Below are 144,179 nucleotides of genomic sequence, written 5' to 3'. Positions count from 1 at the left end.
TCCGGTCATGCTACACTGCCCATTGGCCTGGAGACACTTGGTCATGGTCTCAGCCAACTTGGATAAACTATCAATAGCACTTTTGTGATGAACATTCAGAGTCACCCAGTTAATGTGTGATGTAGAAGGCCAGCTTTGTGCCCTTAATGTGCTCATTCCACAGTGTTCGTGACTCCAACTGGGCTCCCAGGCCTTGGAAAAGAGCTCAGTCCCTCTGACTTCCGCATATGTGTTTCTTTGGACACCACGTGGAGCTGTTTTTCCCAGCTTCTTCTCCCTTGTGTCTCTGTGTTGCATTGACAGCTCCCTGCAAAGTTTGCATACTTACTGTAATACTGAGAAATTCTCACTGAAATCTGCCATAGAGATAATAGAAATCACTGTGAATCTATTTAACACTGGCAATAGTTCAGCATTTTTTGCATTTATAACTGTATGTAACCAATATATATATTTGTAATTTAATATGTGATTGTAGTTTAATATGTGAAGTTTGGCAGAAAAAAAAAGGTTTTAAGTAATCAAGCTTGCCAAGGCAATGTTAAATTAGTTGGGTGGTGCATTGTAGTTTTAAGGATGCAACTGCTTTGGGGATGTAGAAGTCGTTGTGTGAGTCTGTGGCATATTTGTATGGTAGGGGTTGCATTCGTTTTTATTAATATGCTCCTTAGTCAGAGAGTTACTATTTATGACTGTAGTCCTGGAAGACCCCAGCAATGTGCAATTGACAAGTAGGAATTTTGAGACTTTTCTCAATTCGCAGTATTCATAAAACACTAGGCAAGTGACCTGCAGTTTTTCACAGATATTCGGAATTGTGCATCTGATAGACACTTTACTGCTCAACACCTCATACATGTAGGTCACGTATAAAAAATCTGTGCAAGAGTGCAAACATGGTGCATGCAGTATGTCTTGTATGCATTGTATTCAATTTTCATACTACATGCCTGCATCCTTAACGTCTGTTAATACAGTACGTTCTATTTTTCTTCATCAAAAGCAGTATGTAATTTCGGATTTTTGCATCTACCCCACATTATGCAGTGTTGGGATTATCCAAGGACAAGAATAAAGAAGCACCTATTTAGGAAACTCTTTTCTTTCTTCTTGAAACTAGTATAGGCAAGGAATAGTATTTTACAATGTAGAAAGTCACAGGCCACCCAAGGGGGGATGGGGGGGATGTTATTTATGCTTACAGCATGGCCAGTAAAAAATTTTTTATAAATTCCACCATTACTACACTAATTAATTTATATTATGCCAAGAAATAACCAATCAGTTTACAAATCCGACTTAGTTAATTGCTTCCACTCATGAATATTAATGACATTCAAGAGACAGAATCAGGTCCTTATGGAATTAATATTCATGAACTAATCTCAACTGAAGTTTTGAAACACAGTATTCTTTGTAACATTGCTATATTTACTACAAAGTACAACAAAATATCGGAGTTACTTTTTCAAAATAATATTCATTGTTTCCCCATTTATTCACTGACACCTCTCCTGTCCTTGTGTTGACATAAATTGGGAGTGAGGTGCAGAGGGATTTCCTTCTGCCTGAGGCTTATAAATTACTCTTTTGGATTGAAAGGTCCTTTACAGTTGCAATCGATTTTACAATCTATTTCCGTATAGTAGGCGATCATAGGCTAAATTGTTTAATTGTCTGGCTGTCGTCTATAGCTAAACAACAAAAAGGTCAAATTAAAGACAATAAAGCTGTGAAGCAAGTTTCTTGGATGGCCATGTGACTGAAATATGAATCAAAGATTAGTTTTTTCTAATTTGTTAATATTTTATTGTGTGAGCAATGTGTTCATAGTGTTATTCCTTCTTTGTTGTGCCATGCAAATATGCAGCCACAAATGTGAGAGTGTTTGAATGTGTTTCTGTGTTTGGGGATTTGCTGGGCCATTTCTAGTCCCTTACGCTATACTGCCTTGTCTGTCCTCCTCTGCTCTAGGTGGTAGTCAATGCCTTTGGTGGGTGCCATCCCTTCCATTATGAATGTCTTGCTGGTTTGCCTCATCTTTTGGCTGATTTTCAGTATCATGGGCGTTAACCTGTTTGCGGGAAAGTATTACTACTGCTACAACGAAACGGAAAAGGCATACTTCGAAATTGATATAGTCAACAACAAAACAGAGTGCTTTGAGTTGATAAATCAGAACTTCACTGAGGTGCGCTGGAAGAACGTCAAAATCAACTTTGACAATGTGGGTGCTGGTTACTTGGCTCTTCTTCAAGTGGTAAGTAAAATGGTACTCTGGCTAAAAAAATATAGTGTTAGTGTTAAACACTGATATTAACTTTCCCTTTATACTGCATAGGCAACCTTTAAAGGATGGATGGACATCATGTATGCAGCAATTGATTCACGAAAGGTGAGATGTTTCTGCGATCTTTACTGCCACCTGAGTCAAAGTACCTGTATAAACCATCTTTCTCTCCTTTAGGTGGAATTCCAGCCAAAATATGAGGACAACATATACATGTACATCTACTTTGTCATCTTCATTATATTTGGCTCTTTCTTCACACTAAACCTCTTCATTGGTGTCATCATTGATAACTTCAACCAGCAGAAGAAAAAGATAAGTCTCCACTTTTTCTCTTCACTTTAATTTATTTGTTCTTTTGCATTTAAACAAGTGGTTTTCACAGTACATTTGGACTTCAGTTGAGTAGATGTTAACCAAATATCGTTTATGACTATACTTTGGAGGTCAGGATATCTTTATGACAGAGGAGCAAAAGAAGTACTACAATGCTATGAAAAAGCTTGGCTCAAAGAAACCTCAGAAACCCATACCCAGACCCCAGGTACAACACTGATAAAAAGAACAATATTTCACTTATTGAACTTACTTGAACTGACTTTCCTAATCTGAAATCTATGCTAATTTCTTCTCTACTTTAGAACAAGCTCCAGGGGATGGTGTTTGACTTTGTGACACAGCAGGTCTTTGATATTTCCATCATGATCCTCATTTGTTTGAACATGGTCACCATGATGGTTGAGACGGATGATCAGTCAGATGAGACTGAAAACATTCTATACTGGGTTAACTTCATCTTCATTGTGGGCCTTCACCACTGAGTTTGTCCTGAAGCTGTTTGCACTGCGTCATTATTACTTCACCAACGGTTGGAACATCTTTGACTGTGTTGTGGTCATTCTCTCTATTGTGGGTAAGTGAACAATGTTTCATTAACTCCAATTTAGTTTTTCAGTTAGGTTTTGAAATACAGTGGTATATGTTTGGCTCATTTTGTCTTCTTGATTTTAATCACCCAAACCACAGGTATGTTCCTGGCTGACCTGATTGAGAAGTACTTTGTGTCACCAACGTTGTTCAGGGTAATCCGTCTGGCTCGAATCGGACGTATCTTGCGTCTAATCAAAGGAGCAAAGGGCATTCGGACCCTGCTGTTTGCCCTGATGATGTCACTGCCAGCCCTGTTCAATATTGGCCTTCTGCTGTTCTTGGTCATGTTCATCTTTTCTATCTTTGGCATGTCAAACTTTGCCTATGTGAAGCGGGAGGCTGGCATAGATGACATGTATAATTTTGAAACATTCGGGAATAGCATGATCTGCCTGTTCATGATAACCACCTCAGCGGGGGTGGGATGGCCTTCTTGCTCCCATTCTCAACTACCCACCGGATTGTGACCCGAATAAGGAGAATCCAGGTACCTCAGTGAAAGGTAACTGCGGAAATCCTTCGGTGGGCATCTCCTTCTTTGTCATGTACATCATTGTCTCATTTCTTATTGTGGTGAACATGTACATCGCCATCATTCTGGAGAACTTCAGCGTCGCCACAGAGGAAAGTGCTGATCCGCTTTGCGAGGATGACTTTGAGTCCTTCTACGAAATCTGGGAAAAGTTTGACCCCACTGCCTCCCAGTTTGTAACCTTTGCCAAGCTGAGCGACTTCGCTGACACTCTGGAGCACCCGCTGCGCGTTCCCAAGCCCAACACTATAGAGCTGATCGCCATGGACCTGCCCATGGTGAGCGGCGACCGTATTCACTGCCTAGACATCTTGTTTGCCTTCACCAAACGTGTGTTGGGTGATAGCGGCGACCTGGACATGATGCGGGAACAGATGGAGGAGCGATTCATTGCTGCCAATCCTTCCAAAGTATCTTTTGAGCCCATCACCACCACTCTGCGCCGGAAGCAGGAGCACATGTCTGCTTCGGTCATCCAGCGTGCTTACCGTGCTCATCTAATTCGGAAAGGCTTCATCACAAAGCGCTTACTAAGCAGCAGGCTGGAGAATGGTGGGACCAATCAGGAGAAGAAGGAGGGCACACCTTCTACTGCCTCGCTGCCATCCTACGACAGCGTGACCAAACCCGAGAAGGAGCAGCTGGAGGAGATTGACAGCAAGGACAAAAAAGTCAAAAACCAAAAAGATGTCAAGGAGTCCAAGTGTTAGGAACGATGGAGACCGAACTCTTGAGTCGAGACTGAAACTATCTATTCCAACAAATGTATAGAAAATCATTTGCAAACAAAAAAAAATACAGAAATCTTTGGGGAACAAGGTTGTTTACAGACAACAAATGCACAGGTGCAACGGGAAAGAAGCTTGGTTTTTAACAGATTTAAAGATGACCAAACCAACCTATGAGCTTACTGTATTAAATTTGTGCTCAGTGACCAAGATTTTATTGTTCCAACTGCAGCCGAAAGGCACTTACAAGGAGAAATAAAACAATGACCTATGGTAGACATCTTTGATAGGGACCACCTGCCAAAGGACAAAGCAGTGCAAAGCAAGCTCATAAGATGGATCCTTTTGCACCACCCATGCGTGGAGTTCAGCATTCCTCTACTATGGACATCCCTTTCAAACACTACACTGCCGAAATCCCACGGAAACCTCCCGCTCATCCCAGGAGGAATCTGGGACATTGTATTTTAAACCGTAGGAGAAACAGTAATAACAATGTTAACTCAATCATGTGGAGTGTCCGCGAAAAAAACAAAAAACAAAAAAAGAACAAAAAACAAAACAGAACATTATGCAAGGGTTTTCAGTTGTTGTGATGAATATCTCACATTATTTGACCCACAAAAAGTAGGGAAAAAAGCTCAGCCCATGTCTTTCATCTCATCATCTCTTTGTTATACATTAAGAAAAAATACATTTTATACATGGGCTTTCACATCGATACTGGGTTGGGAACTTACTCAGATCGAGTTCCTGGTAAATAAATAATTAAATGTGCTTGTTCAATGCATAGAAATGACTTGCATGGTGGCATGTTTTGATCAGGAATCATGCATGTATAATCATAGTCCACTTGACACTGCTACTCGAACCACATCAGTGGCTTGACCATACATTTGATACTGTCCACTAGCTATTGAATAGATATAGCTGGGAAATGATTGGTCAATAGCAACATATTTAACTACTGGCTATGACAAGTATACTTATACTTACCCCTCGTAAAGCTTGCTTCCTGATTAACCGATTCTCACACCATGTGCGTATTCTAAGGAGGTCGATCAAAGCCATGCCTTCGTTTGGATATACAATGTGGCACCTGCACATTCACACACCCGTAAAAAGGTGTTTCACTGCCCTGGACTTGAGAAGTTGGAATGAAAATTTGGGGAAACGATTTCACTCGTATCAAATCTTGGGTTAATAAACCTTGATTTGCTTTTTTGCACCAGCAATATGATTCAACTGCCCCACAATGTGCAGCTGAGGCTTCAGTAGGGCCTTCAGTAGATCTTCAAAAGGTACAGCCACCATGCCATTTAAACCCTTACAATGCTTTGTCAGGCCTCGGTGGGAGGTGATCTCTTCCATTTTCCTGGAGCTACTTGTCTTCGTGTCAGCGCATACTCATGTTTACCATTTAAAGAGGTTGTCAGTTGTCTAAGCATCTTGGTTTGTCTTAAAGATGTTGAGGAAAGCACTCGAGAAGCCATTTTTGAATGCATCCTGAAGACATATGATAGCTTTCTCCCTGCTGAATGAAAAAAGTGACAGATGTATATTTGTTATAGCTTGGATTATACATGTAAATTGACCTTACACAGCAGAAAAACAGGGGAGGTGTCACTTTTAGAATGAAATGATGATGAGTACTTGTGTTGTCTGATAGCATGCAGTTTATTTTAGCCAGTGATGCTGATACTACAAATTGGCTCAATGTTACCGCTTGAGCAAACTGCCATTCCTTCTTGCTCTGGGGGCAATAGAAACTGATTTGATTTTATTGTTTCATTACCTCTCCTATTCAGTAAGGATGAATTCTCATTTTGGTATGGGTTAGCTCAGTGTGAGGTGTAAAGGTTTACCACAGATAACATAATACAATGCTAATACACTGGTATAGGATTATGAAAAATCATATGAAATCTCAAACTGCTGGGTCAATAGACGTACGCCACCAGAGCCAAAATGCGGGAGAGCACACCAGTTGACAAACCCAATTCCTTTACTTTTCAGACCTGTATGTCTGCTTACTGCCGGAGATCTGTAAATAAGTGACGCCTGGTGAAACACTTTTCCCCCCAACTTCCATTTTAGTTCAGATGTGAAACAGCAATTCACTCTCACTGACTGTATGACAAGTTAATGTATCATTCAGTGTACAGGAGGGGGCTATGATGTACATGGCACAATTGCTGAAAAGAATGAACTTTTTGAGGAAAACTATAAGCATTGTAATGTATTATTTTCTTTTAAATGGCATGCTTTGTTGTGGGTTTTGTAAATACAGAATTTTAAAGAATTACTGCTATTAATCTAATAATAAATTATAACGATGATATAGAATGGCTTCCAGCTGATGCCCTTGTCACATATTTTATCTTTTTTTGTTTTTCTAACACATTTCACTTTTATTAAAGGGAATTGAATGATATAATGTATTAAGAATACACTATTGTACAAAGACTAATATATATATATATATATATATATATATATATATATATATATATATATATATATATATATATTACGTGCACTTGAATGCATATATATGCACCATCCTGCCTATGGACATTGTGTGTTCACCCACCTGAGCCTGAAAGTCTAAAACAGTCACAGAGCAGTTCATGTATTCTACTCTAAAGGCCTCCCCGAACACTTCAGTGCTGGTACTCGCGGGCCTGAACAACAATTTTGTATGCATTTCGTATTAGGTTTTTATGTGTTCAGTGGTCTTTATCTAGTGTTACTTCACTAATTGTTGTGTGCCTTTTTCTGCATTTTCTCCATGTTTCTACATTTCCTGAATTGCATTTCACTGCAATTTTGGAGGATGGTGCCATATTTCACATTTAGTGGGTGATGGGGGGAAAGAGGAGAATTCATAATGGAGCACAATGCAATCAGGGACTATTAGTCTAAACTAGGTGTCCGGTGAACCAGAGGAACACTGAAACCAACCAAGAAAACAAGGCCACTTCTTCCAGATTTGATGTGACGAGAACCTTCTGATGTTCTGTTCTCTGTACTTTGTGTATCATCAAAAAAAAAAAAAAAAAAAAAGGAAAAAAAAAAGTATAGCTTGCTTTCAAACTTTTGTGTTCTTACCATCTTTGAAACTCACTTTTGTATCAATATTCAGTTTCTGGACTTCCATTTTTAGCATGACTAAAATGCTTTCCATTTTGCTGAAGATTTCAAAAGTGCTTTTCAAACTTGAAGTTTGAACTAGTTGTTTTGTTTGACACAGTGTTGTAGGAGGACATATAATGGTGTGTATGGCACAACCACTGGAACTCTTAGTAAGAACATATAAAAGATTGTCTTCATTTGAGCACGAACATTTTTATTAACAATAAAGTAGCTTTTCAGTTGCACAGAGTTGTCACTGATTTTGTTGAACGTGAATGAGAAGCCAGAGACACATTTAGTGCACACATGACATCAAGAAATAAGTCCTTAATCTGCTATGTTCATAACTGGCCCCCCATTAAATTAACACCTTTTACATTTTATTTATTTATTTTATCATTTTATAATTATCTGGTCTTAAAATGATAGTTTACCAAAAAATGCAATTTTTTGTTCATAATTTACTTAAAGCTGCAGTCGTAAGTTTTGTAAAAATATATTTTATACATATTTGTTAAACCTGTCCTTATGTCCTGACAGTAGAATATGAGACAGATAATCTGTGAAAAAAATCAAGCTCCTCTGGCTCCTCCCAGTGGTCCTATTGCCATTTGCAGTTACTGACCGCTCCCGGTAAGAAAACAACCAATCAGAGCTGCGGTCCGTAACTTTGTTTGTGTTCAAAATGTAGAAAAATGTATATAATAAGCGAGTACAGCATGAATCCATTTTCCAAACCGTGTTTTTAGCCTGTCCTGAATCACTAGGGTGCACTTATAATAAGTGTTTATATTCTGACTATTTTAGATTCCTTCGGGGGTACCGCGACGGAGTAACCCAGTACCTTTGTGATTCTTCATAGACATAAACAGAGAGAAGTAGTTCCGGCTACGATGTTCTTCCGCAAGACGCAAGCAGTTCTGTTTATTAACCGCTAGAGCGTCAAAAGTTACCTACTGCAGTCATAGGTTTTGCCTCTCATCTCTGTTTGAAAACCTGCAATCGCAGCTGTATGCGGATTTATCTTGTTGGTTGTATGGCGGCACAGCTCCAGCACAGATTAATCTAATGTTTTGAGGAGGTTATGGGGCAATCAGTCACCACACTGGTGTGGATATTGTACTTTCCACTCACAGATTATAGCCTACATCTTGGAATATATGACCCTGAAACGCATTTTCACTTGATTTTTTCATCTGAATATGTAAATAACAAGTCTTTCACATTTGTTCTGACCAACTAAGAAAAAAAGCATTACAATAAATCGCGCTAAAACCAAAAAAGCGAATTATGCTGCCTTCGAACTGGTTGTCTTTAAACTAAAAATCTTGTGTTATCCCAAACTATCTACAGTATTGTTCAAAATAATAGCAGTACAATGTGACTAACCAGAATAATCAAGGTGTTTAGTATATTTTTTATTGCTACGTGGCAAACAAGTTACCAGTAGGTTCAGTAGATTGTCAGAAAACAAACAAGACCCAGCATTCATGATATGCACGCTCTTAAGGCTGTGCAATTGGGCAATTCGTTGAAAGGGGTGTGTTCAAAAAAATAGCAGTGTCTACCTTTGACTGTACAAACTCAAAACTATTTTGTACAAACATTTTTTTTTTCTGGGATTTAGCAATCCTGTGAATCACTAAACTAATATTTAGTTGTATGACCACAGTTTTTTAAAACTGCTTGACATCTGTGTGGCATGGAGTCAACCAACTTGTGGCACCTCTCAGCTGTTATTCCACTCCATGATTCTTTAACAACATTCCACAATTCATTCACATTTCTTGGTTTTGCTTCAGAAACAGCATTTTTGATATCACCCCACAAGTTCTCAATTGGATTAAGGTCTGGAGATTGGGCTGGCCACTCCATAACATTAATTTTGTTGGTTTGGAACCAAGACTTTGCCCGTTTACTAGTGTGTTTTGGGTCATTGTCTTGTTGAAACAACCATTTCAAGGGCATGTCCTCTTCAGCATAGGGCAACATGACCTCTTCAAGTATTTTAACATATGCAAACTGATCCATGATCCCTGGTATGCGATAAATAGGCCCAACACCATAGTAGGAGAAACATGCCCATATCATGATGCTTGCACCTCCATGCTTCACTGTCTTCACTGTGTACTGTGGCTTGAATTCAGAGTTTGGGGGTCGTCTCACAAACTGCCTGTGGCCCTTGGACCCAAAAAGAACAATTTTACTCTCATCAGTCCACAAAATGTTCCTCCATTTCTCTTTAGGCCAGTTGATGTGTTCTTTGGCAAATTGTAACCTCTTCTGCACATGCCTTTTTTTTAACAGAGGGACTTTGCGGGGGATTCTTGAAAATAGATTAGCTTCACACAGACGTCTTCTAACTGTCACAGTACTTACAGGTAACTCCAGACTGTCTTTGATCATCCTGGAGGTGATCATTGGCTGAGCCTTTGCCATTCTGGTTATTCTTCTATCCATTTTGATGGTTGTCTTCCGTTTTCTTCCACGTCTCTCTGGTTTTGCTCTCCATTTTAAGGCATTGGAGATCATTTTAGCTGAACAGCCTATCATTTTTTGCACCTCTTTATAGGTTTTCCCCTCTCTAATCAACTTTTTAATCAAAGTACGCTGTTCTTCTGAACAATGTCTTGAACGACCCATTTTCCTCAGCTTTCAAATGCATGTTCAACAAGTGTTGGCTTCATCCTTAAATAGGGGCCACCTGATTCACACCTGTTTCTTCACAAAATTGATGACCTCAGTGATTGAATGCCACACTGCTATTTTTTTGAACACACCCCTTTCAACTAATTCAACTAATTGCCCAATTGCACAGCCTTAAGAGCGTGCATATCATGAATGCTGGGTCTCATTTGTTTTCTGAGAATCTACTGAACCTACTGGTAACTTGTTTGCCACCTAGCAATAAAAAAATATACGAAAAACCTTGATTATTCTGGTTAGTCACATTGTACTGCTATTATTTTGAACAATACTGTATAATCAGAAGCACATTTAAAACTGGAATGTAATTTAATTTCATTCACATGTGTTTCATAAACACATAATCCTTTCTGGATTACAATCCGCCATAAAAATTATTCCAGGTGCTGTAACGCTCTGCCACCTGCAGGATCCTCACATGCGATAATGCCTAGTAGCCGGGACAACTTCTTTATGTTTACAGAAGTGACGTAATGACACAGTGCCATGCTCAAATTACCCGTGAAAACCCCTATCACTCAAATTAGAAAATATTATTATAAGCTTACTGTTGTAAATTGGCCTAAAGTAAGGCGATAGTTTCAAACACTGGCTGGTTACAGTATGTTTCCTGTATGCATTTATTTCTTCTGTTGAAGACAATAAAAGCTCATTCATCTGTTTTTGCCCATCCAAATTAATCAACAGGGTCCAAAACAACGTTGGGTTTTCTCATTGAGAGTTTGACAGTATGATAAGCTTTTGAATGATTTGTGAAGGGATCTGCACTAATAACATGGACGTCTAAATGAGCGTCACTGCAGATTGTGGCAAGAAATGCTCCTCTGTTCATTTAGTAAGTCATGGTTTAGCAGAGAGATCAATAGAAAGTTATTAGCTGTGAGCTTAAGTATCAATAAAACTCTTCTGACTTGCTTCACCTCCTAACCTCAGGGGGGTTGCACCCTGACCACTAGCTTTTGGTTGAATTTATTTGCATTTTTACCAGTGTATGAAAATACAGTTATCATTTACTTGCCCTTATGTTACTTTCTTCTGTGTAACCCGAAAGAAGACCAATTTGAATAATGCATCTCATTCTTTTCCTTAGAATTACAATATATGGGGACTGAAGCTTTTAGGCTTAAAAAATGCTTAAATAAATAAATGTGGTCCATATTTTATATTGCAAACCATTTGTAAACACACAATAGCTTTGAATGATAAATTTTAATTTAAAGGGGTCATATGATGCTTTTTTAAAGATCATTATTTTGTGTATTTGGTGTAACAGAATATGTTGACATGTTTTAATGTTCAAAAAAACATTATTTTTCAAATACCGTACATTATTGTAGGTCCTCTATGCCCCGTCTCTCTCAAACGTGACGTTTTCTACAATGTCCCTCCTCCAGACAAGCGCAGTCAGCTCTGATTGGCCAACTGACCCAGTGCATTGTGATTGGCCGAACACTGCAAGCAATCATCGGAAATGTAACGCCCCTTTCCATAATTGAGAGCTTCGATCTTTCAAAATAAATGTAAAGACGGTTAATAATGTTCTTAGTTTTAGCGTCAGTTCAAGCCCGAAAGGGGAACAGAGTCGCACAACATACACAGTGATGAAGCTCATACGTGTTTGCAGTACACAAGCCATTAATTCACCTCAAGACTGGCAATGTGTGCTACCAAAACACATTTTTATTTCATTAAGACTTTAAAAATGTTATTCTGACTGATTACCAATCTGAAGATGTTAATTAAAGAAAAACTGTTTTACAAAAATCTCTTCTTGACGGCACCAGTCCTCATTCACTTTAATTATATTGAAAATATAACCAAAAGTGACAATAACAATTTTTGTTTCTTGTGAGAGCGTTTTTTTTGAATTTTTATTCATTTTTTTAAGAAGATGCCAGAACGAAAAAAAGGACGAAAATTAATCAGAGCAAAACATAAAGAAGCGTGGCTGCTGTAAACGGCTCTTATTCGATCATAAATGTTTCTACCCTTTCCTCGCTTGTCCTCCATTTCACAGCTGAGCAGGACTCATGCTCCCCTTTCTGCAAGTCACATGGCAAGCTCTCTTGTTTCCCCCCTCCTCACTCATTTCGCCAAACCTTATGATGCATGCTATCCCACCCCCATCCCACCCGTGCAACATCAGCCATGCATGATACGGACCTTAAAATGTCTGTCTCACCTCCCCCCGTTTTAGTTTGTGTGAGGAGAGGTGGAGACGGAGCGGGGAAGACGGAGAGGAGAGAGGCGAGAGGAGAGAGGGCGCGGCGCAGCACTGCAGTGCAGATTAATGAATGCGCCACTGGTGGCTGAGTCAGCAGCCCACTCCCAGCTTGGCCCACTGCCTGCACCAACTGTGTCTGAGGAGGAACAACATGCATGCAGCCAACACACACACACATGCATACAGTCAATATGTCTCCTGCCTGATTGAAGATGGGTGTTTTGCTTTCGGTGTTTTATTGGCCAAATTACAAATGTGCAGTTTAGTTTTCAGGTCTAGGAAGCTTACGCAGTTTGGAAGCTTGACTTGATTCTTGCATAATCTTACATGCATTAAAGAACTGATTTTTCAGACCAGTTTTTTAATTAGCTCACTGCTGCATGTTCAGTCATCATAGCTATTTATTAAAAACAGATAAAGTATGTTATTTTTTATTCCGTCAGGAGCAGTCTGGTACACTACAAGCCAGCTGTTTTGATTTATGGTCTGGAGCTTTCAGAATCCACCTGGAAAGAGAGTCCAGTGAATCAATGAGGTTGGAGGAGAGGCCACCGCCTGAGCACCACTGGAACTACAAATATCATGGAGAAACGACTCTGCTGGATGTTGTAGGCATACTGAATGAATATAGTGCTGAATTTACGTCACAGTCAGAGTGTTCTTGAAATGTCCACATAATTCCACAAACCAATGACACACTACAGGCTGCAATGGTGAAACATATGAATTTATTCCTCTTAAATCATAGGCCTATTTATTTCTGTGAATTATTATCTTTTGGGAAGATAAGTCAGCCTTGGTCTTTTGAAAGTTTGATTGACTTTACACTGTGACTATGTATAAGGGTATGTTTATGAATGTATAGGTCTATTGTTTGAAGGATTTTATTGTGTTGCTTTAAAAAGGTTGCACTTGAAAAAGACACATTGCATATTTAATAAAGCTGGAGCTAGAGAACTAGTTCAGGCAGCACTTAGCAAACATCCTCCTTTCACTTGAGATTTCTGCACAATGTTCCACTCACAGTTCACTTACATACAGGCCTGCATGACACATCCCTTATATTCAAATATAAAAGTAGGAAGAAATTTAAGAATTTGAAACCAACAAGTAGCTTGAAAATCACTAGTTCATATTTGTTTTAAGTTCATATTTGTTCTATACTTTACAGCTTGTAAGTTAGTGTTTCATACAGCTCGTACGTTCACAGTGGAGTGGTTCATAGAGTTTTATTTTAAACTTGAACTCAAGTTCAAATACAGTCAGTTTTGCTTATAGTTTAAGGCTCAGTTTTGGGACAAACATGCTTAATGTGGCTATACATTTGAGTCCCAATTCGGTATTAGGCCTAATAAACACTATTACTTCTAATAACAATTGTAATATTAATAACCTTATTAATAGCATTATCAGTAAAGCAGATGAATGCAATGTTTTTCCCCATAGAAAAGCGTATCAGTGTTGCAGTGTATCAGTCCAAAAGAAGTTAAATAAAAAGCACCCATCCTTAACAAAAAGTGTCTCACACATCTCCAGGGGGTAAGCAAAGTCCTCTAGCGAATCGATGCGATTTGTAAGACAAATAGCCATATTTAAAATGTAATAATCACTTTAATCTAGCTTGCAGTCACTGGTGTACACAGAAGCAGTGAGTATGGGATAATCATTTTTGGGTGAACTAACCCTTTAAGGGAGGCCATGGACAAAGACGTTATAGGCTAAAACCAAAATATGGTAAACAGTTTATTAATAAAATATAACCTTTAATGCACAGGAAAGCAGACAAGTGCAGAATAGCTATAAACAAACCTAATTTAAAACGAAACAAAGTATGGGCTCACATACCATTCAACACAGATCTAAATGTTTCCATATTCGCAATATATTTGAAACTAAACCATTATTTATCAAATTAATGTAGACGGGAAAAAAATCATAATGAACAAAAATATTGCCGCACTAGAGTGGACCGGTGTTCACGATGTATGGCGCAGACTATAATACAGATTATTTAAATTGACTGTGTAACATTCTGTATTGGTGATTCTATGTTTTATTCTAATAATGAACAGTCCGTGCTGTTTACAATGAATAAACATAATGAATAAATAAAATCCCTGAAACATAAAATAGCCTACTCCGTCACTTACAGTAGGGCATAATTTTGAAAATGCAAAGTGTTAGAAGTTTAAAGATTCAATAATATAAAGATTATTATAAATGTTATAAAACGAACACTGGAACCTACGAGAATGCAGTTTTCCCTGAATATTCGAAAGACTGCAAATGTGACATTGATTTTATATAACAGTTAAACAAAAAAAGCCAATATTAAATGTACATTTTACATTTTAAATGAAGCCTATACATTTTAAACATAATATTGTCAATATTGTTTGTTATAGGCCTAGTTTACAACAAAATAATAGTTCGAACGAATTCCGCAACAGAACTGATGTACGTCTTCAAGCGGTGTTTGTTAATGAATGGAACTGCAGCTTTGAATGATTCGGAGAGTCAGTATACTGATTATTAACCCTTTCATAACTACAACCATTTACTTTGTTACTGAATGACTGAATGACTGAGTGCTTCTCCTTGCTTATTAGACAGTGACTTGCCGCCACCTGCTGGCTATTTTAGTTTTGTATCTACAAGCATCACTTCATTTTGCCATCATTTATAGCTTTATTTAGGATTTATAACAGTAAATATGCATATGTAAATCAATTTAATGGGAAAAATATTGTTCCTTGATGGAAAAGGTTTGACTGTGGTCTAAGTGGGGGTAATGCTAGGGCCCCCTTCCTCAAATCTTACCCTGGAGGTCCAATGCGCTGCAGAGTTTAGCTTCACCCCTGATCAAAGACAACTGCTTTGTGATTTTGTGGCATTGATTAGCATGCTCAGGTGTGTTTAATTAGGGTTAGAGCTGAACTCCGCAGGAAAGTGGATCTCGAGGTCCAGATTTGAGGATCCCTGCTCTAGGGGGTATGCCTTTGTAAAAGGTTTGAACTACTGGCTTAATTTATTACTTCGTTGATTGCCTGTAGTCCCTAATACCTGTGTACTTAGATAGTAACTAGATGTGTACAAAATATGTAACCAAAGTGTACAGTAAGTACACATGTAGGGAAGTCGTGGCCTAATGGTTGGAGAGTCGGACTCCCAATCAAAAGGTTGTGAGTTCGAGTCTCGGGCCGGCAGGAATTGTGGGTGGGGGGAGTGCATGGACAGCTCTCTCTCCACCTTCAATACCACGACTTAGGTGCCCTTGAGCAAGGCATCGAACCCCCAACTGCTCTCCGGGCACCGCAGCATAAATGGCTGCCCACTGCTCTGGGTGTGTGTTCACAGTGTGTGTGTGTGTGTTCACTGCACTTTGGATGGGTTAAATGCAGAGCACAAATTCTGAGTATGGGTCACCGTACTTGGCTGAATATCACGTCACTTTCACTGTCACTTTCATTGGTGCATAGCATCTACAGCTCTAATGTTTGTGTAACTACACATATGTAACAATATGTATGTGTAAGTACAAATGTGTAACAGGACATTGGTAACAACACTTTTTGGTAATGAAAGTACAAATGTGTAACAAAAATGTTACACTTTATATTCAATTTATTATGTTATTACTGTGATGTTACACAACAGTGGCCAGTAAGTTAGGCTTTACATAGAAATTGTGGCTGGTGTCCAGAAGGTTACACTTTATATTAAGTGGATATCATTTAAGTACACTACAGTGATGCACCAGCTCCAACTCGATATCCAACTCCTCCCACTTTACATATCATAAACCTACCCATCTCCACCCCCTGAAACAAATGGTTCCAATTACTCTTATACATATTGTTGTTACAAAATTTAGTTAAATATATCCTGTTACACATTTGTACTTACACAAACCATCCTGAGGGTATGGGATGAAATTAGTCTCAAAATTATTAAAGGGTTAGTTCACCAAAAAATTAAAATTATGTCATTAATGACTCACCGTCATGTTATTCCAAACCCGTAAGACCTCCATTCATCCTCACGAACACAGTTTAAGATATTTTAGATCTAGTCCGAAAGCTCTTAGTCCCTCCATTGAAACTGTGTGTACGGTCTACTGTCCATGTCCAGAAAGGTGAGAAAAACATCATCAAAGTAGTCAGTGAACTGGTCCAGAAAGATCCGGTTACATCGAATGATTAGTTCGCGAACCGGATATTACAAACTGCTTTGTTTTGAACTCTCTCAAAACAGACACGGAAGAGAAGACAATGCTGAATAAAGTCGAAGTTTTTGCTATTTTTGGACCAAAATGTATTTTTTTGATGCTTCAGAATATTCTAACTGACCCTCTGATGTCACATGGACTACATTGATGATGTTTCTCTTACCTTTCTGGACATGGACAATAGACCGTAAACACAGTTTCAGTGGAGGGACTGAGAGCTCTCAGACTAAATCTAAAATAACTTATTATTATATATTATTGATATATTATATATTATATATTATTATTATTATTAAAAGGGCTATTATAGTTGCTCATTTAAGCCATTATTAGTTATTGCACATTTATAGTTAATTAAATTATTAAATTAACTTAAACTAAACTATACTAAATGAGTGTTTTATAGGCTATGGCCTATTCTGCGTTCAAGCAGATCGCATAAATAGCTAGAACATTTTATATAGGCTACTTATTACTAAATGATTTTCTGGGTCACTGTTGGATGCAAAGATAAATTTGACTGATGATCGGCGTTATTCTCGATATCTAATTAATTTTATTCTCAATATTTTAATAATGCAAGTTTAATCTCGCATTATAGGCTATTGACTTTATTCTGGAAAAGGTTTTTTATTATTATTATTGTTTGGCCCTTAAATCTTCTTCCTTACTCTCTCATTTGGCATGAATCCAAATGTTTCCATTTCACAAAGTTTGCTACTTGAAATTGAATGCTACAGACTATTATTTATTAGGCCTATGTAAACCATGCTTTGTACTTAACCCGTTTTCCAAAACAAAAACAAAAAACAAAACAAAAAATTATACGTTTTATATAGGGAAGAAAATGCTTATCATGCAATTCAGCTCATATGGGCTCATCTGCTTGCATGTGCAGAATATATTTTTAATAATTTCTATAGTATATTTGGTCTTTTATCACTGTCTTCATTAAGCCGTGTTTTCTTTATGGGAGGGAAACGCTTCTGTTCTTCTGGGCCTACCTGCTTTCATTTATAATTTATTAATAAACTAATATAATTTATTAATATACTTTTTATACCACTGTCTTATTCCATTAATTAAGTTATTTAAACATGAGTGTCAAAAACACATTAACACATTAAAATGGACACGCATATAGACCTCTATCCTTTTATCTTGTAATGCTTTTCTGTAGCTCCCAAAAGGGGGCGATATTTAGCTGATAATATTTTATAATACCTGTAAAGTTAGTAACGTAAGGTAACAAGTTTTTCCCACTTATATATATATATGATTGTTGATTGTTTATTTGTTAAGTGTACAGCCGGTTATTGTGTATAAGAGAGGTTTCATAATATGACAAAGTTATTTGTCATAAGAATAAGGAGGTCCGTGTTGCAGTTCATAAAAATATCTTAAGATGGCATTGTTTGTCCTTTATACTATCTCTACTGTACAGTTGTAACACGTCCAGCCAAGGCACAGTACTTAATGACTGATTCAAATGCATGAGTCTGTTATTATTGTAAACGTAGAGCTGAAAAAGTGTATGCCAGATTGTCATGGATAATTAATTCATCTCATGAATTATTCAGTGCATATCCTCCATTGTCTTGTTGCCCATCAAAGTCATTACATGTTGGGGTATTAATTAGTAATGAATTTGTTTCTGTATTTTCTTTTTGTGATGTTTTTCCATTATGCAACTAAAATAATGTTTTGCAGTGCACTTATACGTGCATGCATACATAGCCTACTACATAGCACATATAAATTAGTATTTGCTTGTACTTGTATTTGCGTTCATGTGTATGTTATTTGTGTGTGTGTGTGTGTGTGTGTGTGTGTATGTATTACATTTGTGTGTATATGTGTGAGATATAGCAATATTAGCACGCGGCGCCTGGATGTCCTTGCTAGATTTGTAATAAGCAGACTGCATTTATTATTAAGGGCTGCGTGGACAGGTCCCACTCTGCTCCATGCTCTCTCATCCTGGCCCGTCCCCCAGGGACTGGACGCCTAAATTACTATTTTTATTTGATATATTCCCATAGCCCAGCCCTTAAAATGCATAGGGAGAGAATGGTGTGTTTCATGGGGAACACTATGTAGCTGTCACTACATAGGATACAGGATACAGGTGTATGCATTCATTCCTGTGATATCATAAAAGAGCAATGTTACTTTTCTTCGAGTATGGTGATCTTAATAGGTCAGACGGGGAATTCTGTTTAATTTAACAGTGCACATGCTGTTTTTTTTTTTATTGAATCTTCTTATTTTTTTTTTTTTTTTATTGAAACAAATGCGCAAATGTTTTTAATGTATTTAGAATGAATTTGTAGATTTAGAAAAAACATTTTACGTCATTGATCAAGTATGCTTACTAAATATAAAACTTAATTAAAAATAAAATAAGCTTCTTTTCATTTTTCAAGGCAACATGTTTTAGAGTCTGGGGTAGTTTCATTGGTTTCTCTCCAGATGCTGTTTCATGGCCAGAGCTGTGAGCTAATTACACCTTTGTTGCTAATGTTCCTGCCAATAAACACTGTAACTGAGGTCAATAGTTTAGCTGGGCCTTTTTTTCTCCATTTATTTGGCCTGTTAATGATAGGATATCAGATCTCTTTTTCCTGTGGTGGCCCCCGTTCGCTCCCTGCTCTCTGCCATAGCCTGGAGGAGTGTGGAGCTGATTTGAGCATCTGGGCGAAGTCTGCTGATTAAGGCCATTTCTTGACGAAGACTGCAGTCCAGCAAACACAAGGCAACATGAATGCTATCCTAGCGAGAATGTTTCCTATCATAACAGCACTCTGAGGCTTGCTTTTCACATCTCCTCCTTCTTTCCTCCCTAAACTCACACCCTTCCTTTTCTGTCATCTTCTGTCCTCACTTTTCACCCCTCTCGCTCCCTCCCCCAGTTCAGCGGTTAAAAAACCTTCGGGTTGGGTTGTAGGAATAAAATGGTGAAGATCTCTGGCTCGGATCGGGCAGAAAGATTTATTGAAAACCGAAGAGGCATGGTGGTCCAGGAGTCTGCCGAGGAGGTCAGATAGATGAAAATGACTTGTAACAAGATCATAAAATGCGGACAAAGCTGAGCAAAAGAAAAAGCCTTGACTTGTTCGGTTGGGGGTGGGGGCCACGTTCCACATGCAATGAGCAGCTGAACTATTGTCTCAGGTTCGAATGATCTGACAAATGAACAGACTTACGAAGCCCCGCCCCTCAACGAAGAGCTGGTGCATCCCAAGGTCACATCTTAGGGATAGAAATTAAGTGAATTGAAGTAGAAAGACATTGTTAACGCCTGTTCACATAACTTTAATGCTAATTATACTAGCGCTTATACTAATGGATGATAACACTGTCAAGCTCATTTAAGGGTGAAATGTGTAGAGTCACCTAGTGGAATTACAAAAAGCATATTTTAAAACCTTTGCAAACAGACCCTATTGTTTGTCTCTGCATATTCTGGCAAGTCTTAAATATTTGGCTTGCAATTCTGTAACTGAATCTGATTATCTGTTTCCTGTCAACATGTCAGCCATAGTCCCACACTGGCTAAACACCCTCTGACTCAGCCTGCAACAGTAAACACGTCCTGACTCTGGGGAAGAGATCGTATGATTCGGGTCTAAATGTTTTGATGATACATGGTAGGTTACATTTTAACACTTTCATTACATAAACCCATGAAATACATTAAACTGGGTTACGAGAATTTTGGAACAATATGAGAGAAGACACTGCACACCCTTCTGAGCTGAAATCCTGTTAACCCATGACCCATCACTTGACCCAGTGTTGGAGTGGACTAAAATCAAGAGTGAAACAATGAAACACTGAGAGTCACAGTCTTGTGCTTAAGTGGGCGAGAGAAAAGTAAATCTCTTTTGTTGCTGTTTTACATCGGACAGTTTAAGTTCTGTTGGAAATGTATGTTATAGTGTCTCAGCCATTTCCTCTATAGTATTAGAATCACAATTGTTAGGTGATGCTCGTAGGTGCAGGTCAGTGCAACCAAGGATGCTGACGCACATCACTGTCAACTTACCTTGTCAGTTTTGATGGCTTCCTGATTGCTCCTCTGCCTCTTACCTATTCTGTTGTAAGTACATTTACACAATTTAAAACTAGATAAACAAACTTAAAAATCTGCTAAAACGGATTCTATCTGGGTAAACATGGATAAATTAGAGCATTTCAAAAGGGATTTCTAAGTGTCATGGAAATTTTTATAATGATAATACATTATATATCAGTGGTCTGACTACACAAAAACCTGCTGTAGCTTGTAGATGTAATTGTGCAATGTGAATGTATGTATACTGCAATATACTAGAACCTGGATTTTAGCATTTAATGGCATTTGATGCATTTCAGAGTGTTTTTCTGTGCAGTAAATGATTATTTTAGAGGAGGTAACAATATTCTATAGCTTCAACTACAAGAATCTGGTATACAGGTCATGCAGCAACTTATTAAAACAGCCCATATTAGCTCTACAATTTGTGGTGGACAGTTGAGAAAAACCTGTTTTGGTTAATACCATATAAGTGAGAGGAAAGGTGTTGCAATTGTGAACCCCAGCTAAAGCTTGCCTATGGAACACAATAACAGGCCTTCATACAGTATAATATAACCCTCCTGCTAGCATATTAGCACTGTAGTTCTGAAGTGCACATTCAATTATAACCCATCTTTGCTGGAAATATGTTTGTTCACATTCTACTTAAAAGTGATACCAGTTACCATCATCATCAAAGTGGCCGTCTGCCACACATGTAGTGATTCAATTTTCCAGGCTGTGGATGGCAGATCAGATTTATTTCCCCTGTGTAGTTAATCCACTCATCTCCGCGTCTCATGCATTGAAGAACACTCATAATTGCAGCATGGCGATAAAGGGGCAGAAGTACCCAGCTTACAGGTCCGTAAAGAAAAGGCCGGTCTGCTGGAACAATGACAATCGGGCTGGAGAATTAAACGCATCACTGACCCGAGCTTTTCCCCTGTGCTCCTCGTCCCATTGTGCTGGGCTGATTGATTTTGACTGGGGTCACCTAAGCCCGTGCTGGGAGGCATAGTGTGCTGCGCACGGGGCTAAACGTTTACATGCAATCATTTAAACACACATGCATGAGCACATACGCACAGAGCACATGGGGACAGCAGCAGGCTGCGAAGGTTTTACTGTACCAAACGTGTATGTGTTGGTTGGGATTTGTGGGTAATTTGTGAGTATGCATGCATACACTATCATTCAAATGTTTGGAGTCAGATTGTTATTTTAAAGAAATTTTTACTTATAATAAATTATATAAATTATTATTAAATATTATATATATTAAATTTTTAAGAAATAATACTTTTATTCCGCAAAAATGCATTAAATTGATCAAAAGTGATAATACTGGAATAATTTCAATTTCAAATAAACACTGTTATTTTAAACTTTCTAAGAAGCACAACTATTTTCAACATTGAGGATGCTATTAAATGTTTCTTGAGCATCAGCATATTAGAATGATTTCTGAAGGATCATGTGACATTACTCAACTGGAGTAATGGCCGCTAAACAAAATAAGCTTTGCCACCAAAGAAATAAGTAAATATTTACAATAAGTAAATATTTAAATAGAAATGGTTATCTGGAATTGTAATAATATTTCATTAAAAAAAATTATGCAGTTTTGCTGATATTAAGAGGCATTAAAATACATGGCAAAATTTGAACAGTTGTGTAGATGAACGTCATATTTTAACATTACAGAATTTTGATTTTAAAAACAGACTTGTTATTTAGTATATTCTTCTCACTAAAAACAAGCCCTACAGTATGTTTATAAGAACATTACAAGAGCTAACGAATCACCAGGGTCCTTAACAAATATTAGAGATCCATGTGGGCTGGCAGTGGCCCCCCACTCATTGATCTATTGATCTGAAATCTATGAAGGAGAAGTTTTCCAATACTCCATCATGAATTGTACACTCTCGTCGCTTGAAGTCAAGTGAAAAAGAGGCTATAAGTGTAATCTTTTTTATTATATCCTGATATCCTTGGTATTAATGTCCCTCCATTATAAGTCTTGAAGTAGATATTTTCTGAGAAAGTCAGTGGCTTGTCTTAGAGGGTGTGCGTGTGCATGTGTGACCTGTCTTTGTTCCATCTATTAGTCTTTGTCTCTTTCAAGGTCCGCAGTGGTGCGGAGACCAGCTCCAATGCTGGAACAGAACACATGATCCTCTGTATCACACTCCAGAGCAGCAGGAGCTTGAATGATGCAGGTGGCAGTCAGAATATTGAATGATTCCATAAAGCTCAAGTAATTTGCATCACAAATCTAAACTGTTCTGTTTTTTTAGGAAATCATTCCATGAAAGTTTTGCTTACAGTCTCTGCATATTTATACTTGATAAAGAAATTACACACTTGGCTTTAAATTACATGCTTGTATCTTATGCGCACCAAGACTGCATTTATTTGATTAAAAAATACAGTAAAATCAGTATTAGTGTGAAATATTATTGCAATTAAAAAAAAACTCTATTTGAATGTATTTTAAAACTGAATTTATTCTTGAAATAGAATAAATTAATTACTCCAGTCTTTAGTGTCACATGGTACTTCAGAAATCACTTGAGAAACATTAATTATTACTATCAGTGTTAAAAGCAGTTTTGATACCTAATATTATTGTGAATTATTTCTGAATAAAACGTTTAAAAGCATTTATGTGAAGTAGAAATCTTGTGACTTGAAATGTCTTTACTGTCACTTTTGATCAATTTAATGCATCCTTGATGAATAAAAAGTATTAATTTCTTTAAAAAATAAATAAAATCTTTCTGACCCCAAACTTTTGAAGGGTAGTGTATTAGAAAGTCAATATCTGTAGGGAAAACAAACAAACAAAAAAAACTCCTTTTGTACTGTGTGATGCAGTGTATAGTATTATCCTTAGAACACATGCAATTCATTTAGTTAAATATGGTCAGTTGAAATGGAGGGAAAGTGCCAGTTGTGCTCTTTAAGATGAAAGAATATCTGTTCTTTTCCCCTTCACTCATTAACTCTACATGCATTTCTATTGTGGCATGCTTACTGACAGCTGACGGGATGCTTTTGGAGAGTTACCACATGGTGGGTGTCTTAACAGACAATGTATTGCATCGCCGCACTTCACAGAGCTTCCGTCCACATATCACTTTACACTGCTAACGCTTGCTGTTTAAATATTACTGCTTATTCAGGTGACAGTTGTTGTAGTGAAGTGTGTAATAGCTTTTGGCAGTATGAAGAGATCTTCATCTGAGCCTTTGATGAAGCCTTCTGATTTGCGTGTGTGTGTTAAGTTTGTGAAAGTGCTCCTCTACACGTTCTCGTGTGTGCTTGTGTATTTGAGTGACAGGACCGTGGGAGCTGTATTGAGTAGTTTAGCTAACTTTGGCACTTCAGATTTTGGAGCCACTGAATCCCCCCGAAACACCTCCTTGCGCTCACACACGGCTCCACGCGGATTCAAGGCTCCATGCTTTGACTCACACGCTCATGCATAGGCGCACACTCTCACGCACGCAGAATGTGTCTCTTGAAATTCCAGTAGGGCCAGAAGGCAGAGGAGGCTGATGGGGGACAATGGGCAGGACATCTGTCATGCGTGGCTGCACTCCGTCCACTCACAATGGACAGAGGGGACTGGCAAGTGGTGCCTTTCTTTCCTCTCTCTCCTTTCCAGGGAGACTTCTGCATCCCACAATGGTCCTTTTGTTCCCTCGCTGCTTTTTTCCCCAGTGTTTAACCCTTTAAATCTGTTCCTTTTCTGCCAGCCTTCTTTCTCTCCCGAAAAGAAAGCAAAATCAGAGAAGCTCCCTTCGGCTCCACTGCTCAGTACTTGCAGAGATATACATTAAAAGTCTATGAACTTACATGTTTGAGAGTGTGTGAGAGACAGGATGTCATGTCAGCATCATAGAATTACATAGAACTTCCAAAATCAAATTTCAAAATCTAATTTTTTTTATGTGATGATATGTTAACACTTAGAATGTTCAAAATGCCATTTTTGAAAAACATATTATATATTATATTATACTTAAATGTAGTTAAATTACTATAATAAATGTATTTAATATATTTAAATATTTGAAACATTCCAATGTAGTAAATATACTTAAATATTTTAAATGACCAAGAAAATGTAATCTGCATTTCAATTCAGAATTTTGAGTATTTCCTGAACATTGATTCAAAATTTGCATTTTTACACACTGCTTTTCTTACATTGTTACTTTTTTTTTTTTTACATTTAAAAGTTTGGTTTTGCTTACCAATGACATTTTAAAATTTGAATTCTGCTTTAGGAATTTTTTTTACATACAGTTTACAATTTACATTTTGCTTTCGAATTTTGAAATCATTTTAAGAATTTTGAGCTTTATGAATTAGGTTTTTGTACTTTTTTTTTGCATCCTCTATCCTTTTACATCTATAATATCCTCTCTTTTTGTCTCTTTCACTCTCTCACTGGCTTTTTGTCTTCTGACCTATTTCTCTCCATGGGGTGTCTCATTATAGACAAGCTTTCACACACTCAACTGTAGTCATTTCTCCTTTGTTGATACCTTTCAGCTTATTGACCACCGCGTGTATATAAGCGACAGTCTTGCAGATAGCCAGAACTGTCCTGAGCGCCATTGATTGGCCAATCCAGCAGCGTTTGTAGTGAGAGACCTCTAATTACTGCCAGCCCCTTCTAAGCTATAGCTTTTAGCCTGTTTTCAACACACTGCAGCTCATGTAAATCGCAAATTGATTTCTCAGCCTGCCCCCCTTTCTTAAGGACTTAAAGGGTTCAAGACAGTCCACCATTGATTGAAGTTAGACTGCAATGCTTTATTGCTGTCAGCTATAAGGCTTTTCAAGGACTTTGTAAAAGTCCCAGAAACTTTGTTTCTTACATACAGCGTGATTTAAATGTTGTCTAAAGCTAAACATATTGCAAGGCAAGCCACAAAGGTGGGTCAGCTAATGAATGCAAAAGTTTGGAATAAACTGTGGTGGACTGATTAACTGCTTCAGCATGGAGGTTGAGGCTCCTGTTCTTAGTCAGGCACTATAATACACTGACTGGCAACCCTTACTGCTGTGTACTGGCAGTTAATTGTTTCCAGCTGTTGTGGCTCTGGGAACAAAGACACTTTTGAAAAGGTGATCTGTTGATTGGGGCACCAGCCTGACTTCCTTTAATTGGATGTGGATCACAGGAAAGGTGGCATCTGTGTACAGCGTTGCTGGTTAATGTGGCCCAGGGCTAACACACAAACTGTAACAACAGTGACCCATCTGTGTGTTTGTTTAAATCAGAGTGCATGTTGCTCATGGTTCAGAGAGAAAACACCAAGCAAGTGAAGAAAAGAAATGAAGTGATTCTGAAAAACACTTGTACTTCTGTTATGAAAGAGGGTGTGTTGGTGGTGTTTTATAGTGTTCAGACATGGAAGAGCTTTGTGAGTCATGTGATTAGGGTTGGAGCTCAGTGTTGCGACATGAAAATCGATCTCTTTACATGTATATACATACTGTGTGTGTGTGTGTGTATACACTAGACAAACAGATAGATAGATAGATAGATAGATAGATAGATAGATAGATAGATAGATAGATAGATAGATAGATAGATAGATAGATAGATAGATAGAAATTCTACACCACATTTTTCTCAATGTAGGTAGATAGAAACATTTTTTTTGTTATTGGTGTTTTCCTCATAAATCGTTCTCTTTTATAAGTGAATTCAAGCATGAGGATAGAATTGTGATGAAACAGAAGATAAATAAACATAGGACAGAGGACCTGAGTGAACACATGCAGACCCACAAAAGCACATGTAGAAGCCATTCTGCTCACTTCTCTTCTCACACCAGGATAAATATTTAACAGAGCCTGTCAGCAAGACTTCACTCTGTCTTATCTCTCCCTGGGATGGAGGAAAGGAGTGGAGAAATGTTGGCTTTGTAACAGAGAAGCGATTGTTAGAGAGGATGAAAGTGGCGGAGAGAGAAACACAAAGACAATGAAATACAGAGAAAGAGAGAGTGACAAAAAGATTTTACATTCTATCTAGACTTGTGTGACTGGTTCATGCTTCCCTTTGGGCCAGTGTTCACTTTCAGACAGCCTGTCTGCTGCATGTCCTAACACGGCTGTGGCCTCCATTAGCTGTGAAAGTGAAGCAAAGAACAGACTGAAATGTTGGCCAAAATGTTTTTACCAGACGTTCATGTTCTTGTAACTGGAGAAGTGCATAAAAACATTTTTTCACAGATGATCAAAAACAGAACATTACCATGTTTGTTTATAACTTATTAGTACCATCATTACTATTACTTAGGGTTAGATGCCTCAAAAAAAAATTACAAAAAAAATAAATAATAATTATATATGGCAAATATATATTTATATACATTTTAAAATATACAAAAGTATATTGCAAATAAAAAAAATTATATATATTTGCATAAACATTTTCTAAATATATTTATGTTGTCCAAAATAATATATTTAAAAATACTTCAAAAAATTAGTAGAAGAGGTGTTTTTTTCAAAATGATTGCACTTGCTATTTATACCTACTGGATGAACACTTTAGCAATCACTCAGTCAGAATGGCAGTGAGTTTTGCATGTTTAGTTTTACATAATGGTGCATATCAGTATCATTATCTTTGCAGAGCTTAATTATGCATCAATTATAGTTTGTCCCCACACATCAATTTTACATTCAGTGTTACAGCTGATGGATGTCAGATAAGAAACAACCACATTGACTAACTACAGAACCCCACTAACATATCATTGTACCACTCTACACTTAGACAAGCACATGACCTCATTCCAGGCACAGTGGCCCAGTGCATTGTGTTGCTCCAGTTTAGACAGAGGAGGGCTTTGAATGAAGCTGACTGTAGCTGAAACTGAAACTGAAACCGAAACCAGAGAAAGTAAGACAACACGAGCAGTCGGTCCAGGCTTGGGTGTCCATATCCAGTACAGCGTATGGGTTTAAATGGGAACTGGAGCACTGGAATGGGCGCAAATGAAATAGAAGCTCAGCAGGTGACTTTCCTTAGTATTTAAACATAGCCTATGGATTTAGTATGTCCCTGTTTCTGTTTCTCTTTACAATATCGTGTAAGCTGTTAATGTATAAAGCACTGTGTGTAAACAAATGCTGAGGAGGGAGCTATATAGTTGATCCAATGGGAGGAATAGCAGTAAATGGATAACCTTGATAGTAGAGGCATTGAAATGTGGTTTCACAACAGTTAAAGCTTCCCCAGCTGTGGTAGCAAAAGCAATTACACTTTACAACATCTCCACAGCCACAGCTTCTTAATAAAATACACACATCACCTGTGATTACCCTCTAGCCCCTCCCCCTCCAGCTCGTTCCACATGCCCAATTGTGTGGACACTGTTCAGGGTCAGTCTATCCATGCTCTGTATCCAGAGTAATGTTAGCAAATCTCATAAATGCTGCAGTCCATTCAGCTCTATCAGTCTAGTCGCCCGTGAAGATAATATGATTTTTATTTTATTGTTCCAAAACAATGTGTTCATTCATATTTATGATTCTCTCTCCATGATGGATGTCTTTTAAAACAAATGAAAATGAGCATTAATAAGTAAATGTAAACCTTAGTTAGCTTAGTTAAACATTTGACCAGGCTACTTTGTCAACTAGTAAAATAATAAGTCGTTAGTTGCTGCCATAATAATGGACCTTTTCAGAAGTTTGCGTAATTTTGTTTTTTCTTTTTCTTCTTAACTCTAATATTAGTAATACTGTAAAATGCATTTTTAAAAAGTATTCTTGTAAATGGTTTCCAGCTTTTCAGGAATTAAAGTCTATAACTTCTAGCAAACTGAGATGTGGATTCAGACAAATTACCATATGACCTGGGTTTTTGTTAGAAAAACATTGTGTCATTTGGTGATAGTAGAAAAACTGGTCACACTTTATTTTAGGGTCCAATTCTCACTATTAACTAACCATTAACTATGACTTTTGCCTCAATTAACTCCTTAGTTGCTGCTTATTAATAGTTTATAAGGTAGTTGTTAAGTTTAGGGTATTGGGTAGGATTATGGATGTGCGTAATATGTACTTTATAAGCACTAATAAACAGCCAGTATGTTAATAATAGACATGCTAATAAGCAACTAGTTATTGGTGTGAATTGGACCCTATACTAAAGTGTTACCGAAAAACTAATATTTGGATTTGAACAGCAATATATGAACAACTACCTCTGTTAATGTTGAAATGACCATTTGTCCCCATTGATAAACAACTACCATCTGAATAGAGATTAGCAAAAAGGGATTATTTTTATATCATTTGCTTAGAATGTTAATTGTTTGTTTGACATAATTGGTTGCTGTTAAATGCATTTGACCTCGTGGAAATTGATTTTGGACTTTAAGCTGGCAGTTTGTTTGCTAAACAGCTTTATCCAGAGATAAAACATGCTTCAATTTATGTTTTTAGTCCCCCATTTTTCCTCTAAAAAGGTATAAAAGAACTAGAAAATACAAGGTTTGCAAAACAAACGAAAAACAATTCAGACGAAAATCAAACAATAAACAATAAAAAAATAAAACTAAAAACATACATAAACAAAAACAAAACACAACATAGTGTTAAAGAACAAAAGTGACCAAATTTTCCATTCTGGTGCTTGCCTGGCTGGGGTTTTCCTATGTTCATTCTTAGCCCTGTTTGTGCATGTTTGAAATGAATGGTTTGCAATGAAGCCCAGCTCTGTATAGTAATAAATAACTTTTTTTTTTCTTTCCATCTTTTCACAAACCCCATTCTCATGTGGCCTTGTGTGAAAAGCATCATCTCATAGGCCTTCACTGTGACAATTACAGTCTCAGGCCATTCTTGCTACAAGCCTCCAAACTCTCTGTTGTATTAGCAATTTCATCTGACAGTTCTCCAAACAGACCAGATCCATTTTAAATGGGAACAATAATATGGAAAATCACTTCTATGTTGCCTCACTGCCTTGTCATTCTCTCCCTGCCTGTTTTCTTCAATGCATGGGGCCATTAAGTTATCATGGATGAGGCTTGGGGGAAATGAAACACTGTCCAGAGCCGAAGGATTCCTGCGTGCCGAAGGGAGGACAGGCAGAGGGAGGGGTGTGTGATAGGATGACGAGGGGCAGACGTGGGGAAAGCGTGCTATCAAAGCTGAAGGAATGCAGAAGTAGACTGATGCCGTCTGGAGTTCAGTCTGTGCTTTAAACACCTTATTACAAACCCACAGACCAGAGACGGAGAGACACTGTCCATACGATGACCTCCACAGTTTGTACATCATTGCTGCAAACTGTCCCATGAGAAAGGAAATCAGAAATGAGAGATCTTTAATATTGCAGTTGATTTTTCTAGATAGCAAAGAGATAACACGGAGAACAATTTGAGAAGTTAGATTAAAGGGAATGATCTGTCATTAATTCAACCTCATGCCCTTCTAAATCTGTATGTCTTACTTTATTTTGATGAAGATAAATAAACATTTGTGTTAATTTTTTTTTAAAGTTGTTGTACTGCACCAAATAAAAAGGCATAAGATACTAAGGCCAGTATAACCTTGTAATAAACTCATCTAAGCTGCTGTCCATATGAGGACAACATGTCCTTGAGAGAAAATGGTAAATTGCAAGGATTTTGCTCTTTTCAGGTGTGGAGTGGGACGTGACTGAACAATTACTTTGAAGAGGTTAATTGAGATCTTCAGTAGTATGGACCACTTCATGGATTATTTTATTGTACTTGTTGTCATTTTTGAAGTTTCAAAGCTATTCACTTTAATTTCTTGGTTTTCCATAGACAAAAGAAACTCACACTGCTTGAAAACAACATGAGGATGAGTAAAAAAAAAGGAACATTTTCCTTTTCAGGTAAACTATTCCCCCACAGATGCACTCATGCATACTGTATATGTGTCTACAATAGTGTGATTGGAATGTGCGTGCTGTCATTTGTTACAATCATTATTCTGCCCAAAATTTTGGGTCAGTTTCACTGCCTCCATAGTGCGAGCGAGAGCAACATTCAATAGTTATTGATCTTTAGACATACAACTTTTACTGGAGCACCCATTTAATCACAAAAGCTGATTTATTGTCGCCTCCCTGACAATCCCATTAAAATGCTGTCTAGCTAATCAAGTCCATTCAGTCTCCTGGAGGACTAATCTTTTACAGGGCTGCCAGAACAAATCCCTGCGGTAACAGGATTGCCAGGGAGTGAGGAGGACTATTCATCTGCTTTGCCCCGTAAATGGAAAAATACAGTTTACAAGAGTTTTTTTGATTTCACACCTGATCCTGGTGAAATACACAATCATTGTTGTGTCACAATTATTGTTTTATCAGTTATTAGCATTAACTGTTGGTTCTCTACTGTTCCTACATGGAGAATGAAAGAATTACACACTACATTTACAGACTGCATAGCTAGCTTCTTTATTGCATAATGCCTAATTTCAAAAAGCCTTAACATCTTTTGACTTATTTTATCCTCTGGGTGCAATTGAATGAACTTTCCTTAAATTGTGTTTTTTTTTAAAAAGTGAAGCCCTTCGTCATTTTTTGAAAATATTTTTCTATTCAGTCATATTATTGAATTCTCTACTGTACTGAATTCAGATCATTATGCAGCCATACTTGTGTGGCTCACAAACATGATACATTGTTGACAGTAAGCCTTCTTCGAGGCCGTTCTTTGACCTTGAAGTGTTTGTTGCAAAGCCTATGTGAGGGAATTGGTTTGAGGGCTTTCACGTTTGGACGCTGTGCAGTGCTCCTTGTGATGGGTTAGGTGTGGCGAACTTCCCTGCACACGTATCTGGACCATATACATTCCAGAGTCATGCAGTTATCTCAACTATTTGGTTGGAGGCAGTGCAGGCTCATATGTGCCGATGGTTGTGCTTGGGTGGTTTTGGCCACTATACAGGTTTATAATTGTGCATGTGTGTGTTGGTGGTTTTTTAAGAGGCTTCGGTTTGAGGTACAAACAAATTGAAGCTCCTTTTTGAGGTAAAAACAAATTGATTCTAGTGGAAGCACATAAGGTCCTAAAGCTTGCTATAATTAAACTGTACTTTTAAAGCCTTGAGGTTTCTCCTGTGTGGATATATTTGTGGGGCTGGTGAGTTTTATGAGTTTTTCATTGTGTGTGGGGCTTCATCCGCTAAATGAATTGAAAACCCAGTTGAGAGAGACAATGAAATGTTGAAGATGCTTGAGCGAGCTTTAGAGCTTTATGGCAGTATTTCACTTGTATTTGAACCTTATTCTATATAAAGATCAAACCAAGAGGATCTTCGGACATTCAATCTGTCAATCTGTCAACTTTGCAAATCTATGAAAATGAAAAAGTCTTGCATCTTGAAAAATCTTACCTTGTGAATGGATGAACCAAATCAGGCGAGGATTTGAAATCACTGCAGGGAGATATAGGTTTATAAATCCAACTGGATTATGAAGAGTGAATATTTCACACTGCCTTTTTCTTATGAAAAAAATCTTTTATTCAGAGACCATATAATTTCGTGCAGTGCTGGTAATTGCACTTTTGTGTTTCATCCTTTCTGACCCACAATGCAATCTGATATGTCCATTTTTCCGATATGCAGGCTCTATTGAGAGAGTTATTAAAGTAATGTGTAATATCGGCATTTTCCTACTGCCTCTAGCCGTGTTTATATTGCATTATTTTTTCTGAGAAAACCTTTTTCAGCCGATTGTACGTGATAAAGGGACTTCATATGTGCTTAGTGATCAATGCTTATTATAGGAAGAGGTATTGACTCTCTTCTCATTGTCACCTTATAGAAAGGTGATTGTTCCCCTTACATATGCATATTCTTCTTCTGATAGAGTTAAATTATGAAAGATGAACATTTAAGGCAAGCATTTGTTCTCACACTCAGACATGGCAAGGTATCGATCATCATCGCAGACAGGCAAGTCGTCTTTCTAGTCTTTCAGAGATGCATGCAAATGCTGTCTCTCGGGCCACTGCGCTGACGTACTGCAACAAGCTCTTCATTAGAACGATATGCAGAAAAGCTGCCTGTCTATTGATTTCACTGCTATTATAGTTCCTTTCATTGCTGCTTGGATCTCATCTCCGGTGAAGCGTATCGTCAGCTGGCTGGTATTGTTACAGACAGACAGTGGAACATGAGCCTACTGTCTGGACAGGAAACTGTCAGCGAGAAGTGTCCTCATTTTACCATTTTAGATTTATTTCATTTGTTTCTTACAGATCATTGGATTGTTCATGATCTTAAATCAAAACATTTTTTTCTCAGGCATTGCTTGCATAGAAGCTCAAGTCTTATACAACTGGAGTAAATATACCTCTCGAATTTACAGCATCATTTGCAGGCGCTTGCTCCATTTACTTTCATTGCTTTGCTTTAAAAGATTATCAATCTGGGAATGGGAGCTTCCGGTGGATTGCCAGTAAAGTCTTGTCGATTTCATTAAAAATGGGGACAGATGTTTGTCATTACCCTTATTGATAAGCGCATGGTCAATAGTGTGATTTATTCAGGAGGCACAGGCTAAGCTTTAGTCACAGGTTTTACAGTGGCTTGATCAATAGCACACAATGAACAAGTACAAGAGCAGCACACATCAACAAAAGACTGTAAGCAAAGGGTTTTGGTACATTTACCATCAGTCAGGGCTGATAACTGAGCTGCCTGAACCACATTAGTATAGTGTTAAAGTTGCATAAGTTATAGTTCAAGAACTTACTTTTTGCATATAATGAATTTGAAATGGTTAAATCTATCTGACATAACCATTAATTGGTTAGTTTTAGTTCTTTGTATGTTATGTCAGGCTGTAAAAATAGCTAAGATGTCATCAGTTTGACTGGACAAGCATGGAAGACTTAAGAATTTTGCTTGGCATGGGTGTCACAGTCTAGTTTGTCAAACCCCTTAGTCCAAAAGTACATCAGGACTATGTGGTGAAAATCTCCCACAGACGTCACTGTGTTAAAGAAGATGGATCTACAGTGAAAATTGCAGGCACCCCTCACCACAGGCCCAAAGCTTGTCAGAACCTGTGCTGCCAGATCCAAAAATAAAGCCTCAAGGCACTTCAAATTGTAGGTCAGGCACAATGGATTTAGTACATTATGAGTATGGTATTCTCTAGATATTATGCAAAACAAAAAAAAAGTGTTCAAGTCACTGAGAGTTCAAGGCCATGCTTCAAATCTGAGGATGCCTCTACTGTCTGAGAATATTAAGAAACATTATTAAATTATTTATTAAGTATATGCTTACTCTACCATTAAAAACCTTGGGGTCAGAAAGAATTTGAAGAAAGAGAAAATTAATTCCCTTATTCAGCAAGGGTGCAATAAATTGTTCAAAATTGACACTGTAAAGACACTGTTACAAAAAAAAAACAACCTTCCTGTTCTTTTGAACTTTATATTCCTTAAAAAAATATCATAAATGTATTATCTGTTTTCATAATAATTCATAATTAGGGCCGGGACTAGATTAAAAAAATTAATCTAATTAATTAGAGGCTTTGTATCGAAATTAATCGCATTTTAATCGCAGATAAATATTTGACCTGAGAACAGTAATAAGTCATTTTTTTTCACATGGATTTATAGTATACCGTTGAATAATGGCTGAATACATAAGCTTAAGCAACAAAATATTGTTTATTTTTGTTCAACCAAGTCTAGCAGACCAGTGCAATTTTTGCCATGAAGTGTAGCAATAGCATATTTAAAAACAATTTAGAAATAGTACATTTCAGAAATTCAGGAAGCTTATAGGTGCTGGAACCTTCTGTAAAGTGTTTTTTTTTTTAAGTAAAACACAATACTGTCAATTACATTCAGAACATTGGAAACACTGACTATTAGAAAACATCTCTCTGTTGCTTCAGAGGCCATAACATACTAAGTCCAACTCTCAATAACCTTGGCCAAAACAATAAAGAGTTCAACATAAACTGTTTCACGAACAAAATAATACATAGTTCAACATAAAGTGTAAAGTCCACGCTAGCTGCTATATGTTTTGCGTTGAGGTGATACTTGAGGCTCGATTTGCTGCAGTGATCAGGCGGCAAGGAACTCGACCGGAAGTTGAAGTCGGGTGGGGGCTGCCATCTTTTAGCAGAACTTCACTTGTGTTAGCATTCCCATTGACTCCCATTCATTTTGGCGTCACTCTGACAACGAATAACTTTACATCTGAGGCGTTTAAAGACTCCGTTTGTCCATTATTTATTTCTAAAGATACACGACAATGTACAAAGGGCTCCATTACCTTCTATGTTACATTATGGCCCCGTATAAACAGTTTTTGTAAAAAATAGGCTAACGATTGCGTCATAACCACTCGACTCTCTGTCGCATTACCGTACAGACAGGAGGAGAAGCTCGCAGGCAATTAACTTAGTATGGAGTACTGGCGTTACATTTTAAAATACAAAATAATTAATCAGAATACTTATTCCTGCTCACTCACGACAAAGAACTCCCCGCTCAAGCTCGCCGTCTCTGCAAGATTAAGTTTGCACGCACAGCTACTAGAACATGTACATCTGTCAGACAGGTTGCTGAAGTCGTCAAACTTCGTTTGAGTCTGCGCATCAGAAACGGAAGTGCTAAAAAATGCTAAAAATGGGCTTCACTTGAGTTCCTCAATTGAGTTCCAATGGGGTCACTGTGTCCATTTCTTTTACTGTCTATGGTAGTGATATGCGAACGCTAGTTGGTGCTTCAGTATAATCGGTCCGCCGAAACTCATCCAGTGAGAAACGTTCCGCGGTGCAAAAATAAGTTATTAAAAATGCGGGAATTTTTTTCCTGTAATTAATTAATCTTAGTTAGCGCATTATTTTTTGTGTAATTAATTCATCTCAATTAACGCGTTAAAGTCCCGGCCCTATTCATAATCATTAAAAATAATGTTTCTTGAACAGCAAATCAGCATATTAAAATCATTTCTGAAAGACTGAAGGGTAGAGTAAATAATGGCTGTTAAAAAAAGCTTTTCCATCACAGGGAGAAATTGCATTTAAAAATATATTAAATAATAAAATATGCTTTTACTGTATTTTTTGGATAAAGACAACAGCCATTGTGAATATATACGTACAAAAACTATACATACAAATGTGATATGGGCCTATAGATGTTTTTGAAATAGACTAATGACATCTTTGTCCCCGTGAACAATGACTGTTTGCTCTAAAGCAAATGTCTAGTGCTCATTGTGCCGTGGGGGTGGCCACACAGCCATCTGTTTGTCTGATCAGCTCGTTTCTGGTTCCCCCGGACCAGTCTGACCAGAGAGAGGCACATTCCTCTGACTGACACAGAGCCTGAAGATGCTGCGGCTCTGGGTTCCAGCACAAATGCAATTACAGCAGCCTTACAATGTCAGGGCAGACACGACCCTGACAGCAGCTAAAGAATGAGCAGTTTAGAGATTGAATTATCCTGCTGCAGCACCGCTGCCTGTCTGGGGTGTGAGGGATGATATAGAGCTGAGCTACATCTCATTTTCTCTCTCTCTCTCTCACTCTTGCTTTTTATGTATATCTGTGTTGTGTTGGGAAATATCTGACATGTTTCAAATATAATAAAGGGACAGTTTGGTCTAAAATTAAAATGCTGTCATCATTTATTAACCATCATGTTGTTCCTGTATCATATTTCTTTTTTTTTCTGAAGAAGATAAAAGGAGAAATTTTGGCGCAATTTTTATGCAGTTCATAATGAATTTGTCTGTCAAAAACATAAAAAGGCTTTGTGTTTTAATTTGAGGTCCTCATGCTATAGTAGAGCTTCATTCCAATCATCAGAGTTCTAGTTTTAGAAGAACAGTTTAAGGTGATTTTTTTTTCAGTACCATTCAAATGTTTGGGGATTGTAAGATGCTGAAATGTTTTCGAAAGGCTGCATTTATTTAATTAAAATATGAATAAAGGTTATTGCAATTTAAAATCTATTTTAATTTATTTTATTTGTGTGATGGGGAAATAGAATTTTCAGCAGTCATTATTCCAGTCTTCAGTGTCATATGATCCTTCATAAATCTTTATAATATGCTGTTTTGTGCTTAAGAAACATTTCATATTATTATCAATGTTGAAAACAGTTGTGCTGATTTTTATTTTTGTGGAATTTTTTTGGGGAATAATAATAATAAAAAAAAGTTACTGTATTTTTTTTGTGTGTCCAAGATGTAAAAATAACAATTGACAATTATTTGGAATAGTAAATAAGTAATTTAAGGAATTTTCATTTTGGTCAAACTTAGATCCAGTAACTTTTTTAATGTATGAGATTGAGATGTTATATTATTTTTTCATTCAAAAAGGGTGAAGAGGGTTAACGGAATAAGTAAATGTCAGAAAAACACAGTGTCTGTTTGAGCTTCAATATATACATAGTATTTTCTCTGTATCTCTTGAGTTCAGTAAACTTGAATTCAGTTAAAAAGCAATTACTGTGATATTATTTAAGACAAGGCCAATGGCAGGAACTACCTTGTTGTGCAGAATCCAGTGCTAATGAATTTGCATCTTAACACTGATGCAGAAATCAATGGACATTTTCTCTTTACAGTCATATTGAGTATTGCTGAAGGTATGCTCACAGAAAGAACCTTCTCCAATCTTCTGACTGTTCTGTAGTCTGTCCTTTACCTCATTTCGTTCTCTTTACCTTACCTAAAGTCACTTTTACAGTTTAATTAATGTTACTTTAATGACTCTTATAATGTTTGCAGTGCACCACATATGAACCACTGAGTCAATCATGTAATGGAGGCTTAAATTAACTAGTAATTCATGTGGCTGAAGGATAAAGTGACTAAGCAAATGGCGTTAGATCATAACAAGCCCCTTATGCTGAACAGTGCCACAGGTGGACTGCTGGATCTAATCATGCTCCTCATGCACTGTAAATACATATTGCACATATGAGTCCAGTTATCAATCTGTGTTGTAGTGTATGCATGCATTGGTAAGCACAGAATATTAACGGATGGTATAAAGATCAGGGAGGAGTGTTTGCTGTGCATAATTGAAAATCATTCAGACAGTTGTGCAGTTTAACTTTAAAACAGCATTGTCATGTGCAAGAAAACAGCATTAACTGGTACCTAGGTCACTGAAAAAAAGAGTGTGGGAGATGTATTTCAGTGTTGTGTTGTGAGTGATCTTTTTATATGAGCTAATGCGCTATTTTTTGAGAAATTGGAATACTGACCATAGATAATTTGACAATGCATCAGCCTGTCTCATACGACATAAAACAGCCCATCTTCGGTGTTTACCAGAAAGTGATGCTTTTCTTTTATCATGCTGTAATCAAGAGCATTTCTTGCTATGACATTTCAGCCCAGCTCAGACTACACGGCTAACACAGAGAGCCATGAAAAGTATGGGAGTTAAGCATGCAGCATCCCACACTTCAGTTTTTTTTGATGAAACAGTTATCAGACAGGGTCAAAAAATTATTTCAGACCCCACTCATGTCCTGCACTACTTTTCCTATACTACCTACTTTTTCCTTTGGGAAGATGCTTTAGAGTTCCTCAGCGTAGGCTTAACCATTTTAATAACTTCTTCATCGCTTTGTCCGTTAAAGTATTAAATGATGTTAGCAAGAGGTTAATAATTATAAGTTAATTTTATTTATTTATTTTCATCCCTTCTGGTGTTTGCATGTTGTAACTATATGGGATTATGATGATTACAGGTGTGTTGCATGATGGGTAGTGTGCAATTTAGTTGTTTTTATTTTAGTTTATATACTAGGGTAGTGATGGGTTGCTGTATGTATTATATGTTTGTCAATTGTATTTAAACAGCAGATATCATATTGCATGTTTCCAATAAAAATTTCCCTATGGACAATAAAGTTTATCTAAATCTAAAATAATACTGGACTCACAAGGCCTCACATAAGATTCATTATCTGCTCACCAAAACTTTGCACTGATGTCCTACTGGTGAAGATGACACTGGCTTAATATTTGCTTAGATTTAATGTATAGAATCAATAGAAATATAGAATGGGGTGAAAACTGAGACCACTATAATGTTGTAGTATTTGATTTGCTCTCATTTATTTTTGTTTATTTATTTTATTTAAATTGAATTCTGAAATGTTTAGCATATGATTTTACTACCAAATTATGCTTTTAATCTTTATTTTATTTTATTGAAGATTAATTTTTAAATTTTGTAGTTTTTGATTTTACTCTTAAAGGGCACCTACTATGTAAAATCCCCTTTTACATGGTGTTTGGATATAAATGTGTGTAAGCAGTGTGTGAACACAACCACCCTATACAATCCTAAAAATTTTCAGGCCCCGACCACGATTGTTGACGGGCAACGTCGTATTAGCATGAGTGAGCCACACACAATCCGCCATGTTTATCTTCTCACTAGAGCATTTAAAAACAGCATTCAAGCTAGAATCGTCTTCTTATTAAAGCTATAAAAGTTATTCAGTCAAGAGCAGTGAGTGATTTTCTGTTTGTATTTATTGTTTGACTAATATTAACAATGCAGACAGCAGTAGAGTTAGTCCCTTAATACACAAATATACTATAAACATGCAATTTCTTTCCCAGCTGTTTACCTTCACAGACATGATCGACTGTGTTTATGTAACATGTTGTAAACATAACCTTGTGTGTTTTTGAAAGTTTAACGTGTTGCTCCACCCCAAAATGAAAATTTTGTCATTAATCCCTTACCCCCATGTCGTTCCAAACTCGTAAAAGCTACGTTTGTCTTCGGAACACAATTAAGATATTTTGGATGAACCTGGAGGCTTGAAACTGTCCCATAGACTGCCAAATAACAGTGACATGGTCCATAAAAGGTATGAAAAGTTGTCATCAGAATACTCCATCTGCAATCAGACATGCAATCGGAACATCACATCCTAGTGGCGCAGAGGACACAGAAGAGCACACGCAGCACGGTGATATGGAGTGACACAGAGGAGACCATTTACAAAGGAATTATTAAATGAAGTCCTTATTTATGTTTTCTTCACTTACTAAAAGTGTTCCCGTCACTTTATATAACACAGGTTGCACTGAGGACGACTTGGAGGTAACTGATTAATGACAAAATTTTAATTTTGGGGTGGAGTAACCCTTTAAGACATGAAAGAGAAGTTAGTGTAGTACTCATGCCGTATGACGGCTGCTTTCTGTGCATTTAGAAAACACCACATCAGCAGTTTAAACTATGACTTTAATGACAGATGTTTTGATTTGGCGGAGTATCCGAGAAGCTGTAAAAAACACATAACAGCCCTAATCCGGAAAAGGGGCGGAGAGCAGCAGCTCATTTGCATTTAAAGATACATGCTCAGCATGTTTTGGATTCCACTCAAAATTGTCATTTTCAATATGAAATAATAAATTACCTGTGGGCTATTTTGAGATGTATCTTCACAGACACATTCTGGGGACACCTGAGACTTGCAGTGTATTACATTTTGTAAAAAGGTGCATAATAGGTGCCCTTTAAATGAAGCTCTTACTCTTATTTTATGTTTTTTTTTTCTTTTTATGTTATTTAAAAAAAATCCAGAATGTTTACTTTTAAGGTTAGTTCTTACTCTTCTTATATATATATTTATTTCATTTCAAATTAATTTCTGGATTGAATTTGATTTTACTCTTAAATATTTATTTTTACATTATATTAATTTCTGTTTATTGTCAGGTTTTTTAAACTCAGATCATCAATTTGGTTTCAGACTTCTGGATCCTATTTAAAACCCTAGACAATCATTATCAAACAAACTTATTAATACTTCTAGACATTTACTAAAATAAAACTGCTTTCTTCCAGCGGATATGGCTATGAAACATTTTTTTTTTTTTAAATGGAGACTGTGGTAGTTAATGTCTAAGATATTTTTCCCAGTTGTCTGAGCTTAGGACAGTAGCTTTGAAGAACTGGACTGTAACCCAGTGATGGCACATAAGGGAGCACTAATAGATTCTGCGCTTTGCCAAAATGGATCCTGTCTCCTCCCAGGCCGCTGTGTTGTCACTGTATTTGTGGATCAAATAAATTATTGATGGACAGCTGATCGGGAACTCAATTACAGGGAGATTACTGAGGAAGGTGGACACCAGAATACTGACGGCCTTATTAAATTAGCACCGTGGCACACAGAGAATGTGTCCTTCAGACTCGGCCCTTCTCGTTCTCTGAAAACGTTTATAGATATGTTTACATGCATTTATGTTCACAGACTTTGACACATCTGTTGAATCTGAGCTTCAGTATAGAAGCAACTAGACAGGGGCTGAAAATATATGTGCATAAATATTAACATTTTAGGAATCTCATTAATATAACATGATACGCTGAATTGGAATTGAATCTTGCCTCCCAAGAAAAGAAGCTATTACAAAGTCAATGTGAGCTCCGGATAGAGAGCTAGAGGCTGAATTGGGTGCATTTATCTTTTTCCGCTGGTCAGCAATTGAAAGGAGGAAAAAAAGAAAGAAAAAAGCTTGCTGATACGAAAAAACACCTTTATTGAACAGATCCATTTGCTTCAGTCGTCAGACACTTTTCTTCTAAGGCTTTCTATATCCCTTTTTCTGCACCCATGTTCAGATATCCATTTGTATTTGAATTGTTCATGTATAACTTGAACCGTGCATTTTTAATATAGACTTGATTGAAATTGATAAAGTAAGAATTTAACTTTACCATGAACAAAAAGTAACACGAAACAGCAAATCACAATGCTTTATAGCATTTATTATTCTTGGTTAAAGTTAATTTCTACATATACAAAAGCATTTTAAAATCTTCAGATTGAGCAAAAGTATATATATATATTTTTAAATGAACCTAGATTAGTAAATAGAATAAAAGTTAATGTGAATCTCCTTGCATGTCACCAGAAAAACCTTGTAACCTTTTTAGTCATTGTTAACCATACATTTTTTTTTTTTTTTATCATTATTGAATCATCATATTTGATTTTAATGGTGTGTGGTTTTACATTTAAAGAAATTAAATATAAAATAACTATAATTTATTATAACCAGAATGCTGTTTCCAGTTAGAGTTTCTCGTACTGCATGCAGTGTCAGCTTCCCTAAAGTACTGAACGCCTACGATACATTTCTCATTTAAATTGTACGATACTTATTGTATACCTTTGGTTGATTTGCCATTGTTTAAATTGCAAACTAAATCCTGAATGAAGACACGTGTTTTTTGTCATTGGAGATGTGTCTGCGTTCTGGAATAATCTGAGACTTTCCTGAGTGTTTCTGTGCTTGGTCTTGGGCTAGATGGTGTACTCGAATGCAGTTTATGGCATATACTCCTCCGATACATATACACATTTATTGATAGACTGTAAAGAACTCGCTGATATCAGCTTTACTAACAGCCTTGGGAAAACAGGCACCAGCAATATGGTTCACCACAACATTTTACCATGCAGTGTGGGTGGGTTGTATCACACTGGCTCCGTGTCTCTCTCAGACGCCATTCTGGCTCCCTTCCCCCGAGGGTTTCAGGCTGTTCAATTTATTGCAGCTTCAGGCTCTCTGTTAGAGCACCAAAACCTTCACCCAGCTTGAAATATTGTTCTTACGTCAATCAAAAAATTTCATATAGCCAAATGTTTTCAGCCACACATGCTCCAATTATTGATCACTGCTGCTTAACGCCGTGCATCTGATAAACCACCTGACAGATTTATTTATTTATTTATTGCAAACAGAATCATCTCTGATCAATACGTTGGCTGAGTCGCTGCTCTGAAATGATCAATCACCGAGAAGCAGAAAGGAAATCAACAGCGCTAGATAATGCTGTCTTTATGCCTTTTAAAGTCAATGTAAACAAAGTAAGCACCTCGAATGGTAAACAGTTACTTTGTGATTTGCCAAGTGCAATGACATTGATCGGATGAGTGGCAACTGTGAACTTCATGAATCATGCAAGGGAGAATCGGCTGGTGTGTATGTGAGCTGGAATGTGTCCATCTCTCTGTCCGTGACTCATCTGTGTCAATTCAGGGCTGCAGCTATATTTAGAGTTCCTGACATCAGGCTCTGTTGAGGGAAGAGCTGGTGGAAACCTTATCCCAACACAACGGGCCAGTCGAGGTTTGAATAGACAGAGGAGCTCAAGTGACACACAGAGAGTTGCAGACCGAAAGTTATTGTTCACATGTTGCCTAGAAAAAAAAAAAAAACATAAATAATGTTTTATCTCACGTACTGTTGAGATTTGACGTTTATGACTTTGCAATAAACGCACATACACACTTTCATTTTTTATTTTAATTTCACATTTTATTTCACAGTTTTAGTAATTTCCTTGTGTTTGTTTGTTTGTTTGTTTTAAAAATACATCTTCATAATTTTTATACATTTTTCTTTCAGTTTTAGTTTGAATTACCAAATCAAAATAAGAAATGCTAAAGATAAAATATGTTTGTTTTTTATGTTTTATTTTAATTTAGATTATTTCTTTTTTTATTTAGTTTATTTGTTTAACGTTTATTTCTGTGACATTTAAAGTGGGAGGTGATTTAAAGGTGAGTTTAAAAAGCTCTGACATGTAATCATGTGAAGAAACACAAAATGAGTTATATTTAATACACACAATTGCGGTCTTGTTCAGTGACACATGAATGGCAACAATGTGAGTGGTTAGCCACAGTAACCAGAGTTCGTTCGCCCCTGCAGCTAGTGGATTAGCCCACCTCTGTCTTTAATTAGAGCTCTAAAACACTCTCATCTGACTCCTCTTTCAGCAGTAGAAGAGCATTGGCACTCCAATCAAAGACATTTAAAACTTACTTCCCCTGAAGTCTTTGCAGGTATGGTTTGCAATATTTCTCTTTTCTGGTTTCAACACAGCTCTAAAAACAGTGTGAATAGTGTGTCATGCAAATCACTTGCCTGCGCATGTTCACATGTTCCCAGCCAGATAAGCAGCATTGCATGGACGTGACTGGATGTCTATATGAAAGGAAAACATAAAAATGGAGCCCAGTTGCTTCTGTTGCTTCAGACCCAAATTAGTTCCACCCCTGCTATTGCAAAAACTTTAGTGATGTGGAACTTGATGTTATTGGCATTTGTTCTCTTATTGATCATTGATTGGCCCTTCATATTTTAAGTATAGTAGAGTCCTCTTACAGGCTTGTTTTAATGTTGATGATACAGCTCAGATAATCGCTTGATGATTCTGTTTGAGTTCATCCTGAAATCTTTCAATCTTTGGTGTCTTGTCCAATTTGTGTGGTTTGTGACATTTGTTAAGCTCACTTCTTAATTTTGAGATTTGAAGGTTCCTTTTCTCAGGAGAAACATGCAAATCATGCCTCTATTTAATCTGATTGCTGTCTTTGAGATACTGCATAGAAATTGTGATATCAAAGAGTTATCAATTGTGTTTTTTTATTGATAGATGAGCAGCAATGAAAGGCAGGAGTAAACATAAAAACCCATTCAGCAAATGTCTTTCTGTCCATTTTGCTTTCTATCTTCCTCCATTGACTCAGACCCCAACTGTGTGGAAGCAGAGCATAAATAGCTGAGAAATGTCTTTTCTGTGGAGCTAAAGTGCTGGATTTAACCCCTTTGCACTGATCCCCCAGGCTGCTGCTTAATTCTCCAATTTTCAGCTGTTAGAGTTAGAATAGGAATAATAAACATCTGAAACACCCAGTAATAATCCAGCTGACCCCTCTCCCCTCCTATGTATGGACTCCGAGGCCAGGCTAGAGTTTCAGTCCGTCCTAATCTCTGCCAAAGACACTGCACTCCCCGGCCGGCTAATGACACCATATCCCCAAACTTCAGCAGCCTGGTACTGATTATCACCACATTCATGCGCAGACCGTCAAAAATCTCTCTCTCACACATTATGAACTGTGAAATTACATATGCAGAAGGGTAAAACGTTTTTGTATCCAACAATATGTTCTTCAGCCTCTTTCAATTCAAACTTGTCACATCTGAATCATTTTTATTTTTGGATTTATTTCTCAAAAAGTATATGGTATCATCGCATATCAAAGTCACAGTGTGTCATATCCAGTGAGTTCTCCTAAAAGTCTAGACACACTTTGATGATCTTTTCATGCTACTGATTAAACATATCAAGCCAGATATATTGTGTATGTTCCTGACATGTTTCCAATCTTACCTTATGTAAGGCTTTTAATTTTGTATTTCTTTTTTTTGATGATTGACATTTTATATTTGTTCAGCTATGGTAGAGAATGAACATATGTCTTCAGGAGTGCCATTCTCTTTGGCTCTGGAATGGCACTCTCTAAGTATAGGCTCATTTTACTTTAGGTGGTTGCTGGGAAAAAGCTTGACAATATTTCCTCTCAGCCATGTGTACCATTCACTAGTGTACAGCTGTCACCTAAAATGAGACCTGAAAATTAGCTCATTAAACAGAACAGTGCAGTAATGGCAGATACACACACACACACACACACACACACACACACACACACACACACACACACACACACATATATATATAACTTGATCAAAAACTATATTAAAACATTAATATGGTGTTATAACTGTTTCCTATCTTAATATATTTTAGCAAGTAATTTATTTCTGCGAGCTGAATTTTTAGCATTCATTACTCCAGTCTTCAGTGTCATGTTCAGAAATTATTCTTATTTGCTGATTTGAACAGCAAGATATGTCGTAATTACCAATGCTGAAAACAACTAAACAACATTTAAAATGTTGGTATAAACCATGATTTTTTCAGGATTATTTGATTCAAAGTTCAAAAAGTTCAAAAGAACGGCATTTATTTGAAATATATATATTTTATGTTAATTATTATTTTTTATTTTTTTGTCAGCTAGAAATTGTTCTTTTTGAGTGTTAAATTGTGACAAAATATCATTTTACAAATGACTGAGAAACTCGTGGAAATGTATTTGGTCATAAGGTGTGGGAACCCTGTAACATACATGATTGCAGCCTATTTTAGTGTACAACTGAAAATCACTTGCATGTCATCTTCATTAAGGGCTGTGCTGGGGTAGTCCTGCTCTTTTGCTCGCTTAATGAGTACCAGCGGGGGACAACTGCAAGGCTTGCAGCTTCTCAGTCAACCAAATGACTTATTACCCTGATTCATCACCGGGCCGTCATTTGTGCACCTGATCCCCCTGCACTGTACAGACTGAAGACGGCAAAGCTGCTAAAAACTGGCATGACCTCAAACAATGAGGTCAGACCGAGATCTTCAGTATTTCAGGTAATTAGAGCTGTTTTTCATCCTTTGTGGTTGTTTGGAGTCCAGCATTAAGTAAGCTCAGCTGCTTGGTTCTTTAATGCTTATAATTTAATATGGTTAAGATATTTTGGGGTCAGTGGACATGTGGTGTTTGAGGCTGTACTGGGTGGTGAATTGTACACACTTGAGGTTGATTTTATGACTGACACCTGTCAAACTGAGTCTTCCGCTGTCCCTCCCTTTCCAGCTCTGAAGTAAGACTGCTTTGTGGTCATTAGTGCTGTACTCAGCAGGCTTGCAGTAGGCAGACTGCTTACCTCAACATAAATGGTTAATTTTTTTTCTCTTCTTGTGGGCGATAGAGTGATGGGCTCACATCCTCACAAGGCCCTGCCAATCTGTTCCCATACAGCCACTATCATCTCCCAATTATGGTCAACCTGAGAAGAAAAAGTGCACTGTTAATAGAGACTGATGCACAGTTAAATGGTGTTTCATCAGCACACATTGTGCACGGCATTGTGAGTGCTTGTCTTTACCATTCCAACTTTTTAAATGGTTGCTTGTGCACTTTTGAGCTACAAGAGTTTAAATTAAAGTATGAAAATGTTTGGCTACCGTTTCACCCCTGATTTCCACTGGAGCACGAATAGTACCGGTTAAGGCTTTTTGTGAGGAAGTCTCTTTTGAACGGGGGTGGTGCTGAATCGCAGCATAGGGGATGAAAGACATTTGTTGGACAAAGGATAGTTTTATAAATGCTGATGGAGCAAGTTGCTGTGTAGAGTTGACTTGGTTACTGGTTGCATGGTGGGCTCTTTTCCTTATTGGGGTGTTGAACCCTTGCTTTTTTCTCTTTTCCTTGAAAACATTCACACTGTTTTTTAGACACCGAAGTCTGCATGCTTTCTTGTTTTTAGGTGTATTTCAAATGAGACTCAACAGTATGAGGGAGTTTTTCACCATCAGTGCCATGTGATGTGGTAGATTTGGATGCGACGGATTTGGGTGTACATCTGAACACAGCACTCTAAAAACAGATTGTCAGCTGTGCAAAAAATGCTCCATACACAACCTCACACACTCTTTACACTCCTCACAAAATGCTGATGAGCTCCAAAAATAAAGGCATAGGATTCTCCAGTCCACCTGTGAAAATCTGTGAGTCTGTATAGAATGTAGGTTCCATTTACTTCCTATGCTAACATGCTAAATGGTCAGTGTGGCAGCTGCAGACATTTCATGTGTTCACACTTAAACCTTTGAACTGACACACAACCATTGCTAATGTCAAAATGAAAATCATTATGGTTTTGAGTGAATCATTCAGTCATTCAGCATTTTCTTAAATAGGTACAGAAGCAGAACTGAATCACTCGAGCATGTCAGACTGGACTTTGGTGCCTATAGCAGCCATGACCTTTGCTGACTCAACTTCAGTTAACAGCTACAGAAATGAGAGTTAGTGATTGCCTAGAAATATATACCAAACTGTGGCACAAATTATACATTTTGATAATATAATGTTTGCAATATAAAAGATAGAATCTGTTAAGAGCTACAGAAATGACAGTATATGATCAATATCTAGACTTATTTTAAGTTACAATTAATGTTTCAGTACTGATTTGAGGCATACATTATTCATGTTCATTATAAAAACTGTTTTTATATATCTATGCAAATCCACTTAACAATTAAAAAAATGCAAAAAATGTCTAGATAATTCCTATAATCTGAGGCGTAAGTTATACAGTACATGTTGATGTTATAATGTTCATCGATTCAAAATTTATTTGATCAAAAAGTCATTGTGAGATATTGCTATAATTCAAATTAACTTTTTAATATAATTATTCCTGTGATGTCAAAACTGAATTTAATCCTGTCTTCAGTATAATATAATACTTCAGAAATCATTCTAATGTGCTGATGTGCTGCTCAAGAAACATTTCACATTATTATGAATGCTGAAAACACCCAAGCTGCTTAATCATTTTGTGGATTTTAAGAATTCTTTGATAAATACGTTCAAAGTTCAAAGTTAAAAAAAATGTATTTGAAATAGAAATCTTATATACCTTTTTCAAATATCTTTACTCTCACTTTTCAGCAATTTTGAGCATCCTTGCTGACTAAAATATTTATACAAAAAGAGACTTCATTTTGAACAGCAGTTTATGTCTAAGATTAAAATGAAAAAACGTGTGTAACAACTTTATGAATGAGAGTCTATGATCAAGAATTGTCTAGAAACGTTGTGTCGGATTCACTTTATTCACTCGGATTCACTTTCAAGTTAGAATTAAAGTTCCAGTACTATCAAGCTTTGGCCAGTATTTTAGAGTCAGCAGTAGTTTTACCATTTAAATTGACCAAAATAAACATCTTTACCCTAATTCCCTCAGGGACTAGCCTAGCTCAGCCTCTGCCTTTCCCTCCGCCACAACTGACCTTCTCTCTCTATTGCTCTCTCAGAAAAAGAATACAAACCTGCACTCCAAGCATGATTGGTCAGCTGCCCCCACCCCATAGTCCTCCTCTCATTCTCTCTTTCTCTCTCTCTGCTTAAATAGTTTTAACAAAAAATAGAGAGAGGGAGGGGGATGGGTAACGCTGGGGGAGGGTGATTGTGTGTGTGTGTGTGTGTGTGTGGGTGGGTGTGTGGGTGCTCTGTTGTTACTGGTTGGGAGGGAAGAGAGAGAAAGAGACACACACAGAGAGAGTTGAGTCGTGTCCCATATGTGGAAAAAAAGCATAGTACTGCACACACAAGCCTGTCTGCTCCAGGGATTATCTAACTGCTTTTGAATCTGACGTGGAAAATGCAGGCATGAGTAGGTGAGTTTACTTTAATATTAAACTGTACACTTTGCGGCTGCTGCTGCTGGTTGTTCTTGTCTGGAGCTGTAAATGATTGAAAGTCTTAAACTCTGCATTGCACTGTCCTCTACTTCTCCTGATAGCCTATACTCTCCTTCTTCTTCAGTCTGTTTCATTGCATTCTCCCTCCTTTTATGTGAAACAGCCTCTTCTGCATTCCCCGCAATGCATGCAGGTGTCAGGTTTTAAGCATACGGCTCTTCATGACTGCATGTGTGTGCATGTGTTGAGTATATAGATGTGTCAGCCTTCATTCTCAGCAAGTTTAGAGGTTGTTGGTTTAGGGTAGTCTTTCACTCATTGAGCAGATGTAAAAGGACCCATCATTTAGTTTAAACTATTTCAAAAGCACCATTCTGGAATGAAGTTTCTCATTCTGATTCTGACAGTATTAGTTTCACAGATCCCCATTTTTCATCATAAAGACATTAGTTATTTGAACTATAAGAGAATATCTACATAAAGTATACTAATGTATATTAAATAAACTGCCATTCAATTTCTAATTTTTGTCATAAAGCCATTACATGAACTGTAACAGAACATCTACATAAAAAAATATACATTAACTAAAGTTTCATTTTCTAATTGAGAAAACCTATACATAAAAAATTATATATTACTTATATTGTTTTATCACTCATTTACAGGTTTAAATATGTTAACCTGACCAGTGTAAGTTCAGTAATAAACTGACCATTAATACACTGGTGTGATTTAAAAAATATTTAAACCTCAACAAAAATGTATTTTGTACATTTAACATGGTTTATATCATTATTTAACATCAAACTTTACAATGAATGGTGTGTCTGTTGCCATTTCATTTCCTGAAAGCAGAGCTGGAAGCCACACTGTTTGACTAGCATTATGATGTAATATTTTTCAATCATGTGTGAGCTTTCCTGTATGCTAACTTGAGAAGAAATTATACACTTCTTTGGAACATGCCAAACAAATTGTTCATGTTGCGGTTTTTAATGTACTTGTGTTCTTATTATTTAGTATTATTTTTCAATTATTAAGTCTGCGTTTTAATTTCTAAGAACAGAAATTTTTTAGTTTGTATAATGTGTGTGTATGTGTATGTATATCCAAATAAATAACAAATATACATCCAGAAGGGTATATAAATATATTTATGTATATTTGTAAATAAAAGAGAGATGATTGAACCAGGAGAGTGTGTGGCTAGGGATGAAATGAGTTTAATTTTGTGAAAGCATGCTCTCTGCTGCTGTTATGATGAGGCGAGGAGAACGGCCATGGTATGCATGGGTCTTTTTGTCAGGGAGATTTGGAAAGCCCTCTTTAGAAGCTGGACACAGCCACACAATCAGCTTAATGCCTGTGTGCAGGCTCTTAATGAATACCCTGTGTGTTTTCAGCCCACAGTGAGAGTGCCTGTGTCCGTGACTGTTTCACTCTTGTCTAAAACTGAGATGATGCCTTTGAGGGTCTTGATTGTTGGTTGCACGTTCCTTACTCATGTTCATTCATCATAAACGTGTTTGTTTGCATTTAAAAATGATGCAGTGCGGTGTATGTGTATGATGACCACTCACCCCTCCTGATCGCTGCTACTGCTCTTTTGTTTTTCAGGAACACATTTGTTTGAGTCCCAATGTGAGTGCAGGCCAGCGATGGACTACAGCCGTACAGACGCTAACCTGGGTTTGACCGCAGAACTGTTACCGTAATCGAGACCAGATCCACAGAATGCTGAGTCCCATTGTTCCCTATAGTAAGTTTAACATTTTTGACATCAAACCACAGCAAATGCAATAAATAATTTATTGGGAACTATTCTAGTGAAAAATTCCCCTACGGCTCCCTGAGTATTAAGTTCGTTGGTAAACCAGTTTAAAAATGGGGCATTTAAAAAAAAAGTAAATTAAATTGTTTTGTTCACAATGTTTTAAGCCACATTATTGGATCTGAAAATACCCAAACTATATGTCATGGTTAGTAAGACAGGTGTGGGGGGTGAACTGATGGCTGTACCAGGAGAAACCCTGTGGTTCTGCCACTGTCATCTCCCCATGATTAACCACCAGTGTCCAGCTTACTCGCACAGTTACTTCCTCTGTCTCTTTCCTTTTCTGAATCTCTTTCTCTCTCTTCTTCTCTGCCTCTCTGTCTCCAATTCTCTTCCCCTTTCTCACTGTTCTGAACTGACCTAATAACTGACATGTCCAGTTTTAGCCCCCATTCCTAAACCCCTGCCAGGCTTCATTTGAGCTCCGCTTTGGCCCTTTCCAAAACAGCATTGTTTGTAGGTCAGCATGGGGTTTCTTTCCCCAGTTCTGCCTGAAGAGATGCTTTTTTGTCCACTCTTTAGCTCTTCTTCTCTGTGATTTATAGGCATGACAGTTACATGAAAAGAATCAAGGCACCTCAGTTTGAAATATAATCGCTGGCTTATACTTTTCAGCTGGCTTGCTAGGTTGTTGCATCAACCGATTACCACTATGTTGTTATAATTCCATTTAGTGAAGTATTCAGAGGACCTTTGTCAGATGTGCCAATGGAATTACTTTTTGTTTGTTTTGATAAATTCCTTTTATCATACGAACTGAATTCTCTGCATATGTTTTATAAAAAATATTAGTTTTGATGAGGGGAAGAGGTTTTATAATTAATACTAATGATAATGATACCATTTTAGTCTTTCTGTAACAAATTCTTGAAGATCAGCTGCTTAAAAGGCACATTCTTGCCTTGGCTGAAGTGATATGACCATAATGGCTTTCAACTATCTAATTTTGCCTTTATATGTCCCTCTAATTCAGATAAATGATGCTCAAAAACATTTAAAAATCTGACCAACCTCAAAAACTATAAAAGTTTGTGTGTATATAAATGATGTATTGATTTATATTAATAATTTGTTATGAAAGTTATGCTTGTCCCTGTATAATGAATCAGTAAGAACAACAATTTTTAGTTTTTAAAATATTCATTTGTGTTTGCCATTTCTGTTTACACACTTTATTTTCCAAAATGTCACAAAGCCCTGTCAGAATATTTTAAATTCTTTGAGTATCTGGACAGATTTTAGATGGCTAATGTCACTGATCCTGATTTTCCAGTGCTGCAGCATGCATCCGGATTTAGGAACTGGTCTGGTTGTTTCTGAAGTTTGATGTTTGGGGACTGTACGGATGTGCGTGTGACCCCTGAATTTCAAGTGTGATATTAGGACAGCACAAATGTGTTAGATATCCCTCCTGTTTAAAACCCAGGCAAATTCCTTTTCCTCCTGGTCGTTCCCAGTGCTGCTATGTCTTGTCTGTTCACTCTTCCTCAGAAGTCCCCTGTTGCTGGAGTCAGGTGAATGTAGGGAAGGTTATGTGGTATAGATGTGAATAGTGTCACATCCATGCTGGAATTTTCTTTGTGGAGCATCTGAGCATTTCTGACATCGGTGTTTATGTTTGACTTGAGAGGACATTCATTTTTGTATTACGTGTGTGCATTTGAGGATTTTGTTTGATGTCTGTCACATGCAGTTACATGCACTCTCACTACATCATCAAACAATTATAAGTGTTGCTCTGATGAGCACGTAGGAACCGCAAGCTGAAGAGCGTTCAGAGTTGAAAGAAATCTGAGAGAGATTCCTGGGGCCATGGATACTCCTGGAGGGATTTGGTGCAAAGAATCTATAATCTGCACTTCAAACACACCCTTAAATCAGTCCCAGGCCAGCAGCCCATGAGTGCTCTAACTCTTGTTGCTCTGGGGCACTGCTGTCCAGAATATTCCTTCTTTAAAGAGAAACAATCATAGCCTCAGCTCTCTCGCTATATTATGACATCATTTTTTCCCTTCTCCATACTAAAGGCCTAGGCTGAAGAAGCACTCTAATTGCATCAGTTAAGTCATTAAGGCTCTGAGTTCGGTTTATGGGAAGGGGCGCGCTGGATGCCTCAGAAGAAGCAATTAACAACAAGCATCCAACACATCTGTTCTAATGAGAGCGATGGGGTGAATGTGGCTCTGGAGGGGCATTGGGACCCTTGAGTAAACAGGCAAGGTGCTGAAGTGTTTGTGTGAATGAGTGCGGGGTCATTAGTGGCGGGTGTGAATGGACTTTAATTAGCCTGCAGTGTAGTCAGTGAGATGGAAGAGAAATGGCGGCTGTAGGACAAGGGGCTTAGAGAAACACATTCTGCCTGGGACCCCCCACCTCTGCTCATCATCTCACCATCGTTGAAGACAGCTCATTAGGCCCTTTGCTACCACAATTACACTTCCAATTAAGTCCCGGACTTCTGAGGGTTATTGGGCGTCAAGTTTCTCTGCTCCAAGATATTCCAATATATCCCTCAAAGGGCTTGTCTGTGGTTCTCTAATTAAAGATATAGTTCACTCAAAAGTGAACTCATCTACTTAGTCTTACTGTATGTTGTTTCAAACCTGTATGTTTGTTTGTAAAGGTTTTTTTTTGTTTTTGTTTTTTTGCACATACAATATGGACTATGGTTATACACAGATATATAAAGCATGATTTATTGCAGAAGGTATATAAAGAATTCCTGTAGTAAGAACTGATAAAATGCAATGTAAGTTGCTTCGGATAAAAGCATTTGGCAAATGCATAAAAGTAAATATAAGGTCATACAGGTTGAGTAAATGACAGAATTTTATTTGTATGTGAACCCTTTAAGCTGCAGAGTGTTTTTACAAGTCCAGCGATCTGTAGTCTGAAAAGTTAAAACCCACATATTATATATCCTGCATCCAGTCCAGTGTTAACTATCATTGATACACTATGATTTGTAATTCATGCTAGTTTTTGTATTTTAAAATATCTCGTAGTATGTCTATATCGTATTTAGTTTATTCTATATAGTTTTAGTTTCAGTTTTTATTTTTTTTATTTTAGTACTTTAGCTTAAAGTAAACAAAAATGAGAAATATTACCTTAGCAACTAGCTAAAATAAAGTTTTATATATAATTTTGATAAATATTTATTTCAAGTAATAATGTCTTTTGTGTGTGTTTTAGTTGTATTTAATAATAATACCTAATCCAATCTAAGTTATATTTGTGAGGGCGCACGTAGGGTCAATGAATAAAGTGGCCAGGGAATTTGAGATAGAGCACCTCAACGCAATCTGGGAACTCCATGAGGGGGCAGGGTGGAAAGGAAGGAGGGAGAGGGGTGAACGAGAGAGACTGGAAGTAGGGGATGGAGGAGAACAGGGGGAAATGGAGGAGAGATTGGATAAGAGAGACAGATGGAAGGGGGTGATTGGTCATCACAGAGCCTTAGGACAGCTGTCCTTTGATATATTAGTGGACACAATGACCTAAACCTGGCCTGCGGACACAGAAAATAGGAACCCTGTTTTTCATAAAAAGGATGGTGCCAGGCATTAGTGGACAATAATTAGCTGGTCAGGGGGATGGGGGTGTTGTTTCTGAAATTATGAGCATCTACTCATTCATTCAAACCACCAAGGCTTTGAGTTTCTGAATGAGCTGAAATGTGCACAATTATCCACAAATGATACATATAGATCACACAGATTGTGCTTCACAACATAAACTTTAATTTTGTAGTAATGTGCCTGTTTATTAGTATTGATTTCAAATTAAAGCAAAGGATGCATACAATTTAAAATGTGTATATATTTAATTTTATACTAAATAATTTTCTCATAACTAACAGCCTGTATTACGTAATGCATTTGTCACATTGATGATTTTTCATTATTCTCGCATTTTTGAGAAATATGGTGTGAGACTCAATATTTACTGTAGTCATCATCAACTTACAGTGTCCCGAAAGGCCAAGCAATAACACCTTCAAAGCTGAGAGATTATGGACTGCAGCTCAAATGGAAGACTTCTGTGTGAGAAGTGTGTGTGTGTGTGTATGAGAGAAAGAGAGAGAGTGAGAGAGAGAGAGAGAAAGAGAGAGAAGAAAAAAATCTGATCCTTCACTGCCACTCCAGCAGATAGGCTCCTTCCTCTAGGGACCACACGGGGCCAGGCTGAAAAGAGCCATGGCGTCTGGCAGTGCACTGAGGAGCAGGTGTGAACACTCATAAGGCTCACTGCCTCTTCTGCCATTACATCTTTTAGGCCCCTGAAAAGCGAGCAGATGACCAGAAAGAAAGAGCAAGAAAAAAGAGACAGAGAGATCATGTTAACCACGCTGCTGTAACTAATGGATCAATAATAAATAAAAAAAACTGACATAGTTATGGCCGATTTTGCATGCCTTATAAATTATGAGGAGCTGTTGTCAGGATTTTTGAGGAAGGATCTCACACTCCTTTCTTTTTCTTTCTTATTTTCCAAAGTCAAGATCTGATCACCCTTTATCTAGGACCAGATTTTCAGAGGATATAATTTGTTGATATATTTGATATATATATATATATATATATATATATATATATATATATATATATATATATATATATATATATATATATATATATACACTTTACATGGTTTTTATGTTTATTTGTTGTGCATCACTATGAATTCCTGTGCCTTTTTCAGTAATAATTTTTTCAGTATTTTGAAATATTGAAATGCAATTTATTTATTTGAAATTTTAATTCTAATTAAAAAGTACAAAAATATAACCTGAATTTTGTTTCTGGACTTTAAAGTGTCCGATAGGCTACATCATCGACATTTTGCAGTCCCTCTGCCTAAGGGATTGATTTAAGAGACATCTGTACACGGAATACAAATCAGCTGATTATTAAAACACAGTGTGCCATCTTATCTGCACCCAGGTGATTAATTCATGTAAACCCAATCCTCCCTCTGCACTCTTCAACCAGATCTACTCAGATCTCTCATCTTTCTTCCTGTCTCTCTCTCTCCGTCATCTTTATGCTCTCTTGAAAGAGCCCTTTTTTGTGGCATCTGCGTTTTTCAAAGGGAGTTCCACACATACCAGAACTGTGAGCTGAAGTTTCAGGACATGATTCCCAACAAGATGCTCAATGTTCAACCATACAACTACTGCTTTTAAGTTGTTTTGATGTTTAATTGACAGAGATGGATAGTAATTAATCAAATTTTCAGGATATACTCTTTTCAAGTATACTCTTGTCTATGTGCTCTTTAGTTGAAGATGCAAATGGTGTTTGTAGATTTGATATTTGAATATGCAATGAAAGGGGTCCCTTTAGTAGAGTAAATATATGTGTGGGGTTTAGGGAGTGGGTGCCCACAATAATGCATGATTGGATTCATTCAGGCTGCTCCTGTTTACAACTGGCCCCTGTGCAATCTGCCTGGTTTAATGGCCCTGTCTCCCAGAAGGCTTGTTGCATCCATGTAGGTTTTATTCCTCAGGGCAGGAAAACAAAAGTGACACAGCCTGAAAGTGCACACGGACCCCTGGGGAGCTGTGAAAAGCTGAGCATCCTCTGGCAGCCGGGCCTGTTCAGCTCTCACGTTGCTGAACCTTCTGCTCCAGCAACCTGCTTGTAGTAATATAGTGGTCGAGTCAAATTCATAACAAATATTTTGGTTATCTTAACTTAAAATAAAAAAATCTAGTAGCACTTTATTAAATCAAGATGGTGCACACAAACAAACAAATGCACACATCTCCAAAAGAACCCTCAATAAATACCAGGACGGCACAAAGGCTGTCAGCACACTGCTGCTGAATAGATTAATAAGATTTCCATAATTAGGCAGGCCTCTCAATAGGATCCCTCAGCTTTTGTCTCAGGACCAACACGATTGTCAGGCCAGGAAGACGTCTGCTAAATGGGCTGTGCAACAATGGACACACAGACAGTAAGTTGAGCAATGGAAACATCTGTCTCCCTGCCAGCCTCGGACCTGCATGGAGCCACCACGGCAAACCACTCGTTGCGGTTCACACAAAGCAATGGCCAGGAGCTCCCATGCGGACAATGCATTTTTGTTTAAAGGGCCCTTCGTTTCTTAAGCCAAACATCCACTCCTCTGTTTACTCCTATGTTGATGTGAGATTAGAACTGGTCCTGTGGCTATAATTTAGGTATATGTGTGTGAGAGTGATAATGAATCCTGGTTGTGTCCATGTTTGTACCCAGCATAACACTTATCCTCATAACATATATCTTGATTACCTGTTCAATTCAATAACTTTTTCCAGTTATTTATTTTTCTATAAAGGTGCACTTGATCATTTACCCCTCATTAATTAATCTTAAATGGAATTAATTAGTTATGGCTTATTGCAACTAGACAGTTTAGATGAAAAAAAAAATTAGACCACCGCAACATAAAAAACTAAGTTCAGTGCATGTTAATTTCTACTCTCTTTTTATAAAATTAAGACAAAAAATGTTTTAATACTAATAATAAATTAATATAATTACTATGATTATTTTACTTTATTTTACACTCCATATTTGTTCAGTATACACGTTATGCTGCAAATGCTTTGGTAAGACAAATGTACAGATATATATATATATATATATATATATATATATATATATATATATATATATATATATATATATATATATATATATATATTTTTATAGGATATTGCTTGTTTCTTTAAAACTCATCATCTCAGTCTTTATTGGCATATTTTATTAATCATTCCTTGGCTTGATTCTGTCATTTATTCACAGAAATAAATAGCCTTCAGTGGTCATTTGCACTTCTTCCAGTTTTGTAGTAATTGGACCATCTATTCTCAAATGCCCAGAATGAGTTAATCTCTGCCGCTGTGGTGATTTAAATAGAAACAGATTAAATCACATCTAGATTATTAGAGTCCCTGCTGAGGCGTAGCTCTAATTGCAAACCAGCTCATCTGTGTCTTATTTCATGCTAATGGATAGCATTTTTAGCTGGGCAGTAGGACACTAAGGTGAACTCATCTTCTTGAAGACGCCTGCCACAAATGGCACTTCCATGTGCACTTTCCCATGTGTCTTGGTGCACGCACACACATGTATATTGATGGAGTGGACAGCAGTTTGACCGCCTGAATGACTTACCTAATGTCAAGTCCCATCCTCTCAGATAGACTTATGCGTGTGCATGCACACGCACACACATTGGCCGGTGCGCCTGCTGTCCATTCCCCTCCTCCTGCTCTCCCCATTGCAGGTTTTATGAGCTCCCCTGGGCTGCCATCTATCTCTGTCACACACTGGCCTCATTATTGTGCTCCATACAGCACGTCACAAACCAGCCTGGAGATGGTATTGTCCTGCTGGACATATACTGTTTCTGACTGAACAATGATCAAATGCTTTACCTGTGTTCATCTTGTTTACAAATTCTGAGGGATTTTGTGTTATATTAGAAATCAGCAATAGGGTTAATGTGTTGGTTTGGACTTGGGGAACTTAAGGCTCTAGATATGAATATGAAGGACATGGTAATCCAAAGGCCATCTGGTCTGTTGGTGTGATCTTTTGGAATAAATAGCAGGCGTAATCTGAAGACACACATGGGAAGGTTTGGCAATGGGAGGGGTGAGAGTTCTAGAAACAGAAAGAACACACAAAGGGGGAGGGCCGAGTTTTTGGGAGAAAAAGAGTAAGGGGAAACATAGCACACAGGACTGAAACTTGATTTAAATGCCAATAAAGCAGCAGCTTGCACAATCTGACAGAAGTGTGAATAACGAATCATCACTTTCCCCTCAGACTGCAGCCTGTGATGAAGATTTGCAATTTATTTCTTTTTACCTTCTCATTTTCCCCTGTAGCCCTCGTCCCCAGGCTGATTCTTGACAGTTCAATAATGCCAAACTATGTGTGGAATTTAGCTAATGCCTCTGGAAGGAGCAGTTGCAACCCTCATGAAATGGCTGGTTTTAAAACTATTATCTGCTCCATGAAATTATCAAGACCAAGAAAAAAATGCTCTTCCTATTAAAGGATTAAGATCTTTTTACTATCTATCTATCTATGCATCTATGCATCTATCTATCTATTTATCTATCTATCTATCTATATATATATATATATATATATATATATATATATATATATATATATATATATATATATATATTTAATTCAGATTTATTTTTCCTCATGTGCATTAAGATCACGTTCATATTAGGCCAGCATAATTAATCAGAGGAAAGTGGTGCTGGAGATAGCCAGAGGAAAGGACATTCCACACTCCCAGTGCTTCATGGGAAGTGGCCAATGAATAGCACAACTATTTCGTCCACCAGACCCCCCCCCCCCTTTCCCCCAAAATTATCTCCCCCTCTCCCCCTCTGTTCCTTCTTCCCTCTCTTTCCCTCCCTCTGTCAAGCTGGCCATAGAAGCCTTTTGGAGAATTGCATTGTGGATGGAGTGTGGTAGTGGGAGGGAATGTATTGAGAGAAACATGCACAGGGTGATAACAGTTTCTCCTCTGGGAGAACTGCAGATGGCAACACAAGGCTGCTACATAGCTGAGGGCTTGAAAGGAACAAATTCACAGCCCTTCTCTTTTATATATACTGCAGGGAAAGAAAGACTCCCTCTGTGTGCATCCACAGTACCAAAAAGTCCTCTCACCAGGCAAAATGACAAAAAAAAAAAAAACTCTGCAATCAGCCACAATGTCCCTTTAGTCATTTTGACTAGTCTTAGAATTCTTTGATACAAATTGTAAAAAATCACTGGATCCAAGGTTGATTTGTGAATGGTATGAACATATGCTATTGATATTTATCAAGTTCTTGAATAATCTGACAAATTGCTGTCTTTGGCAGGCCTATTGAAGATGCACTGGAACCCGGAGCATGCACAGCCCCTGAGCCAGTGGCCTGAGCAGCATTTGGACGTGTCCTCCACCACCTCATCCCCGGCCCACAAGCCTGAGCTCTACCCCAGCCGCAGCCGTAGCTCCTACAGCTATGCCTGGGCAAATGATGACATCTCAGCCCTTACTGCCTCCAACCTGTTGAAGCGATACGCTGAGAAATACTCTGGCATGCTAGACTCACCGTACGAACGCCCTGCTGTGGGCACATACCCTGAGCCTGGAGCCTTTGGGGCTCTTAACGGAGGCCAAAAAAGTGAACTGGAGCCTTGGCCTCTCACGCACAGCACTGACGGGGGATATCCCTTGGTGCCTCCTTCCTCTCATGATGGTCTTTCGGGACAAAAGGTGGTTCCCACATCAGCAGGCCAACCAGGCTCGGGCAACGTGTCAGCAGTTAACATAAACCTTTCGGACTCAGGATACAGTGGGAGCAGCTCCTGCAGTGGGCCCCATTCCAGTGACTACCCGCCCAGTTACAATGGCACCTACCTCTCATCAGGGTACTGTCCCCAACCCAGTTCAGCACTTCCACCAGCCTCATTACATGCCCTTCAGCCTAGCCCTACACTACTACCCAGTTACACACCTTCCACCCCTGTATACAACTACCCCCCTAGCACCTACTCTCACCAGACTAGCCTTGCTCCTAGCTACATCCATCCAACAGCCACTTACATGCCCACGGGCATAGCCGCCCCCTCTCCACTTCCATCAAGACCCACAGTGGTTGGTGGCAATTATGTATATCAGAACAGTAGTTTAGGGGGATCAGAGACTGGGGGCTCTCTGAAGAGAAAAGCATTTGAGATGACCCTGGATGAGGAAGATGGAGACAGTTCACGCTATAGGAAATATAGCTATGACCCCATAAAAACTGGGGGAGATTCTCCATATGGGGTCAGTGAAAAAGCTGAGTGCCGTGGAAATGGCTTTGGAATGGGCAACACAGATCCTCAAGCATTTAAGCCTAGTAAACCTTCATCTCAGTCAAGCCTGGAAGGAGAGGAAGTGGGGAAGTACAGTGGGATAAAGCCATTGGTTTCACCAGCGTATGGAGCCGCAGGGGATTACAGTCCACCAGCAGCCATGACTGGGGAGAATGGAGGGGCGGAGCAAGACTTCTCCCAGCATCATTCTCAGAAGCGCTCCGATCCAGTGAAAAGCATGGAGCCCCGAATGCTGGAGCTAGTAAGCCAGGAACTTCAAGATTGCAGCCCAGCTTTGCTTTGGAGTGAACTAGCTGGCAACTGTCACATCAAAGCAGCACTGGAGGAGGACGTGCTGTGGCCTGTCCTGCGACCCAACCCTGCCATCCGCCCACCCAGAACTGTCCTGCTGTTTGGCCCTCAAGGAGGGGGCAAAGCAACACTGGTAAGATCCATGGCATCTCAACTGGGTGCTAGCTTCTATAGGCTGAGTTGCACAACTTTGGCCTCTAAACTGAAAGGAGAAGCAGAGCAACTTCTTGTCACTCTGTTCTCGGTAGCATCAGCCCGACAACCAGCTGTGGTTTTGCTCAGCGAGGTAGAGGCCGTTGAGGAGGAAGGTCTCAGACAGCAACTGCAGGCCCAGCTAGAGAAGATTCAACATGGTCAGAGCAGCTTGGTTCTGGTTGTGTGCACCACAAGACGGCCTGATTTGATCAAAGATTCCCTCTTGCGCTGCTTCTCCAAGCGTTACCACATAGGCCTGCCAGATGGAAGCACACGCAGACATGTGCTTCTGCAGGCGCTGGCGCCCCAAGGCTTCACTCTGGGTGAAAGGGAGATGTCAGCAGTACTGCAGCGTTCAGAAGGCTTCTCTGTCTGGGAGCTGCTGCAACTCTGCCAGCAGGCCCTGGCGTCATCTGCTGCCTCTGCACCCGTGCCCTTGCATGGTCTCTCTTCATCCCTTTCTTCCCCTACCCTCCAAGACTTTGAAAATGCTTTCTGTAAGGTACGCCCTCACAGCACCCCCAAAGAACTGGACACTTGTATGGAGTGGAGCAAGGTTTATAGCCACTGAGAACCTAGTCAACCACTGGTTGGAGACTGCTAAATGCTTTTCTTTCTTTCTTTTTTTCTTTCTTTTTTTTTTAACTACTTGCAGCCAAAAGAGTGGGACTTGAAATTACAGTCTATGGTGGGGTGGCATTTTGGATTTAATGTGTTTAATCTAGGGAATATGCCCAGGGTGTGTTGTTTTTCTATAAATATACATATACTTTATTTTTTTCCCAAAGAAATTAAATACTAGGCCTTTCTTGAAGGGGCATTTAGTAGTTGCTTGGCATATCTGATAGAAAGACTGAATTATATTTTGGAGTTCCACTGGGATTCCAATTAGCCTTGATCCTGGACTAAACCTGGAGGCTTTTCCCCCATTAAAAACATCTCTCAGGATCCTATTTATTGCCAGTCCACTCCAGTGGTGTTGTTTTATTTGCGTTGATTTGTTTTAAGATCATTTGGTGTTAAAGGGCTTAGGATATATCAAAACGACTTTGTTTGTACCAAAAATGCTCACCAACATTATAATGTCCAAGTCGCAGCATTCACCAAAATGTATTTACTGTTATGCAACTCTTAGGGAAGAAAGCAACAGTATTTTACAAAATTGATTGTTAGGCCACGTTCATATCTTGTGCACTTTGTCAAAATGGTCATTTTACCAAAAGCGTATGCATTGCTACCCAAAAAGTATTAAAATGCTAATCCATAGAAAGTCAGATAAAAGAAAGGCTTCTTTCAGAACACTTTGTTAAAGGTAATAAAAAATGTACCAAATACAACAATATATAAACAGCCCATCACATTCCTCACAATCTCGTGAGAGCCTTTGCTTAGGACCCTCAAACACAAAAACAAGGGTCCATGAATGACTATTTTCTCTCTTCTGCTTTACTAAGTTTATTTTATTAGAATATGTAGTCATGTTTGAAATACTCAGGAAGAATCTCTTTACCTCAGAAATTATAAATAAAGAATGTATGTAATCTTAGGGTCTTAGTAGTAGCATTGAGGTTGGAGGTGAGCAACAGACCTGACACAGACCTGAATACACACTGCATCTGTGCTGTTACCTCCTAGGTGAAACTTGAAATGCTACAAAGACAAACAATGAATGTAATTCAGGTATTTCAGAGAAAACCTGATGCCATAAATCCATGTTTTTAACTCTTTATGAAAAATTTCCCCTTATCCTTACCCTTTATTTTTTATGTAGATTTTTGATGGAGTGATGATTGTCTTCATGAAGTGTTATTGTAGATGGCAAACAAGACGTTTGATTTTGTTGGACAAACTGTTTTCAGAAACCAAGGTATAAAGCATATGACAGTGTCCTTTTAAAACAACCAATGTAAGTACTTGAGGAAAAAAAAGGAAACAACCCAAAGATCAGTATATATATATTTGGCAGCTAATCATGTCTAATTATAAATGTGTTATACCATCATGTATAATATATGAAAAGGAACACGCTCAACATGTAGACAATCCAGAGGGAGCAGCCTGTACCAATGTCTAAAATTTTCAGATTTTTTGTTTATAAGGTACATAAAAGTTGCATGGAGTGATCAGGTGTCTTCAAATCATCACTGCTGAAGAAAATGAGATTGAGTTTATTTATATTGTCTGTAGACTGGCTTTTGTGGATTTTAAAATTTTGATCAACTGTGATGTAACAGCCGCTGATCACTCCTTAGCCCCAGCACACCCCATGCTCTTAGCACAATGGTTTGTCCCCTTGATTGCTGGCCCTGTACAGCCATGTGGTGAGCTGATTTCCCATCCCCCGTTCCTCTATCTTACACACGGTCTTTTGGAGAAGCCATATTCTGACTGATGTCTAGTAACCCTATAGCACTGTTGGGTTCTTCAAGTAAAGCTGGTGGCTTCACTCATGCCACACAGGTCAATCAGAATGACCCTAGGAGCACATATTGATCATTGTCGAAGAGATAAAACCTGCAGAACCTGGCAGACTCAGGGACATCCAATGTATACAAATCTTGTGTAGAAAAATACAGCACCCGTTTCCATAAATTCAAACCATTTTCATTCAGAAATCATAGGCAAATACAGAGACTTGGCTGATTTCAAAACAGGAACACAAAGATACAGTTTGTCCAACAAAATTGTCATTAATTAGCTGTTTTGATCTATTAGTACAGTAAATTTGTTCTTGGATCTTGTTCTTGTACATTTTCTGTAACCATTTCTACCTCATTTTTGCAGCATATTGTACATGAAAATATTCATTTCATGTCTTTTTTTGATGTCTGTTATAAAAATGATAATGTTCTTGAACTGTAATGGTCTACCTCAGAAAAGACTGTATTTAAAAAAAAAAAGTATTACACAATATTAAAGAGAATATGTCAAAAATCTTTAATGGCTCATTTACCCGTACATGTGAAGTGCAGATTATAAAGGTGAACTGCCTTATATAAAAAGATTTATATATGGGTGAGATTATGAAATTATGTAACAAAGCTAAGATTTGTGGGATATTGAGGTCATGTGACTATTCTACACACTCAGGAAAAACAGGTCCAAAAACTGTCACTGGGATTGTACCTTTTCAAAGTTACACTTTTGTACCTTTCAGGTACCAGACCTTTTAGGTACAAAGGTGTATCTTTTGAAAAGGTACCGCCCCAGTGACAATTTTTGTACCTTTTTTTTTCTGAGAGTGTATGAATAAACCAAATAGCAAATAAAATGATTTTAGTGTAAGTGAATATTTGCTTAGCTTCTGCATATGAGATGCTGGCTAGTTCAACAGAATGATGTTTTTTCGTAGTTTAGTACTATGCTGCTTACATAGACTTTTGGGGAAGTTGTGGCCTAATGGTTAGAGAGTTTGACTCCTAACCCTAAGGTTATGGTTTGAGTCTCGTGCCGGCAATACCACAACAAATGGCTGCCCACTGCTCCATGTGTGTGTCCACTGCTGTGTGTGTGCACTTTGGACAGGTTAAATGCAGAGCACGAATTCTGAGTATGGGTCACCATACTTGGCTCGATGTCACTTAATTTCAATTAGTATTTAACTTTTCAACACTGCCTGATGAGAACTGACTTAATTACTTATGTGTGATTGCAACCGTTGTCTTAAACTATAGGATATACATCAAAACATTGACCCCCAACATAACCCTCTTTAGGTCAAATATATTTTTATAGTATGGACTCGGAGATTAATCTCATATTTAATGTAAAGTGCTGATGAATGCTGATGATTAAGTTTCTGATTAAGATAAATAAGGGTTATGTACAGTCCTTGCCCTCCAGTCTTAGTAGATAGACCATCATAATCAAATTACTGAGCAACCACTAAATGGAAAAACACAAAATAGGTATCATTCTAAATGAATGAATGTAATTATTTTGATCATCTTTTGCTACGATCTAATCATTGAGTTCTACGGAGTGTACTGCGGGCAGGAGGGCCTTTGTGAAAAACATTCTAATTTTATTTCGAACTATCGCCCTGATCAACAACAACAACAACAACAACAAAAAAAGGATATTATTAGTAAAACTCCTAATTAAATCAAATTATTATTATTCTTTTTCACAATTAAAAAATCATCATACAGCTCAGATAGACATGTGTAATAAGTCATTTGAAAGCTCTTACAGGGTAAAATAAAACAAGCATACCGGTAATTGTTTGGTGCTTTGACTAAAACTGTCAAGGGTTAAGAAAAAGGCAACCTTGGTTCCAAATGCTGTAACTTTTGATTACTTCATGTCATCACCAAAATATTTAATTCACATACAGCTCATGTGTTGGGGAACATCACTAAAATAATCATTCTTATTTCTTTCCTGAGACATTGAATGTCAAATTTGAAAGATATTATATATTTCCCTTGAGCACATACATTTTTCTTACACTTTTATCAACTATTTCTCAACAGGAGGATTATCAAATGTAAAGATAAATGTTTATATAAAGATTTCTATAAAAAAATACATACAGTACCTTTTGAACCTCCTTGCTACAGTTTTGGAGTTATGTGTCATTTTTGTGTGTGTCAACACCTTCAGGGACGCAAAAATACCATGGCTTACAGGGTTAATATCAGTTTCATGAGCTATAATTACACAGAAATTTGTTTACACAATGTTAATTAGCAAAACAATTCCCTTCTTTCTTTTTTTTCTAGCTTTACCAGTGTACAGCAGGACAATTCAAGAAGTTCTTATTTATATATTTGCTTAATTCTAATTGAGTATAAGAAAGTGTAAATGCAAAAATAAAAAAACACAAGTGTATTTTTTTGTTACTTGAGCCAGCAAAAATTCTCCATCAATCCCCATATCTCTTCCACCATAACCCTCACCATAGCAACCATCCGTGCCGGCGCACTCTGAGTGATGTGACCTGGTCAGCTAGAACTCGACCTCTCTGACTCCAGAGCTGGGGCAGAATCTAAATTACAGAATGATAAAGCATATGGATTCAGCATTAAGGAAAAGCTCCAAATTACTACTGTTAAGTTTAGCTTTTAACAAACTTTTAAGATAGCAAATAAACATTCATATGTGCTAAAAGGTTATAAAACACACAAGTGCGTGTGTATTATAAAAACTATACAAATACTTAATATGAATACCTCAGTGTATAACGTAAAATTCCTCAGTCGAACATAAATAAACGAATCTGTCAATTTCTCAAATGATATTCATGAATATTGCTAAATAATCCTGTATTTTAGTGGAACAGATGTGGATGTGAGCATCAAGGGTCTGAAAGATGATAGCTGCAGATAGAATATAAAAGTTGTAAAAAGCTGTAACAATATTTCTATAGTATGCTGCATCCCCTATAGTATATTATAATCCAAGTTATAATGTTCTATTATTATATTTATAATTATTATAATATACAGCATATATATTAATACTAATGTACACACACACACACACACACACACACATATATATAGTAATATTATATACATTAGTATTATGTGATATATAGAATGTATATAAACATATTACATCTAAGAGTGGTCTTGGCATATGAAAAAGAATGAGTAATTTTAAAGGTCAAATAAGTTTGCCTGTTGTCCTGAAACATGACAGGATTCTTTCTGAAAAATGTGAATGCAGAAGCATTTTGAATTTTTAATGTCTTCTGCAGTCAGTCTCTGTGATTTGAGCTTTGATATAGTCAGTTATAGCCTTTCAAGAGCATATTATATTTGAAGGTTCTCACAAAAAGCATGTGCGTTATCAGTACAATTTTGTTTTACCTTTAAATGGAAATTGTCCTCAGTATTTTCAAACCAAGGTAGAAATGTTCATGATGCAAACCAGAGAGTTCACATGTAGTGCAGCAAGATTTCCCATAGCTCAGACCCTGCCTACACCTCTGTTCATAACTGCTCATATCTTACTCTCCTTTGTCCTGTCTAGCCTTGATACTGACAAGGTTGACATCAGAGGAGATCCCTGACACAGGGTGAGTTAAGGCTACCAGCTGGTAGCAATCAAATCTATTTAGGAGTCAGGGACACATGGACCCCCAGGGCCAAAACCGTAACTAGCCCAACCTTAGCCCTAACTCCCCCCCAAACCCTAGTTACCCAGTTCGGCTGTATTGATTCCAGATGTGCTGCCATCTCTGTTACTCAATGCGTCTTTACCTAACAGGACCCTGAAATAATGAAAAGCTGTGAATGAGGGGAGGAAAAAATGCAGAGTAAACAAATAAAAGGTCATTCCACCAACAATCTGCTGACTTTTGCCTTGATTTTAAAATATTAAACCATTTATTTATAATTTATCTTATAATAATATTATAATAATATATAATATTTGTTTGTAGTTTTTTTCACTATGTAGTTTGGGGTCCAATTTTTACTATTTACTAACTAATAAATATGACTTTTGGCTTAATAAACTCCTAATTTGCTGCTCATTAATAGTTAATAATTTAGTTGTTAAATTTAGGTATTGCGCAGGATTAAGGGCTTAGTCCTTATTAAATCCTTAATAAAGCCCTTAATCCTGCACAATACCAAAAATGGCATTATTATGTGCTTTGTAAGTTCTGATAAAAAGACAATATGCCAGTTATGTGCATGCTAATAAGCAACTATTTCAAAATCCATGCATTCACACTTTTTTTTTAACAATTTCTGATAGCGTCTTATAACTTTTTTTTCCTTTCCATATGTTTATTTTCACAGTTGTTACTTTTCAAAACAGCTGCGAAAGGTCAGTTGTGATAGAAACCAAACAGTTTGCACAACTCTTATGGAATTTTTATTGATAACATTTGTAACTTCAGAATTCAGTTTCGGTCCTGTGAAATTCTATCAGCGGGAGATTGACCAAGTCAGCTATGACTTTGTTTAAGTTAAGGCTGAACATGAAAACAACCCCAGAAGCTCATACAGCATTCTGCTGACCAATCTCAACAGCCCTCAGACAGGCCAAATGTATCATGAGCGGTCAGGAAATGGTCTTTGATATGAGGAATGCCTGAAGCTTGACACAGCCTTGGCTTCACTGAACATAAACCATATGGGGAGTTTGATTTAATCAAATCTGATCAAAATTGGTAAATTTAGAATTATTTTACACTTATTGTCCTAGTTTTATTTCATAACCTTATCTTAACCTGACCAACACAGATTGGTTTATTTTTCACAGTGTCCCACTGCCCTCTGGTGGTACCACAAAATTATGTTTTTTGAGAGTACAAATTTTGTTTTATTTATATACTCCTTCACTATTCTATAGTCATATCGGCGAGCAAGAGAAAATGTTATTCTAAAATAATTAAATAAAGGCTAGTCCTAGGCTACTAATGACAATGCAGTTTGCTGACTTCAACATTTCCTGATGTAAAATATGATGTGTTGCCAGATCCACTACAAATCCATCAAACTAGACTGATAAAACAAGCCCAAAATATGCGACTTTATTAACAAAACAATAATCCTGAATACGCGGGCTTATTTATTTCTATGCTTCTTGGGAAGGTAGCACAAAATCCACACAAGCAACTTGTACACACAAAGTAGCTTATAAACCGCGGTCAAGGCAACAATTCACCTCAATGGATCCAAATGTTCATTAATTATTTATAATGAGGTATATTATTACACATTCATGGCTGGGTTTTCATGTTTTAAAGTCGTATACATTCAATTGTTTTATTTTCTATTTTATTTATTTTGTCAAAAAAAAAATGACATTTTTCGTTGGATAGGCTACTTAGGCTAATTGTTTGTAGTGAAACATTGCTGGACTGTCAGCTTTTTATTTTACTGCATTAAAAATACAATGCAGCTTATCCATCGTCGGATTTTAGCGAGGAACCAGAAATAATGAAAACATAACAGAAATTGAGAAAACGGAAACCTCTTTCGAAACTCCTTACTGGAAATCATGCGTCTCGAGCAGAAATGGCGTTGTTTCCCCGCCTACAAGTGACGTTTGGTCTTGACGTATTGAAAGTTAACTTGAACAAGCATGATGCACACGATGTTGTCTTGCTAGCTCTCCATGTTTTCATACACAACCAGTGAGAGATATTTGTCTGCATTGAGCTCATTGATGGTGTTACCAAATTAGAATCTGTCCTTTGCTGATCTCTGTTTTTCAGCACAATTTCAGTAGCGCTGCCTTGTTTATTAAATATAAGATATACAACAGTTTAATTTAAACGAGTTTATTTTAGTATTTTATTAGTATTTTAGGTGAGTTAGAATTTATAGTGTCAATGTGTAATATATTTATAATTTTTTATATACCGGTATTTACGATATATTCATAACGTTAAATGATTCATTCCTAGGTAGATTTTCTTTCTCATTTTATTTTTGAAGTTCTTTATTAGCATTACTGTTTTGCAAAACATAAAAACACATAGAACACAGTGATATATATATATATATATATATATATATATATATATATATATATATATATATATATACACACACACACACACACACACACACACACACACACACAAAATTAACTTTTTGAAAGAAATGAATGACCATTAATTGTGTAGAGTCAGACAGTAAATAGGCAAATGAACAGGCTGAATATGAAGCTCACAGAAGTAAGATGTCGTAGGAAAATTCAAAAGTATGAAGATATTAAAGTACCAAGTTAGTAAAAATCGAAAATACTCACAAAAGTGTCAAGATAGGCCTTCTAACTTTAAGTATGAAGACAAAATGTTTTACAAAATAAATAGGCACTTTCTGGCACACATAAAACTAGATTTAAAAACGATGAAATGTCTAATGTCCTGTGTAGCCTATATACAACGGAATATATATATATATATATATATATATATATATATATATATATATATATACATTTCTAAAAAATATCCAGCGCGATAAAGTTTCTCGTTCACCGGGTAGAAGAGCTGCATCAGGATGACCAATAGGCAGCAGCAGCTTCAGTGTCAGTGTAAAGTGAAAGTAGGTGGAAAGAAAAAAAAACAACAAACGCACACGGAAGGCGCAGACTTAACTCTATATCTCTTTACGTGTGTTAAAGAGCTGGCGTCGAAATCAGGTAAGTTATTTTCTAACAACATTGTGTTTTTACTATATAAACCACGGACGGTGAGTTTATCGCGACCTGAATTTGTTTATCGCTTTTGTAAGGAGGAAACATGAGTTTTGTAATAGCCCACTTTCCGCTACTGTACACGAAAATTCGCTGTCGAGCGTAGCGGGCGACCAGAAAAACCATTTAATCTCAGTATGATTGTGAAGTCGGTTTAGCTAGACCATTATATATGTATGTTAGCATATTTAAACGACACCTAAATGACATGACCATATTTGTGCCACGATACTCCATGACAAAATACGCGAGGACATCACGAGAATTCAGATATTCAACAAGTTTCCTGTATTTGACTCTACTGGAAGTAGCAAGGGAGGAAGGTCTGCTTATGTGGCTAGAACGTAGCGGACTTTCATATTATTGTGCTTAATGTCACGTAATATATGTATGTTTTAGTTTGATAGTGGGAAATACTTAAGTGTTAAGCACAAGGGCCTACACTTGATATTGGAAAATACTTAAGTGTTAAGCACTAGCGCCAACACGAATTCACGCCCTACTTTCTGTTCCCCATAGGCTGCTTGTGGCATTGGTGTGTTAGGCCTTCTTTGTGCACTAGAGAGTCGTCTGTTCTTTGTAAACCTTTCTCACTGTTTTTGGAACATTGCTTGTGTCAACTTTATACTTTGGGATGTAACACCCCCATGCTGTTATTTTTCATAAATATTATATGAATTTGCTGTAGCCTTTTAAAATGCACTAAAAAGGCTTAGTGCAGTGTTTATTTCTGTGCAAAGTGGATAAGATGAAACAAATCAATGTTCTGTCTGTCATTGTTAGAGTTTTTGAGTTTCATGCAATTTACTAATGGGTAGTTTTTGTCGGGGATGTGGACATGATCTAGAATGCAATGCAATGATTAATTGCAATGATGCAATAAATAATAAAGGTTCATTTAAAGTTTATTTAGGAAACAGAGATTGTATGCACATTTCTCTGCCAAATTAAAAATAGTGTTTCCCTATTGTAGCCTGAAGAAATAATGAATACTTTCTCAGTTTTTAAGTTGTTTGCTCATGTCTTTTGTGTTATTAGTCACAGTATTTCAAGTAGTATCAACAATAATTAGATGAGTGAAAAGGGCTACGAGTTTGTTCATTTCTGTTCATTTGTTCATTTCTGCTATACGATATGACTATTATCAATCCAGTCAAATAAAGAGATCAAATAAAATGGACGAGTGCTCCAAGTGTCTGGTGCCAACTGCTGTCTCGGTTTCAGTGTAAGGCTGGCTTGTTGTGAGAATTGCATTGTTTTCTGAGTGAAATGCTGAAAGATTGCTTGGTTGTCCATTACACAATTAACTTTTTAAGAAAACAAAAAATCACTAATCAAACAAGATATTAATGTGAACGCAAACCCTTCTCATCAGATTTCTCCAAAACCAAATTATCAGAGCTTTCACTTCCATATTTATTTTAGATGTTTACCGTCCCAATATATTCTAGGTCATCTAATACCAGGATGATGTCTTAACAAAACAGGACTATGAAAGAGCAGTCTTTGTGGTAAAAAAGGCCAATTCAAACTGCACCGACAGACATCGATCAGTGCAGACAATCCCCAAATATATGTCACACTTTAGACATTCCACGACCTGACAAACACTAATTCAGCATTGCTCAACTGGTGAAAACAAGCTCCAACAGGGGTTACACACTGATCGGACTGAACCCAACAAAGTGTCTGTTGCTGCCTGTCTGCGTTTGTTGTCGCTGTGTGAATTGACCTTAAGACATAAAATGTTTCAAATTAAATTTTTTCTCTGCAAATACTTAAATTGGAAATCTATTATGCCCTCCTGCAGTCACCAATTGTATCCCTTAAAACTCATCTTCAATAATCAAAATGACATATTTAAAAGTGTTTCCCATTAAATAATTTCTTTAAAATGGCCTGAATATGTCATGCCACCCAAACTGCATTCTTGAGAGCGTAGAGATTTTTGAGACTCTCCAGAGAAAATGTTCAGCAGTGGTTTTGGCTGATGGATTTGCACATGTTTTTTTCTTTAAGCATATTAAAAACACCAGACAGACATTTAAACAACATTGCAACTTTTTAACACATGTTCTACTAATTTTAAAACTCATTTTCAAATGAGGTCTTTAAATAAGATTCAGATATTATGGCCTTTTTTTGCCGCGCTTATCACATAAAGATCAACACAGTGCTGAAAAAGAAAATATTTCTATCTACGTTTTTTTATGTTAGAGAGAGAGAACCAGTTACAAGTTATGGAAGATTTAAGCTTCTGACCCTTTGCCTATGACCTGCTAAATTGCAGCGGTAAAAGCAAAGCACCAAGACTTATTTATATTGCTACACAACTATTTAGGAGCCATAAAACCCTGCTTCTATGAAAATGGCATCTTATTTAATCTTATAAGATCCTCTTATATTAATTTATTTCGGTTGTTCTACACTGTAGAAAGTGGGAACCTGATTTCTACCTGATTTAACCCATAAAACAAAAATTGTGTTTGTGTAAATCAATGCATTTTGCTTGATTTAGTGATGTTAAATAATATTTTACTCTTGAATTTAGCCAGTTAATTTAGATGTTACAGTTTTTCTTACAGTATGTGTTCTACAGAATTAAGCACCGTTTATTTTTATCAGACCTGTTTTTCCTGCACCGCTTCTGGTGTTCACACAATAGCAATCTAACACTCCCGAACAACACAGTGGTCAAGTTTAACAGGCGGTTGTCATCTGATACATTTCCATGGTTCATCTGTTTGTCCTGTATAGTAAAGTAACATGACTTATTTCCCTTTAATGATTTATGTTCAGATGTTAGGTTCGCTGCTATGCACATAGGTGTGGCCTTTTTTCACCTACGCTGCACCAATACCTTTGTCAAACATTAGTGCAGGTATACCTTTAGTCTATTAGTTGGCGTGAAGCAGTTAAGCCTGCTTAAAAAAAGAGGATCTAAGGGAAATTTTATTTAGAACAGAAGGATTCCCAATTACAGGATGAGTCGTGAGCTTAAGTGAATGAAAAACATACACCTTGTGTTACATTTATTTGTTTTCACCCTTCTATCTAGTAAAAAAGCTTTATTGGGCAGTGTCTTATCTTTGATTATATATTATATAAAAAAAAATTGATACATATAATTACGCCCTATGATTTTACAGCGAATGTGAAACTCGTGAGTAATCTATTGATTAATATGTTGCAATTTACTACAGAAACACTGCCTACTTATTTCTTGTGCAGTGCACTGGTTAAACTACATATTTTAACGAACCTTATGACAGGTCTTCGAGAGGCCTACAAATGACATGGGATTATACTACAGTTTGCCTGGTTCAGTGCAGCTCCTATTGAGAAACATCCTGTTTAACTGCTAAATTGATATTTGATTAGATTAAAAAAAAACAAGCTTTAACAAATTACAAACTACCTATTTAGATGGTTACTGCTAAGCATATCTACTTCGTTTTATGTGTTTTCCTTATTTGTGTTTTCCTTGTAGTTTAAAGGGAAGATTTGTTTTTGTACATATAATGGGAGCCCAAAGTTGTCTGGACCCCAGTGTTCTTTGAAATATCAATATTTTATTTGAGAATTTTCATTCATGTGTGAAGTTTAAATGGACGATTTGTAAAATTCTGCTAAAAAAAAAATTGGAGTGAGAAGTGGCTCAATAGTAGTTATGGAAGACATGATCCAGCATGCTTTCGTGTTGGATCAGTTCAGTTTTACTGCTTAAATCTTACACACCATGTGTGCTTGTAGGCAACTCTACTAGACTAGAATAAGTGAATCTTAACAGTGTGATCTCATTTCTGTTAGTGGTATTTGTATGTAAAGTGCATTTGATTTTATTATATTAAATATATTGTGTTTTTATTGCATTTATAATACATGAAATTAAGTATGTTTAACCGCATTACATTTATTTAACACATTTAACACATTAACCTAACTTTACTTTATGTCTGGGTTTAAGCTTCTTAAGTTTTTTTTCCATTCTGAAAATTAACAATTTATGTTTCACTGGTCTTATCCAGACATACAGAAATACATACAAATAAAAATAAAGTTCCATTACGATCCTGTAAAAAAAAATTATTAATCAGCAGCATTATCATATTAAATATGTTCTTACTTACTCACAATGCAGCATAGAGATAAATGATGTGCATGTAAGTAAACTTTTATATTAGTGATGGTTGGGTTGCCGGGCTGTTGTTTAGTCAAGCGTGTTGTGGCACACAGTGTCTTCTGTCCCCTTATGTTGGTGAGAGATAAGGCAGGCATACTGTCTTTTCTCCCTTGTCCAAACAAAAGTCACAGAGAGCATTAGTAACAAACCCTGCTCTGTTAGTCTGAAATACAGAGTATAAAAGGTTGGACTTTCTTCATTTATTTTATCCAGCAATCTGATGCTATTTATTAATGACCTTTTTCACAATGACATTGATTTTCCATAGAAGAATTTAGAGTTTCAATCGAATTTGTTCAGAATAGGAAACTTGTTAGACACTCAGTAATTTGTTTTTTTTTAGTTCTTTTTAGACGTTGAGCCATGAGCATTAGTGTGAATTTTTGAATACGTACGTATGCACCCTCATAAATGGTGAAACATGAATCACCTTCAAAATGATTGAGAGTTTATAGAGACTATGTCTGTCAAGCACCATTAAAGTTTTTTAAATGACCTAATTTATTCCAAGCCTTCTGAAGCCAAGTGGAATTATTTGTTTACAAAGTGAGCTAAACTGATTGATTGTTCACAAGACTTTTGTGAACTTTTTAATGTCTTTTTTTTTTTTTTTTTTTTTGATGCTTCACTGATATGTTCACTGTTTAAAGATGTTGAATGGACTACAGATGTTGTTTAAGCCAGCACATGGTTGAGTAATCTTTCTCATTGTACAATCCCTGAAAAATTCCAATTCCAAAGAACTGAAAATTTAATTTTTCCAGTGCATTGGTAAAGCTGTGAAATGTTTTTTATTTATTTATCTATTTATTTTTTTAAATTCTTGTAGTGCCTGCACACTATGGCGCTGTGGGCGCAAATGACCCCGCAGTTACAGTTCCTGTCAACTCAGATACTGAATGAACTCTACCCAGACACATTCCCTCTGGACGTCAGGCACTATCTGGCCAGCTGGATAGAGGAACAGAAATGGTATGACATCACTCTCACAAATAAAATGCATGCTTTGTATTTTAATGTGAATACAACATCACAGATCGACGGCAGTGTAGAAAAGCTTTATTCACAGCTAGCCATGATTACTTTATTCCATAAAGAAAGTGTCTGAAATTTAGAGAAGTGAGTAGTATTAGGCATATTCATAAATATTTTCATACATGCTGAAGGTAATGACTGAAAAGTAGTTTGCCCAATAGCATGCAGGCATTGTACATAATCGACCAGTCGTGGCATGTGAGAAGGTGGGATCTACAGAGAATGGTCAATGCTAATACAGGTTAATATGTATAATGTATGAGGACTGTACAGAGCACAGCAATAGAGGGGGAAAAAAAAAGCCAAAATCAGGACATTTTAGGCACTTTATAAGTCCTATCCAGGAATTGTCATGGAAAAAGAGGACGTAGTAATTCCAATATGGCGCCCTCCACGAGGTGATCCTGTCTTTGTTACATAAAGAACCTTATTTACACTACTGATATGACTGGAGTCATGTGAGGGTACATGATTTTAAACATGTCAAAAGTTCATTTCTTTAGGCGTGAAGGTTTTTCTTTAAGCTCAAATGACTGAATGTACGTTTATGTACTGGTGACTAAATAAAACAAATTGCAATATGAGTGACTATACCCTGATGCATACTATTTAGTGTAGTTACACTGCTTAGGAATTGTGACAGGGAGCTGAATCATTTATTCATTTATTATTATTATTATTATCAATTCTCATCATAATTAGAATTAGGATAACGGTTGAAGAACAGCGCAGGACAAACTAGACTTGAAAGATATTGTTCCATGTCAGTTTGTGACAGTTGCCAAGGATAACTCTATGCAGCGGTGCTATAAAAATCTTATGTCTGTGTAATGTTTGATTCAGGGAGAACTTTGATGTAGACAACATGGAGCAGGAGCCTCAGGCCCGAAGGCTGTTGGATCAGATGGTGCATTTGCTGCAGGAGGTGGCCCAACACAATCCTAACGTGGTGGAGAGGGTCAAACTACAACATATCAGCCGGAACTTGGTCTGCACAACCAATATTCCTAATCCTCTTGATTCTTGCTGGTTTAAAGCTACTGTAACATATAAAACCAATTGAAATAAAGACTTTTCAACTTTTAAAGTGGGATGCAAGAGGTTTTATAGGGGTCAATTATTGTGTAAATTTAAATTGAATTGATAAAGTTTCTCTTCAGGTTTATGTATCTAAAATTTCTAACATTAAACATGAGTGGGAAAAAAATAAACTAGACAAAATCTATATTTTCTATATTTAATAATTTGCTTTGGGTTCAATACAGTAACAATATAAAAGCTCATTATTTAATTTACAAGCAACAAGAATTTTACTGTCTGAAATGGTCTGTGTCTGTATGATGTCTATATGATCTTCATGTGGGATGTTTCTGTATTTATTACTCTTGGCAGCCTGCCATGTTGACACATGTTTTGACAAAGGACATTGTTTGTATTTCTGACTATTTACTGTGTAACCTCATGTAACTGCTTCTCAGAGTGTGTTCCAGCAACAACCCATGCAACTTGTGAGGACAGTTCGAGATATTCTAAGAAAAGAAAGACATTTATTAACACAGGTGGTAGGCATAAAACCCTTTTTCTGCAGTATTTTGAATGTTTTAGAATAATGCTACAGCAATCTTAACTTTGTAAGTCAATGTCAATTTCCACTATGTCATTGCTTTGGGTGTTTGTGTGCTTGTTTGTAGGGTATGCAATCCAACTTCCCACCCTTCCAGCAAATTCCTCAGGGTCCTCCAGCTACCAATGGCACCCCACAACCTGCAAGAGAGGATGGTAAGACTGATGTGGACAATCTGGTGCTCAAAGTTCTGGAAATTCAGAACTGCCGCCAAACACTTCATCAGCTTCAAGAGGATTTGAACTGGGAAAAACAGGAAATGGAGTCGATGCAAGGTAGGAGTGTTTTTTTTTTTTTTTTTTTACATAACAGTAAGTCTACTGTTTCACTCTTGACTGAATTAACTGGTGTTCATCTTCTTATGAAGATGAAAATAGTCTAAATCACTTGAAAATAATCAATCCATCTGAAGTTTCACAGGGCCAAGCTTGCCTTGCTGAAAGCACTCGGTATAAAAGACATTTTCAAACCCACACTGTTTAAAAGGTGTTTGTTTAACTGAAAACAAAGGAGGAAGTGCTGCTTGGTGGTCATTAATTCCATATGTATTAAACACTTTTTAGGTTATAACATGTTAATGAATGTTTTGCTGTTTCATTGGTTCCTTCTCCTATTCATTAAGTTCAAGGTATTTGTGAACTGCTTATCATCATATAATACTTTTACAGTACTCATTGTTTTGTATTGCGCTTTTGACAATACATGTTATTCCAAATCACATTTAAAAAGAAAAGTGTCTTAATGATCTTACTTAGCAAGTTTCTTATAGATGACGCTCTAGGGCTGGGCAATATGGGCAAAAATTCTTAACTCAGTTTCTTTGTGCGACTTGCTATATACGATAGGGGCTGCATGATAAAACGCATGCGATATGTAGTGCATATCTTGTCAGTAAAACCGGTTCTGTAATCAGCAGTAAATCTTCATCACCTGCACGGTTTCACATGGAGAAGCATTTACTACAGAGAGCCGTTGTTTTCTCACAAGCTGTGGAAATATATATATATATATATATATATATATATATATATATATATTACTTAATGGAGTGCGTAAGACGTCAGTGTTGCGTGATATTTGATAATCGTGGCGACAAAAATAAAATAAAATACACCATTCACGAATTAGAAGCACAAAACTAGGATTTCGATATAAGCCAAGAGTCTGGAGACTGGTTTTCCTTATATAAGACAGCTGCAGTTTTGCAGGTCAGGCATAAGGCCCTGTGTGGTTGCACACTTGGCTCAGTCCATGCAACGTTTCTGTTTACATAGCTGCTTGACACGGTTAACATAAAGGTATGAAACAATGCCAGATTGAAAAACGCAATAAGACAAGCCCTAGAGCAGCAGATGTGTAAATATTTGTTTCCGACATGAGGGCTTCAAACAAGTCTAGCCTTGATTTGAAGTTTCGACAAGTATTTGATGTCACAGTACATCAATGCAAAATATAGTAAACTGCATAGGCTTAAAAGTTAATTTATATGAATGATCAGTTTAAAAGTTCTGTATTTGTGTAGTAGTCTTTGTATGAAATGCATTGAAGACAGATTAAATGTGCATATATGTGAAAGTCTCTGTACTGGAAAAACTGCAGTTCTTTGGAATTGGACGTGTGCGATTGTGTCACACCCCTTTGGACGTTTTGTTGTGTTTTTCATCCCTCACGTGTTCATTGGCCCTGTTTCTCTCTCTCATTCATTAGTTAGTTCTGTGTGGCCACATTTGTTTATGTTCCTGTTCCTGTTCTTGTTATATCATTATTAGTTCATCCTCACCTGTTTGTCCCTTTTTAGTCTCCCTACTTAAGTTTCCCTCTCTGTACCAGTCCTTGTTGGTTATTAGATTGTTTCATGCAGCTTGTGTTACCCTGTGTATGTATTGATATTCATCTTTTTAGATTGTGATTAAACGTTATATTGAACTATCATCATCTTTATGAGTGTCTCATCTACAAGTGCATGACAGATAGCCTTCAGTATTTGCTAATATTTACAGTCCATCATATAGCTCTTCTTACTCTCAAAAATGTCATAATTTGTTCCTCTAGAAGATTTTTTAGATTAAACTGAATTATTGCTTTATTATCTTACATTTAATGAATGAATTTTATATTTATAAGTAATAATTTATAATCAGCCTGTTTGTATATGCTTATTAAATTATCAAGATTGTCACATGCCAAAACTGAAAGTCTGTAATATAAAAATATGATTATATATAATATTTAATAAATGTTTAAATGTATTGTTTATAAATTGTTAATTTTGTGTGTGCGCTTTTCCTCATAATGAGCCTATAGATAATAAAAAACATAAAATTCATCACAGGAGTAACACTGTGCTTATTATGATACATTGGAGATGAAAATCTGTACTGAGATATCAGAACCCTAGTTCCTGCGGACAGCAAAATAAGAAGTGATTTTTTTTTTATTGGACAGTCAGAAGGCTTTTTATATGCTTTCTGTACGTCAGTCATCCTAAAAGGAAAAGGAAGTGAAAGGGAAGGAAAGCTAAAAGCAAATCGGACCATAAATGACATGAACATCTGTAAAGGATTCATCACTGGAGTGGCTCTTGCTAACATCGCTTAGAGATGTTCAGAATCATACTTAAAGTTAACCTAGTAGTGAATAATACTTCATTGAGAGATTCTTTTCGACATAATTAGGGGATAATTCACTCTCTTTCAAACACTGTATACCTATTCAGATGTGTTTACAATTAGATTATGACAGATTTATGAACATTACGAGTCAAACCCCATCCTGATGACCTATACTGACAGACCCAAATGCAAATCTGCTGACTCCTTTTCATATATCTGGTGAAAAAGACACTTGCAGCAATTTTACAATATAGTAAGCAAACACCACTTGTACTTCTCTGTAGTAGGTGATACCCAGAGATTATTGATTTACATAAATTTGTGAACATAAAAGGAACATCATGAAGAACCACACAAGTGAACTGTTCTTAACCACTGGAGTGAGTTATCATAATCAGGACATTATGTAAAGGACTTTGTAAAGGATACAGTTTCACATAATGATTTAATAGACATCCACACAGGCAAACATGCATATCAGCATATCTAATTAAAATTTTCTTGTCTCCCTACAGGTCAAAATGAGTTGGATCCACAGCATTCAGATCTAGTCACTAGGCAGAATCGCATACAGCAGCTTGAGTTCAACTATTCAGTCTGTGCAAAGGTAAATGCTTAAATGCATCACAAAGAGGTTGTCACATGGAAGAGAAGTGAAGAAAACGGAGATGCAGTGGAGCTGTTTTTCACTGTTTGTTTATGTCTGTGTGTTTATAGAAGCGCATGCAGCTCCTTCAAGAGGCTGTGTGTGCTCTGGAGCTTTGCCAGGCCAGTCTTATTCTGCGAATTAAGTCCTGGAGATGGGAACAGCACCGAGCAACCATTGGCTTGCACTTTGATGACAACCTTGGCCCTCTTCAGACATGGTGACATTTCTGTTTCAGTTGTATTACTCCACGAATGGTATCAACTAAATAATTTCCCTTAACTTGATTTCCTTTCATTGTTTTATTTACTTTGGCCTCATTTGCCTTTTTTACAGTGGGCTCTGTGCCACAAATAGTTCCTTCATGATCACAGTATTTATTTCACCACTTCTTTCTCTTCTTGAATGTTTTCTACCAACTGCTTTCTACTGGTTTTATTTATTATTAAACAGTTTTTGAATTATTTAGTCAAGTTTTTTTTAAAATGTATAATACGGAGAGAATTGTATCTAATTGAAAACTATTTTTGCTTAAGGATTCAAATTGGATGTCAGGTGGTGAACCAGCACAGTACCAAAACTGTTTATCACACAAAAGTAAACACAAATGTTCTTAAAAAAAAAAACTATGTAATTACATTTCTCAGTATCACCATGAGCTGCATAGGCCGAACATTATGCAATAGTTTTAAAATTACATAAGCTGATTAGGAAAAATAATATACAATAAATACATCATTTATGTTTTGTGTTTGGGCGAGTTTGAACCACACTAGATTTTCATATTTATTGTTACTTGTCAAACTCTAAAATGTAAAATACAAGAGACCTTAAATTGGACTTAAAACTTGCTTGAAATTGAGACTTTTTTCGCAATCAGCCAGGGAAAATTCTTCATCCATTTCAGTTTAACAGTCAAAAAATCTGTCAAAGGTTGTTTTTGGTTGTGTAGTTTTTTTTGGATCTCAATTACTAAACTGCTACATAACTGAAAAGAAGTGTGAGAAACCCATTTTCCCCTAACAAGCATTTGAGAAAGAGAAAGGGGAAGTACAAATAATGTTAGATAACATTTATATACTTATATGTACTTTTTTCCACATCAGTGTGCAAATAGTCACCGCAAGTAGTCATGACAAATATATATACAAGTGCATCTAAATAAATTAGAATGTTGTGGAAAAGTTATTTTATGTCAGTAATTTAACTCAAATTGTGAAACTTGTGTATAAAATAAATTTAAACTTTTTAATTGTGATGGTTTTTGGCTCACATTAAACAAAAACCCACCAATTCACTATCTCAACAAATAAGAATATAGTGACATGCCAATCAACTAACCAATTCAAAACACCTGCAAAGGTTTCCTGAGCCTTCAAAATGGTCTCTCAGATTGGTTCACTTGGCTAGACAATCATGGGGAAGACTGCTGATCTTACAGTTTTCCAGAAGAAAATCTTTGAAACCCTTCACAAGGGGGGTAAGCCACAAACATTCATTGCCAAAGAAGCTGGCTGTTCACAGAGTGCTGTATCCAAGCATGTTAACAGAAAGTTGAGTGGAAGGAAAAAGTGTGGAAGAAAAAGATGCACAACCAACTGAGAGAACCGCAGCCTTAAGAGGATTGTCAAGCAAAATCAATTCAAGAATTTGAGTGAACTTCACAAGGAATGGACTGAGGCTGGGGTCAAGGCATCAAGAGCCACCATACACAGACGTGTCAAGGAATTTGCTGAACCACAGACAACGTCAAAGGCATCTTACCTGGGCTAAGGAGAAGAAGAACTGTAATGTTGCCCAATGGTCCAAAGTCCTCTTTTCAGATAAGAGCATGTATTGTATTTCATTTTTAAACCAAGGTCCTAGAGTCTGGAGGAAGGGTGGAGAAGCTCGTAGCCCAAGTTGCTTGAAGTCCAGTGTTAAGCTTCCACAGTCTGATAAGATTTGGGGTGCAATGTCATCTGCTGGTGTTGGTCCATTGTGTTTTTTTGAAAACCAAAGTCACTGCACCTGTTTACCAAGAAATTTTGGAGCACTTCATGCTTCCTTCTGCTGACCAGCTTTTTGAAGATGCTGATTTAATTTTCCAGCAGGATTTGGCACCTGCCCACACTGCCAAAAGCACCAAAAGTTGGTTAAATGACCATGGTGTTGGTGTGCTTGACTGGACAGCAAACTCACCAGACCTGAACCCCATAGAGAATCTATGGGCTATTGTCAAGAGGAAAATGAAAAACAAGACACCAAAAAATCCAGATGAGCTGAAGGCCACTGTCAAAGAAACCTTCAACAGTGCCACAAGCTGATCACCTCCATGCCACACTGAATTGAGGCAGTAATTAAAGCGAAAGGAGCTTATACCAAGTACTGAGTACATGTACATGTAAAATGAACATACATGTAAATGGACATACTTTCCAGAAGGCCAGAAATTCTTATGAAGTATTCTAATTTGTTGGGTTTTTGTTAATACACAAGTTTCACAATTTCAGTTGAATTAATGAAATAAATATATTTTTCCACAACATTCTAATTTATTGAGAGGAACCCTGTATGTGTGTGTGTGTGTGTGTGTGTGTATTTATATATGACCCCAATAGAAATAACACAATAAAAGTAGATAGGAAATATTACATTTTTATATTTTATTTTCGTAAACCCCTGACAAGCTACAATAGAGATTTCTACTAAAGATTGGGTTTTTACATGAATCTGTAGTTTTTCTTTTTCATTTTTGGCAAATTGAATGGAAACCAATGTGAGCAATCCGACCCCGTTACAAAAGTTGGCTTTGAACACAAGAGGAGTTAAAATATGTTGATATAAGATCCTGTTGCTTTCTTTAAAAAAAACTCAACAGACTTGTCTTCATTGTTTGAGTGTTTGGTTTGTGCCTCTTGAATTTCAGCAGATTGACAGACTGTAATTCACCAGACAATACACATTGTGTATATTGCAGCTCTAACTTTGTTTATCCTTTCTTCAAGTGCACTCATATTTAATGTACTGTGGATGATGTTTTGATCGGTTCCTCTGATTTGACTGCTTTTATATAAATTTTTATGTCACGCATGGAATCTGCGCTCTTTGGCCTAAATAATGTTTTCTTTCCTTTTTTCTGTGGCAGGTGTGAGCAGTTGCTTGGAGTAAATAGTAACCTGAGGCAGGAGCTCATGTTGGTGAAGAGAGACCACGGAGTGGTTGAGCAGTTTCACACATTGCAGGAAAGCCTGGCACATGTGCTCCAGACTCTCATACAAAAGTATGTAGGCCTCTTTCAGATCTGAGAAAGATAAGATTGCATCGTACTTAGTCATCTTGTAATCACAACAGATGATTATGCAATCATGTAAATAATGTCAGTGCTTTTTTCTTCTGGCTATTGATAGTGTAATTTTTTTGTCTCGGCAACTTAGTTCATTGGTAGTAGATAAGCAGCCTCCCCAGGTCATCAAAACCCAATCCAAGTTTTCCACCACTGTACGCTATCTGCTGGGAGAGAAGATGGCCCCTGGGAAACCTGTCCTGTTGAAGGCTCAGATTATTACTGAGGCTCAAGCGAGACAAGGTGTCGTACCCAAGTAAGCATGCTGTCTGTTTTTAAAAACGCACATACACATCTCCATAGGACCATATTTACAGAAAAAAAAATATTATTTAATTATTGTTTGGATAGGGCAATATTTGGCCGAGATACAACTATTTGAAAATCTGAAATCTGAGGGTGCAAAAAATCTAAATATTGAGAAAATCGCCTTAAAAGTTGCATATTATTAATCAAAACTGTTTCGATATATGTATGGTAAGAAAATGTACAAAATATTTTAATAGAACATGATCTTTAGTTAATATCCTAACGATTTTTTTGCATAAAAGAAAAATCTATCATTTTTGGCTTTTGCTACATATACACCCATGCAACTTAAGACTGGTTTTGTGGTCAATGATCACAAATAATCCTGAAATATATCACAATTTCCACTAAAATATGTATTAGTTCAGTTGTTTTCAACATTTATAATAATAATAATGAGAAGAAGAAGAAATATTTCTCAAGCATCAAATCAGCATATTAGAATGATTTCTCTAGTGTCATGTGACTTTGAAGGATGAAGTAATGGCTGCTGAAAATTCAGCTTTGTCATCACAGGAATAAAATACATTTAAAAAAAAAAAAGAGTAGTTTAAAATTATAATATTTAACATTTACAATGAACAATAGTGTATTTGTAAATAATATTAGCGTAATTTAATAAATGCTTTAAAAGTATTGTTCATCATTAGTTCATGATACCTTTTGTATGCTGCAGCTAATGTAAAAACATTGCAACTTATTGTAAAGTGCTACCATATTATTTTATAACAAGATAGTATAAATGGACAGTTTTAAAGACTGTCATTCACAGATGCAAAAAAACTGCAAAGTGTTTTTCACTTATTATTCACTTTCAAAGGTGATGGAAATTTGAACTAATTATCTTGATGTCATTTTACAAATTACGTGCAAAAGAAACTGAAGGTGAACAGAAAATATGTTGCTAAACATTGTTTCATGTGTAAAATATCACCTTCGATCTACAACTTAAGTGGCATTATGTTGTAATGTGACTTTTGTGCCTTTGCTGTATGTGAAACTTTGCCTGTACAAGCTGTTATACATGTCATACATTTGACAGCCTTTGTTGCTGTTCTCAGACATAAAGAGGAAGTGGAGGCACAACAAGATAAGCAAACAGAATCAGGGTTTCAGTTGAGCTGTTAACCATACAGTGGCAATACAATTTTCAATTTTAGAGGTGTAGCATACACTTATAAAATATGCAAATGTTTTATAATCATTCTGTCTCTGTCTTGGTCCACTTAGTGAAAATGTAGGAGAACTTATCAACAGCACGGCAATCTTAGAGCACAACACTGCAAGCAAGAGCACATGTGCTACCTTTAGAAACATGGTGGGTCTTTGTCACAAACAAGTGTTCTTTGAGAGTGCTGATTTTGGATTCCCTGTAATATCTGTTGATTCACTGATTTCACTGTAACATTGATATTGCCATATTTACTTAATGGTTTAAAAATACCTTCCCTTTAATGAGCTGTTTTTTCCTCTTCAGTCCATAAGGAAGATCAAACGAGCTGACAGGAAGGGTTCTGAGTCGGTGACGGAGGAAAAGTTTGCTTTGTTGTTTACCACAGAATTAACCATCACTGGCTGTGAGAGCCCTTATACCATTCAGGTGGTTGCCCATCGTCTTTCACTAATTTATGTTAATGCTATGGATTGTTTAAGTTTATTATTTAGTCATCGTATTTTAGTCATCAAATATTAGATACATATATCAGTCCTACCGTGATTTTTTTTTTAACGATTTTTTTGCCACCCAAAAGTGACTGAAATTGTTGCTGTCAAAATTTTGTTTTGCAGTAAAAACGCACCTATAATCATCATGTACTTATGTATTTAGTGACATTGAGAGTACAAATACCTGTAAATATTTGAGCAAATTCTGAAATTGTGATCTTGTTCCCCTCTGGTGACATCAGCATAGAAATACTTATAAATCTGCTTTACTAAAAATAAAATAAAAATTGTGAAATCAAGCATTAAGAGGACTAATATACATTATATTCATTATTGTAAATACTATTTTAATAGTAGCCCAGCATTAAACCTCTAGAAAGTTTCATTTTGTCCCACACAATCGAAACATAAGTATAAACAAGGAAGTGGAAAGACAATGAACAAGTCAATCTCTCACTGGAAAATATGTGATATCACCTTCTGCGTTGCTAATTTTGGATCTTTTATTTCCTATTAAAAATGTCTATATAAATCTTGTGATGCCATGAATCAATGATTTTAAAAAAAATCACTTGAAAATATGAAATATTACCATCTCTTTCTCATATTGGAACTTTTATTAACACTTGTGTATAAAACTGACAATTTGTAAGTCCTTTATGGCCAAAATGTTCATGGCCATTCCATCCCTGCTCACTTTACAAAGGCATTCACTGCAGTACAGTAACAGCACAGTTGAACGTATTGATTTATTTGTTTAGGCACTGAATTATGGATTTTGATGAGCCAACTCCCTCTAAGATAATTCCCTTTTCAAATAATGCTGTTAGCGCTAAATTGTGCAATTGCAAAATCCTGGAGGGACTGATGCATAACAAACTTCTATGTTGGTGTGTATGAGTGAGGAAACTAACTACAGTAACTTACTGTTTTATTCATCTTCCAGACAATCTCTCTCCCTGTGGTTGTAATTGTACATGGTAGTCAGGAAATCAATGCTATGGCGACCATCATATGGGACTGTGCCTTCTCTGAGCCTGTGAGTAATCTGAAACAACCTCGTCAAACGTCCTTTTCCTCTTGTCCGCCATTTTCAAGGTTTTGTGAACAAATCGAGAATGTGTTCTCTGTGCTGTGATGATTTCAGGACAGGGTTCCGTTCGTCGTTCCAGAGCGTGTGCCCTGGAAAAAGATGTGTGAAGCTCTTAGCAGTAAATTCATGTCTGAAGTGCAGACACAGCGGTGCTTGGACAGATACAACCTTCACTTTCTTGCCCAGAAGATCTTCGACCAACCAGACATAAATGAAGATTTCAGCAACATGCCAGTGTCCTGGGCTCAGTTCAACAAGGTGCCACTAACATGTATTTGTTTATGTGCATTATTATACAATATTATGAGCATGTGTTGTCTGACAGATGAATAGTAAGTTTGTTTTTTCATATTATTTTTACTTTTATTAGAATACCGACAATGTTTACATACTGTTGTGTCTTTAAATTGCATTTGTGCCCAATTTAACAAATTTATCCATGTCTCTAGAGACCCTAGCATAATTTAGGTAACATTCACAGATGTTTTGGTTGGCGAAATGGTGTGATTTCTTTCCGTTATAACACAGGAAGTCCTGCCTGGTCGAAACTTCACCTTCTGGCAGTGGTTTGAAGGGGTGATGGATCTTACAAAGAAATGCCTGAGAGACTATTGGAGTGAAGGGTACAGTTACATTTCCTCAGTTAGCTTTTCACTTTAAAGAGAACTAGATAAGACCAAGTGTGCCACACAAACGCTGAAAAGTGAAGACAAGACGTTTCGATCACCCTCAGGTAGCTGGACGCTCTAAATGTAATCTAATGTGACGTGAGACAAACTAAATAATCAAATTACACTTCAAATACTTTTTTTTTGCTTTTAATTAGTTATTTGATTTGTAAATAAAATGGGTGTAGCGTCATGATTGTGATTTTTCGATTTGGTCTGCGGGAGTTTAGGTAGGACTTTGATATCTCGGCCCCAGAGATGGTCCTCACTGCGGAACAAAAGATCCAGGGGGCGTGGTTGGATAGAGATCCAGCTCCTCCCACCTCTCGACCCCTAAACCTGCCAACCACGCCCCCTGGATCTTGTGTTCTGCAGTGAGGGGCTACTGCGGCTCCACCTCACTACTGCTCAGACTCAGGCTAAGATGACAGCGGCCATACTGAGAATGTTTTGGCTTCACTTTTCTAAAGTGAAAGGAATTGGAGACGTGTCGTCCATCTTTTTTTTTTTACAGTCTATGGAAAAGACTAATTCGATTTCTGCCCCTCATTGCCCCTGCAGATTGATCTTTGGCTTCATTGGAAAACAGCATCTCCATGTCATCCTGCAAAACAAACCCAACGGCACCTTTCTTTTGCGCTTTAGTGATTCAGAGATTGGTGGCATCACCATCGCCTATGTGGGTCCCAGTGATAGTAAGTCTCAAATATTCATACTATATGATGCACTACTGTTTTAAAGTTTGGGATGGTAAGTTTGATGTTTTTGCATGAAGCCTGTTATGCTCCCCTAGGCTACATTTATTAGTTTAAAAATAGAGTAGAATAGCAATAGTGTGAAATATTATTACAGTTTAAAATTTGCATTAAATTATGATTCATTTATTTTCTCCAATTGTTTAGTTTGTTCAAATCCCACCCCTGGACGCTTGAGTTCATCTTCCTCCATTTTTTTTTGAGTGCAACACCCACATCTCAAATTCCGATCAAAAACCAATGCATAGAACCAAGTTCCCATCCTACCTTTATTCTTTTTCGATAGACTGTTACACACAATCCTTTAGAAATCATTCTGATATGCTGATTTGGTGCTCAGGGAACATTTCAGATTATCAGTATTGAAAGGTTGTGCTGCTTAATATTGTTTTGGAAACCATGGCATTTTTTCAAGATTCTGTGATGAATAGAAAGCTCAAATCAACATTTATGCGAAATATAACTTTTTAACAATGTAAAAATACTGTCACTTTTGAATGGTATACACAGTTTTGTTTTTGTCTAACTTAAGTATTGAGGAATAAAGTTAGTCTGAAAGAGCCTTTTGTGTAAATAAAGAATCTGTTTTACCTTAAGTTACAGATAAAAGTTTATTTTGCCTGACAGATGGATATATATCCATGTAGTATCAGCAAGACTAATTCAAATGTATTGATCTAGTGATCATTTGTAGTTAAATGTTTTGTTTTTCTGCTCAGATGGAGGCAGGAAAATCCAGAATATCCAACCCTTCACCAAGAAAGATCTGGATTCAGCTGGCCTTGGCGACCGCATACGGGACATTAACTGCATCACTCATGTGTATCCAGACTTACCAAAGAACGAAGTATTTAAGAAATTCTTTACAGGTGTGTAACCAGATCTTTAAGACAATGTCTGTATACTGAGGTTATATATATATATATATATTGTGTTAAAGCGAAACGTTAAAAAAATTATGCATTTGTGTCCTGAAACAGTGCCTTCTCCCCCCAATCCTGATGGTTACCTACCATTCAAACTAACAACAGTAGTCAACCCGTAAGTAAAGATATTTTGCTGTAAATTGATATCACTTTTCAAGACGTCAACAAATTTACCCTCAGGTATTAATAAAGAAACCTTGAATATATTATAAACTGAAGTATAATTTTATGTTAAAACAACTCTGGGTATATTAAGAGAACTTTTTCTACATATAGTATGACAGGATAATTAATTCAGTTAATTTAACTGGTACTGTAATAGGCATTGACAAAGTCTATCACATAATTGTATTTTTTTTTCATGTTCAGAGGAGACCAACGTTCCTCCACCGCCAACATACCACCAGACACCCCTATGGATATGTTTGGGCAGCCTATGCCCACTGTCTATGGGCCAAACATGTGCGTATTGGATTAATCAAATCATTGTTAAAGCCACAGATATAAACACTGTTGCCATTTTTTTTAACAAGTCTTTATTGGGTGGTGTATAAAATACCTCTTTTACCCCCACAGGAATCCGGCCATTTTCTCCCCGTAAGTATAATTAAACTTTCGCTTTGATGATGTTAATTCACATTCACATCTATCTGCTTGAATGGAACAAGTAGGACAAGACACTATGCTGATTATATTTCTAAATAAGAAGGATTTATTGTAATCGATGGCTTTTGAGGCATCCTGTATCCAGCAGAGTCTGAAATTAGCACGTTGCTAAGCTAACATCGTGATGTTCCCCAAAAATGAATAGCAAAATGTTGCATTTTTTTATGCTTTTGAAAAAATTGTCTCTTATGCTCACTAAGAATACATTTATTTGATCAAAAAACAAACAAAAAACACTTAAATCAGTAATATTGTGAAATGCTATTACAATTTTAAATAGCAGTTTAATAATTGCATTGTTAAAATGAGTTAAAATGTAATTTATTCCTGTGTTGACTGAATTTTCAGCATCATTGCTATGGTCTTCAGTGTCAGTATTATTGTAAAATTATCAGTGCCATTACTATCACTTTTAATCAATTTATTCCATGCTTGCTAAACAAAAGTGTGTGTATATATATATATATATATATATATATATATATATATATATATATATATATATATATATATATATATATATATATATATATATAAAGAAAACTTACTGACCTAAAACATAGTAATGTCTTTTTATAATGAACATTTTTCTTGGCTCTGTCTGCCATGTTGAATGCTAATTTTCACTGAGCTTGTGGAGAGTGGCTTTACCAATGAGGGCACATGTGATAACATAGTTTGAGTTAGCCAACTTGGTAGGCAGCTCACTAGAGTTTAGTATAGAGCAATAGCACCCAAGTAAATGTTTGGCTGCAATGGCTGTTTAATCACTGACTATTGTGATTCTGTTGCCCTATCCCAGACTTCCTCAGTCTACACCTCCATATATGCCAGAGCAAATGTCTGGTCAAGGACCACTCTACCAATCACCAATGTGAGTCACGGTCACAGAAAGGTTTACTGATGTATCAGCATCACTTTCTGGTAACACATTCGCACATCTGTTCTTTATTAACATTGTTTTACTCAACTCTGTTTATTCTATAACAGGCAACAAGCTCCCTCAAGTGAAGAAATAGACATGGAAGCTCTGGAGGGAATTTTGTCATCGTTTTGTCAAAATACTAACAAAGATCTTAATTAGAGATACAGCATCTGTTCTTGCTGGAAAAAGGTTATCAGATGGCTTGGTGCTTTAAGGACATCTAGTACAACTCCCAAAAGGACACATTACCAATTTGTTCCCAAAACAAGTGTATCAGAAGAAATGCACTTTTCTTATATTCATATCCATGAATCATTGGGCAGCGGGTGTCTTTATCACATGGATTGTATACAACTCGGTGTCACACTCGCTTTCTCCTGCATAAACACACTAACCGTGCAATTTAAAGGAACAGTGTGTTCAACTCAGTAATCATAGTGAATGATTGCTAGCAACTTTTAAATGAAATTTTATGAAATTTCTGCGAGAATCAGGTGAACCTTTGGTCTCATTAGCGTGTAGTACCTAAACTTGTAAGTCGTTCCCTGTTTCAGTCTTATGACGACTTTTGAAAGTATCATTATAACTGACAAGTGAAACAGGAAATTATTTGCTATCACGTGGTTTTATGAAGAGAGACCAAATAGATTCAGCATGTTATACATTTTTGTCTGCCAGAAGATTTTATTCCTTTAAATTTGATGCAGAAAAACATATTCCAGTATGGATATTTACTTGCAGTGTCCTGAATGAAATGGATTGTCTGCAGATGCAGACACAGATGTGAGCTGAAATGTATAGCAGTGTAAAAGAACGGCATTCTTTTAGACCTTTTAGAAATAATAGGTTTTATTCAACTCTATGCAAATACTAGTTTTGTGCCATATTCCATATATAGACAGTAGTTTACTTGGTCGTTTCATTTGCATGACTTGTGTGTGATTGCATATTCAACATTCAGTATTCGTATGAGTCTAAAGTCAGGTTGGCCAGTAAACCTAAAATTGTTTTTCAATTTTTTTTTTTAAAGTTTTTAAAAAGGTTTTTTAAATTACATATCACTAGCGAGTTTTGCTTTACTATGCCATGTATCATTTGTTGCTCCAGTTGCACAAAATGATATAGCTCCGCCTCTTTTTACATAATCAATGGGTAAAAGTCCTGTAAAATACATATCATGTGCACAAAATAACAGTAAGGTTTTGTGTCAAATGTAGACATAATACTGTCCACGTACTCTACAGTGTTCTGTGTCACCATTTCTGTATTTAGTCTTTAGTGCTAAAAGTCATCAACGTCTTAAAAATTGAAATGTAATATACATAGTTTCTCTACCTTCAACTGTGATTTTTGCCATCCAACAATACTGCTCTATATCTTGTAAAATATAAGCTTTCATCTTAGTGCTTTGAATATGAAAATATATCAAATGGAATGTTTTTCAAAGGTGCCATCAGTACCTGTCTGTCTGTATTTAGTCCAGTAGGGGAGAACCACACATTCTTCTTTCTGTCGTCTATTCAGATGTTCTGTCTGTAGCACTAACTGATAAATGTGCTAGATATGCACCCGCCTGATCGATACCTGAAAATCTCACCATATTCCCGTTACTGGCCACAGAGAAGTATAAAGCACTTACGCAGTTGTCTATGAAAAATGTTAACGTTGCCATTTTTCTTTTTTAATACATGTGACCAAATCTGTAAAGCAGGTATAAAAGATTTTTTTTTTTAAAGAAATGTTCATATTCCCATGTTTTAAATAAAATCAAAATCCATTCAAGACTCTTGCCTGAGTATTAATTAGTCAAGGATTTGTTCATAATAAATGATTCTGTCATATTTCATAAGATTAAAACAAATAATAATAATAATAATAATTTGACTGAATGAATGTTAGTGTTGATTTAGAAATTATAAAAATGGACAATTCTTAATTAAATTTAAGCACACTCTCACCCCTTAAACTGCAAAGGAAGAGACATTCACTAACTTGAACTTAGCTAGCTTTAAAATTCAAAAACCAAGTCTTTACAATTTACACAAGACTTTGAACACAAAATGTCTATATTTCATGTAAACATTGACCTTTATATGTAGAAATTCCATTTAATTCAATGTCTTCCAAAAGAGTGTGCTTACAGATGCCAATGGTGAGGTTTGAAGATCTTTCAGACAACTGTGGTCTCCCTTTAGTCAGATCTTGGATAAGAAGACACTATTGGAAAGAGTGCAGAAAGGCAAAGGGTGGATGTAGCGATTGCCTTTTCATTCCATAAGATGCAAATGTTACAAGAACATAAATGTGCATTTAAATCCAGACATCCCAGTCGCTCAGCAATCATCTAAATTAAGGGAAAGCATTGACTGAATTACCTTGAAAAACAGTACTGGTCATTGTATCATAATCCATCCATGAAGTCTGGAACCAGTTACGCTCACATTAGTGAGGTTATAATTTCTTTTACACAAATACTCTCTTGCCTGAGACAAAATATCATTGCATATGTCTAGTTCAGCTATTTACACACAAAATAATGCCAAACCCCCTAATATAAACAGGACATCTATGCATGTAGATTTATGGCAGAAAAAGTTCAATAAAAATGCCTGAAACAGTGAAGATGTACTTCATAATGCTATTGGAAGTACTAAACACAAGTTTTTAAAACATGACGGGAAGAAAAAGAAGGTCTTCAATCTGGTAAAAGCTAAACGTTATTGTATAACAACTGACTAGTTGTGTTTTGTGCGTTAATTATTTCATATAAATGATGGTGTGACTGCTTTTTTCTTCAAGAAATGCATGCTGGGCAATTATGCTACAATTAAACAATACAACAGTTTGAAGCAGGCTCAACAAGGCATCCAAATTCCCAAAGGATTTATAAAGCTTTTAGTCGTGAGTGTACATCCACCTAAACCAAGATTCAAAGGAAGGTTTCCTTCATTTTGGGAGATAGAAAAAAGAACATTGCATTAATACAAACAAATGGCGAATCATGGAAATGAAAGAGCCAAACTGGAAACTCTTGGAAAACACACACACACACGCACAACTGAATAATGTCGACTGTAAAGAAATCGGTTGCAAAATGCTAATAATATAGTACATGTGTCACCTCTCTGAAAAATCAAAGAAAAAATAAACTGAGATGAATGTGTGAGATTTAAACCCTGTGAAACCTGAAAGCATGCAGAAGTCCACTTCTAGTGTAGTTCACTCTTAGTAGACTAGAAACAACAGAGGTGCCCCTGAGCGGCGTTAGCCACCTGATCTCACTCCCTATACCTGCTGGTACAGAGCGCAGTCCTCAACAGGAAGTCCTCTTCTTACCCTCATTCATAGTCCTTGGGAAGGGGTCATAGTGTCTCGATTGCCTTTGGAAGTGTGTGTGATTCTCCCTACAGCAAACTTGGTTGGTATGTTAGAAACGTGTGTGAAAAGATCATACGTATGTGTCGCGTCAGGGATCCAAAGTTTCCTGGCAGTGTTTATAAGGCTTGTGTTTTGAGCTCAATCGGCTCCCCTCGGGTCTCCTGCTGGGCTTCAGCCTCAGGAGGTCGGTTGCCCTTGAGCACATCCAGTCGCTCGGACAGGCCACGCATCCGGGGAAAGAGCATGAAGTCATAGAGCAGAGCCCCCATAGCGCCGCCGATCATAGGACCCACCCAGTACACCTACCAGAAAAGTGAGAGAGGTCAGATAGAAAAGTGTTACATTTATGAATTAGGTAGCAAAATATTCCTTCATCTGAATACAATGGAAATATGGCTCACCCAATGATTAATAAAGTTCCTAAAAAGCACAGCAGGGGCAAAAGACCTTGCAGGGTTCATTCCAGCTCCAGTGTAATACATCTGCAATCAAATTGATGTCAAGTTATATTTTGCAACAAATAAATAACAATCAAGAAAAATGCTTTTTAAGTACATAACAAGTAGTGTCATTGGTCTTCAACTGGTGGGTTTTGATCCAATAATCGTACTTATAAAATCATGTTCAGTAATACAAATGTAAATTTAAATAGGCTAATTACTAAAATACTATTTGGCATCGTGTTTGTTCCATGTATTAGGAAATTAAATTTTTCCAAACAGTCTATTTCATACGTAGAAGTTTTGCAGCAACGTTTACTTGCCGGAGTTTTTGTTGACTTTTAAGTGCCGCTTTGCATTGTAAAATGTGGGCCAATAGGTAAAACCAATAGAGAACCACTGATTTTAAGACGGAATCTCAGTCCTTGTGAATGGTATCTTACCCCCAGCAGGTGGCCCACAAGCACTGAGAAGCCAATGGACAGGGCAGCAGACCCCAGTCGTCCATTTCGCCTCTCATCTGTCACAGCGAAGACCACAACCACGAGTTGCAGAGTCAGAAATATCTCTATGGTGGTGGCCATTCCCAGACTGATGCCTGGCTGAAGCTGAAAGCATATATACATCCACTTAACAAAGAACTTCCAACACTGACATTCTAAAAATAGTCATCCAAATTCATTTATTGTACACCGTTTTGTTTATGTGAAACGGTTTTCCTTAAATACGTCCCCTGGTGATATTTTGACATCTCTATGGTTTCAGAGATTGATCAGTCATTTTGTAGCACTTGTAAACAAGGCATCATTTCAACTAATGAGCTCACTGAATCAAATACACCCTCTTACCGTGTTCAGGCCAAGATTGCCTCTCATATTGGTTGGCGTGACCCCATACAGCACACCGGCTCCAGCAAGCGCTCCAAAGCACTGAGCACAGATGTAGAAGAAAGCACGAAACAGTGACATCTGGGAGCTAATCAGGTAAGCGAACGTGACAGCCGGGTTGATGTGGCCACCACTGATGTGGCCGATGGACTGGATAAGTGTGGCAGCTGCCAGACCGAAGCAAAAGGCCACTTGGAGCACGTTATGTGGTCCAGTGGTCCAACGCAGAGCTGATCCCAGGCCAAAAAACACAAAGAACATGGTGCCATAGAACTCTGCGAACACAGCCCGCCAAAAAGACATGGACCGGAACTCCCACATGGCTGCGACAACTCAGAGGCGATGCCAAAAATGGAGGGATATGAGTGTGAGATGGGAAAGAACCTCCAAAAGAACCAAAAATAGCTTCTGGATGTGTTACCTTTGAATTTTGTGGATGGACACCAAAAACTAAAGTGCAGAAACTATTGAAAAACCAAGCATAAATGCTTCTATAACCTACAGTTTGTGTGAAGAGCAGCCCTTCTTCACAAGTCCGAAATCATCTGTCCCGTTGATTTCCAACCAGTAGTTTTTGTCATAAAACCTTAATTGTGAAAGTGACAGATGAGCTCTGCATCTATGTGAAAGTTCTAGATGATGTTTAATAAAAGAACACGGATAGACAAATGAGGAGCATGTCCTGCAGACATTCAGCCTCTCTGATGGGAAAGCGAGAGGCCACATGGGTATTTATAATGACTGTGACTCTCGGTGACACTATAATCCTCTGGCAGAATTGTGGGAGGGGGCTGCAGACAATACGACAAATCAAATCAAAAAAAAATTCTGTCTTGCTTTCCCTTTCAGCATATGGTCATCCCACTAAAGCTTAAAATAATGGCCGTAAATCTGCAATTGAGCGATGTTAAAGTGTTGACCACATCTTGGTGGGAAATCTAATTTACAGTTATATAAACAAAAATATATTGTCTCAAACTGGAGGAGAAAGGGCATAAAAGAGGTGAAAGGGATAATGTGTATTAATCAGACGTGGGAACATGATGACATTTCCAAGAACAGCCCCAGAGGACAACTGTCCCGTCCCAGCTCACGATGAGGGAACAGTGTTTAGGAACTGCCTCTTCTCTAGCCCCGGCTATAACACCAGGGCCCCTAAAAGGGTCACAGTGTGGATTAAGGGTTGACATAAAGAAACAATACCTCTCATACAACAGAAGGAGGCCTTACACAGATGTAACATGTCATAGCTGACACTCCACATGCACAGGACAGAAAAATTTGTAAAAAACATTAAACATTTTTTTTACATTAAATATTATAAATGTGTGTGCATGCACAATGCATAAATATAATATAATATATCATTTATCCAATGCATCTGACTAAATTGAAAACATTGAGTGCAATGTAAAGTGCGTATTATAATTATTATTTAAATGTTACATATTTATATTTTATTATTACTAAATATATATACAATATTTAATTTATTATTATATATTATTAATATATATATAGATACAGATATAGATGTATACAAATACACATGCACAATGCATAAATGTTTGGGAGATGGTTTCATCCAATGCATGGCATTTAATTTACAGAATGTAATGTAAATTGCATTGGATAAAAACATCTGCCAAATGCACAAACTGGTATTATATAATATTTACAATGTTGTCAATCAGTTGTTTGGGCTTTGGGGTGTTAGAGAGGTTAGTTGCATTATTGTGTACACATTGTGCAGCCATATCACTTTGCTTGTGATCTGTAATATTTGTCTTGTCATCGACACATCTAGTATCCCACACAAATATCATTGCTAATAAAACAATTTTCACTATAACTGCATGAAAGAGTGATTTTTCCACAGCAAACAATGAGGGCTCTGCTGTAGCACCCCCTACCATGGTCAGGGCAGAGCTAGTTGGTTCTGTGCAGAACTGATTAGGCAGAGTTTTACATTGTGTGTGCTGGCAGGACTGCTGGCCCGAGGCCCAATAAAGCTCTAGAAAATCCACGCTTGGAGGCAGGAGGTGATAGTTGTGTGCGGGCAACAATGACCCTCTTCTCTGGGCAATCACGGTGAGCTATTGACTAGTGAAAGAATACTGCTTCGCTTGTGTTTTTTGCTCTTTCATTTGGGATGAACCAAAATGCTGGCAGCAACAGTTTCTGTTGCCTTCTTTGATTAAACTTTTTATGGTGCAGTTACGGCCATGGTCTCAAATGATAGGAGCTTTTATATGCAAATAATACTATAGCATAAGAGGTCCTTTGCAAAACAGCAGCATGATAACTAGTCTGAAAGGTAAACCATGGGAAACTAACTTTTACTTTTTAGGCAAGAATTTTAAGTGTGAATTATCGAGCAAGTATTTACTGTATCTATACTAATTCTGGGCATAAAAATACTCTCAGATAATAAAAATGTCGAATTGCAAAGTCGAATTCTTTCAGTTATAATCTTTTCAGTAATCATACTTCACTTTAAATGACCTCATTTTAAGGTGAAGCACCTCCTAAATAAACAAAGTATCAAATATCTGTCATCATCATTCTCCAGTTTCATTAACCGACCAGATGCATTTGCTTTGGAAGCAGGTGTTTCTGGTTGAGTTACAAGTCACGGTATCTCTGGAAGGCCCGGCTCAGAGTAACCAACTTTGTGTACATCCATTGTGGGTAGGATTACACCATCCCATGGTCTGCTCATGCGTCCGTAAGCCACCTTTTGTCGCACAGGAGAGGCAGCTTAAAAACGCTTGCGTTTGGATTTTTCTATTACCTTTAGCACAGACTGCTGACACAAGCATAACCCTCCCCGACCCCCCATACCACCACTGTCTTAAACAAAACGCCAGCTCAGGGAACTCAACCCCATAAATTATTCCAGGCCTTACAGATCAACTGTTGATCAAAACATACAGTCCTTCCAGATACTATACATCCATCATTATGACTACACCTGCTATAATTAGGAGCACCTGGTTTATAAAAATATATAAACAAAACAAACCAAAAACTTCCAGACACACACACAAAAATCCCTACACCGTTAAAGTCACCCTTCGGTGCTTCCCAGATACCATACCCTCTGTTGAGAAGAAAAAAAACAAACAAAACAAAAAACTACTAGCTACTTTCCAAATAGGCATTTAATTGACTATTTGCTTTTAAACAGATGCTGTCCCGTCGAATGTGGTATCACTTCTCAAAAACTTTTTAAATACAAATTAATTCTTGCCAGGCATGATTAGCAGAAAAGGAACTATGGCGTCCTCTTGTGGCGGAAAGACTGCTTTTCTCTTTACATGAGCCAGGAAAAAAATTCCGGCAATCGTTTAATTTATTTTAAATTGTAATTTTTTTCCCCGGCACCTATTTATTTATTTTTATGGATGCAACGACAAATGTTGTTGTGCTATCGATTTTATAAATCTGTATTTCATACTGTAATATCAGTTTAAACAGTGCTCACTATAAATCTCCTTATCTAGAAAGAGGTTAATTACACATGCTTTGTGAAATCAGGCGTCAAAACGACGTTAAATTGAAAAATTGGGTAACAATTTCTAATTTAATTTCAATTTCAATTTAATTTTACCCTAGAGTAGAAAAAATAATAATAAAAAAATCTGCTTCCATTAATTTAAGAAACATAAATATTGTCTGAAATACCACACACTACTGCAAATGATCCTTGATTTACAAAAAAACTGGAAAAATAAGTGTTGTTTAGAGACAGTTTATTAGAAATATGTAGACAAAAACCTCACTGCATTTAACAAACTGAAATTTATAAACTGAATTGACGGGTCACAACATTGTTTTCATCTTTTAGACACACCTGCATTGATATTAAGAGTGCAAACACAAAATTGGTCATCTATTGATAAGTTACCCTTTGTTCTGTACAGCGGTGATTCATATGCTTCTTTTAATCACTTCTCTTTACATATATGGAAGAAACCAGTGTACATTGCCTGCTACACATCCAAATGTGATACAAAACAACAGATACTAACTGCCAACCTGAAATAATTGTATAAAGCAGCGTGTACAGAGAGGACTATGTACTTTGAACATGTTGGGATTGACACATAAACCTATCCGAGGGGCAAAACTGCGACTAAAACAAAAAAAAATAGGGGGTTTATCGATGAATCAGTTCAAGTGCAGTGCAATTGAATATGCCAATCTGATTTCAAACACAGCACTAGTGAAAGCCTAGTGTCTTGGCTGGCATTTGCAATGAAGTAGCATTTGCCCAAAGACAATTATTCCTTCACTCACACACAAGGAAATTAGCCTCATGACAAAAAACAAAACAAAAAAACACTATTAAATAAAATTTTCGGTTTGAATGAGAGGGCGAAGGCAGAATATGTTGAAAAAATCCTTCATGTCCTTTTTCCATTACTACAAATTACAATGTATACGGTTACATGATGCAATAACCCCAACTGACATTGAAGAAAAAGCCCAAGACTGTAAAAGCCATTGAGTAAACTGACTATAAATGGTGTCCACAATACATCATCGAGAGCTTGTAATTGTCCATGCAGAACAGAAAAATAAAGAGTGCATTGTCGAGGGACTGATGTTGCCATCAACACAACAGTAAAAATTCATCCCTCGTGACTTTCTGCAGAAAGATCTTGAAAAACAGTTTCAAAAACGATGCAGTTTTTAAATGGCTACCAACTCAAACTTAGTCTCTCTCTTCATTTAAGTGTTAAGTGAAAATTCTTGCTTTCTTCTGCATTGTTGGCTCCTCCTTCACTCAAGGTCTGGCATTTCTGAAAAATAAATAAATAAATAAAAATATGATATTATATATATTAAATCCATATTGTTAACCAATAAACAGGTCAAGGGTGTTTTTTCTTTTTTCTTTTAAATGCCATTCATTATTAGTATTAAAAGTTACAACAGCTAACATAATTATTCCTCATTTGTATTGATTTTCAAAATAATACAATGAACAAACAAGTCACAGAGGACAGATAATTTAAGAAAACTTACTTTCATCATCACTATCCGCAGACTCTTCCTGGAATTGGAGATAAAAACCCATCAAAAATCATAGCATTTATATTAACTTTTTAATTAACTTATTAATAACTCATTTTAAAAAATCAGGTAAATAACAGTAACAGAAAAAATAACTATATTCTTATGGCCAATTTAAAAACATTATGGCTTCAATAATTCTCTCACATCATCTGCACCATCCACATCTGGTAGGTCATCTTCCCCACCCATGTTGTTCATCATCTTTAAGGGGGAAAAAACAAATGTGTATGATTTATTTTCCATTTATACAATTCAAAGAAAGAATGAATATATAAGACAGACACAAACCTCTGAAAAACGGTCAAAACTGTTCAATTCTTCATCTGAGTCGTCCTCCCAATCCTTCCAGTTATTGAAGTCAACACTGAGCCAATTAAGCTACACAAAGGGCATCGAGAAACATTAATTAACATGTTATATCATTACTAAATGAAGTAACATTTTAATAGTTCAAACAGACCAAACTCTGACCTTTGCTTTTTCTTTTGTTAATCTTGGCCAAGCCTTGCCAGGTTCTGCTTTTTTTAGACAGCAAAACACAGACCTGTCTGTTCGTTTGTGTTTAGACTCCTGCAAAAGAATTACAGAGTTTTATGTAACATCCAATAATACATGAGCCACACTGATTGAGCTCTTACAACCTGAATTAGAACCGAAACCTTCAGGTGGTGTACTTACATTTGGATCAATGGACTCAAATAATTCTACTTCATTATGGTGTTTGATGTTATCTGTTCCTCCAACACAACTAAAGCAAAAATAAATACAACTAAATTGAGAATTAACTACTATAGAACTATATTGCATTTTAAGAGGCAATCATTAACATTTGCAAAGAACATTTTGACTGAGTATCATTATAGGATCAAACACTTCAATAATTAACATAAATATTAGTTCATGGCAGTACACTGAATAATTATATTTCGTAACGACAATGTAATAATGACTGAATTTTGCCGAATTTTGCAGCAGAGTATAAAAACACTTAAAAAAAACTGGAATAAAAGTTATACCTGAAATCAAGCTTTGTTTTGTCAAATTTAACTTGGACATCTTTGCTGTCTTCTATACAGAATTCAATGAAGACAGCCTCCCGTCTGTCATACCACTTGGCAGTTGCTGGCTGCCTGTAAAACGAATGGAATTAATGCTAGAAAACATCTGGAATTAAAATACATTTGAAAAAGCTAAGTGCATTTGTTTAAAGGCATACTCCAGAAGTCCATACTAAAAGCGCATCTCTAAATTAAGATGTGCGAGCAGGAGGCCCTGGCGGGGGGTGGAGCAACAGTGATATTACCGTGGAAACCAGTTTGTATTGATTGGCAGGGTCACGCATGGCCTCTTGGCAATCTACTTTGGGCTTCAGCAGAGCCGTTGAAAAACAGAGTTGCGACAAGCTTTGATCACACCGCCATGCAGTTCTTGGAGCTCTCAACAGTTCCAAACAACTCCGCGCTATCAATTCGTTTGAATGGGTTTAGGCAGGATATACCAGAGTTTCACTATCTCCTCAAATTACAGGCATTTGGTCACTGGAAAAAAATATTCATATGTAATGCCATGGTTTAAGCATTAGATGACTGTAAGGATGTTTAAAGGGATAGTTCACCCAAAAATGAAAATTACCCCATCTTTTACTCACCCTCAAGCCATCCTAGTCATATATGACATTCTTCATTCAGACAAATACAATCAGAGTAATTTTAAATAATGTCCAGGCTAATCCATGCTTTATAATGATAGTGGAAGGTAGCCGAAAATTTTAAGTTCAAAAACTTGCACCCATCCATTTTAAAAGAAGTCTAATAAGCTCTGATCTATTTGCTGAAAAGAGCACTGGTGGTCAGTTTCATTATATTTTTATGCATTTAGCAGACACTTTTATCCAAAGCGACTTACATTGCATTCAGGCTAACAATGTTCTCCTAACGTGTTCCCTGGGATTCGAACCCCCAACTTTGCACTTGCTATCGCAATGCTCTACCACTTGAGCTACATATATATTATTTACTTTATATATTTAGACATTATCAAACACTCGATTTTGTTAAGTTCAGATTTATTAAATGTTACATTTTGAAGGTGAATTAAATACTAGGGATGGGCATGATTAATCGACGATCGATAATTGATCGTTAAGAATTTCTTCGATCATGTTAATTTGTTATCGATTTATCTAAAGCATTTTTTTATCTAATGCAGGTTGCGTTGCGTAGTGCGAGTCTTGAAGCAATTAAATGAATTTCACTGTGTGGCAGCAATTAAATATTTTACCACCAGGGTGCAATATTTGACACCCTACTCGGTTATCTGTGAGCTTCCGTTTTGATTTCAAAAGAATAATCATGAAGATGTCACGGCGAAGTGTGGCGTGGGACCATTTTGATTTAAAAAGCGAACTAGTTAACTGCAAACATTGCGATGCCGTGTATAAGTACAACACGGCCAGAACTCAAATGATGTACCTGTGCATCCCGGCAACGTCAGTTCCCTAAGAGCGGGTGTTTTCGGCGGCTGGACTGACGGTCACCAGGTTGCGGTCGCGTCTGACACCAGATCATGTCAACATGCTTATACGGTATTTCTCAACAAAAATCCGTAGACTCGTGCAGAAGTTGTATGCTAGTTACTAAAGTTAGTTATTTTTCATGAGGCTTTAAGTAGCATAATTTGTTAAGTTAGCGTAATTGTTAGGAAGGCTAATATCTGGCCTTTTCTTCTGGCTTGGATAGTTTTGAGTTACATTTTGACTAAATCTGTCAGATCTAAGTATTATAATGTTTTATATGTTATTGTTTAACATGATTCTTTTATTATTATTATTATTATTTTGGAACAAATGAGGTCTCTGTTTAAGAACGCCGGCTCGCAGCTGCAGGTTCCACTGCTTTAGAGCACTGCATATGCATGCGGATATATGTTCGGTTTGCCTGAACGTAGTTTAACTGTCTGCTATAAGTTGATCTTGTAATAAAGGTCTCACAGAGGAAAAACACGCTGTATTTTTTTATTCATTGCATTTTTTTATTATAAAATTTTTATAATTATATTATAAAAATATTAATGATTAATCGACAGTCGATCGTTAATTCTCCCGACGATCGACTAAGAAAATTTAATCGAATGCCCATCCCTATTAAATACTATTGTCATTTTATGATATTCGCATACACAAGAATCTGGTTATGGACATTATTAAAGTGTTGCTCAAGTTGTCTAACTGTCTATTATCTAATGTTAAACATTAACTATAACACACTTAATAAAATACCACCAGTTAGATTCCTGAGTGGTTAACAAACGTGTTAAAATGTAAAAAGAAATGCAGTAATTTACTCAATTTACTAGCAAGTGTCCCTGAGAATCATTGAAATAAATGGGCTTTTTTCCATGAATGAACTATTGGTTGTTTGGAAGTATTGGCAGCTCTATGACACACATTACTTCTGCAATACTCAGTTCCTAAGAAAGTCCATCGGAGTGTTCCTACTCTGGTTTTCTGTGACTCAGAGTTTCACCAGGATAATAAACAAAATGACAGAATCAAGCCCTAGCATTAAGGAAGTGGCTGAATAATAATAACTCCTATTCAATCTTATACTTATACAGGAAACAATTTGTGCAGGTTTTTACCAACACAAAGTTCAAAAAAATATTTTGTAATATCTCTTTACAGTGACTTTTAATCAATGTGATCATTGCTGAATAAAGGGATTGATTGGAAAATAATCCTACTGACCACAAACTTTTGAATGGTAGTGGATACTTCATGGAAATGTGTGTAAATTACCAAACTGAGAGTGAAATTGTGGTTAATTTAATCATAAAAATTAACATGTCAAGCTGTTGGACACCACATGTTTACAGGTACATCTCAAAGAATTTGAATTTCATGGAAAAGGTCTTTATTTTTTTGTAATTTAATTAATTTCTTATATTTTAGATTCATTGTACACAAACAAATATTAGTTTTTTGTTTTAATTGTGATGGTTATGACTAACAGTTTAGGAAAATGTAAAATTCAGTATCTGAAAAAAAAAACCAGAATATTGAATTTTGAGCTTGATTAGTTTGATTAATTTTGATACTGGGTACCTCTTGGGCTAGTTTAGAACATGCAACTACAATTATGGGAAAGACTGCTAACTTGAAAGCTGTCCAGAAGACAATAAGTAAGCCACAGAAGGTCATTGCTGAAAGGGCTGGCTGTTCACAGAGTGCTGTATCAAAATGTATTCATAGAAAGTTGATTGGAAGGAAAATGGTAGAAAAAGGTGCACAAGCAACAGGGATGACCACAGCCTTGGGAAGATTGTCAGGAAATGCCAATTCAAGAACTTTGGAAAGCTTCACAAGGAGTGGACTGAAGCCGGAGTCAGTACATCAAGAGTCACCACGGTCAGACGTCTTCGGGTAAAGGGCTACAGCTGTCACATTCCTAGAACCAAGCCACTCCTGAACCAGAAAAAAACCATCAGAAACATTTCACCTGGGCTAAGGAGAAAAAGAACTGGACTGTTGCTCAGTGGTCCACAGTAAGGCTGGGCGATATATCGAACAATATGATCATGCGCATCTAATCAGTAAATCTGGTTTCGTGATTATCGCTAAATCACCATCACCTGCTTTTAAATGGAGCACCATTTAATAAACAGAGCCGTAGATCACTGACAAGATTTGAAATATTGCGTTCATTTTCAAAGGCGATTCATCTGGGATAATGAATGAGCCCTAGTCCACAGTCCTCTTTTCAGATGAAAGTAAATTTAGCCTTTCATTTGGAAATCAAGGTCTGGATTCTGGAGCAAGACTGGAGAGGCACAGAATTCAAAGTCCAGTGTGAAGTTTCTGAAGTCAGTGATGATTTGGCGAGCTGTGCCTTACGTGATGACAAGCTTTACAGAGATGATGATTTCATTTTGCAGCAGGACTTTAGCACCTGCCCACACTGTCAAAACCACTTCCGAGTAGTTTGCTGACAATGATATTACAGTGCTTGATTGGCCAGCCAACATGACAGACCTGAACCTCACAGAGATTAATTAAAACAAAAAACTCTTGAAATATTTCATTTTGTGTGCAATGAATATAGAATATAAAAAAGTTAGCTTTTTAGAATTACAAAAAAAGAAATAACTTTTCCATGATATACATTTTTTTTTAGATGCAACTGTAGTTTAGATATCCTGTATTACTAGCCATGATTAAATTCTAATAATCTAATAACCTAAATTAGATCAGCATATTTCAGTTGGATTAAGATGGTCTTTTTGCTTAGCCAAGCTGATGTGCAGGTGGTTTATATTGAAGGCTGGGTAGTCACCCAGTATGAAAACATCCAACATATAGCCTGGACACTATATGAAGAGTCTTCACCTGGCCACCCAACTGAGCACCAGCTAGGAAAACTACCGTAGCCAGGTTAAGATCATCTTAAACCAGCAAACCAATTTAGGCTGGATTAACCAGGTGTTTTTTTCCAGCAGGGAACACCTTGCAAGCCTTGATCTGTGTAAGGCTTAATCGAGGTCATACATATTGCTAATACATTCTACAGTAATTCAGATGAAAGCTTAAATGTAATAAATGATAATAATAACGTAGGAATAAACTGGCCAGCAGCTCTGATGTTAGCTGTGCAGTAACTACAGGCCCAAACTATCTAGCTGCTAACCAGCTAGCTAAATTCTGCTATGGGAACATTGTGCACTTTTATTCATCACCGATTACGAATAGAGTTGTTTTATGTGATTTAAACCCCGAGAATGACCAGTATTCTCTTAAGTGACAATATCAAATAACAGCCGTATGTGAGAAAATCTGATGCTTCCCTGATAGAGGTTATGAACACACTTGCTAACTAACGTTAGCTAATAAGTTATTGCATCCTTATTACTGCCGGTCAAACTCACATGTCGATATCTTCTTTCAGTTTTCACCAAAATCTGCGTTGCCACTTGCGTACTCTCGCCTGTGGTATTGTTTTGAATTTAAGTTCAATCAAAGCGAATGCATAAAAACTGAAGCTAGCTGTTTATGCGCCGCTCTGTCAACCTGCACAGGATCCGCGCAGTGACGCATCATCTCTCAACGTTTCTAGCGACTTCTGCTGCGCGCTCCGGGCCATGCGCGCACCCTGAGCAAATGTGTCTCCATAGTAACCCCAGCGACCGTACAAGACGTCAGCTGATGCAGAAGTTCTCTATTATAGATCAGTGTTCAGGACCATGGAAATCACACGTGTATACGTAATGTGATATGTAGTGACCTTTTTTTTCTTGTATTATCTAGAGTCAGGATTAAACGTTGTCAAGGTTCTCAAAACTTACAAAACAGCCAAAGTGTAGTACTGAAAATAAATGAGTCGAATTAAATAAATAATTGAAGATAAAAGGAAGAAATCATAATAATAAACTGATTGTTACTAATTTTAATAAAGTGACACTTGCAATTTTTTATTTAATTTCATCTATCTATCTATCTATCTATCTATCTATCTATCTATCTATCTATCTATCTATCTATCTATCTATCTATCTATCTAAACAAACCAACAAACAAATCTATCTAAGTACTTTATTGGCATGATGGTTTACATACAATATCGCCAAAGCAGCAATAGTTCAACAAACGAAATAATTTATAAACAAAATAAACAAATAATTTATTATTAATAATAATAATAATAATGATGATGATGATAAATGGCATTAAGGTTAAAAATGGCAATTATTGCAACCTAAAATATCTATTAGTCCAGTTAATATATACACAAGTGGTTAATAAGAAAAAAAACCACGAAGGTCAGACAATAACATTTCAAGACGACTGATGATGTGGTCTTAAAGAGCGCCACACAGTGGTCACATCCCGCTATCTTTAATCCGGCTCAGCCAAAAGACTAGAATGACGAACTTCCTGCCTACATTATCTTGTTTTCAGGGGGGTTTCACTTTAACTACTAAAAGGTAACTACGTGATTACAAAATATGACATAGAGACGAATAGTTAGTGTCGTGAAGGAGCTAAAGGCTAAACAGTTCGTCGTGACAGTCAGCGATGTTCTTTGTATGCATGTTGTCTTCCTGTGGCCAAGGACGGGGAACTGGAGAACCACAAAGAGACTGAGCCTGTGTGTTGATCGAGTGAAGTGTCATCCGAGCTCAAAGAGTATATCCCAAGCATTAATTCGCCGGTATTGTCACAGTTTTTAAGGCACGTTCAATGCAGCGGTTGTCTCTTGAGTTCGTCGAGTGGAAGCAGGCATTCTCCAGTTGCAGTAGGTTCCCTTTAATTTCATCTCTTCCGGCAAAGTCACTACAGAAGGTGAATTCATTTATTACATGAACACAATAGGCTTCATCCCAATGTGTATTTACATTATTGTTTTTAATTTTAGGAAAAAAATGCTTAGGTTATGGCAACTGCCATCCTTTTCTTCATCTGTCAGGTTGCTGGAGAATCCTTAAAATAAACAATGTCTTGATCTAACTTGTATATTTATTTTCTCTAAAACAGGAAAATAGGCCTGTTACTGCAATTAACGAGAATTTATGGGATCACAAGGTAATTTAGTTTCAGTAATGTAACCACTGCAAGTGTCAAGTGACATTCATGAGCCGGAGCAGGTAGAGCAACACAGAAAGATCCTTTGTTTATACAGTGAGTGAACACATTTCAGAGATGGGATGTGATTCTGCACCGCTGCCTGCAATACTTAGCACAGCCTATTCATGCAAGAAACTTCATTGTCTAAATTATTCCATCCTTCTTCTGCACAGCCACAAATCAATTTGATTGTAAAAGGGTAAATTATAATATGATTAAGACCAAGGAGATTGTAAGATCTGAATAAGAAGAATTTGCATGTTACCCTGCGGCTCTTGTCAGGTGTGAAGTATTGTGAATTTATGCCTGGCTGACTCATTACACATATATTCATCATATGTTTTCCCTGACAAGAAAAAGGGTGAACTGATAACAAGTCCAAGCTAATATTTAACCTAAAAAATGTAAAAAGTGTCAAGGCTGACCATTACTACAACTGATTAGTTAATATTACATCAATCTGTCTGTCAGAGCAGTGTCCCATAGTATGACATGGTACATTTAATCTAAAACTAGTTTAATTAGCGTTTTACTTTTTTTCTTTGTTTACTCTGATGTTAGACCTCATATTAATTGAAAAACTACATACAATTATTTGGAAATGAATAAATGGAAATAAAATATAGATAGATATGACAAATATTTGATTTTTAAATTAAAAAGCAGCATTTATTGAACTATGAATATATAATTATATATGATGATGATATATTATTAGAATGATATATTTAGCTCTGTATGTATAATTCTTATAATGTTCTTTGTACATTATTATGCTGTTCTTAAGACTTAAAAAAAAAAAGAAAACCTAAATGATTCTATAAAATGGTAAAACAGGGAATAGTCATTCACCATATTTTTTTTATTAAAATATAATTATATATATTCTATATCTATCTATTCTTTTTTTATAGAAAAGTGTATATTTTAGGTAACCTATTTATCCAATTTTCTTTACAAAAAGAATAGATTTAGATTATATATATAAAAAAATTATAAAAAATATTTTATTTACTTTTATCTGAAAATACTGAAAAAAAGTTATTAATAAAATGTGAATTAGGTTTGGTATAGTGTCAATTGTAGCGTATTTACAACAAGAAAATAAGCATAATTGCACTATTTTTAGTGTTCATGGTAGCCTCATGTTGACTCCTGCAAACTGATCTCTTATCCTCACAGTTTCATCTGATGAGATGAGCGTGCGAGCGGGGCAGGGCAGTGACGAGGTGCTGGTGTCACAGGCGGTGTGGGATTACCTTGTAGCCGCTGGACGACCCTGGTTGGTTGACTTCCAGGACAAGCAGGGACTGAGCGCAGACATCATCCGGCGCGGGGAGCGTGGTGGCTGCTGTGCTGTGCGGCTCTCCCCGGTGGAGGGCAGCAGCAGGACCAGAACTGGGATGATGGAGGGGCCGGTTTCTCCTGTTACACGGAAAGCTTTCATAGACTTATGCCGCTGTGCCCGGAAGGAGATGACCAAACAAGAGGCGGCTCCAAAAAGGAAACGTTCACTTTTACCATGCATGATGGCAAAGGAACCTGATGGGGAAGGGACGTTGTTGCCTCCGCCTCTCCCTCATCCACGACGCTCGCAGAGGCAACAGCAGAAACACAGGAAAAGTGCAGACATGGACACCTGTGTGGTTTTACCCATGCAACATGAGCCCGCAGCAAGGACCGGTGCAGAATTAGCCATCGGTCATGAAGAAGAGAGCACGATTTGCTCTATCTGCATGGGCGAAATGGTGGAAAAGACAACTCTGGACAAGTGTGGCCACTCGTTCTGTCGGTGCTGTTTAGAACAGGCATTTCAAGTCAAAAAAGCATGTCCTGTATGCAGGCTGGTGTATGGCCAGCTTATTGGTAACCAACCGGCCAGTGGAACCATGATGGTAGAAAGAGACCCGGATCTGGAGTTGCCTGGCCATGAAGGTTATGGCTGCATATGCATAATTTACAGTTTCCCTCCCGGTTTGCAAGCGGTAAGTACTGCTTACAGGCAGATTACAACAGCAGCATGTTTTGCATTCAGATCACCACAGACCAGATTTCATTCATTGGTGCATAAAAAATTCCACACGGAATCTATAATCACACAATATTATGTTTTAAAATTCTTTCAGGAAGAGCATCCAAACCCTGGGGTGAGGTATCCAGGCACAGACCGGGTGGCATACCTGCCAGACAGCCCTGAGGGAAACCGTGTCCTCCGTATGCTGCGCCGGGCCTTCGAGCAGCGCCTCATCTTCACCATAGGCACCTCCATGACCACCGGCATGCATAATGTTATTACCTGGAATGATATCCACCACAAGACATCCATATGGGGCGGACCACGATGGTATGCACTTTAATAGCTGCTCGCTAATTTGCATCTGGGGAATCAGTGATGCCATAGGAATAACTTCCCTGGAATTGCTTTTTGACTTGAACATCAAACATTAACATTTAAAGCTGTTGGTTTGGGTGAGAGGCACACCAAAAGATATATAAAAATAATTTGGAATTTAAGGTTGTAGTAATCCCATTCCATATTTTAAATTACATTTATTAATTTAATAGATCAAAAATACGGTAAAAAGAAGCAATATTGTGGAATATAAATTTAAATATGAGAGAACTGTTTTGTATTGTAATATATTTAAATAATTTCTTGTGTCCCGGTGATGCAAAAGCTGAATTGCATCACCGTGATGCTTCAGAAATTATTCTGATATAAACATTTGTTATTATCAGTGTTGAATAGAAAATGAAATAATCTTTATTAACATCATAAATGTCTTTTCAGTCACTTGATCAATTTAATACAGAATAAAAAAATAATTTCTTTATTTTACTGATCCTAAACCATTGAATCGTAGCATATAGTCATGCACAACAATATTTAGTTAATACATTTTAATATAAAAAAGCCAAAGAAACATTTTGCTGAACTTTTTAACTTGCGCTTTAATTTAATTAAGCTTAATATTGTTTTTTTTTTTTATTGTTTTTTTAGCTTTGGTTATCCAGATCCTACATACCTTGTGCGGGTGACAGAGGAACTGCGGGAGAAAGGAATAACAGCTGATTGATTTCGGTCGAGCACTTGAAAACAAACGTGTGCTTATCTTCACAAACGCACTGTGTCGAATCAAGCCACAGTCGTCTGCTGCAGCATTGATTTGTTCAGGACGCTGTTTCACAAAGTTTCCTTTAAGACTTTATGTTTAGCTTTGTTCTTTAGTTTAACTGAGTGAAGGCAGCGTGTTTCGCATTTTCTTTGGTACGAACCTGGGGTGCACTTAACTGAGACAGATTGCTAAAATGTGTATGTTAAGAAGGTGTACATGATTCCTCATCTACAGTACAAACCTCCTCTTCCCTGTTTCAGGTTAGAATCACACGGCTGCTGGCCTTTCTCTTCTAACTCAGTTTCTTCCATCCAAACTATCCTTAATAACAGCCGACGGTAACATCTGGATGGAGACAAATGGCGTAGCACAGTTAAATGGGTACAGCTGGGGCAATCCCATACAAGCTTTTTTTTTCTCTCTCTATTAATCAGCACTAAGAGGCACTTTGCAATGGAGGTAATCTTTTTATTATGAGAATTTAAAGTGGGTTCTGCCTGATCTTCCTGAGTGCAGGATCTAGAGAGGTTATTTGTGGGCCTTTCTAATTATAAGGTCCTGTTAAAAGAAATAAGTCTATTTCAGTTTGTCCTAGCTTTCATCACTTAAAACTTCAGTTTTTTGTCTTTCACTTTAGCATGATGTGCATATTTTTGCTTTATGTTTGTTTGGTTCAGTTTTCCCTAGTTTGTATTTTTAGTCTGTTTACTAATTTTTGAAGACATCCGTTTTGGATGTCAAAACTTCTATTAAGTATATAAAAAGTGATGTCAAATTGAAAGGGCGCATAAACCACTTAAACCAAACCAAAACGTAATAGCTCAAAACTTTTGTAACCATTGTGTTTATGTCTCAGATTTGGAGCAAAGCCTAGCACTGAGCTTATTTTAAAGAATCAGCAGATTTGTCCATAGAAAATTTGCTGAAGTAGAAAAAAACTCAGTAACACAGTGAATGAGTCTCACAAAAATACATCCAGGTCTCACTTAACCCTAAAATCAAAAGAAATAAATGAGGAATTACATTTTGCATTTAGCAAATTTTAGCACTATTAAGATTTTTTTTCCCAGTGAAACATTCTTTTCTGATCATATTTTAATGATTCAAATAGGTTAAATGTTCCTCCATATTTCAATAACAATTTCTTGTCATATCTATTATTCTGAATTATAAATTTTCATTACTATTACACATATACTATATTACAGTTATTCACTTTTTTTATTGATAACACAAATTAAAGACGTATTTGAAATAATTAAATTTCATTTTAAATAGATAAAATATATATTTTTTGAATTACATTTATAATAAATGGCACAATGCAAAAAACACACACAGAATAACTTTCTGTCAGCCAAATGTATTTAGTTTTTTTTCTTTTGATTTCGGTTGAGATATGACCCAGGTTTGGTGAGATTCATTCAGATATTTTAAATATATGGCAGGCTGCTTTCGTTCATGCAGATTTATCAAATTTGTTTTGTATTTCTCTCATTGAAATGTTATTGTGCCTTCTGCTAAAGGTCACAGCCCGTTATATCTAATGGTACTCATTACTCGTTGGTATTGGTTCAACTGTGTTCTGATCAATTATGAAGCATTAACCTTATAGCAGTCTTTAGGCTTACAGCTAAATGCCTCAACTTTAGAAAGCGGTGATCAGGTCTCAAATTGTTTTGCGCAAACCAAAACATTTACTTTGTGTTAATAAGTTTTTTGTTTTGTTAGAGGTCGCTTATGTTTTACAGTATCACTAAACAGAAAACAGTATCAGATTTGAGTTTTGTTTTGATACCATATTCTCTTACTCCAACCTTTATGTTATGAAGGACCAATTGAATCAGGATTTGTAGGACTTAAGTGTTACTGTCATGCAAAATTCTATGCACTTCAAAGTCAGATTTATAAAATAGACCTCTATAGATGACTGATTGTTCAAATTAAATAATTTGCCTTTATAGTTGTGTTGGTTTGTATTACATAATTGAATTGTATGCTAGAAATTAAAATGTGCTTTACATTTTCATACTTGAATAAAAGGATTCTGTTCTGTTACACTATGTCGGTTTTTATCAAGTTTAACTTCTCAAGGGAGTCTGCTTATCTCTGTAAATGGCAACATGACGGTGTTCTGTAAATATGAACTAGCTACGACCTGTCCAGAACTGAAGCTGAGATGTTTGTCTGAAGTGCAGTTTTCGCAAAATGAACTCCACTGTAAAGTTACAATTTGAGCATGTTATACAACAAAATACAATTTCAGTATTACTATGTCATGTTTAATTCAATGTCTTAAAAGTAATTTTTGTACTTTGTGCATGAATTGAACTAACAATTTCTTATTGAAAAAGGTTTTTTATTAACAGGTTTAGTATATTAACATTAGTAGCATATCTTATTTATTCAGGAATATATGTAATTTAGGTAAAGATCATTTATTCAGTACAATTTCTTTAGCAAGGTTAGAAATCTTTGTATTTTTGTTTCTTCGTTATAATTTTCTGTAAAGCCCTAATGATATAGGTTCCTATTGTGGCAACATTCTCCACAATATGTTGCATATTATTACGAAGTCAAAGTATGCAATGAACTGTATTTATGTATTTATTTATTTATTTATTTTTTCCTGGGTAATAATGGTGGAATCGGATCGATTTATTTTGTATGTTTAGTATGAACAGATATCTGGATGAGAATCTGCACTGCACCTAAAAACAGTTCGTGTCGCTGCCATGAGATGCTCAATAGAGGGCGCTACTTCACCTTTATAAACTCGCGACGAATTGTTTTTGATGGTCTGAAGTATAAACTCATTGTGTATTATATTTTATCATTCATTCTCATTATGACAGTTAATAACTTAGCATCATTATGAAAATATCTCAACCTCAGCCCTGGAAAAGGCATTCAGTTATTCGACAGAAACAGCATTCTACTTCCTACCAGCAAGAGTAGCCAGATTTCAAACAAAGGCCCATTCCATCATAGACATCACGAACCACAGGCATCTCTGCTTCTGTCATCTGGAATGACACTCAGAACAGTAAATAGTATATAGTAAATATATCATATCTCTGTAACCAATAATTCATTGCACTGAACACTCGAAGGGACAAAACTTTGGTGAACACGTATTTAACTCTGTCTGGGTCGTATCATCTTTCATCTTGCATTATCTGGTTCGTGGTTTCTGAGAAAGAAGGGTTGATATGCAACCTGTACATGTTGGAATCTCTCTAATTTGGCCTGCTTTTATGAAAAGACTGTCAGTATACAGTAGTAGAGATTAATTAGACGCAGCCTATGACGTCAACAGACAACAAAAAAGACATGGTAAGTTTTTTCCATTACATAATAAGAATTTTTTTTTTTATCGTATCAGTCTTATATCATCTGGCACCCAATACTTTTAATACTTGAGGGGGATTTTGGCAGAAATGCAGTGACGGGTGGTGCAATGATAAAAGCACTGTGTTGTACATTGATAAACCTGTGTTGAAATGTGACTCATTTCCTGTGATTAAGGCTGGCTGTGAGCACTTACGATGTACTCTGCTTTATAATCTACAATAGTGCCCTGAACCCTCTCTGCATCTGCGTGTTAGATAGGTGTATGGAAATGACACTTGGCATAACCAAGTAGTCTCGTTTCTGAGAAGGGATCGTATCTACTATATATATATTTTTTAAGATTAATTGAAATGTCAGCATAATATTAGATTATTTAAATTATATGTTTGGTTATGTATATGTCCCCAGCATAAATTTTTAAATTAAAGTATATAATTTGTATTTTTTTAAATGATATACATTAAAGAATTCAATCATTCATTTGAAAAATGTATTAATTAATTAATTTAATTAATTTTGTGGTCCACAGAGATTGAAATAAACACTGTGAAATAAACAAGAAAATACTATTTCACTTATATACACTACAGTTTAATCATTTTCTATAACCATATGTGACATATGGACAGATAAGACATTTGATTCTAAAGGATAACTCCTGAGTATAGGTCCCTCTTGTCTTAACCATCTTTCGCTTTTAAATGTCAGCAACGGCTTTAAAGAAATGGTGTAATACTTTTCCGGACCTTTAATAATCTTGGGTTAGTTCATAAGCTGTAACAGTAATACTCAAACGGAACAACAGCTCTGCATTCCCATTAAAGCCATTAGTGGGAGAGATCTGGAGTGGCTCAGGTGTGTGCAGGCTGGGCCGTGAGGCTTTACAGTGGTATGAGCGCCATGCTGAATCTTTCTTGGACATCTGCTGCTCTTCCATATCACGGCCTGGCCCATCTGGCTCAACCAGGCTTTCCTCTCCACAAAAATTGTTGCTCCTCATGCCAGGAGCACTCTCTGTCTGCTTTATTCTCTCTACTCTCCCCTCCTTCAATATCAGCTCTCTATGTCAGGATTGACAGCACTGAATATTTGTACGGCTTGTTTGTCTGACTAGCATGCGAATGGATAATGATTATATGTTCATTATGTTTAAAGGTATTAAGTACCTTTAAATCTATATGGAAAACAGTTTTTTAATACAGTACAGTGTGTCCTGTTTTTACAGATCTTGTGTATAATTTAAACAATTAGATTTATTCTTGATATTTTGATGTAGTGTGTTTAATGGCGAAATGCCACGACAAGCTGGATTGTATGTGGCTTGTCACATTTATTTCCCAGGGCAATCTCACTCATGTCATTCTCCATCTGCCTGTCTGAGAGGTTGGGGGTTGCAAAGGACAGGGAAACATTGAAATAAAGCCAGGATGCAAATATGGTGAAATATGCAAGTAGCCTCTAAGCATCTCTATTGTATTTGGAATAAAAAGTCTTACCAATCTGGTAGACAAATTCTGTGCTTTTATGAGATTCTGGCATTGATATTTGTGCACATTTTACTCGTGTTGTCCTCTCCATAAAGCTACATTGTGCCCCTCCCCACTGTGCTCTTTAATTAGACAGTCGGATAGCCCTGCCATGCTGCTTCTCCCTCTCCGATTGTCTCTTTTTCTGTCACTCTCTTATTTTAATCCTAGCACACCTCTCTGTAGCACATGCATTATCTTTACATACATACACTATCTTTTATCTAACAATGGGCCTAGGGCTGGGAACCAAGAACAGGTTCACTTTTAAATTAAAACATGAGTGAGATTTAGATTCCTTCATTTCTTCCTTTCACCGATGCAGAGGAACACTGTGCAAAAATACTCTGTTTGTGTTTCTTGCACTACTATTGAACGGCAACCAGAATACCGCTACTGAATCTACAGCAAGAAACAGACAACATGCACAACAAGCAAATACTTACTGAGAAGCTGCTGCAATCCGACCCAAATGAATGGCTCTTATGAGTCCGTTTCAAAACCATACAGCGCTATCGGCGTGATTCTTGTGTGAGCTTATTCTTTTGAGTGATTAAAAAACATCTTGTGTAGCTGGAACGTTCATCCAGGGGTGAATTAATGACTGAAGATATTCATTTATAGCTATTAATTTAATAATCTGTTCTCTGATTTAAATTATGACTTTTTAAGACCCACAGAAACGCTATAGAGCAGTTAGGTCCTCTTGTGTGTGTGTGTGTGTGTGTGTGTGTGACATGACGTGTAGCTAAGTATGGTGTCTCATACTCATATGGTGGAATTTGTGCAGTGCACCCATACAGTAGTGAGTAATGAACACACACAGCTGGGGCAGTGGGCAGCCATTTTTACTGCGGTGCCTGGGGAGGAGTTGGGAGTGTGGTGGTCTCATCTTGGTCAAGATATTGAAGGTGGAAGAGAGTGCTGTACATTCACTCCCCCACTGACACTGACACTCCGACTCTCTAACCATATGGCCACGACTGCCCACATCAATAATATGTACGTCACTATTCATTCTGTTGAAAATCTTAATTTGTTTCCCTCTGCCAGCAGCCCACTGCCAAGAGCCCTCATTTTACCTCCAGCATTCTACTGAGAGGGTTTTTGTGTATCTGCCTTCTAGCATGGACTCCGATGGCATTCGTTTGGGTTGATTCTGTTATTTCTAGCTCCATTTTTGTGTTTACCTCATGACCCCACTGTTTAGTTGTCAAAGAATCTTTCTGAACTTTCTGATTCAAAGCAGTTCTGCAGAGATTTAGCAGAGGAGGCCCTTCGATTCCTGAGAGATTATTAGACGGACTTCACCATTAGGGCACGAGAGCAGCTCTGGCAAAGACTGTGCTTTGGCTGGATTTCCAGAAGACAGATTGGAAGCCTCTTGTGTAAAATGTTAATAATTAGCAAAAGCCTGTTACCACATGTGAGAGTTAAATAGAGATCATCATTCCTCTGAGAGCATTAGAAATTAAAATGGTGATCTGAAATTACCCCTCAAACCTATTCTTATATTAGAAGGCTTTATACTGTCCAGTTTTATGGGGAGTTTTATACTGATACAGTTTTATGGGGATATGGAATAGGGAAGACATTTTTGAGACTGTCTTGAATGTTATTATAATATACCCATATTTATATGCTACAAATGCTGTGTTCTATTAACATCGGAAGTCGGATATCGGATGGCGGAATGATGCAACACCCAAGTGTTCTGTGTTTCAGTCAGAAAACTAAGATGGACGCGTCCATTGTTGCCTATACCAGTCAATTAAAAACATATAAAAAGCAGTATTTTACACAGATAATGCCAAAGTATCATGTCCACAACTAGAGCTTGGATAGTACTATGTTCACCACTGATTTTATTGAGACACAGACAAACATAAGTGCTAATAAACTGTATATTACAAAAAAAAATCTGTTGGTGCAATGAGCAGCCATATTGGATTTGAAGTTGGAGTTGTCAGATCTATGAATTGAGAGGGCATTCCAGTGAAACGTTCCAACTGGGGACACATAATTTCCAACTTCTGAGGAAATATGCAACACACCAAAATGACGGGTATACTATAGAAATCACACATTTATCCCTAAACTGTTCCCCACCCTAATTAATAAAAAAGCTTGTGTGGACATTATATATCAAATTAAACAAAAGCATGTGCTGATTTAGATGCTGTCATTTAACATCAAATAAACAACCTGCCATAAAGTTACATTAAAATAAGTCATATAATTCCTTTTTGTACAGTCTTGTACAGGCTGTGCTGATGTTGGTTAAACACCAAAGTGTTTCACATCAGTATGTCCAAGCATATCATTTTCAGTGCAGTCATCAGGACAGCAAACATTGTTGTCCATAATTTATTTACTGCAGAGGCGTGTGCATCGCATCACTGCAAATATCATATGTGTAAATCACTGCAAATGCCATAAGAAGCAACCCACTCAAACACGTTTCCATTCATATATTTTGTGTCAGAGCCACCGTGATATAGAGTTCTAACATCTTCAAATTTTCATGGCTAAATTTGGTGCGTTGACCAACAGAAAGCTGTTTTGTTTTACAATGACTTTGTGAGCTGTATTTTATACATTTGCTACACTATTTACAATAGACAATGGGCCCTTGTTTTGTTTGTGACATGTAGTGAAATTAGTGAAATGTTCACATTTTCACAGGTAAAAACATTGATTTTATGTTGTCAGTAGATTTGTTGGAAGCACAGGTCACAGAGAAGTCAGTTTCAAACCATGAAGTTGTAGGTCAATGCAGCAAATCTGAATGCATGACAAACTGAACCCTATGGAAAATCTACACCGGGAAAATCTGTAGCATTTGTGCTAAATTCCAAATCACAAGGATTCCTTTTGAAAAGACACTATTACAGCTGTGATCATTCGCTGAACACCGGAAAATGCGACTACTCCTACTCTTCACTATGAATCTCCTAAATAGTAGTTCTATACCTTGTGAGAGTGTAAGACAATGTTGCACTGAACAAAACTAGTATTTTGAGTGGATCTTTTTAAATAACACTTCTGACTGACCATGTTGCAATCATGCACATTCTACTGATTACCGTTCAATGCTGCAAAAACACTGTAAAAAGAAACCTTTGACTCAGTGGTACCAAGTAAACCAATCTAAATAAAATGCTGTAATCAACACATCACTAGTTACACCTACAGCAGCTGTACTAACAATTTTATTTTATTTTTATTAATTGAGAATGGTGCAGTAGTTCATATTTTGGATTCATATGAGCAAAACAGGAAAGATAAAAATAAAAAATTTCTCCTCACTTCTTGCTGTCTGTTTTTGGCATTGGTTAATAGGGGCTCTTTTATCTCCTGCAGGCATTCTCTTTTTGGTTTGTCTGGTGATTGTCTGGATGGGGCTGCCTTATTTATGACTCCAATTACATGGCCACCATTAGCAGGGCCTTTAGCCTAATGAGTCATGCAGACGATTGGAGAGATGGCCCATGGAGCTGCATTGATGGAACTGTAAACAAGTTCAGTATATCACTAGAAGCAGTAACCATGATGTACTGTTGGTTTTAGGCAACACCAGTCACCTGAAAAAGCACATTATCTCACATTTGCTCGTCACATAGGAAATACTCTTTGCTGTGTGTGTGTGTGTTCTGTCTGTTTTATCTATACAAGTGTGTTGCATTCTATAGTTAAAGAAGAAATAGGTCAGGCTGAAAGTCTTACAGCTACAGACAATGTAAATATCATGACCTATGCAGCCTGGACATACTGTAAATGTCATCGAGCCCTGTTTAGGAAAACTAGATGTTTTGGGTTGAACATATTGTTTAGCCACATGATCAGATTGAATCAAGTGTTTGTATAGTGAATACAATGGAATAATCAATTCCAGCAGGTGGCATTTCTCCTCTGATTTTCCTTGTCTGATCTCTGTGTTAGCCGTTCAGCATATGAAAAATGTATGAGAAGAGCTCTTTACACATCAGTGTTAATATTCACATCATGCATGGATGCACAGTCTGAGTGAGTGACTGTCTGTATCTTGTTGGATAAAGACATTGGAGCAAGGGGGGAACGTTCTCCCTTTGTACGTCTGCATGTTCCCATGACAACAGGCTTACCACTGGGAAAATACATGAAGACAAGGAATATAACTGTTTGCAGGGAAAAAAAAACAATCTACAAAATAAGACAGCTCTTGGTTATTTGGTCTGTATCAATGCATCGTTGAGAAAGATGGAGTGTTCAGAACAATACAGTGGATATTCGCACAAACACAGAGTCAAAACAGACCTTGCTGCAGGTTGAGATGATGAATATTTAATGTACCGACATGGAGAGCACACTTACTGTGGTGGTACTTTGATATACAGTGGAGTCCACAAGTCTGGGAGAAACTACTTTTATTTTATGCCAACATTTTCATTACAAATGATATTATCAGAATAACCATTTGAGTGAAAATTTTAATTTTAAATTATAATAATTATCATGAATTTCAAAATATCTGATTTCATTAGTCACCTAGAAATAGTGCAATATTTTTTTATTATGTATTTTTATTTTGCATAATTTCTTTTATTTATTTTGTTTCAAATTACTTTTTTGTTCGGTTTATAATGCAAAGTATAATGATGATTAAAATTGTATTAAAAATATTTTGACTATTGTCTAAAAACAAATAAAACACAGTAGTACTTTTTGTAAGTCCAAACCAAAATTCGGTAACAAGTGAAAAGCAGCAGTGAAGCATCATGAAAGCTACATCAATTCCCAAATACCAAGAACATGACTTGTTTTTGTATCCAGTCATCAGCACGGAACATAAAGTCACTCTGTGTTTCTTACATAACCTCCTTCAAGCTCACTTTGTGCTTCACTGCCTATATAGTATTTGTGAATACATGGAGAAACATCCTCCAAGTGCTTGTTCAGGGAGTGTGATTCCTAATCGCAGCTCTGTCACTGGATTTTAACATCAATTCTCACTCAGTCCAATTCCTTGATCCTCATCCTTTCCATAAGAGCTTTGCCTCTGAGAGCCAACCACAGTCCGACAACAACAGGAGCTATTTTTGTGCTTCAAACTGAATGGATCAGGCGGAAGTGAAGGTCTGACACAACATAATACTTTCCCACGGTGTGTAATGTCCTTTTTACTTAATGGCACAGAGGTCATTTAAGGACCTTGAGGTGATAAAATCTCATGGTTTTTCACACCACACATCCAGTTCTGAGCTGTAGCCACAAAAAAAAAAACTAATATGGAGTTCTGGGGAATCGTGATATTCAGTGGTCAGTTATTTCCTCAATTTCACTGTTTTCGCTTATCTGGAAACTAAAACTGGAGCTATTTTCAACACTATTTTGTTCTCTCAGTTCATGCAAATGCAATTTAAACCACCTTGCACCTCAGAGGACTTTGGTATTAATATTACTATAATATTGTTGCAGTGTTCATCTTGTTGCTAGAACAATTGTATTGTACATTGTAAGGAGTAAACTTTTGAATCTCTATGCTTTATTTTTTTTTTTCATTCCACTGCCATCCATCTCACATTTTTAAATGCAAAAAAAACACATTTTGTGTGACCGGCCCTTATGTGGGATAATGTCATCATTGCAAAATAAACCCAGACAGGGTGACCCCATCTCAGAGCATATTTAACTTAAATTTAATCCCATCATGGCACTTGAACTGAAAAAGCATATTTGTGGATTTGGGTGAGATGTCTGGTTTTGACAGGGATGAATCATCCTGGCCGTGTTCAGTAGGCTACACATTGGTTTACTCCCTGCCTTAGCAGATTAGCTTGCAGAACATGGTCGGTCAGAGCTCGAGTGCTCGGCTTGCCTATATTTCATTCTTTTTCTTTCACTTGGAGGTAATGAGAACATGTCAGTAACCTAACTTGTGACTTGAATGCACAGCTTTTCTCTGACTGCCCCGCTCAGTGCATTCACCACTGTTACACTCTGCACATCGGACCGCGCTGACACTGCTGTAGCCTTCATGTGCACCGTTGCCTAGTGATGGCACGAGGAAAAGCACAATGTGAGTGTGTGCATATCTTTGCATGTTTGTGTCTCTTTTCTTTGGGTTACTCAATATCCTGTTTCGGTTTGTGCAGAGCAGGCATGAGGATATTGTTATAATCAAAACCAATATTTAATTAGACAGTTAAATGAGCAGCGGTATGAAACACCAAAATAAGTACACACAGATGAAAAGAATCATGGCTGAATTTGAGAGTAGTCAAACCGAACAGAAACACTTGACTTGCTTCACTGAATCATGGGACAGGACATACCCTTGTGTTTGGATGTGTCCTATACACACAAGAAAGATTTTAGTGCTTCTGTTGCAAAACAACGGAAGAAAGTGAGACTGGCAGAGGTACAGGAACACTGAACAATTGATCGTGTCTGCATTTGCCATATAGAGAGCGAGTGGGTGGACAGGGTGCTCATGGGAGACTACGGGATCAGACTGCTGTCAGCTGGTTGCAGGATGATTAAAGGAGCACACGCATGGAAAAGACAATTTGCTTGGGTAAACACAATTGTTTATAATGTTTGTTAACATTCCATGAATTCATTTTTATTTACACAACACTAATTTGTTAACATTCTATTACTGGTATTAAGCGTAGTTCATGTTCAATTTGAATTATAGTGGGGTCTAAATATCTGGAATTCAACATTTATTTCAAACCTGGAATTTAACAGAAAGTTTTAGGATTTTAAAAACAGAATGTGTTTTACATGAACTTGAGGTATTTTTAAGCTAATCTTTTCACTTAAATTGTTGTGTTGACATCACATTCTTTCATAATGAAAAATTATGCATTAAGTTAGAAAAACAATTATGTTAAAAATAATATAATTATATAATAATAATAAAAAAATAAGGTCAACGTCCCAATAGAAATATAGATTTTGGCTATCTCACCTCAGAGGTCTAGGCCTTCTCACAACATGTCATATTTTTGATGTAATCTGTTGGATTAAAAACTATTTTCAAATTATGAATTAATTTGAATGACCAATAAATCATGTTATTGAATGATTTGCCCCATTACGAAAACATTCCTCAAATTTGTGTCATTCATTTTTTAACAGCAAGACAAGAAGACAGATCATTCATATACATTTTATATTACATTGTATTGATTAATTATTATTAACCATTTTATTTTCTCAGTTTTACACAAGTTACTTTAAGAAACAAAGCTTTTTGATACATTTTCTATTATTTATAGGACATTTATCACTAAATATTATTATTATTAATATAACTTTTTATAATATATTTATTTTTCAGTATTCTTAAAGTCTGTTGAATTTTGATGTTTACATGATTCTTCAGTATAAGAGGGCATTAGTAGAATCATTTTTTGTTACAAGGGTAAATGCAGGGCACATGTTATCCTTGCAGCTCCGTCTGCTTCATTAGTCTGCCCAGAGCATACAGGCGCTTATGGACCTTCACAAATGGAGTGCCAGATCAAATATGTCACATTATTATTGCATGAAAAAAAATATATATTTACCTACACTGCTGAAATGTTTTGTCCCAATATGAAAACATCAATCCCCCTCAACACTAAATATAGTGTCTAACTGGCTTGCCGTAGTAAAACAGAGGCTCTAGTGCTGGCTGCTGGTGATCTGGCTGGGCCCTGCACTGCGGCAGAGACTGTGTGTGAGACAGAGAGAGGCTGGAAGTGTCTGCGGGTCTGCTGCAGAGGCAGACGGCTCATCAGTAATCAGAGAGCAACGCTTGCTTTCCCTCCTCAAGAGGTCTGTGTTCACACACGTTCAGACAAGGATAAGATACCCTGAATGAAACCGGTTCTAAGGATCTGGTTTTTAGGACTGCAGCTCACAGTTCTTTCAGTGACACTTCAAAGATGCACTGTAGGATGCTGAGATGCTTTTACAAAAGACCCAACCTTCCAGAACAAGATCATGTCAATAGGTTCTATCAATTAAAAATGTTGCTTTTGGTCTTATACCCTAGAGATCTAACGTCATATTTTTTTAGATAATTTGTTGAACTGATATTAAGTTCAGTGTATTTACAAATTACTTATAATTATCAGTTAATTTTAATGATCAAAAATCATGATACAGCGTTATTTTCTATATAATTGTACAGAGTAAAATGACAAAATAAATTATGTGAATAAAACTACATTTTTGGTGAGATTTTTTTTATTTTTCTCCTTGTCTGTTTTTTTTAATGATAACTTGAGGTACACCAAAAGAAAAATGTATAATATTTATATAAAATAAATCTTAAAATATATTTTTCATTTAGAACTATTTTTAAACTATTAATTCATTTTAATGGCCAGAAAATACAGTTGCCACCTGATTTTACGCAAAAACTACAAAATTGAAATACTTACATTTTTGTCATCCATGATCTGAACCATGTCTACCATTCAGGAAAACAATACAATTTAAATAATAAATAATTAAAAGTTGTCAATTTTACCCAAACTATTGTAGAAAAAAAATCTTATTTTAAAATTTGATTTATTATTTTGCTAGAACATTATGTTTGCTCCTCACTTTCATATCTTATAGACTCAGACGTCTGCATACTAATAATGGTTAACTATTATTTATAATAATAATCACTACATAACTGTAAATGTAGCTTATAAGGTAAATGTCAATGCAACATGCAAACATTTTAAAATAAGCAAATCATTTTGAAAGAAATCAGTTTTCTACCCAGTAATCTTGTCTGGTTCTTAGACTGTGCCATGATGCCTGTGGCCCTGTGATGCCTATATATATATAGAGCTGAGTGAGCAATTCTTTTCCCTGTGCCTGTCCAGATGTTGGCCTAATTTTCTATGAATATTAACATATGCAGTTACAGTTCCCTCTCCATGAGTATGTGTAATATGCTTCTGTTTTGTGTTCGTGGACACTATAAGGGCTAAGGTGAGAATGGACCCTTAGGCCCTTGTACTTTCACTGCATGCACAATTAACAATAACCTAGATCCTTCTAGCATGCTTTACTGGTAAATTACTGTTTAGTGTGTACATGACCTTTTCAAAAATTCAGCTAAATCAGTTCTGGCAATTTTCTGGTATGAGCAGATGTAACTTTACCAAGTATATGACAGATACCAGGTCTAGTATGATGCTATATGTGAACAAACAATAAGATTGTTCTGCTTTAAGAAGTCTGTTTTGGGTCAGTCATAAAGCTCTGTCTGAGAAGTTTACAATAAGCTCCACTGCTTTTAAATTTATTTTCTATGTAAATATGAATTAGACAGACAAGACTGTTGCATCTTGTCTCGCACTCGAGACCCTGTCAAAGTCAACTTAAGGCAAGTCGTTTCATTCGGTGGCCATCTTTGACAGATATTCCAGTCATGCAAGCTTCTATCTCTTTGAATGAGGAAACATCTAATTCTTCAAATCCGTTCACCGGCCTTACAATTAGATTTCATATTTGAAATCACCAATGAAATCACCTGTCTTATACAATTTAGTTTCTTATGCTCAGATAGCATTGAAACTTTTATTTTTATTTTAGTCTAGATTAGCCAATATGCATGTGCAATCCTGAGCACACACCTCAGGACCCTGAAGATGTGTCTGAAATCACAATTGTTTATTTTGCTGGAGTTTAAAATTTGAAGACACGTTAGTCCTTAGTTGCTCACTATATTAAAACATTGTAGTGCACAAAAAGTAATTTCACAGATGGTCAAGGGACTTAACCTCTGCAAACAGCTCCTCTATAAACAAACATCACGCTCCTACTCTTTAATCTAATGTTCTACTTTGTTGGATAAGCCTTGAGAGACATTGCTTTCATAATGGAAAGCTCATTTTACATGTGCCCAGTGAGTTACTTCATTATGGTTGTCTTTGTAGAGTCGTTTCCAGGTGAGATTGGAAGCTGGAATGTGTGGAGGTCTCCACCTCAGCCACATGGCCTCCTGGCAGCATTCCTCTTTTGGACACTGGCAGCAGCTTGTGCCCCACACCCCACCCAGATGTTGTGTCTTGAGACAGATGTGCACCCCAGCTCAATATCCAAGGTAAGTATGTGGTTAAAGCGGGAGATGTCTTATACTGGCTGATAAAAGGGAAGAACGTGCCAACACGACAGCCCACCTGGCATCAAAACAGTCAATAAGAAACGATGACAGAAGGTGAGCTTGTATATATTGGAGGATTTGTATCAACTATAGAAATTCCACAATATTTTTCAGAATGTGAAATGAGTAATTAAATTAATGGACTAATTTAGATTAAGAAATTGTTTCTTGAGCACCAAATATTAGAATGACTTGTGAAAGATCATGTGAAACTGAAGACTGGTGTAATGGCAAAGCTGAATATTCAGCAGCCATCACTAGAATAAAACTATATTTTATATCTAATCCAAGTCACTAACTCAAAAATACGCGATATGCAAAGTCATGTGTGCCACACAAAGGCAAGCTTTATTACTGGAAAGACAAAGGTAGAAGTTATTTCAAAAATAACATTTGGAAATAAAACCCATGTAAAACACAAAAAGAAAACAGTTACCTCAAATGATGAATCCAAATAAATAAGACCAAGCAGTTTTACATCAAGCACATCTTTGTCAATCTACAACATAAACAAATACTTAATCTCGTGACATTCTTTTAGATGTCTTACAAAGATTACAAAATGAGATATGTACAACTGAAGACCTAGAGGGCATGCTTGAAGTATATTTGTACCCAACATTGTGCAATGGCAGCATAATGATTGAATGTCCATCTCCATCACCATCACCCAGAACTACAATGTCTGACCAGCCATGTGTCATGAATACACGCTGATCAACCCAAAATTCATCTTAAGTTTCTTTATTTACGCAGTCACTAGACAATGCAAAAAGGAATTTGGTGTGTGATCACAGGGGCAGAACTTGTAAACAGCCACAGCGGCTGCTCGCATCTTCCCTTCCACCACTGACGATTGAGCAAAATGAGAAAAATATTGACTTCAAGTATACACAAATAAAGCAAAAACAATGATCTGAACAACAGTTCAAAAATGGAAAAATATCTTTCATGAAACAGGACCAGCCTGTTCAGTTTTATTCCAAAAGTCGTCTTCAATTTCCAGTTTGACCTCGCAGATTCACAAACATCAAAGCCCTTCTCAGGTCAGCTGATCCATAGATTTAAAAGATCCTGTCTGAATCTCCTTCCAGTCCTTCTGGTTCTCGTGCATTAACCTCCCTTTATGCTCATGAACAGAAAACTAATATTCCTATTCAATTGAAAAGGAGAAGAAAAAAAGTGTTGCACTCCAATGGTCATATTTTTGTCTAATTTCTTTAACAAAGGCTGAACGGTCACAATATATTGGCTTGTTTTTACAGCTGCGCTGATGAATATCCACATAAATATACGTATGTCCACAAAGCAGTAGCATTCATTTTTATAATAGCCTTTTAATTATTTTGTTTTCATTATTGCCACTGTACACACTTTGCATTATAAGCACTTCAACCATAATTATTGCTGTGTGGTGGAAAGCAGACTTCACTTTGCACAAGAAAACATGTTTTTTTTCCCATTGATAATCAAGTTTAGAAACACATTGGATGATATCCACAAATATTTCAGCTGCTAGTGCTGCAAATGAGCATGGAGGCAAAGAAACGGGAGATTCTGCTGCTCGATGACAGAATGCTACATAAGATCAACCCTCTACGGACACCTTGGCAATTGAATCGCCATTGGCTAGTAAATATTTTAGTTTACTTGCCAGACTGATATATATAGATATATATATATATGTTTGTTTGTGTGTGTGTGTAAAATGTAGCAGTTTTTTAAATACACTTTTTAACATCAGTCAGTCAAGCGTCATAATAATAAATTATTATTTAATATAATTTAAGTAAGTAGTAGTAAGTAAATTTGAAAACCATGTTTGAATGCATATTACCGTATTTTTCGGACTATAAGTCACACCGGAGTATAAGTTTCATCAGTCCAAAAATAAGTCATGCCGAGGAAAAAAAACATATATAAGTCGCACTGGACTATAAGTCGCATTTATTTAGAACCAAGAGAAAACATTACCGTCTACAGCCACGAGAGGGCGCTCTATGTGTTCAGTGTAGACTACAGGAACACTGAGCAGCATAGAGCGCCCTCTCGTGGCTGTAGACGGTAATGTTTTCTCTTGGTTCATTTCTCCTAGTTCATTTGTCTTGGTTCATGTCAATTTAATTTTGATAAATAAGTTGCACCTGACTATAAGTCGCAGGACCAACCAAACTATGAAAAAAAGTGTGACTTATAGTCCGGAAAATACGGTAGTCATTTTAACTGAAAATTTTAACTTGAGAGGTGTTTTTTATGTCATTCAAAGTTTCTGACAAAAGAAATTGGGGAAAAACTAACAAAAATACTGATAGGATAATAATGGTACGAATTCTAATAATAAGAACTATAAACACACTTAGGATTATTAAGGATTAATTAGCTGCTGGATTCATGAATATTAATCAGGTTTTGTGCGTTCGCTAGAACTGATTTGCTGAAATCAAAACAGGGACGATAATAGGGGAGCACCAGCCAATGAGATTGCCGTTTGCACATTAACTCCACCCACTTCCGGGAAACCCGGCTGTTCTTAAAAGCTGAAGACTTCCATAGGAACGCTGTTATTTTGACAGGAAAATACAACAAAAAATATTGTTTAAATGTAGCGCGTCAATTCACTCTCTCTGTCTCTTGGTCTCTGTGTGTGTTTGAGAGAAAGCGACGGCGATTTGTGTTCCTTCACACTACAGTTTACGGTATATCAAGTACAGGTGCGCTGTGCATCCATGGAGATGAACTGAGAAATATCACAGATCGCTTGACGGAGAGTGAAACTCTAAAGCGCTCAGTCAGAGTGTTTGCGAGTGAAAATATATCTGTGCTAAACTTATACTTAGCCTCCAATTAACACAATGGCAAGTAAAAATTGAGAATTTATTAGCCATTGGCTAATATTAGACATCATTTAGTGACCAGAATAAAGATTTATTCGCATGTGTGAGCGATTTACTCGCAAGTTAGAGGGTTGTGATGCATGACGAACTAAACCCAAGCTGGTCTGATCTTAAACATCTCAAACCAGGTGACTTGAAAACCTTCTTACATACATTTGGAATCTGTTGGTTTCAGAATACCTCTCCAGAGGTCATTTTCAGGAATGAAAGCTTATTCATCGTGCCAAATTTGATCCGACTGAGCCCTCGCATATCTAGTGTACAGATCCCTTTGCAAATTCATGGTTGCCTAAACTAGAGAGCAGCAGGAGACATTAGGATACAGATAATCACTGTAATATATTCCCCAGTCACACCCATATCTCTCAGATAGCTATTGCCTCTAAAAATAGAAGCGTGTATATATAAGAAGGTGTTGCAGTAGAGGAAAGAAGGGAAAACTGACTTTGGTAGCATCATATATTGTCTTAATACATTTATTTTTGGACCTTTTCCTTCTATTCCTCCATCTGAGGGTTCAGATATTGCCGGCACATTTCACTTCCTACACTGCCGCCAATTCACCTAGTGTGACAATGCCAAATGGGCCGCCTTCTCTTCTGTGCACAGCTTCACAATTTTAGTGCATTCTGTAGGTATTTCTTTTGAATTGTACACCACAGATCTTGTATTTATAGATCGAATAGCTTACACTGAACTTGAGAATCTTTTTGAAACATCCGTTTCCGATTTACTTCGTTGAATCATTCCGAGGTTCAACTGACACAATGACAGGAGTGAATAGGTGACGGCTGATGATGGAATCTCGTTTAAAAGCAAGATACAGTACTGAAAATACATATGCACTGTTGAAGAGCTCAGGACAAGGAGGACAGCGAGGTGTCCACTCGTTCTGAAAGGTGTTTCTTTGGGGGGTGAGGAAGGATTCCACATGTCATTGATGAGGCAATCGGAACCCACCCCCCTTCCCCAGACCAAAGCGCAGGGAATGGTGTAGCTTTTGTTATGGGGGGTGAAGTTCTCCACTCACATTACAGAGCAACTCTTGGCCTTCTCCTTCTTGAAGGTGGAGGAGAGGAGCTCAGTCTTGCTGGGCAGGTGGAGCAGGCGTTTGGACAGCCGGCGGGTCGGGCTGGGTTTGGCGAGCGGCTGTAGCTTGTTGATGCAAGCCAGCGCAGCTGTGCGGAACACGCTGTGGATGCTCTTCTCAGAGGTGAAGGCCGAACACTCCAGATAAGCCTCAGCACCCAACTGTTTGGCCATGGCAGAGCCCTGTGATGGAAGATAGTTTCTCAGTCTTAATAGAAGCAACAGTGTTTCAAAAGACACTCTTTGTTCATGTCATCAGTTATCTACATACTGTAGGTAGTTCAATATTAAAATCAGCATCCTATGTAAAATAATTGTCTGATCTAAAGGTCAGGACAGAAATTGTATTTATTCCTGTGATGGCAAAGTTACATTTGCGGCATCCATTCCTCCAGTCTTCAGTCTCACACGATCCTTCAGAAATCGTTCTAATATTCTAAATTGGTGCTGAAGAAACATTTATTATCAATATTGAAAACAGCCATGCTGCTTAATATTTTTGTGGAAACTTTATAAATTTTTTGCAGGATTGAATATGAAAGGACATTTCAAAGCAACAGCATTTATTCAAAATGGAAATCTTTTGTAACATAATAAATACCTTTACCATCGCTTTCGATAAATTGAATGCATCCTTGCTGAATACAAGTATTAATTAAGCAAGTAAGCAAGATCAATGCGACAGCGATAAGAAACAACATTCGGCTGTACCTGCTCATGAGTGATGGGTGTTTGTTTCTGATTGGACAGCTCCATCAGCGTGCATACATCCGTCCGAAGGTCTGTCTTGCAGCCAACAAGGAGAATACGAGTACTGGGGCAAAAGTCGATGATCTCAGCCCTCCACTGCAAACAAGACAGAAATATGCAATTGTTAGATGGACTAATTCTTGCAAAACAGAGAAAACACATATTGTTCTGTCTAACTGGTGTTTTGCATTACAGCGATTGTCATAATCTTGGTTTCTGAGTGCCAAGCACTTCTGGCAAGTATAGAGTGATAAATATGGCAGCCCAAAAATTAAGTACGATAAGAAAAGAAAAACAAACAGATCATTCATAAGTCTAAATTAAACACTTAATTTAAAGGTACTTTGTTTGAATTAATGTTACCACAAAATAGGTTACCTGACATTTTACAACGAAGAAAGAACAATATGGGGATTGAATATTAATAGGAATATCTAGTTACCTTCTTAAGTCCACTGTCAAAGATATCTGGACGACTGATGTCAAAACAAAGGAGCACTGCATCAGAGTCACTGTAGCAGAGGGGTCTCACATTATCATAGTATGGAGATCCTGAAACAAGAAAGATCTTACTGAATAGGAAAGTACAAGTCAGTGATGAGAAGTACGCTTTCTTCCTTTGAAACATGCAATAGATACAATTCTTTTTAATAATGATAAAATATTTTTTCTGTTTGGCCCTCAAGTGCAGTTTGAGTGTCCTTAGTATATTGTTAAAATAATAAAATGCCCAAGACAGATGAGAGAAACACATTTAACTTTCATATGAAGTATTTCAGAGTGAAGCTGTGGATTGAGTGGTATTGTCTCCTTGTTTAACCATATGTTACACTGATGCAAAAATTTTAAAACAATAATAAACATTGATAAAATCTCAGAGTAAAACCCAAACATTAACAAACAAGTCAATTTTAGTTTCACATCTTTTAGCATTTTCTGCACATTAGTACTCCGATAAATCAACTTTAAGAAGACCATGTTGAAATGCTTTTAAAAATATCATGTTTCATGACCCTGCAATCTGAATCACAAAATAAAGAAATTTTTTTTTTTAATGACTAATAAAATAAAATTTTACACCATTGAAACTCTAGTGACACCATGTTACATTATATCATCCATCAATCTATCATTTTAACAAGAATTTGAATAGTGTAAAATATTTAGTTCACTTACATTTTATTTATAAAAAGTCCAAATTAATATTAATATATTCATATTTTTAAGAGCAGTCATTACTTTAACTGCCGAGTACTTGTGTACGAGTCTTTAAGCTAGAGTTCAAGAAAAGCAGATAGATCTGATGACTGTGACTGTGCTGTATATATGTGCAGACAGAATCAGAATCAGACAAAGGCCGGAGGTACAGTTCCCCTGGTCATCACTTCATTTCCAGTCAGCTCAGCATACATCCTGTTAAAGCCCTCTTCCTCTCACTGCTTGCCATATTGGCATTTTTAAGGAGAAGGAAATGACAACGGAGCTCAAAGTCCTCAATGATCAATGTGTCTCACTCTCTTCCTCGATTTCTTTTTTTTCCAGTAGATTATGCAAGTGGAGCGATGGGGCTAGGGTAGGCACTTTCTCTCGCTCTAGCTCAGAATCCTTAAGTAAGCCACACACCCCCCTGTGCCCCCCAAACACATGCAATACCTCCAGTCCCCCGGTTTCCACAGCAACAGCCTTGTAGTCAACCATCTGCAGAGAACCGCCTTCCTAAAGGCGTCCCTTAACTGCCTATCAATCATTTGATACGGAGCACCGCTTGGTACTGAGGATGATGGGGTGGTGTTAACAGCCTTATATACACCTAACTATTGCAGAGTCTCCTTTCCTGGATTAATTTAGCCTCAGTCTCCTCCTGAACCTCATATGTCACAGTCATCAAGTCTTTGCATGAGTCAGTGATACATCGGTTAACCCATGCACTGTAGAAACCTCATAGTATGCAATATTGATTAACTTGCCTGTTGCAAATGGAGCTTACTACTCAATTAAATGACTACCGTAAATGTAAAAAACTTTTTATTAGTGTAATCCAAGTGATTTGCAAACAAATCAATCTTATATATTGAATAAGGTTTTATTGTTTTTATTTTTTTTAAGTAAATCTATCAAGCATGACCACTCAAAGACCAGTTGATTCCAAAACAATAGACTTGATTCTTTTTAGACCAAACACATACAACACAAGCAATAACTGATTCCTCATGTGCTGATTCTTTTTAGTGAATCAAATCTAATCTATACATCGTGACTGGTGTAGTTTCACTGGTTCCCAAACAAAGTGATTTTTAAGAGCAGATTATTTTGAGTGTATATTAAGTAAAGTCCTGAGACAATAAGTAAATATTTAAATTTTACATCCTGTTGATTTCAAGTTAATGAAAACTTTTTCAACAGGACGCCTGAACAATTCTTTCAATAAATCACTCATTAAGACTCAAAGAATCATGAGATGTCATTTTGAATCAGTCTGACGAATCCTTCACTGAATCTACTTATTTCATGTTGACTGCGATTAAAACTCATTCAGTGGACTCATCAGACTCACTGCAGACTAACTTCACTCTAAAGCACAGATCACTGCCTATTTTCTCTCTCCTACCAGGACATCACGGACACACAAGCCTGAGCGTGAGGCAGCATTCAACTGCTGCTGATCTCAATGCAGCGATCGATGTTGATGTACACCAAGGGACTGAGGAGCAATTTCAATTAGACTTGACAAAATGATACATCCCAGCAGTCACAGACAAAGACCCCCACACAGTGAGCTTACCAAAACTCACTCAAACCACTGTTTGAAATCTGAATCACATGTTCCCCCGGTTGAACAAGAGCAGAATGATATGCTGTCTGCGTATTAACCGACGCTGGATTTGTGAAGCGTTCAAAAAGGGTGAAAAAAAAAAAGAGCAGAGTAGAGTTGCTACGATCGGAATGAATGCTTTTTGTTGTGATGCAATGCCTGGAGCAAAACTAGCTTAGCTGAAAAGTAGGCCAACATGTGCATGTGATTGATATGAGACGGCCTTTTCCTTGGGCACAGGAAGAGTCTTGTGAAGAGAACAGATGGAGGTGGAGTGGGCTGCTTTTGTGTGCCACACAGAAGAGAGCCACACCGCATTCCATCTGCTGAACCCTCTCTGAAAAAGAATTTAGCTGTTTTAACCAATGACTCTGAACTATGAATGTAACTGCCAAGTTGCATCAGACATATTCTGAAACATATTAAACTGCACTCGCTCTAGAAAAGTTGGTGTGCACCTGAGTGTGACTGACGTCATGGTTTGGTATGTGGACATGTTCCTTGGTCTTTTTATATGGGTATGATTTATTTCAGCACTTATTAAAGGAGTTATGTACACAATTCTAGTCTCTCGGGACTAAGCCATCTTTGACATTCTCAATGAGACGGCAATAACAGATCCTGGCAATTATTATTGCTTACTGCCATATCTGCCATTTACTTGGAAAAGAAAATATCATTCAAGTGTGAATAAGATGGTATCATAATGAAAATAGTATGCCATTGTTTCCTGCTCTTCTGCCCTCAATCTACTGCGGCAGAGCAAAATAAATCATTTTATTCAAGCGAGTGAGCTTGCTGTCTGTATTAAATGTGATGAGACAAAGACTGTGTGGCACAAAATAATTCCAGATAATATATATTTTTATTGTGTTTGTTGTTAGCTATAAGAGCAAATCTAGTGCAGTATTATAATTCAAGAACAAATAAATTATTTTAATTAATCACTCAAAAAGACTAAAAAGTTATAATTTTGATGAATTCACTTGAATGAACTGTTCTGCAAATCATCATCATTCGACTCAAACATGTGCAACAGATTTACTTTAAAATGTTAAATAAAAACAAAAAGGCATTTTAATGAAAAATTATTAGCTAAAAAAAGCTAAATATACAATTAAAGGGGGGGTGAAATGCTCGTTTTCACTCAATATCCTGTTAATCTTGAGTACCAATAGATTAGTACTGCATCCTTCATAACTCCAAAAAGTATTTAGTTTTATTATATTCATAAGAGAAAGATAGTCTGTACCGATTTTTCCCGGAAAAACACGAGCGCCTGGAGGCGTGACGTGTGGGCGGAGCTAAAGAATCACGAGCGCCAGTTGCGTTGAGAGCGTTTGGAAGCTGTGACAGCTGTGAAGGCTGAAACTGAACGAGAGCAGCAGCAGCAACGACTCGCTCCGAGCGGGGCTCGAACCCGGGTCTCCGATGGGAGGCGGACGCACTAACAAGGAGGCAGAGATATTTTAAGCAGTTTTACTCATCGCCTGTGGTTCCAACACACAATCGTGACCCTTTTTCGTTGGGATTGCATCATCCTTAAGAAATAAACGATACACAAATCCGTCGTCAAACTGGGCTTTGTTTGTAAAACAAGCATTTTAGAAATGCAGGGAACAAAAACAAACACTTGCACAACTCCGTTGATGCTCTGTAAAAATAAACTCCATCTACTGGTCCCTTAATGCTGTTTTTTCTTTGGTAATCTGTGCAGGGTTGTCTTGCCCTGGCAACCAAAAACACACTCCTTTTGTGACATTTCGCGACGCTCTCGCTCTGATCAGCGAATGCCTGTTGTGCTCTCAGTGCTCTGCTATACGGGAGCGTGTGGTCTTCCGGCAGAAGTGCCTCAGGACCCATATAAGGAAATTCCGCTCCATCTAACGTCACACAGAGCCATACTTGAAAAAAACTTTCCGAAACTTGTGACAAACCGGAAGGAGTATTTTTGGAACAGATATACTCCTTCAAACGTACAACTTAATTTTTGAAACTTTGTCCATGTTTAGCATGGGAATCCAACTCTTTAACAGTGTAAAAAACTCAGTATGCATGAAATAGCATTTCACCCCCCCTTTAAAAAAAGACAAAAATCACAAAATTACTAAAACATACTAAAATGTAACTGAAATATAAAAGTTTATTCTAAAAATATAAATAAATATTATTAGCAGTACGTAAATCTTTCATATTAATTGACGTTTCAAATATGGCACAGAATGAAAAAGCTGGCTAAGAGTACACTTCAGCGCAGTGGAATCTGTGGGAATTAATCAGCGATCTCAGACTCATGTAAATGCGAGCAGAAGGCTGAAAGAGGTCAGCATTCATAAAGGAGCTAGAAGCAAGTGAAAGGCCCTCTGCTTCTTCCCAGTAGAGATGATGAGAACAAAACCTAGAGCGTTCTCCATATCCCCCACCCCACTTTCCTGAAGATCCCAGAGATTCCATCACAGAACATGATGAATCCCCCCTCTCTCTCACTGCAAAGGGCTGGCCATGACCGCTCAGGGAATACCATCTCAGAGCTGTGGTGGGGTTTCCTCATTGGTGCCTGTCATCAACTGCCAATGGCCACTGGAGAGCCCATTAATCTACTTGCTTTTTAATGTGCTAATGGAGCACTATTTTCACACACACGATCTTGTGAAGTCATCCCATACTGAAGCAGCAGAATTCATATTTCGCAGAAATGTACATCCATCAGCTTAATGGCAAAGGCCACCTAATCCATTGCTAATACCTCAATACAAATTAAATATAGCCTCCATATTACAAATACAGACGGCCATCTTCTAAGAGCCTGCAGTAGGTATTACACATGATAAACCAATGATGAGGTCAGTTCTATCAATGAGAAAAGACTAAGAAGAAGCCTCGCTCACACTGAGCAGCACAAAGAGATGACATAAATAGCACACAGGGAAAATCTAGAATATAACCAACCAGGTACAGAGTGCTATCTTACAGATCATAAACATGCAAAACTGCCATGTAGTAAATTAATTTCATCATTATGTCATAACATCATTATTTCCATTCATTTAACTTTTGTGTCTACTTAAGTTCAAACTAAATTTACTTTAGTAGTAACTGAATTCAAAGGGACTGAAAGTGCAATGCACTAATTACTGTAGGTTATGACTTTGGCAGCACTTTGATTTTATGCACAAAACTAAAACAGCAATTACACTTTTTTACTGTGCAGTGATTGTAACGGGGGCATCATTTAGCAGTTCTGTATGAATATACACATACACCATTGAAATTTTTTTTTTTTAACAAAATTACTTTTATTCAGCAAGGTTGTGTCAAATTGATCATAAGCGACAGTAAAGACACTAACAACATTACAGAAGATTTCTAGATCAAAAAAATGCTGTTCTTTTGAACTTTCCATTCAAAGAAACATTAAAAGATTCCACATAAGCAAGTACAAATGTTTTCAACATTGATAATAAAGTGTTTGAGCACAAAACCAGCATATTAGAATTCTTTCTGAAGGATCATGTGACACTGAAGACTGGAGTAATGACTGCTGAAAATTCAGCTTTGCAGATACTACATTTTAAACTATTAAACCAGGAAACAGTTGTTTTAAATTGTCGTAACAGGGCCATAACCATTCAGTATTCACACACTGTGTTTTGTACAGTGTGCACACATTTAGAGACACGTATCTGACAACGAGCAAGCCTCGAATTAAGTTTCCATACCTTAATTCATTTGAATGGACAAATACATACAAAAGTATGTATATCCTTTTAAATTAATACAGTACATTTGGACTTTTTTTTGCCAAATTATTAATTTATCATATCACTGAACTCATTTGTCACACTGTGGATACAGCAAATTCAGTTTGAGAGTACTTTGATTTGGATTATCTGTTTGTCTCCAAGCAGACTAAATCAGATAAAGCACAAGCAAATGACTGAGGCATATTAACGGCACACATTTCATTCAACAATCTGACCATGAAATCACAATCCTTGCTTTCTCTCTCCCTCACTCACTGTCTGCCAGTCTCTATCTCACGCATACAACCAACAAACACATGACAGTAACCCAGTCCTATCAGCCACACTTCACAGTAACGGGCCACTAGACGTTTCTGGGTGCTGATTATGATGCTTCTGTTGGCGTGTGTTTAGCACACTTTCAGAGAGCCATGAGATTATCATGTCTGTCATTTACTAGGGATTCAGAAATGAGCAGTGTGGAGCAGACAAACAGCACATAGTAATCAGGCCAATATGCTAGAATGGGAAGCCGTGGGGAGATGTGAACTGCCTCAGAGACCACACACTCCCTCGTTAGTCTGCTGACTATGTATGACTGCTTATAAAAAGACAGACGTCTAGACTCGTGCCTGGTGCATATTGCACACAAAACTAGAAAGCAATTTCTCAGTTTGGCAAGCTCCAGTCTGACTGTCTGAAAACCATGTTAACAAAGTATTGGGTTAATGTTTTCAGTAATTCAAGCAGTTTTGAGGATGAAAATTACAGGATTTTCAAAAGTTTCTCAAGATTCAAGTTAACTAGATAGCAGAGCTGTATATTCACTTTTTGTCCATACTCAAAAAGATAAAATAAATTAAATCATCTGTACTTATTACATTTTGCCCAGTGGAAACGGTGACATTGACAAATCAAATGCATAAAAAGTTTTTATGAAGTGAATTTATTTTTTTATGTGTTGTTCCATTGCAAACATCTGTTGCAATTATTCACCATTTACATTTTGTTGCACTGGTTCAGCGTTAGCATAAATAATTATATTGCATTCAAATTCAATATTCTAATCAGTAAGTTTAGTAATTAGTTTAGTAACTGGCCCAAAATGGTTGAAAAAATAGCCAGACTGTTGTCTTGAACAGAATATAAAATAACTAAAATTTCTAACACAAAAGAAAGTAGCTGTGATGACAAACTGTCATATTTTTAAAGTCAAACAACACAGAGGTTTCCAATTTCAAGTGTTTTATCCAGACAATTCCAGTCAGCCTATGAATACACTCAAACGCAAAAATGTAATATATATATATATATATATATATATATATATATATATATATATATATATATATATATATATATATATATATATATTCACAATATATCCAAAATATAATTTAATGTAATGTTTTATATAATAATATAACTGATATGCTATGTCCTCTAATTTCACATTTCATTTCGTTGATATTGCTCCATATTACAATGCAAGGACCATCCAAGTTGCGTAACATAAAAAAATACAAATGTTATTTTAGTATTGAGTAACTGAATTCTCCGTCTAGTCTTACCTGACGTGTCCCATAAACTCAGTTCAACGCGCTGGTCATCGAGCTCCAGACAGGCTGTGTAGTTCTCGAATACTGTGGGCACGTACGTCTGTGGAGATGCAACATATCAACACCGATCAACGCATGTGATGTTGCATGTATGTGATGCTTGGGAATAATAATAATAATTAAAAAAACACTTTAAATGCAAACGTATCGTTGTTTATCTCTACGATTAACGATTTAATGTATGCATTATTGTTATGCCAGTGCAATAAATAATATGGGCTAACTTACTTGGTAAACAAAGCATGTTACATTGAAACAATCATTTAAATTCTCAAAATGTATGAGCAAAAATTATTATTCGGCAAAACCATTAGGATATAATTTTTTAAAATTAATTTAATGAATGGGCTTCTGTCGGAAATGTACTGACCTCTGGATAACAATCCTTAGCCAAAACCTGTAACATCGCAGTTTTCCCGCATTGAACATCCCCAACCAGCACCAGCTTACATCTGACCACCAATGGCTGTGCGTTTCTTCTCTCTTTCATGATTTTGCGTTATATTAATACCTAACAAAATGATCTAAAATATATATTAAAAAAAAACCTAAAACAGACTAAGACGAGGATGCGCGAGTGCATAGACGTTTCTGTATTCAACACCACGAGTTGCCTGCAGTCCAAGTGATTAAACGGTGAACTGTGGGTTTATATATGCCGCACAACAGCCAATCAGCTTGCTCGATGCTCATGACGTCTTACATTCCTTTTTTTTCTTTCGTCCTGAAGCGTACTTCCCCAACGGCTCAGCCTTTTGGGAAACTTTTATCTCATCCTTACTGTATAAAAAATTCAACAAAATTTCTAATTTTATACATGAGGTTTATACATGAGTTTCCAAAATGTCCACACTTGGGTTTTCCTGTGATTACAAAAGACTATAAGACTATATGTATATTTAGTTTGAGGTATAGTATATAAATACTATATAAATATAGATATAGTACACACACACACACACACACACACACACACACACACACACACACACACACACACACACACACACATATATATATATATATATATATATATATATATATATGGATTACATATACTATATGCTAAATCACATAGCCTGTGAGAATAGCATTTGAGGCAGTAGTAGGCCTACACTGAATGTCTGTCACATACAAACTAAATCATTCCACTTGTCAGCTTTTCCTGCATATTCTGGCATCTTCATTGTCTCCAGAGTAATTAATTAGATTAGTTTTCTCTCCAATAGCCACAGGCATGAGGTCAATAGGACTGTTCGCACATTCTTATCCCACCGCCTACTGACTTTCACCTTTAATGATCTGTGAATTGCCTGCTTTCTTTCGGGGAAGACAAGTGTTTTGCTATCATTTCCCGATGTCTTTTTAATTCATATATGTTAACAAATGCCCCCCAGATAATACATCCCACAAAATTTCAATAGCTAATTCTCAAACTACTACATTTGTATGCCCTAATCCTGAAAAAATGGTCATAGTCCTGATTAAACGTATTAGTTTTGACATGCATATTTGGTTTATTTTCGGTTTTAAAGTCATTTTACAGTAAAGTTTCACATGACTCCTCATAAAAATCCCCTTGACTAAAACCATGAAAAGGTTTGTTTACAATACTAACTGACTGGATTATTGGACAAATGACTCTTTTATCCCTGTCTCTGTTTGTTTTGGACACATTGTAGTTTGATTAATGGTGGGTGGGAGGCCAGAAGTTTTTTGGCCTGATGGGACAGTTTAAAATCTCAGCCCTCAGGGTGTCTCAGAAGGCTAAAGTTGTCTGATAGACACCAGGCACACAGAGGCACTGACACTTTCAAGGTTATATTTGTATGTTAAACACCTCAGAGACAGCAGGCTGAGTGGAATAGACCTTACGTAAACACTTCCCTCTCCTCCCCTACCGGAAAATTCATTTATTCTCCAAATTGAAATTAGATTATCTAATTTCACACTATTGAATAGCTTCAGAGCAGTACATCCAATGAGCAGTACGTTAAGATTTAGCAAGCATTTTGTCTTCCAAAGACACGTTTGTCCCTATCCTTGTCTAATATCACACTTCAAATACCATTTAGGTTTTAAACTGTGTGCTGGAATTGCAATATTTTGTCTTTGATTTGACTGGAAACCCTTGTTATGTTGTCTTTTGTGTCATTCAACCTACTGAACCAGGTAGTGGTATCACAGATGAGGCTCATAGTATCCTCAGCAGGGGTGGAAATCGCATGAAGTATGTATGAGAGAGGAATTCCCCTGCTGTAACAGCAGGGCACAAAGCACAGGAAAGCAGGTGGAGCTGAATAATCAACAGCCCCGTGTGTCACAACACAATCTGCTGTAGAGATGTCAGAAGGTGGAAGTCCAGTTTCTACGGCTGTTTAACCTTAGAGGTTCGTGGTCACTTTTCATCTTTTGCAGATAATTATGTAAGACAAAATAGTGTTGAATGTCAAAGTATAATAATTGGTGCTTCTGATAAAGTCTCAGTTAAAAACCTAGATCAATAAAATACTAAATGAAATTAAAATTATTAAATTAGACGATTTAATTATTATTTAAAATAATAATTTGAAATCAATTACAATTTTTTTTATTTAAATTTAGACATGCATATGTCAAATATATACTGAAAAAAATGGTGTTGAAACATTTTAACTGAAAATTTGTAGTAAATTTCACAATCAATTACAAAGTACCATCAAGTAAAGCATTGAATTGAAAGTATTATTATTATTATTATTTTTTTTACATATTTTAAGAGTTAAATATGTACTAAATATGTGTCATACTTGTTATATGTTGTCCAGAAACATATGTCCACTGACAGCCCAGTCTTTGGGGAAACTTTTATCTCATCCTACATAAGCTAATAAAATTGTGTTAAAAGTGTGTTAACCAAAATATCCACATTTATGATTAAACAAGGTACATATAGATTCATGCAACAGAAAATATAATTGCTGTATCAGAATACCTTGTGCTTTATTATGGTCAAAGTCCCATTACTTCTCATTTCTATGTGTAGACCTGCGTTCTTAGGTCTATCACATGCAAACTAAATTAGACCCGTTTCCAGTCTTTCCAGATTTCCTGCATATTCTGCCATGTTCTATTGCGTCCAAAATAAACAATTGAACTGTTTTCTTTCAGCATCAGTAGCCACATACATGAGGACAACAGGAGTTCTTGTCCATCTCATTCTCCACACATTCTTGTCCTTCCACCCAACGACTCTAACCGTTAATGATCTGTGAATCCACTAATTTCCTTCTGAGAAGACCTCAGACATTTTGATTGACTTCATTTTGGTTTATTGGGTCTATAACTATATAAACAACTGTCCTGTATTGTCTTTTCCACAGTCTGAGTCTTGCAGTGTAAAATCCATACTGCATATCTGCCTGTTAAAGCAACAAAGACATTTGTTTCAGCTGTGTCATGAAAACAGGGCTGGCATGTTATACATCACAGGGAAGTTTAAACACGTGCAATGTGGTGTATATGTGCCGTTTCATGCATGCAACCTATGTAGATGGACTTTTAGCATTTGTTGACAGCGCCAGGGATAAAGATAAACCCTCATGTGTGACAGATGGCTGTGGCATTTGCAGATAAAAATGTAAGCATTTTCGGTGTCAGCCTCTCAGGAGAGAAATGGAGCATACAGAAATGAAGAGAAGCAGCATATGGAAATGGCAAATCATATTTGTTCTGGAGCATGTGTGGATCTGATAAATAGTGCAATAAGGTCAAGAGGATCAGGGGAATTGCTCTCTGATCTGTACCACCTCCAAAAAATAATAAAAGCACACTTTTTTTCTCCATCATTCTCATTAAGCCAAATATCTCTTTGAGCTTTGTTACCTTCCCCGCTATGCTCTGATGACAGGGAATGTGATACTGAGAGCATATCAGGCCACACTATTAATCAGCTCTTGCTACTATAACACCAGCTCAGAGAGAAAGAGAAAGACTCCAACAACACCTTCTGACCCACAACCGCCCACTTGCAGCAGCCAGAGGCCCAGCAGGCCCAGCAGGCAGCTAATTAGCATGTGTTAATGAGTTCCTGTGCCAGGGTGACCCACTCAGTAGTGTTGGAAAAGTGTGGAGGTATGGTGTGTCTGCTTCATGGTGCTTGTAAACACAATTACAAACAAGCATGACATACTTTATAACTGCAAATCTAGCACATTCATACGGTAGGCAAGGGTTTCGAAGTGTAATTCGCTGCAGCTAGTTTGCTGCACCTTTATGAAACTAAAAACATATGGTAATATGCTGGTAATCTAAAATGTGCTTAATCTTGTAACATTAACTTTTATTAAAGTCAAAAATATCATTAAATATATATATACAGTACAGACCAAAAGTTTGGACACACCTTCTCATTCAAGGAGTTTTCTTTATTTTCATGACTATGAAAATTATAGATTCACACTGAAGGCATCAAGGACTAGATGACCTGGCCTAAATATAGTTTTCTAAAGATTTAGAAAAGATCAGAAGCAGAGTTTGAATAATTTTGCTTCTGCAGTGCTTCTACTCTGACCTCTAGTGGAAATTTTGGAATTTATTTTTGTGATTCCTCAATAATTCTACATGTGGGCGGTTAAAGTTGACATGTCATCATCACTATTTTGATTCTTTTATAATTATAGAGCATGCAGCTAATTTCATATCAATTTACAGGCTATATTTTGATTCATTATTTTTCTTCTTCTTCTTCTTCTTTTTTTACAAAAATCTATAATTTTATTTAAAAGGTCATGGATTAATAACACATGCAAAATTCACATGAACCATGCAGAGACAATTCTTTTTCTTTTCTTTTAAATTATTTTTCCTTCCCCAGAGCACAAAACTCAGCATCAGGTAGCACACTTTTCCTA

General features: G+C 36.8%; 6 protein-coding genes, 2 long non-coding RNA genes and 1 pseudogene across 15 annotated transcripts in view; 5 read left to right on the top strand and 4 right to left on the bottom strand.

Annotated features, from left to right (window-relative positions):
- Positions 1 to 19, top strand: part of LOC113065465 (uncharacterized) — a 4,975-nt gene extending 4,956 nt beyond the window's left edge. For both annotated transcript variants that reach the window (XR_003279030.1, XR_003279029.1), the window contains exon 3: positions 1 to 19. This exon is cut by the window's left edge. This is a non-coding gene — a long non-coding RNA (uncharacterized LOC113065465).
- A 1,965-nt stretch (positions 20 to 1,984) lies between these two features.
- On the top strand, positions 1,985 to 6,834 carry LOC113065279 (sodium channel protein type 8 subunit alpha-like; annotated as a pseudogene).
- A 42,001-nt stretch (positions 6,835 to 48,835) lies between these two features.
- LOC113065464 (putative fidgetin-like protein 2) lies at positions 48,836 to 64,174 on the top strand. Of its 2 annotated transcripts, none has more exons than XM_026236711.1 (3): positions 48,836 to 48,991; positions 50,640 to 50,781; positions 59,753 to 64,174. In XM_026236711.1, exons 2-3 carry the CDS (start codon positions 50,757 to 50,759, stop codon positions 61,807 to 61,809), a joined length of 2,082 nt encoding a protein of 693 aa, XP_026092496.1. In that variant the 5' UTR covers positions 48,836 to 48,991; positions 50,640 to 50,756; the 3' UTR covers positions 61,810 to 64,174. The 2 variants fall into 2 exon arrangements, with proteins under 2 accessions (XP_026092496.1, XP_026092495.1); XM_026236710.1 differs by having other exon boundaries at positions 48,839 to 48,995.
- A 274-nt stretch (positions 64,175 to 64,448) lies between these two features.
- Positions 64,449 to 70,084, bottom strand: LOC113065463 (uncharacterized). 2 transcript variants are annotated; one of them, XR_003279028.1, is made up of 3 exons: positions 69,957 to 70,084; positions 67,388 to 67,458; positions 64,449 to 66,228 (listed from the first exon to the last, which is right to left on the bottom strand). It is a non-coding gene; the product is annotated as an uncharacterized LOC113065463 (long non-coding RNA). The 2 variants fall into 2 exon arrangements; XR_003279027.1 differs by lacking the exon at positions 69,957 to 70,084 and adding an exon at positions 69,174 to 69,233.
- Positions 70,085 to 70,196: 112 nt separating this feature from the next.
- Positions 70,197 to 92,620, top strand: LOC113065461 (signal transducer and activator of transcription 5B-like). Of its 2 annotated transcripts, none has more exons than XM_026236708.1 (21): positions 70,197 to 70,352; positions 75,419 to 75,561; positions 76,468 to 76,612; positions 77,103 to 77,183; positions 77,316 to 77,523; positions 80,376 to 80,467; positions 80,578 to 80,726; positions 83,634 to 83,768; positions 83,923 to 84,087; positions 85,371 to 85,458; positions 85,618 to 85,740; positions 86,752 to 86,844; positions 86,953 to 87,156; positions 87,427 to 87,521; positions 88,128 to 88,261; positions 89,041 to 89,190; positions 89,302 to 89,362; positions 89,617 to 89,709; positions 89,824 to 89,844; positions 90,716 to 90,787; positions 90,904 to 92,620. In XM_026236708.1, exons 2-21 carry the CDS (start codon positions 75,431 to 75,433, stop codon positions 90,995 to 90,997), a joined length of 2,334 nt encoding a protein of 777 aa, XP_026092493.1. In that variant the 5' UTR covers positions 70,197 to 70,352; positions 75,419 to 75,430; the 3' UTR covers positions 90,998 to 92,620. The 2 variants fall into 2 exon arrangements, with proteins under 2 accessions (XP_026092493.1, XP_026092492.1); XM_026236707.1 differs by having other exon boundaries at positions 77,103 to 77,186.
- A 313-nt stretch (positions 92,621 to 92,933) lies between these two features.
- On the bottom strand, positions 92,934 to 96,265 carry LOC113065462 (lens fiber major intrinsic protein-like). Its single transcript, XM_026236709.1, has 4 exons — positions 95,505 to 96,265; positions 95,100 to 95,264; positions 94,618 to 94,698; positions 92,934 to 94,518 (listed from the first exon to the last, which is right to left on the bottom strand). The coding sequence occupies exons 1-4, from the start codon at positions 95,862 to 95,864 to the stop codon at positions 94,333 to 94,335; spliced, it is 792 nt and encodes a 263-aa protein (XP_026092494.1). The 5' UTR covers positions 95,865 to 96,265; the 3' UTR covers positions 92,934 to 94,332.
- Positions 96,266 to 99,281: 3,016 nt separating this feature from the next.
- LOC113065460 (prostaglandin E synthase 3-like) lies at positions 99,282 to 106,758 on the bottom strand. Its single transcript, XM_026236706.1, has 8 exons — positions 106,548 to 106,758; positions 101,645 to 101,758; positions 101,307 to 101,376; positions 101,100 to 101,198; positions 100,917 to 101,006; positions 100,773 to 100,829; positions 100,578 to 100,605; positions 99,282 to 100,351 (listed from the first exon to the last, which is right to left on the bottom strand). Coding segments are annotated over exons 1-8 (480 nt in total). The 5' UTR covers positions 106,550 to 106,758; the 3' UTR covers positions 99,282 to 100,331.
- Positions 106,759 to 107,503: 745 nt separating this feature from the next.
- LOC113065459 (probable E3 ubiquitin-protein ligase DTX3) lies at positions 107,504 to 113,422 on the top strand. 4 transcript variants are annotated; one of them, XM_026236701.1, is made up of 5 exons: positions 107,504 to 107,603; positions 107,732 to 107,914; positions 109,426 to 110,228; positions 110,370 to 110,587; positions 111,245 to 113,422. In XM_026236701.1, the coding sequence occupies exons 2-5, from the start codon at positions 107,860 to 107,862 to the stop codon at positions 111,318 to 111,320; spliced, it is 1,152 nt and encodes a 383-aa protein (XP_026092486.1). In that variant the 5' UTR covers positions 107,504 to 107,603; positions 107,732 to 107,859; the 3' UTR covers positions 111,321 to 113,422. The 4 variants fall into 4 exon arrangements, with proteins under 4 accessions (XP_026092486.1, XP_026092488.1, XP_026092487.1 ...); XM_026236703.1 differs by adding an exon at positions 108,154 to 108,201 and having other exon boundaries at positions 107,504 to 107,914; XM_026236702.1 differs by adding an exon at positions 108,154 to 108,201 and having other exon boundaries at positions 107,504 to 107,961.
- Positions 113,423 to 128,487: 15,065 nt separating this feature from the next.
- Positions 128,488 to 139,898, bottom strand: LOC113065457 (rho-related GTP-binding protein Rho6-like). Its single transcript, XM_026236700.1, has 5 exons — positions 139,658 to 139,898; positions 139,240 to 139,327; positions 131,556 to 131,665; positions 131,075 to 131,209; positions 128,488 to 130,546 (listed from the first exon to the last, which is right to left on the bottom strand). Exons 1-5 carry the CDS (start codon positions 139,775 to 139,777, stop codon positions 130,301 to 130,303), a joined length of 699 nt encoding a protein of 232 aa, XP_026092485.1. The 5' UTR covers positions 139,778 to 139,898; the 3' UTR covers positions 128,488 to 130,300.
- Between the last annotated feature and the right edge of the window lie 4,281 nt (positions 139,899 to 144,179).

Source organism: Carassius auratus, chromosome 48, assembly GCF_003368295.1.
Source record: "Carassius auratus strain Wakin chromosome 48, ASM336829v1, whole genome shotgun sequence".
Classification (NCBI taxonomy): Eukaryota; Metazoa; Chordata; class Actinopteri; order Cypriniformes; family Cyprinidae; genus Carassius; species Carassius auratus.
Note: the sequence above shows the minus strand (reverse complement) of the source record. Positions and strands in the feature narration are given on the sequence as shown.

Excerpts from the sequence above, each read along its gene's own strand:
- LOC113065464 (XM_026236711.1), top strand. The coding sequence starts at position 50,757 with ATGCTGAGTCCCATTGTTCCCTATA. Across the intron at positions 50,782-59,752 it reads GAGTCCCATTGTTCCCTATA|GCCTATTGAAGATGCACTGG; the intron begins GTAAGTTTAACA and ends TGTCTTTGGCAG.
- LOC113065461 (XM_026236707.1), top strand. The coding sequence starts at position 75,431 with ATGGCGCTGTGGGCGCAAATGACCCCGCAGTTACAGTTCCTGTCAACT. Across the intron at positions 75,562-76,467 it reads TGGATAGAGGAACAGAAATG|GGAGAACTTTGATGTAGACA; the intron begins GTATGACATCAC and ends TGTTTGATTCAG. Across the intron at positions 88,262-89,040 it reads CTATGTGGGTCCCAGTGATA|ATGGAGGCAGGAAAATCCAG; the intron begins GTAAGTCTCAAA and ends TTTTCTGCTCAG.
- LOC113065462 (XM_026236709.1), bottom strand. The coding sequence starts at position 95,864 with ATGTGGGAGTTCCGGTCCATGTCTTTTTGGCGGGCTGTGTTCGCAGAG. Across the intron at positions 95,265-95,504 it reads GCAATCTTGGCCTGAACACG|CTTCAGCCAGGCATCAGTCT; the intron begins GTAAGAGGGTGT and ends ATATGCTTTCAG. Across the intron at positions 94,699-95,099 it reads TTGTGGGCCACCTGCTGGGG|ATGTATTACACTGGAGCTGG; the intron begins GTAAGATACCAT and ends ATTTGATTGCAG.
- LOC113065460 (XM_026236706.1), bottom strand. Across the intron at positions 101,007-101,099 it reads TAACAAAAGAAAAAGCAAAG|CTTAATTGGCTCAGTGTTGA; the intron begins GTCAGAGTTTGG and ends CCCTTTGTGTAG. Across the intron at positions 100,830-100,916 it reads GTTTTGACCGTTTTTCAGAG|ATGATGAACAACATGGGTGG; the intron begins GTTTGTGTCTGT and ends TCCCCCTTAAAG.
- LOC113065459 (XM_026236701.1), top strand. The coding sequence starts at position 107,860 with ATGCAGCGGTTGTCTCTTGAGTTCGTCGAGTGGAAGCAGGCATTCTCC. Across the intron at positions 107,915-109,425 it reads GCAGGCATTCTCCAGTTGCA|TTTCATCTGATGAGATGAGC; the intron begins GTAGGTTCCCTT and ends TTATCCTCACAG. Across the intron at positions 110,588-111,244 it reads ATATGGGGCGGACCACGATG|CTTTGGTTATCCAGATCCTA; the intron begins GTATGCACTTTA and ends TTGTTTTTTTAG.
- LOC113065457 (XM_026236700.1), bottom strand. The coding sequence starts at position 139,777 with ATGAAAGAGAGAAGAAACGCACAGCCATTGGTGGTCAGATGTAAGCTG. Across the intron at positions 131,666-139,239 it reads GAGTTTATGGGACACGTCAG|GATCTCCATACTATGATAAT; the intron begins GTAAGACTAGAC and ends TTCTTGTTTCAG. Across the intron at positions 130,547-131,074 it reads CACCCATCACTCATGAGCAG|GGCTCTGCCATGGCCAAACA; the intron begins GTACAGCCGAAT and ends CTTCCATCACAG.